Source organism: Podarcis raffonei, chromosome 10 (genome assembly GCF_027172205.1).
Source record: "Podarcis raffonei isolate rPodRaf1 chromosome 10, rPodRaf1.pri, whole genome shotgun sequence".
Classification (NCBI taxonomy): domain Eukaryota; kingdom Metazoa; phylum Chordata; class Lepidosauria; order Squamata; family Lacertidae; genus Podarcis; species Podarcis raffonei.
In genome coordinates, this window is record NC_070611.1 from 72,416,023 (window position 1) to 72,527,929 (window position 111,907).

Consider the following 111,907-nt stretch of genomic DNA (forward strand, 5'->3'; position numbering starts at 1 on the left):
CGTTCCATTTGCAGGCAAGGAAAGGGCTTGGGGTGGCATCTTTGCTGTGGACCAGACCAACCAGGTAAAGGTGGGAAATGGAAGGGAATCCTCTCCCATCTCTGCTGTGACGAGCAAGCAGCCGTCCCCATCACGGCCCCTCTCCCGGTGGCTTGTGCAAAATAAGCTTGTGCCTCATTTATTTTAAGAAAACTGCAAGGCAGTTCATAGCGCACCTGCTCTGGGGAAAGTTGTAGTTCTGGAGCACCAGCTTTGGTAAGGCTGCTCTAGGAATCTGAGGCAAGAGAGAGCTCTGCTACTGATCAAGTGTAGATTTAGCTGTGCGAATGTCCAGGAAGGCATGTTGCTATCTATAGCAAGCAGGTGGTTTGAGTCAAGAATGTGTGTGCCCTCCTTTGCACCCCTAACGCTCAAGGAAAGCCAGGAAGCTGTTGCTTCTTGCGTCTGAATTGAGAAGAGGCTGTTCTTGAGATACGCACATTATTTCCAACTTCCTGCAAGGTGTGACGAATATAATCCAAGGGTCTGGAAACTAAGCCTGATGAGGAACGGTTGAAGGAGCTGGGTATGTTTAGCCTGGAAAAGAGGAGATAGGATAGCCCTCTTCAAATATCTCCAGGGCTGTCACATGGAAGAGGCAGCAAACTTGTTTTCTCCTCCTCTGGAGGGCAGGACTCGAACCCGTGACTTCAAGTTACAAGAAAGGAGATTCCAGCTAAACTTCAGGAAGAACTTTTCCAGCAGCAAGAACTGTTTGACAGTGGAACTGACCCCCTCAGAAAGACTCCTTCCTTGGAGGTTGGATTTAAGGGATGGTTTAGTTGAGATTCCTGCATTGCAAGGGGTTGGACTAGATGACCCTCGGGCACCCTTTGCAATACAATGATTCTATCTCCTTGAAGGCCTTATCCCTGCTCTCCCCGTCAACACTCCCAGCTCTGGCTTTATTAACCCAAACCTTGTCCTGTCAAAAGATCACATTCTTGGTGTGTGTTTTACCACCAAGCTTCAGTGCAGACTGCCAGCCTCCATCACAAATGGTTCCAATTACCTTAAGGCTGTCCATGGAGGCGCAGGTCAATTCTGTGTCCAGGGCAGCTGTTTACCAGCTCCATCTGGTACGCAGGATGAGACCCCACCTGCCCACAGGCTGTTTCGCCAGAGTGGTGCATGCTCTGGTTATCTCCCGCTTGGACTACTGCAATGCGCTCTACGTGGGGCTACCTTTGAAGGTGACCTGGAAACTGCAATTAATCCAGAATGCGGCAGCTAGACTGGTGACTGGGAGTGGCCACCGAGACCATATAACACCAGTCCTGAAAAACCTACATTGGCTCCCAGTACGTTTCAGAGCACAATTCAAAGTGTTGGTGTTGACCTTGAAAGCCCTAAACGGCCTCGGCCCACTATACCTGAAGGAGCGTCTCCACCCCCATCGTCCAGCCCGGACACGAAGGTCCAGCGCCGAGGGCCTTCTGGCGGTTCCCTCCCTGTGAGAAGCCAAGTTACAGGGAACCAGGCAGAGGGCCTTCTCGGTAGTGGCACCCGCCCTGCAGAATGCCCTCCCATCAGGTGTCAAAGAAATAAACAACTATTTTACTTTTAACAGACACCTGAAGGCGGCCCTGTTTAGGGAAGTTTTTAATGTCTGACGCTGTATTGTTTTTGATATTTGGTTGGAAGCTGCCCAGAGTGGCTGGGGAAGCCCAGTCAGATGGGTGGGGTATAAATAATAAATTATTATTATTATTATTATTATTATTATTATTATTATTATTATTATTATGCATTTCCTTGGGCTTAAAAAAATGGGTCTACCATACTTTGGCCACCATGTCTTGCATGCGGGTGCATCTCAGCTTATGCAAAGGTGTAAACATCTTAAGGAAGGGTTGGTTTGCGAAGTTGAAAGAAGCTGTGGTTTGGCAAGGCCTATGGAGCTGGAGAAAATTGCCTTGGGGGGGGGACTGACTCTCCCCCCCCACCAAGCTATATCCAGGTACCATTCCTGCAGTGGTTATTCTCCCGACTCCCACCTCAGCCGCCCTCCCCTCTTGCTTGCGACAGACACAGAATTGCTGGAGGCGGCAGCAGGTGCCCTGGCGGAGCTCTCAAGTTTCCCACGGCATCTCAACCACTCATCAGCCATGACAGATAGCAGTAAACATGTTTATTTCACAGGCAGAGGTCGAGCTGACCCTAGCTGACGGGCAGAGGCCACGTAACACGGCAGTTTGGCAGTGGCGAACCGCAACACGCCCCTCCCTGCCGTGGGGCACGCTCTTGGCCGACTCGGAAGGAAAGGGAGCGGCAGGAAACTAAATACCTTAGTGGCTCCAATGCGGCAGGTCGGCAAATGCAAAGAATCGCCGGCTCCTTTTAGGCTTGCCCCATGGAAATGGGTTCTTCCCTTCCAACCCTCTCTCCACTGTTCCCACCTGCTTTGCCAAGGAAAGCAGAGTTCTGTGACCTGCATGGATTCTGATTTTGGCAGGCAGGTGGTGGAGTAAAAAAGTAGAGAAGACCCTGAAGTGTTGCCCACCCAAACCCAAACCCCATCACTTTCCCTCTGGATTCAAGCACTTTTGCATTCGTAGATTTTTGTAAAGGAAGGCTGGGAATGCTTTCTGGAAGCGCATTCTGTTCCTGCAAAGCTTTAACATTTACAACCCCTCCCCATGCAAATGCCAGGATTCAGAAGCACAAAAAGACACATTTCCTTCCCCAAAGGCTGGCTAATACCCTCTTGCCCGCAGAGGTTTCCTGCCCAGAGGAGCTTCTCTGTTGAGATTGTGCAAAACCTTCACCCACCTGCATTCTTGGTTCTGTTAGGCCGAGGGGAGTTGTAGTTCAAAACCCCCTGGAGGGCACCGGGTGGGGAAAGGCAGAGCTACATGCAGCGCCCTAGATGTGGCAATGCCTTCTTGCCCACAAAGAACCCATTTCAGGTCATTTCCTTGGCTCGCTGGAGCTCCAAAGGCACTGCACACCTGCTTACGAACATCTCTTCGCAGCCACGGGGACTGAAAACTCTTCGCTCTTGCAAACCGAAAGTCAAGAATTTCAGTGCCAGAGCTGGCGGAGTGTCTCAAACTTGGCAAAGGGTGCTTCTCGGAGGAGAGACTCCCTCTTCTGCTTGCTTGCAACAAGCAAGGCAGGTCTGGCCCCAATCCATGCAACCTAGCAGGCACAAAGCAGCCTCCATCTTTGGCCTTTTGGGGGCTGAGGCTCAACAGCAGCGCATGGTTCTCTGTGGTTACTGAATTTCAGAGGGTTGGGGCTACAGGACCTTTGGGGTCCCTCCCATTTGTGCCCTGCTCCAGACCTTTGCAGGGGCTCTTTTAAAAAAGTGGGAGTCCTGGTTTTCCCTTCCCTGCTACAGCGCTTACGCTTAAGTAAAGCTACCTGCTGCAGCCCAGCTCAACGGACTTCCCCCATCGCTGACGCAAGACCTGCCCTTGCCCTGCAAGTTCCTTGCGGCCCTTTCCCCGCACCCCTTCCATTCGACAGCTCACTTTTTTTGCAGCAATTGGAAGAAGGCCCCTATCCCGCAAAGAACCGCTGCGGCTTCTCTTGGGCTCAGCAAAAGGTTGCCGGTTAGGCTACATGATCCCACTTGGTGTCTGCTGAAGTCCGGCTCTTAACTGGGAACGCCGGGAGGCCCCAGAGCTGGCAAGTCCCTGTGGCTCTGCATCGGCCGCCCGCTAGCAAAGTGGCTAAGGCCTGGGGGTGGCAAGGCGCCCCCCCATCGCGGCTACATGCTGTTTGTGGTGCTGGTCTGCATGGGCCAGCTCTCGGGCCCGGCCAGTTGCAGGCTCTGGACTTGGACGCTCTGCTGCGTCTGCCAGAGCTGGTGCAGCTCTTTGAACTGTTCCACCATCTTGTCCTTGAGATCCGGGTGGGAGATCTGCAGGCGGACACTGTCGGCTGACCAGCACAGCTCCCCAGAGAACATTTCCAACAGGAGACGCGCAGCTACGGGCACCACCTGCGAAGGGAAAAGGGGGTTCTGTCATTTCGTGCACAGGTGGAAAAGCAGAGCAGCCTCGCTTTCATATATGTGGTGGAATGGTAAAATAATTACAGTGGTACCTCCATATAAGTCCGCCCCGTCCAGCATCCATTTTGGTGGACGTCTGCAGGAAACCCAGAAGTACCGGAAAGGGTTACTTCCGGGTTTGCCGCTCGCCCATGCACAGAAGTGCTAAATCACGCTTCGTGCATGCACAGAAGCGCAACCCGCTCAGCGCACATGGGCAGAGCGGCGCTTTGTCGAGCGTCCTTTTCGTTGAGCGTCCGGGGCGGTGGAATGGTAAAATAATTACAGTGGTACCTCTGTATAAGTCCGCCCCATCCAGCAGGGAAAAAAGGAAAAAAACATTTCCAAAACATAAGATAAAAAACCAATACAGTGGTACCTCTGGTTAAGAACTTAATTCGTTCCGGAGATCCGTTCTTAACCTGAAACTGTTCTTAACCTGAAGCACCACTTTAGCTAATGGGGCCTCCCACTGCCGCTGCACGATTTCTGTTCTCATCCTGAAGCAAAGTTCTTAACCTGAGGTACTATTTCTGGGTTAGCGGAGTCTGAAGCATCTGTAACCTGAAGCGTCTGTAACCCAAGGTACCGCTGTAAAATAAAACCTACATACAGCAACCGTGTTTTGTGTTGTGCAGGCTCCTCTGATGTAAGTCATGGGCCCTGCCTGCTAGCCTGCTCCCTAAAATATCCCTGGTTTGCTCACTTCTATATATAGGGTGCCAACATTCTGCATGGACTGGTTGTAACCATTACTTTGATAAAATACATATTTTGTTATGTGCAAATGGCTTCGGATACCTATTAGGTCCATAAATAATTACCACGTGGCACATATTCAACACACATAAAAAAGCGACCATTTGTTGTTGACAAAGGACAGCTGGACATATAAAGGGCACCATGACCTTCAGTAGCTGAGGGCCTCATCAAAACTTAAATCCGGCCCTGCCAGAACCCCCTTCTCCCAGAACCCGGAGAGCCTTGAAAGTAGGAGAGGAAAGAGCTCAGGATGAATAAGGAAGTGGGAGAAAAAGGGGATGGAGAGTCACTCGGGACAACGCCATTATTCCCGGAGGCTGTGTTCCAAGCCTCTCTCTGTAAATATTGAATAAAAAGCAGATGGCCAGGACTTTTCCTTGTCTTATCCGTTCCTGGCAAGCTGCCATGAGGCTTGGATCCTCTGCCGCCTGACACCAACTTCTGCTTGAAAACCTTCATGGACACACGTACCTCCTGATTTACCGTATTTTTCGCTCTATAAGATGCACTTTTTCCCTCCTAAAAAGTAAGGGGAAATGTGTGTGCATCTTGTGGAGCGAATGCAGGCTGCGCAGCTATCCTAGAAGCCAGCAGAGCAAGAGGGAGAGGCTTTGAGCAGCTTTCCCTCTTGCTATGCTGGCTTTAGGGATAGCTGCACAGCGCCTCTTCAGCGAAGCGGGAGAAGGAAAGTAAGGGACTCCGTAAGGGGTAAGTCTGATCATCCGTCCTCCTCCCTCTTCAACATCATTTGATTCAGAATATTTTCTCTCTCATTTTCCTCCTCTTAAAACTAGGTGCATCTTATAGTCGGGTGCATCTTATAGAGCAAAAAATACGGTATGTGGGCGGAAGGAGATGACGGACGGACGGACACACACACACACAAACACAGCCCCGCCATCCCACCTGGACTGTGATCAGCTTCTTCTCTTTAGGCTTCTGGTCCGGCCACTCTTCTCCGAAGCAGAAGAAAATCTCGTAGGGGGGTGGGGCGGTGCTCTGACCCTTCTGGAACATGATAAGTCCTACGGAGAGAGGACGGGAACAACAAATATTTTAAAAAATAAAGGAAATGGGAAGGGCCAGGAAGTACTGGCGGCCCATTGGGGCAGAGAAGAGCGCAAGGAGGGAACAGGGAACCAGAAAGGGGAAGGAGAGGAGAGAAAATCATAACAGGATGGTTGAAGGCTGCGAGCATCGCAAAGCGAGAACAGGTTGGCAGGGATGATGAAGCCTGGCAGTTTTCCCTCCCCAGCAGAAAAGACTGGCTGCTGGACCAAAGGCATCCTTAGCCCTCCATCTTGCTTCTGGCAGTAGTCAGCCAAATGCCACAAAACTAGAAAAAAGCAACCTGTGCTGCTGATAGACTCATGCGACACGTTGGTGATTAATATACACAGAACAATAATTATACATACTTTATCTTTTTTTTTTTTAAATATTTTTATTGAACAATTTTTTATAATCATACAAACAAAACATACATAAACAAACAAAAGACAACAGAACAAAAAAAAAAAAACAAGTACCATTTCATATCCTAATTTCTTAAACCTTTCTTCTTCGACTTCCTCATGCCTCCCATTTCTGTATTCCAAATTCTAGTCAATTGCTCAGCAAATCTTCCCTTATTTTACTATAAATTTAAGCTAATCATTCTTATTCTCCTTGTCTTAACCATTACTAATAGTAACCATTTACTTTAGTCCAACATCATTCTAACTGTCGTTGATAATTATACATACTTTATCAGCCTTCTGAGAAAAATATAAGCAAGCTACCTGCAAGCCCCAGTTAAAGGGCCTCATCGGGGGCAAACAGCGGCCTTTTGATTTCTTGGACTGCCAGGGCAAAACAGGTGCAAAACGCCGGCACCCTGTCTCGCAAGTCTTTGTGGCTTTGTTTAATGTTTTGTATTTTTCTCAGAAGGTTGATAAAGTATGTATAATTATTGTTCTGTGTATATTAATCGCCAACATGTTGCATGAGTCGCACTACAAATTCGACAAAACAGCATGAAAACAACAAACATTATTTTCCCCTATTGCCCCCTAGGCAAGATGGCTAGTGCATGCCTAGCTATGTCTACTCAGAAGTAAGTTGCACAGTAGCCAAAGAGACAAAGTAAACCAGCCTCCCATCAACCTGGTGCGCTCCAGACATGCAGGGCTAAAATTCCCATTAGCCTCAGCAAAGGTTGGCCAAGGCAGAACCAAATGTATAGGAATGTCATCATCACCATCATCTACGTTTGTACCTACGGGACCGCCTCTCCTAGTATGCCCCGCGGTGGACCTTAAGGTCCACAAATGACAACATTTTGGAGGGCCCAGGTTGCAAGGAGGTTAGATTGGTCTCAACTAGGGCCAGGGACTTTTCAGTACTGGCCCCGACTTGGTGGAACGCTCTCCCACAAGAGACTAGGGCCCTGCGGGACTTGACATCTTTCCTCAGGGCCTGCAAGACAGAGCTGTTCCGCCTGGCCTTTGGTTTGGACTCAGTCTGACCCTTATGTTTCACTCCCCTTATGGTCTTGATCTATGGGCTACTTTTAAATGAGGCTGCCTTGCATAGTGTCTCCCCGTTCCATCCTCACGACGACACTGTGAGGTTGTTCTGTGCTGGGGAGAAAAGTGGCCTCACTCCTCCCCCCCCAGACCTGAATTCCCAGAGACTTCTGTCCTCTTCCTCTGCGCATCTGCTTGGCCCTGTGGGGTGACGGTGCCTCTGAGCATAGCTATCAACTTACAGATTTGAAAATAAGGGACCAGCAGCCTCGGAAATAAGGGATCAGCAGCCAAAATAAGAGATTTTCCAAGCACAGGTATGTTCGACTTCTGAGCCCCTCCGAGCCAAAGGCAGAAAGCCCAGCCAGCAGCCAAACGAAGCCTCAAGCGGTGGTTCCCACAGCGCAGCAACCCGGCAAAGGGGATGCAGCAAGGAAAACCACCGTCACCTCTCCGCTGGGAAGCGCTGAGCAAAGGCGAGTCCCCAGGCAACGCGGCCGATTTGATCGGCACAAGGCATGCAAGCTCCACCCCCCAGTCGGTCTTAGACTCCTTATTGGGTGAGCAACGCAGCCAAGCAACACAGTTGGAGCCTCCCTCCTCCCTGGCTGGCAGGGAGGGAGGGAGAGGAGCCGCTTCCTTTGAAACCCGGGAAATTTAAGGGACATCATCAATAAGGGACAGCAGCGGGACACGGCGCTGGGATAAAGGACTTTCCCGCCAAATAAGGGACGGTTGACAGCTATGCCTCTGAGCATGTTCAGAGAACCATTCCCGTTCCACCAAGTGCCTGCCTTTGCCCTCGCCCCCTCCTTTGGGACCAAGTGGGCCCTGGCATCGGAGGGAGGGTGAGGCTGGGATCCCTGGCCCTTTCCCTCACCGTTAAGGAAGCTCTCCAGGCTGAAGAGCTTGATCTTCTTCTCGCGCTCGATGGGATTGGGGCCCGCCAGCTCCCCGGCGCAGGGCCCGGTCCAGAAGACCTTGCACTGGCAGAGGCGGATGGCATAGATGTCCTGTCCCTGCAGCTCCAGGATGAGGCCCCGGTCCAGGACATCCAGCAGCTGGTGGGTGTAGAAGCGCTGCTTCTCGTTGGGCACGCCCTCCGCGCTGGGGAAGCGCACCTGCTCCAGCGTCAGCGGCCCAAAGAGCTCCACCTGCTCCTGGGTGGGCTTCAGGTTGCTGTAGAAGAGGCGGCAGCCGTGGGGGTTGCTGATGGTCAGGGAGCCCACCGAGCGGCCGCGGTACTGGAACTTGATCTCCAAGTCGGTCACTGCGGGAAAGGCAAAAAGCAGCAGCAGGATCGTGTTTAGGCATTGCAAGGGCTCTTGTGGAAAGCATAGGCCCTACGTGCAGCCTTGGACTCCCGCTCCCATCATCATCCCTAACGGCCTTGGACTCCAGCTCCCATCATCATCCCTAACGGGCCTTGGACTCCGGCTCCCATCAGCTTGGGACTCCAGTTCCTATCATCTTTAATGGTGTTGGACTCCAACTCCCATCAGCCCCGGATTCCTGTTCCTATTAGGTTGGGACTATCATCTTTAACAATGTTGGACTCCAGCTCCCATCATCCCTAATGGCCTTGGACTCCAGCTCCCATCATTCCCATCAGCCTTGGACTCCAGCTCCCATCATTCCCATCAGCCTTGGACTCCAGCTCCCACTAGCCTTGGACTCCAGCTCCCATCATCCCTAATGGCCTTGGACTCCAGCTCCCATCATTCCCATCAGCCTTGGACTCCAGCTCCCATCATTCCCATCAGCCTTGGACTCCAGCTCCCACTAGCCTTGGACTCCAGCTCCTATCATTCTTAACAGCCTTGGACTCCAGCTCCCATCAGCCCCATCAGCCCTGGATTCCTCTTCCTATCAGCTTGGGACTCCAGCTCCCATCATTCCCTAATAGGCTTGGACTCCAGCTCCCACCAGCCTTGGACTCCAGCTCCTATCATTCTTAACAGCCTTGGACTCCAGCTCCCATCAGCCTTAGACTCCAACTCCCATCAGCCTTGGACTCCAGCTCCCATCAGCCCCATCAGCCCTGGATTCCTCTTCCTATCAGCTTGGGACTCCAGCTCCCATCATTCCCTAATAGGCTTGGACTCCAGCTCCCACCAGCCTTGGACTCCAGCTCCTATCATTCTTAACAGCCTTGGACTCCAGCTCCCACCAGCCTTGGACTCCAGCTCCTATCATTCTTAACAGCCTTGGACTCCAGCTCCCACCAGCCTTGGACTCCAGCTCCTATCATTCTTAACAGCCTTGGACTCCAGCTCCCATCAGCCTTAGACTCCAACTCCCATCAGCCTTGGACTCCAGCTCCCATCAGCCTTAGACTCCAACTCCCATCAGCCTTGGACTCCAGCTCCCATCAGCCCCAGCCAGCACAGCCAATGGTCAGAACTGGTGGAAGTTGGAGCCCAACAGCATATGAAGGACCACTTCATTTCTTCACTTCAAAGAACCACAGTTTCCGTAAAACTACAATTGGCACCCTCTCTTGAGAGCAGGCGTAGCGCAGAGTGGCTGGGTGCGAGGGCTGGGAAGCCCCCCAGGTTTGAATTTTGCCTCAGCCGTGGACCCATATAGCTGTCAACGTTTCCCTTTTTTTTAAGGGAAATTCCCTGATTCTGAATAGGATTCCTAGCAAGAAAAGGGAAAGGTTGACAGCTGTGCATCAGCAGCCGCTGTTTCCCCTTCCCCAAGGGTTTCGCGATTCCCGCCCGCCCTCTCGCTTCCTCCCCGCTGCGGGACGGATCCTTACATGGCAGCATGTGGGGGCTGATCAGCAAATCTGGAATGAACTGCTCCATGGGCGCCACCGAGCAGCCCCCCGGGCGCAGGGGCTCCAGGTCCGCCGACATGGGGACGTCCCCTGGAACGAGGGGCATCGCTCCGGCCGGTTCGGCAAAGTTGGGCGCGGCGGGCTCCCCGCCTACCGCAAAAGCGCCGACGGGCGGAGGCGGAGGGGGAGCATTCATGCGCGCCACGTGGGGGAAGGATCCGTTGGCGCAAGCGCCCGGGTACAAGGCCTCCTGCTTCAGCCACGGGTAGGGGGGCAGGGGCTCCACGCCGTGGGGCGGATCTGCGGAAACGAGAGACAACCATGGATGAAATGTCAGGAAGGGATCTCAGAGGCAGGTAATAATAATAATAATAATAATAATAATAATAATAATAATAATAATAATAATTGTCAGGGGCTCAGGAGCAGAAGCACAGGGGAGAGAGCAAATAGAGAGCGGAGGAGAGGAATCCGAGGGGAGCGTAGGGGAGTATGACAGTGACCCGAGAGATTCCATGAGCTTCTCCAGCGAATCAGAAGATTCCCAGGAGGGGGCGCCTATGATAAGGGCGAGGGGAGTCCCAGGGGGGACGATCCATAAACAAGGAACCAGAGGGGAGTCCCAAAGGAGCAGCGGAGGATCAGGACCAGCTCCCCCACCAGAGCGCAGTGGGGGGGAAGAGTCACACGAGTCAGGACCAGCCTCTCCTCCAGCGGGGAGAGAAGATGAGTCAGAGCTGACCACGCCTCCATCGGAGAGTGGGGGAACGAAGGGGAGGTCAGGTCCAGCTAGCCTCCCCGAAAGAGGGAGCAGTGACACAAGTGTAACGGTCAGAAGGAAAGTGGGAGGCTGCGCGCGCGCGCCAAGTTCAAATGTGGAGGAGCGCGGGACAGCAGAAAACCCGGATTGGGAGCCAGGTCCTAAAGCCCGAAGGAGGGAGGGGGAAGAGTCAGGGGACTCAGCGTCAGAAGAGTCTAGGAAGGGTGAGACCCCGACGAGCAAGCGGACCCAGAGGAGGAAGGAACAGAGGAAGAGGTGGAGTAAGGCTAGAATCTTAAACTGGTGTCAGGGGGGAGGAGATTCAGACGGAGCTTCGGCGGTCTAAGGTTAGAGACGTAGCGTTGCACGCTGCGCCTGTGGAAGTGAAACTGAACTTCAATAAAGACTTTTATACTAAACAACGAAGCAGTGTTGGTCTTCTGTGAGCTGGGACCTCGGGCAGCGCTGACAATAATAATAATAATAATAATAATAATAATAATAATAATAATAATAATAATAATAATAATAATTTATTATTTATACCCCGCCCATCTGGCTGAATTTCCCCAGCCACTCTGGGCGGCTCTCAATTGAGTGTTAAAAATAATACAGCATTAAATATTAAAAACTTCCCTAAACAGGGCTGCCTTCAGATGTCTTTTAAAGATAAGATAGCTGCTTATTTCCTTCACATATGAAGGGAGGGCGTCCACAGGGCGGGTGCCACCACCGAGAAGGCCCTCTGTCTGGTTCCTTGCAACCTCACTTCTCACAGGGAGGGAACCGCCAGAAGGCCCTCGGTGCTGGATCTCAGTGTCCGGGCTTAACAATGGGGGGTGCCCCAAGACACGGCAGACCCCCCCCCCCGGAAGAAAGCAGAAGATGTCTTTTGCTAGCTGCACAAGAGGGGGTGGGCATGGCTGCTGGAATGTAAGGTTCTTGACTGCTCAGAATCATCAGGGGTAGGCAAACTAAGGCCTGGGGGCAGGATCTGGCCCAATCACCTTCTCAATCCTGCCTGCGGACGGTCCGGGAATCAGTGTGTTTTTACATGAGTAGAATGTGTCCTTTTATTTAAAATACATCTCTGGGTTGTTTGTGGGGCATAGGAATTCGTTCATATATTTTTTTCAAAATATAGTCCGACCCACCACATGGTTTGAGGGACGGTGGACCGGCCCACGGCTAAAAAAGGTTGCTGACCCCTGGCTCAGATAGCCTGCTCCTGCTCCTGGGTGCTTTGCAGTGAGAAAACGGGGTTATATCCAAGTAAGGCACTTACTCTCAGCCTAGCCTACCTCGCAAGGTTGTAGTGAGGGTGATAAAGGGAGGAAGAAAACTATCACACTGGCTTGAGCTCCCAGTACGTTTCCGAGCACAATTCAAAGTGTTGGTGCTGACCCTGAAAGCCCTAAACGGCCTCAGTTCAGTAGACCTGAAGGAGCGTCTCCACCCCCTCCGTTCTGCCCGGACACTGAGGTCCAGCACCGAGGGCCTTCTGGCGGTTCCCTCCCTGCGAGAAGTGAGGTTGCAGGGAACCAGGCACAGGGCCTTCTCGGTGGTGGCGCCTGCCCTGTGGAACAGCCTTCCACCAGATGTCAACTATCTGACTTTTAGAAGACATCTGAAGGCAGCCCTGTTTAGGGAAGTTTTTAATGTTTGATGTTTTATTGTGTTTTTAATATCCTGTGGGAAGCCGCCCAGAGTGGCTGCGGAGGCCTCGCCAGATGGGTGGGTTATAAGTAATAAATTATTATTATTATTATTACTTCTTGAAGGTGGGATGTAAATGCAATGCAGTAAATAATAGGGCCTACTCACCGCTTGTACGGTCTCCTATGCAGTGCAAGAATTTCTGGACGTTTATTGAGGTGCTAATGTTGAAAATGACCAGTAGGAGTGTGCAAGAGCAAAGCGTCACTCCAACTGGGTTAATGATCCCTGTGTCCCCCCAGCCCCCCTCCCAGCACAGCCGCCTCCCCCTCCGGCACTCTGGGACCCACCTGCAATTTGTAGCGTTGGCATCATCTTCTGCAACTGCAAATCAAGCAATGGGTGTTAGTGGAGGCGGGGAAAGACCCTGAGCAGAGATCCTGCTGGGGCACCCATGTTTGAAGACACCCTGGGCACCCCCCAGGAAGCAGTACTAACCTCCCCTTGCACCCCAGTTGTACCCCCCTCTCTAGGGGGTTGGACTAGATGACCCTCGGGGTCCCCTTGCAAATCTGCCATTCTACAAGCTACTGAGCTCACTTTGCAGGGCCTCTTGGGTTTATCATCCTGCAATCCAAGACTGCGAGGAGGCTCTACAAATCCTTTAATGCAGCGGGGTTCTCAACCTGTGGGTCCCCGGATGTTGTTGGACTACAACTCCCATCATCCCTGAGCTCTGGCCTTGCTAGCTAGGGGTGATGGGAGTTGTAGTTCACAAACATCTGGGGATCGACAGGTTGAGAAAGGCTGCTCTAACGGGAGCTGCGTGACGACAGCCTTGCATTTCTATTTATATAGGAAGAAACAAATCTCTCTGTGTATACCGTATTTTTCGCTCTAAAAGACGCACCAGACCATAAGGCACACCTAGTTTTGGGAGGAGGAAAACAAGAAAAAATTATTCTGAATCCCAGAAGCCAGAACAGTAAGAGGAATCTGGCTTCTGGGATACCGTGTGGCTGTTCTGGCTTCTGGGATAACCGCACCAAGCCTCTTCAGGGCAGCAGGATGAAGGCTCCCCCTGCCCAAAGAGGCTGCGCACAGCTAAGGCAAAAGCCAGGACAACGTGTCGCTGAAGGGGCGCTGCGCAGTTCCCCCTCTCTGAGAGGGAGATTTGCTCAGCGCCCCTTCAGCGAAGCTGGAGAAGGAGACCCTTCTGTTCCTCCTCCGGCTTCGCACGACAGCCGCTGCGCAGCGCCACTTCAGCGAAGCAGGAGGAGGAACAGAAGGGGCTCCGTTCCTCCTCTCGCTTCACTGAAGGGGCGCTGCACAGCTCTCCCTCTCTGCCCAGCGCCATTCGCTCCATAAGACGCACTCACATTTCCCCTTACTTTTTAGGAGGAAAAAAGTGCGTCTAATGGAGCGAAAAATACGGTATATGTAATATCTAAGCAATGTACACATTGTGTACAATATAAAAACAATAACACAGCCCTAAAGATAATAAAAGCACAACATGGAAAACACGCAAAGGCAAATTAAACAGAGTGTCAGGATAAATCAGTGTCCAAACCAGCCTTTGGAGCCTGGGAGGGGATGGCTATGAAACTGCTAGGAATATCTCCTCCCACCTCTGCAGCTTTCAAAGTGGAGAAGGAGCCTGGACCAAAGGGCAGCGCCAAGAAAAATGATGGTAAGCAGTCGCGGAAACTTCATTCAGATCTCCTGCTTGTGGGTCTCTTAGAAAGTAGGATCTTGGACCAGGAGGGACCTTGAATCTGGAAACCCAACCCAGCAGGAGCAGCTAATCTGTCACCTCCCCTCCCGATGTTGTGGGACTCCAATTCCCATCACCTCCAGGGATGATAGGAGTTGTAGTCTAGCAAAAAAAAAACAACACCCAGAAGGGCTGTTAGCTCCCCAGCCTCCCACATGCAGGGTTAATTGCTCAGAGGTGAGAGAAACCCTTATCTGCAGAATGTGGGAGTGCGGAACTGAAGGAACGGGATGACTGTCCTTTGAAAAATAAAATCCATGCAAACTTTGAGACTCTGGGTAGCAAAGCATTTCCTTCCATCTGCTAGAACATGGGCAGAGGTCCAGCTACCACATGCCAATGTCTGCAGTTTCCTCAAAGGATGAAAAATGATCAGAAAGAGAAAGCGAGTAGGTCATTCTTCCTTACCTCCTCCTCTTCTTCAGGGCCGATGTTCTCATCTCCAGCGAAAGGCTCTGAGGGAGGGGGGGAAATAAACGTTGTATGTTCCCCAGAGCCTCTTTCTTGAGCTTTACATGTCCCCTCACCTGAATTATCCCCCCCCCCCAAAATGTAAAAACAGAAAGGTTTACAGCACAGGTGTTGTGAGGAGAGGACTGACTCTCAAAACTATGGCAGTATCTGGGCGACTTTTGCAAATCATGTTGTGTGCATGTGAGAGAGGAGGAGGGGAGACTGGGAGACTTGTTACCAAACTCGTCTTCAACAAATTCATAGCGACTGCAGAAAATGAATTTTGCTGAAGGGCTGGAGAGGCGAGGAAGCAGGCGCGAGGGGCCAGCTCAAGTCATTTGGGCGCCAAGGAAGATGCGCCATGCAAAATGCTCTCGCCCACTCGGGCAAAGGCTTTCAGGGGCATTGCAGCTACCTTGAGCTGCTTGACTGGGGGGGGGGAACCTCCCGTCCCCCAGCTGAGCGAGCCCCAATGCCTCTTGGCATCATGTCCCCCAGCTGAGCAGTTTAAGGAAGCCCCCATGTTCCTCCAGAGCAATATGGGGGCTTGCTTGCCATGTAGGGCTAGGCAATGCATCCCAGCTGCTTCCTCCGTCCCTATGGTGGGAAGATGGAGGAGGCAGCCGAGATACATTCCAGACATTGTGACATATCAGCACATTGCCCTGTGAGCCGTATCACGATGTTGAAAACCGGATATTCCCCGGCCCTAGAAGCAATCCCATCCCTGACCCAGCTCTCCAAGAATGGAAGGAAATATGTCTTTGGTTCCAGATGCAATCTATATTTGTTCCAAACTTTATATAATGCACCTCTTAATATATGACTTGTAAATTCTTTATTGACTTTTACTTTCTCATAATTAAGATACGCATGCCATCCGTAGCTATTATTAAAACTTTCAAGATCCAGTATATTAGTTTTTTCCAATTTAATCCTATCTCTTACCCAAATTAAACATTCTGCTTCATAATATAATTTTAAATTTGGCGATGCTAATCCTCCCCCTTCCTTTCTTCCCGTCAATCATTTATATTTTATCCACGGTTTTTTTCCTTGCCATACGAATCTCGTTAGATCTTTCCTCCCTTCTTCAAAGCAATTCTCTTTATTCATAATTGGTATCCTTTGGAACAAATATAGCATTTTTGGCAGGACATTCATTTTAATTATGGAGTCTTTTCCCCATATTTATTGAAAACCAATAAATAAATAAAAGAATAGAAGGAAATAAGACCACGGTGTTGTTATCTGTGGGGCACATGTTCAGGGCTGTCTTAAGCATATCTGGTGCCGTGGTGCAAAGATCCCTCTGGTGCACCCTATTTTCCAGAGTTGCCGACCTTTCTAAGGGAGGATGGCGCTGCTAGTGATGTGCCCAGCTTTGGGGGGCTGGAGGAGGTGGGCAGCGGCTGGAGGGCAGTTCCTCCGGCGGGGAAAAGGCATAGGCTGGACGCGGCGCCTCCCGGTTCAGCTGGCCGCCTCGTGCCACAGTGGCCATGGCAGGTGGAGGCTCCCGGCGCGGCACGGCGGAGGGGGGGCGAGCTGATGCCGGGAGGCGCCGCGCCTCCGCCTCTTCCCTGGCGCCCTCCAGAACTTGGCACCCTGGCACCCTGCGCCACTAGCCTCTATGGGTAAGACGTCCCCACTGCAGTGCCAGGTCAAGCAGGTTTCCACAGGGCTTCAAAAGTCAGCCGGATCTGTTTGACCAGCTATGGCAAGGGGGCAAAGAAGCCAAGCATCTCACAGGCAACACATTCGGCTGTCAGGGGGTGGCATAGCTGTCAACTTAGAGATTTGAAAATAAGGGACCAGCAGCCTCGAAAATAAGGGATCAGCAGCCAAATTAAGGGATTTTCCGGGCACAGGTATGTTCAACTTCTGAGCCCCTCCGAGCCAAAGGCAGAAAGCCCAGCCAGCAGCCAAACGAAGCCTCATCAATAAGGGACAGCAGCGGGACATGGCGCTGGGATAAGGGACTGTCCCGCCAAATAAGGGATGCTTGACAGCTATGGGGGTGGTGGCCGGGAGGGGCATGATGGGGTTTGGGTCTGTCTTCCAGAGCTGGCAGGCAGGCAGCTTCCTGCTTTTGCTTCGGGGAGGGGTGGGGAGAAAGAGCGCGGGAAACGGATCATTTTAGGGAGCAGCAGGAAAGTTGGGGTTTGCAAGCGCACAGGGGGCGGCTGGTACCTCCGTTGGGCTGTGGGGCATCGCAAACCTCGTAGATCTTGAAGGCCTGCATTGGGGTGTCCTTGGTGCCGTCGTAAATCAGGTTGAACTCGCGGCTCTTGTTGAGGGCACAGCGCAGGTTGGCTTTCCACTTGGCGGGGTCCGGCTCGTCGACGCCTTCGTTGTATTTGCCCGTCTCTTTGGCCCAGGCCTGGGAAAAGGACCGACAGGACACAGGGCAGGGGAGATTTAAAACATCACCACCTGAGAGCGCCCGTTTTAAGAAGCGATATCCAGTGCCACCCTCACACATCCCCACACGCAACAGTGGTAGAATCAGTAACAATAATTTGTAGTTGTTAATGGTGTTTCTGTGTCGTTTGGATGATGATGATGATGATGATGATGATGATTTTCATCTTTTTTTATTGGTTTTCACCTATTGCATTACAATACAGATGTACCAAAGCCAACACCATTTCCTCCCCATCCCCCCATACATTTACATTTCTATTTCCTCAGTCCATCATATTATTCTTTTCTCCCTCCTCCCACTCAATTTCCTCCACATTATACAATTTACAATAATCTTTGCATTCTACAATCTTCTCAAATCACCTATATATTCTTATTATCTTTCCTTACTCATTTTTCTTCCATCCAGTACTTCATATTTTAATCCAGGCATATTAGCATATCTCTTTTTTGTGAGCAATATTTTGCCATATATTCATCAAAACATTTCCACTCCTTTTTAAATTTTTGATTCAACTGATTTCTTATTATAGCAGTTAATTTTGCCAAAATTAAATATTCATTTAGTTTACAAATCCATTCCTCCTTTGTGGGTATAGTTTGTGACTTCCACCTGTACTTGCATATAGAAAAATTCTCTCCCGCCCCCGCCCCGTGGTATCTCATCATCTATCAATCCAAAGAGATATGTCTCTGGTTTCTTTGTTATTGATATTATCAACATCTTCTTTAGTTCTTCATGTAAATTATTATTATTATTATTATTATTATTATTATTATTATTATTATTATACATCTCGCCTTTGTCCCAGACAGGGACTCAAGGCCGCTTACGAATTAAAAACCACACAGATAAAATACAGAAAGCCAAAAAATAAATAAATAAAAATGCAGAGAAGATTGTTAAAAAATAATTAAACTCTAATCAAAGTAAAACAGTATAAAAAACCCAATCTACCACCATCATTCTGTATTTTTGTTATGGCACTTTACACTTTTTGTACTTCTAAATCAGGTTGCCTACCACCCTGAGATTTTATATGAGGAGCGAACTGTAAATATGCTTATCAGTAAACAATTTTCATTTATTTTGACACCGTCGTTATATTAATGCCCGCTAGAGGTACGCTAATGTGCTTTCTCCTTTATGTAATTGTCAACATATTTTGCTTATATGTTTTCAAAAAATGCAATTTTCCTTTTACAAGAAATGCAGTAAGAATTTATAGAAGCGTATGAAGTGCCAAACCACATAACTCAACCCCCCACCCCCAAAAAAACCCCTGGTGTTGTTTATATTTAAAAATGATCTCCATGCCACCTTTCCAACCTGCCTGGGCTGCAGATAAATAAAAATATAAGCATATGTATGAATATTTTAAAGAAAGCAATAAAAAGGGAAAGCAAGATCTAAATGGCAACATTGCAGAGAGCTGTTGGAGGAGAGTTTCCCCCAGCTAACTCTAAAAACTCTGCAGAATAAAAACACCTTTTTTTTTAACGCCCTGCAAGGACCTGACCAGGTGAGTCCCCTTCATGGGGAGAATTCTGCAAAATGGCGGCTGCTCCGGAGAAATCCCCCCTCCCGTTCCTCGTTACCGTGGCAACCCTTCGGCCTAACCCCAGAGCAGCCTTTCCCAACCTGGTGCCCTCCAGATGTTGTCGCCGGGCTGTATCTCCCATCAGGCACCACGGAGACCCCATCAACATCTGGGGGGCTGCCTGCCTGCGGGACCCCTCAGCCCCACATGAAAAAGAACACTTTTGAAGTGCCCATGCGCTCCTCGTTGCCACATGGCGCACTGCGCACTATACCCAAGCAGGTGCCATCATGGACGAAAAAAATCCCTCCTTTGTGAGGTGAAGAAGCGTCTCTTCCAATAGGGCACCTGGCGCCTTCAGTATTTTGCATAAATACCTGAACAAATGAAGTGACAAATTAATTGGCGTTTGGTTTTCTAGTCCGATAATCTAACCCAGTGTTTCCCTGTTCAGGGAAGTTTTTAATGTGCGACGTTTTAATGTTGTTGTTTTTTTAAAGCGTTTATTAATTTTACAATAAGAACATCTAATTAACATATCAAATCAAATCCAATAAATAACTAAAATAAAAAAGTCCAATTGTCTTTCAAATTATAATCTTACTTTTTTTGGCTTCCCACGGTCTTCCCCCGTTTTAATGTATTTTTAATCTTTGTTGGAAGCCACCCAGAGTGGCTGGGGAAACCCAGCCAGACGGGCGGGGTACAAATAAATTATTATTATTATTATTATTATTATTATTATTATTATTATTATTTCCCAAACTTTGGTCTCCAGCTGTTTTTGGACTACAACTCTCATCATCCGGTGGTCATGAATGATGGGAGTTGTAGTCCAAAAACAGCCAGGGCCCCAAGTTTGGGAAACACAGATCTAACCATGTTTTGTTGCATTTATACCCCAACTTTTGCTCCCCCTCCTTGTTTAATCGCCGCAACAACCCTGCGAGGTGCCAACAGCCAGCGTCAGGCTCCCGAGGGCAAGTGGGAATTTGAACCCTGGTCTCTCAGGTCCTGATCTGACACTTAGGGCCCTCGTATCTACGGGACGCCTCTCCTGGTCATAGCTGTCAACTTTTCCCCTTTTTAAAGGGAAATTCCCTTATTCCGAATAGGATTCCTGGCAAGAAAAGGAAAAAGTTGACAGCTATACTTCTGGTCTGCCCCGCAGAGGACCTTAAGGTCCATGAATAACCATAGTTTAGAGGTCCCTGAGGAAGTCAGACTATCCTCCACCAGGGCCAGGGCCTTCTCAGTGATGGCTCCGACCTGGTGGACTGCTCTGTCCCAGGAGACCAGGGCCCTGCTGGATTTAACCTCCTTCCGCCAGGCCTGTAAGACAGAGCTATTCCGCCTGGCTTTTAATCTGAATTCAGCCTGATCTTTTATTTCCCTTCTCTTCCCTCCCCCTTCCCTTTTGATCACCCGCTCTGAGACCCCGCAGCTAAGTCTCCCCTGGCCTCCTCGCTGGCCCACGTGGGACCAATTCAGCCAGCTAGCCCTGGGGATTATCTAATTGATTTTTGATTTTTATTGCTATTCCTGTTTTTACACTGTATTTTATGCTGCTTTTATAATTGAGTGTTTTAAATTTGTTGTTAGCCGCCCTGAGCCCGGTTTTTGAACCGGGAAGGGCGGGGTATAAATAAAAAATTATTATTATTATTATAAGCCAGCGTTTCCCAAACTTCGGTCTCCAGCTGTTTTTGGACTACAACTCCCATCGTCCAGTGGTCAGGAATGATGGGAGTTGTAGTCCAACAACAGCTAGAGACCCAGGATTGGGAAGCACTCTAAGCCAAGCTGGTTTAACAGTTGCAGCCCTAATTCCTACTTTTTAAAAAAGGCACTGTTATGTGGGATATATAGGGAATTTTAGCCGGCAAGCTAGATTTCTCCCCCTTCTCACGCACCTTGAATATGGTGTTCTCGTCGTCCTGGCTGGGGATGTGGCGGGTGGCGTGGCGCCAGGGAATGAAGAAGCGCTTTCTCTCGGCGTCCACCCAGCGGAGTCCCGGGTACTGACCGCTGTTGACTTGGGCCACCAGCCAGGGCTTCAGGCGGACGCGGCGGGGATGCGAGCTCATGGCAGCGTCACCGGAGGGACGACTGACCGACTGACCGACCTGCAAGGAGAAAGCAGAATCGGTCAGGAAGCGCATGGCCTCCGAGGGGAAACGCACTCGCGACTTCATGGTTAGATCGCTGCATTGCGCTCTTTGTGGGGTTTCCCTTGCATTCGATCCGAAAGCTGCAGGGAATGCAGAATAATAATAATAATAATAATAATAATAATAATAATAATTTTTATTTATATCCCGCCCTCCCCAGCTGATGCCGGGCTCAGAGCGGCTAACAACAGTAAAAATAACACAATTTACATAAAATCACAATCAAATTAATTGAAATACATTCTAAAATCAATTCATTCTAAAATCAATTAATTCCCCCCCCCAATTTTTTTAATTGATTTTCACATTTATCACATAAAAAAGAAACAAGAAAGAAAGAAAAAAGAAAGAAATGGTGATTTTCTTGAGTCAAAATGAGAGTACCCCTAAACATTTTTTAAGGAAGAAAAAAGCACTGGGTATACAGAAGCCAATTTTACCTCCCCAAAAAGTCTCCTGTTCCAGATGGATTAACGGCAAAGTATTATAAAAAACTAAGTGAACAATTGGTAAACCCATTGAAAGATGTTATGAATGACATTTTAAATAGAGGTGAAAATCCAGAAACACGGAGAGAGGTTTATATTACAGTAAAACAAGATTCAGATTTGCTGCAAATTAAAATTTATAGGCCTATCTCCTTGTTAAATAATGATTATAAATGATTGTTAAATAATCATCATAAATAATGATTATAAACTATTTTAGCTAATAGAATGAAAAAAATATCAAATGAGTATATAAATCAAGATCAGGCAGGATTCCTTCCAGGTAGACAAATGAAAGAGAATATAAGAAATATTCTGAATGTAATAGAATACCCGGAGGTCAAAAATGAAAATGATGCAGCAATAATGTTTACAGTTGCCGAAAAAGCCTTTGACAATGTCTCTTGGAATTTCATGACAAAAGTGCTTGAAGAAATTAATGGTGGATTCAATTTTTTAAAAGGAATACAAGCAATTTATTCAGAACCAAAAGCCAACTTATTTGTAAATCAGGTGATAACGGATGATTGTAAGATACAAAAAGGAACTAGACAAGGTTGTCCACTATCACCCCCACAATTGCCAGGTTGGGGGGGGGGCAGACGTTGCTGCTTCTTCTTTGGCAGTTGCCATTGGCTGTGGACCGTGATGTCAGTGGGTTTACGCAGTGTTTTTTCTGGGGGGACGCAGGAGCATGTTGTTGTTGTTTAGTTGTGTCCGCCTCTTCGTGACCCCCTGGACCAGAGCACGCCAGGCCCTCCTGTCTTCCACTGCCTCCCGCAGTTTGGTCAAACTCATGTTGGTCTCTTCGAGAACACTGTCCCACCATCTTGTCCTCTGTCGTCCCCTTCTCCTTGTGCCCTCCATCTTTCCCAACATCAGGGTCTTTTCCAGGGAGTCTTCTTTTCTCATGAGGTGGCCAAAGTCTTGGAGCCTCAGCTTCAGGATCTGTCCTTCCAGTGAGCACTCTGTTGGCTGTTTGCAGTATGGTAACGCTGCAGAGAGCTTGCTGGGGAGACCATGCATTAAAAAGAAAGGACTCAAAAATAACTTAAACAAGGTTTTAATAAGAAAAACAAAAACTCCTTTTACACTAAATACATTAACAACCAAACCAGACCCAACCACCAACCCATCCCCCAGGGTAATGGGAGAGCTAGGTGCTGCTCCTTATATACTACACCCAAATGCTGACACACCTTAATCAAATACAACTCAGCAGCACCTGCTGTGTTTCACAGCTGCAAAGCTGGGTCTCGTTATCTTGCTCTGGCCCTTGCTCTGGCCCCTTAAAGACATACACATCGAGTGGAACAATGATGAACCTTTACATTTAAAGAAACCATTCAACATTTCCCCTGCGGTTCATCATTGTGGAACAAAAACATAAAGCATACTTTGTACATGTTTTTCATGTGTAACCTTTGGAAGTGCTTTTGTAAAAATGTCTGCAATTTGCTTATCACCTGGAACATATTCAAATACAATCATTTTGTCAGCAATTAGTTTCTTTACAAACTGCAAACGTAACCTTAAGACTCTAGTGCGCTGCGTATTGGTCTCTGAACACAGGATAGCAAGTCCGCTCTGGGAATCAAGGTAAACTTTTACTGGTAGTGTTACTTGCATCTGTAGGTCTGCAAATACTTGCAGATACCATTCTACATCACGAGTGGCCTGAACGCATGCACATAATTCACTCTCTGTTGTGGAGAGACAAATAATGGTTTGTGTCTGGGACTTCCATTCAAATGGACAACCATTATAACAAAACACCATACCAGACACACCCCTGCAATTATTTTGTTCCACTGCATGAGATGCATCGCAGAAAATTTCAAAACCTTTGTCAATACAAGTTGTAAACTGCAACCTATAATGTTTGGTGTGTTTAAGGTAATTTCTGAACATCATTGTAGCTTTTTGGCTCAAAAACTGCCTTATTGGCATACACAGTATTAAAATGTTCATCTGCAAAACGTTGTGGCTTCTGTCTCTTTCTATCTGAACGTCTCAGTCCGGAAGGAGAGTCAGACTCCTCAGACTTAATGGGACTAAGTGAACCACTAGTTTCAGGTTGTAAATCATTGTCAGATTGAAGAGATGCCTGTAGGCTAAGCTCACGGTCAGAAAACTCAAGAGAATCTAACCTCCCCTCGGGTGCCTGTGACTTTAAATCATCAAACAAATTATCAGATTCAACAGGCTTTTTGTCTTTTCCCATTAATTCAGAAGCACCATTTCCTGCTGCTGCTGCTTCTTCCTCTTCTTCCTCAGTATTATCTATACCATCAGTATCTTGGAAGACAGCAACTCCATTCCAATTTACAGTTTGTATCATGCTTCTGGTAATATGAAATTTGCCAGTTGCTGGTATGTAAATTCTGTACGCCCCCTGCTGGTAGCCCATTAATTTTCCCTGGACACTACGTTCACCCAATTTCTGCTTAGCAGGATAATGCATAATTACATCTGAACCCCAAATGCGTAGGTATTTCAGATTAGGGCGTTTTTTAAACAGCTTCTCATAGGGGGTGACATCTAAACCAGAATGATAACTGCGATTTCTAACATAACAAAAGGCATTAAGCGCTTCAGCCCAAAAGTCTTTGGGCAGATTAGCATCGTGCAGATAAGTTTTAAGCCCTGCCTGCAGGTCACGCTGTACAACTTCAACAAGCCCATTTTGCCAGGGACTTCGGGGGCAAGATAACTCATGAGTAGTCCCCTGCGCTTCCAGGAAATTCTCAAAATCCTCAGAAACAAATTCTCCACCCCGGTCAGAAAACAGGTTCTTAATTGGTTTGTTAAAGTGGGTTTTTACCCAGTTGCAAAAAACTTTGTACTTCTCAAATGCTTGGGACTTCTCAGCTATTGCATAAGTCCAACAATATCTACTATACTGGTCTATCAGAGTAAGCCAGTACTTAGAACCTCCTAATGATGGTGGGAGTGGCCCAACTAAATCACAATGTACACGCTCAAATGGCTCAGTTACTTTCCTATCTGAGCACCTACCCTTGCGTGCAACCTTAATCTTATTCTTGCAACAGGATAGACATTGCATAAAGAATTTACATGGTTTTAAGTTGAGGCCATTAACAATATTCTTTGTCTTAATTACATCAGCAAAGTTCAGGTGTCCCAGAATTCTGTGTGCCTCATGGACACACCCGGAATGTGGCCTTACATTCCTCAACCCCTGGCTTGACTGTGCTGCTCTGCAATTTATAGGCGATTGGGAGTAGGTGCGAAAATACAGTCTATATAAACCATCAGATTCCCGGGCATATAATAGACGTTTGTTCCCATCGAAAAACTCACACATTGACTTTAAGAAACGCACAGTTATGCCTTGACGAGCAAAGCACCTTACTGACAATAGATTGTCCACTGACGGGCAGTAAATGCAGTTCGCTATTGTAATGTTTAAAGAGTCAAGTTTAACAGTACCCCTGCCAAGCGACTGCAAGACTTGTGAATTGGCTAAATGTACATTACCAATTTCCTCTTCGAAAGAAATAAACAAGCTTCGATCGTTGCAAATATGCTGAGATGCTCCTGAGTCCACAACAAAAGACTTCCACTTGGCACGTTTAAGTCTTTTACGATCTGTTGTCCTAGCATGGAAAACTCGCGGCTCGTTTCTGTCTCTACTATACGATGTCGGCTGCTGGGCTGACGACCGTGACTGACGAACAGAAACAGGCTTGGGAGTACTTTGCTTTCTTTTGGATCTGCAGTCCTTTGCAAAATGTCCTTGTTTATTGCAGAACCAACAACGCTTTGCAGCTTTAAATGCAGTTGTATCACCACAGGTTTGCATATGGCGTTCCTCATTACTTCTGGAAATAGGAGTGCTTATGGCACAAGCCTCCCTTCTGTCCAACTCGCCCATTAATCTTGCCGTCACCCCTTCCACAGTTAATTGTGCTGGTGGAACAGCAGATATCTGGCTAGCTATACCATCAAAGTCCTCATTAAGGGAACAAAGAATGATAAAAACATACTGAATATCAGGTATCTCCATGTCCCTTCGAATTAATTCGCCGCGTATTGCCTCCAGACGTCCCAAGTGTGCTGCCAAATCACCACCAGGCTGCAACTTCGTCTGGTACAACTGCTTGAAAAACGTCAATGCAGATGCTGACTCTTTTCTAACATGCACTGCTGCAAGACTGTCCCACATTTCTTTGGCAGTTTTCTTATTTCTTATATTGACTACTTGCTGGTCGCTGACTGCCAAATTAATTATCGCCCTGGCTTTTGCATCTCCTTTCGACCAAGCATTAGTCACAGGGTCAGGAGGGTCATCAGTTACATAGGTCCATACTTCTCTAGAGGTCAAAAGCGCCTCCACCCGAAAAGACCATAAACTATAGTTCTCATCTGTTAGCTGTGGGAAGACCAGAGCCTTCTCAGCTTCAGGAACCCGGTCAACCATTCTGGAACTCTTCCAGACCCACAGAACTACGCTAACAGGAGAAGGAGTTTTCAAACCTTTCTCAGAGTCCAAAAATATGCAGTCATCCACTCAGCAGCTGGGCCCATAACCAAAGATGTTGGCTGTTTGCAGTATGGTAACGCTGCAGAGAGCTTGCTGGGGAGACCATGCATTAAAAAGAAAGGACTCAAAAATAACTTAAACAAGGTTTTAATAAGAAAAACAAAAACTCCTTTTACACTAAATACATTAACAACCAAACCAGACCCAACCACCAACCCATCCCCCAGGGTAATGGGAGAGCTAGGTGCTGCTCCTTATATACTACACCCAAATGCTGACACACCTTAATCAAATACAACTCAGCAGCACCTGCTGTGTTTCACAGCTGCAAAGCTGGGTCTCGTTATCTTGCTCTGGCCCTTGCTCTGGCCCCTTAAAGACATACACATCGAGTGGAACAATGATGAACCTTTACATTTAAAGAAACCATTCAACACACTCAGGGCTGATTTCCTTCAGAATGGAGAGGTTTGATCTTCTTGCAGTCCATGGGACTCTCAAGAGTCTCCTCCAGCACCAGAATTCAAAAGCATCCATTCTTCAGCGATCAGCCTTCTTTATGGTCCAGCTCTCGCTTCCATACATCACTACTGGGAAAACCATAGCTTTAACTATACAGTGGTACCTCAGATTAAGTATTTAATTCGTTCCGGAGGTCCGTTCTTAACCTGAAACTGTTCTTAACCTGAAGCACCATTTTAGCTAATGGGGCCTCCTGCTGCCGCCGCACCGCCGGAGCCCGATTTCTGTACTTATCCTGAAACAAATTCTTAACCTGAAGCACTATTTCTGGGTTAGCGGAGTCTGTAACCTGAAGCGTATGTAACCTGAAGCATATGTAACCCGAGATGCCACTGTATGGACCTTTGTTGGCAAGGTGATGTCTCTGCTTTTTAAGATGCTGTCTAGGTTTGTCATTGCTTTTCTCCCAAGGAGCAGGCGTCTTTTAATTTAGTGACTGCTGTCATGAAAGGAGCACGCATACCTCTAAATATTTTGAGGCTGCCCTAAAACCCTTTTAAATCCTCCAGCCAGGAAGCACAAAAATTCCATCCTGAAAAAGCTTTTCCCGATCTCCTCCAGCCTGTTCCTTGCAGCCAGTCCATTAAGTGTTGGTTTGGGGAACTTTCCTGTGTCCTTCTCAGGAGGAAGGGCAGAAAACAACCTTACCCAGACAGACAGTGATGGTGACAATCCTCTTTCTCTTAATAGCAGCCACCGCAAAAGGCTCCTTTCCTCTCCGCCAGGGGCATCGCAAGCTTCTAAGGCATGCCACACATTTTAAGCCGAGGGATGACTCTAATCTCCACAGATGACTCAGAACCTCCCAGTTCTGGTTCCACAGGTGTGACAGCTACAATGCCGAGCAGAAAACAGGGAAATCCCCGACAGTCACCAGCTGCAACGGTGACACAAACTCTCCGCTTGGGTCAGGAATAAGAGGAGCCACCACTCTCCCCTCACCTCCATCACAACACTATTATAGGAATTCTAAGGTCTCATATATACATAAATCATATGTTCATCAATGTACAAGGCAAACACATACATAAGTATGTGAACCACGTGTCTGAAACAGTACAGGAGAGCAATCCTGAAGCCATTTTGACTCTCCCAGTGACCTCAGATATTCTTCTGCAGGAAGGGAGGCAAATGGGGAAAGCCTCCCCATTGTCTTTTTGCTTGCAAATCCTGTCTTAAGGGCGCATTTGCGTATGAATAGGGTGAGCCTGTGACCTGGAGTCAGGTACTAAAGTCTTTACCATCACAAAAGAATGGCCAGGCTGCCCAGGTAATGCAATCAGTGACCATTATCAGGTATCCTGGCAGACAGGATTTCTGCTGTAGACCACCTCCTTCTGTGATGTATGTTTGATGCTTTTGGGGGGTGGTCTTGGGCTACAGGGTGGGCAATTTCAAGAGTACATATAAGGGCTTGCGCACCATTGTTCTGGGTTCTCCTCCCTCCTGCATGGGGTGAGTTGGGACCCTGTTGCAACAGTTTGATAAAGATCGGGCTTACTAGCCGCTTTGCTTCTCAATATTCTCTGGCTGGCCTCTGTTATTTTCTCCTACCAATAAGGAACCCACGTAAGGACTCTATATGGGCTTTTGGGTACCCCATAAGGGAAAAGGAGCAGTTTTTTCTTATAACAACACTTTCCGGCATTGGTAACTGGATTTCCTTTTCCACCTCAGAAAATATTCAGGCAACCAGGCAACTACCAGACTTTTAGAAGACATCTGAAGGCAGCCCTGTTTAGGGAAGCTTTTAATGTTTGATGTATTACAGTATTTTAATATTTTGTGGCTGGGGAAGCCCAGCCAAATGGGTATAAATTATTATTATTATTATTATTATTATTATTATTATTATTATTATTATTATATCATAAGAGGAAGCAGTGACACAGCCTCAGAAACCCACAGAGCTCCTGAGCCGAACCCTGAAAAGACCATTGTGACGTGTGAACGAGAAAGAGGCCGCAATCTTGTTGCACAGTCGGAAATCAATCATGCTTTTTTAAAAAGTGAAAGAGGCTGTGTGTGTAATGCACATTTAGAGCACATCCAACCCAACAAGCATCCTGAGATCTGTAGTTCGCCCTGGATAAGGCTGCAATTCCCAGCACCCTTAAACAAACCGCCGAGTCTCCTTGCCTTGGTTTCAGGACGCAGCCGCGGTTTCTTCCAATGATTTTTTGCAGCTGTCAACTTGCAAACAGCTTTAAGCCGCGAGGATCAGACAGATCCACAAAGGTGTCCGAGGGGATGGGTTGGGGGGGGGGAGAAGTTGCTCTCCATGGAAAAATCCCAGCTCCCTGCGATTAGCAGCAGTATCAGGAGCTGAGGAGACTTAAATGCCAAGGCTACTCATTCTTCTGTGTGGATTCCCTGGGGCATTCCTGCGCCTCAGGACGACTCCCAAACACCTAGACTGCGGTTGCCAAACCAGTCTTTTCGCTCCAGCAAAACTTTGCTTTCTCCTTGCGGTGTTGCATGGTTCCTTTGCAGCCCGATCAGAAGAGCGTGCTTGAATCTTGCTGGTTTTACTCCAAAAGGATGGTCACATTTATTTACGTGCTCATTCCTTTCCTGCATTTGTATCTTGTCCCATCTATCTATCTATCTATCTATCTATCTATCTATCTATCATCTATCTATCTTTCTATCTATCATATGGTTACCAGATTTTTTCCAATGAATCCTGGGACACTTTTTTTTTTTTAAGCTGAGTAGAATGGATGCTTTTGAATTCTGGTGCTGGAGGAGACTCTTGAGAGTCCCATGGACTGCAAGAAAATCAAACCAATCCATTCTGAAGGAAATCAGCCCTGAGTGCCCACTGGAAGGACAGATCCTGAAGCTGAGGCTCCAAGACTCTGGCCACCTCCTGAGAAGAGAAGACTCCCTGGAAAAGACCCTGATGTTGGGAAAGATGGAGGGCACAAGGAGAAGGGGACGACGGAGGATGAGATGGTTGGGCAGTGTTCTCGAAGAGACCAGCATGAGTTTGACCAAACTGCGGGAGGCAGTGGAAGACAGGAGTGCCTGGTGTGCTCTGGTCTAGGGGATCATGAAGAGTCAGACACAACTAAACGACTAAACAACAACAACAAAGCAACAGGGAGTCAGTAGTGGGATGGTGAGGCAAAAGACCCTAGGCCCAAGCACACAGGCATATTTTATAAAGGTGCAAAGCCCTTCTTTCAAACACTGTGAAACATAAATGCACAAAAAACTGAGCAACAGCCGCCTGTTCACAACTCCCGAGCCTCCCCCAATCAGTGAAAACAAAGGGGGAAGGGGGCAGGAGATCTGTACCGCCGGACGTCCCTGGTTCCCCTTTGGCAGTGGCGACAGCAGCAGCCCAGAGTCAGTCTGGTAGCGCAATTGGCTCTGGCTGGCTTCAGGAGCTGCTCGCTGAGTGGCGCCCGCCATTTTTCCTTGCCAGAAGTTCCAGCAAGTAAAAATGGCGGGTGCCACGCAGACGCGCTGCTGTGGATTGCAAATGCTGGGGGTTGCGAACGTGCATCCCGCACGGATCACGTTCACAGCCCAAGCGTCCCCAGTATAGGGCTCCCTTCAGATGTCCTCTAAAGGTTCTGTAGTTACTTTTCTACTTGGCTCAGAGGTCGCATAACTCCTTACCCTCCAACATTTATGCAATGGAAATAGGGACAGCCTAAGGAAAAGCATCCATCTAGTTCAAGCTCTGGTTTTCCCAGTAGTGATGTATGGAAGTGAGAGCTGGACCATAAAGAAGGCTGATCGCAGAAGAATGGATGCTTCTGAATTATGGTGCTGGAGGAGACTCTTGAGAGTCCCCTGGACTGCAAGAAGATCAAACCTATCCATTCCTAAGGAAATCAGCCCTGAGTGCTCACTGGAAGGACAGATCCTGAAGCTGAGGCTCCAAGACTTGGGCCACCTCATGAGCAGAGAAGACTCCCTGGAAAAGACCCTGATGTTGGGAAAGATGGAGGGCACAAGGAGAAGGGGACGACAGAGGACGAGATGGTGGGACAGTGTTCTTGAAGCTACTAACAGGATTTTGACCAAACTGTGGGAGGCAGTGGAAGACAGGAGGGCCTGGCGTGCTCTGGTCCAGGGGGTCACGAAGAGTCAGACACGACTAAACGACTAAACAACAAGGAAATGCGAGACATTCCGGGATCAAATCACAAACCGGGACGGCTTCTGCAAATCCCTGGAAAACAGGGGCACGTGTTTGCGTGTGCCCATTCTGTACTGGCACCTTAGTTTTGTTTTATACCAGAAAACATTGGCCGTTGTTGAAACCAGAAATGATCCAGAAGTCCTTGACCTTCCCCTTTTCAGTTCTCTGAGCTCCCTAGGAAGAACAAATTATTTTGAAACCGCGTTGGTGGTTTTGTGTTTCCTCCATATGGCGACTGCCGGCCAAAAGCCACGTGGCTCTGATCCTGTGTAGCTTCATTTAACATAGGGCCTGGCTGCCGGATCCGACCAAAGGCAGCCCAGGTAGACCAGATCCCTGTTTGCAAAGGGACCGACTGACTAAATGCCCATGATGGGAAGATCAACAGCAGAAACTGAGCATAAGAGCAGATCTCCACACTTGGGATTCCCAGCGACTGTGACAGAGGAAGACGAGATCTGCCTACAGGATCAGAACAACCAGAAGCCTGTCTGGAAGCTGCAAGCAGGATTTCTGCAAAAGACCCCTCCCCTAGCAACTGGGATTTTGATGTCTTTGTGGCCTTCGCATACCTTCCAACACGGTGAAGCCAAAAGCTGGGACACCATCTTCTCATTATTATTTTTTAGTGCAACACAATTTCCCCTCCAAAAAACACCACGCGCTTTGGGGCGCCATGTGAGATCGCAGCCCTGGGGGAAAGCACTTTTTTTCAAGGGGAGAATTGTGCCATGAAATCACGTCAAACAAAATGGCCTCCGTGCTCTTGCGACAAAAACCGGGGTGTCCCGGCTTTTTGGGGACACTTGTTGGGTATGCCTTTGACCATCCGCAGAGCATAACCGCCGAGAATAGTGGCCATCGACTGCCCTCTCCTCTCCGAACCTGCCGAATCCTATTTGAAAGACATCTAGGTTGGTCCCGTCACTGCTTCCAGTCATAGCTGTCAACTTACAGATTTGAAAATAAGGGACCAGAGGCCTCGAAAATAAGGGATCAGCAGCCAAAATAAGGGATTTCCCCAGCACAGCTAGGTTCGACTTCTGAGCCCCTCCGAGCCAAAGGCAGAAAGTCCAGCCAGCAGCCAAACGAAGCCTCAAGCGGTAGTTCCCACAGCGCAGCAACCCGGCAAAGGGGATGCAGCAAGGAAAATCACCGTCACCTCTCCGCTGGGAAGCGCTGAGCAAAGGTGAGTCCCCAGGCAACGCGGCCGACTTGATCAGCACAAGGCATGCAAGCTCCACCCCCCAGTCGTTCTTAGACTCCTTATTGGGTGAGCAACGCAGCCAAGCAACACAGCTGGAGCCTCCCTCCTCCCTGGCCGGCAGGGAGGGAGGGAGAGGAGCTGCTTCCCGGGAAATTTACGGGACATCGTCAATAAGGGACAGCAGCAGGACACAGCTTTGGGATAAGGGAGTTTCCCGCCAAATAAGGGACGGTTGACAGCTATGCTTCCAGTGGGAGGGAGTTCCATAGTTCAACTATGTGCCATGTGAAGAAGGACTTTTCTTTCACCTGCCTTGAATCTTAAGAAAAAGCTAAGGGCTTAGAGGCTTACTGCTTCCAGCAATGGGGGCAGAGAGTCACCATCATGCCTAGTACCAATTGACAGCTGTATCTCCTCTGTAAATTTGTCTAATCTTCTTTTGAAGCTATCCCAATTGGCAGCCATCTTGTCGATAGCTCAGCTAGTAGAGCACAAGACTCTTGAGCTAAGGGTTGCGAGTTCGAGTCCTACATTGGGCAAAAGACTCTTGCACTGCAGGGGGTTGGACTAGATCAGGGGTTGGGCAAGGTTTACCTCACCTGGGCAGGTTTACTCCCGCGGAGATCGCTCCGTGGACCAGATTGCGTCTGCGCAGATGCGATTTCCAGTGTCTGCGCATGTGCGATTTCCGGCGCCGTGGAAGCAAGTCCCTGCTCCGCACTGTGCCAGTTTAGCACGGCGTGTGGGGGCTCGCTAAGTGGGCAGCTCGGTTCGGGGGCCGGTTAAATGACCCCCGTGAGCTGCTTTTGGCCTATGGGCTGTAAGTTGCTGACCCCTGGACTAGATGATTCTCAGGGTCCGACGGCAGCCCCACATGAAACACATTATCTGTGTGGAAGCGGCTGTTGCTGTGTGTGCCTGTCAGTGCTGGATTTATGTATAAGCTAAACAAGCTCTAGCTTAGGGCTCCACTCTCTTGAGCGCCCCCAAGAAAATCAAAGGGGGGAAAAACTGGATGCACATTTCCAAAATATAAGATAAAAAACAAATAAAATAAAACCTACATACAGCAACAGTGTTTTGTGCTGTGTAGGCTCCTATTTGTTATATGCAAATAGCTTTAGATACCTATTAGGTCCATCAATTACCATATAGCATGTATTCAGCACAAAAAACAGCGACCATTTTTTGTTGACAAAGGACAGCTGGACATAGAAAGGGCCCCATGACCTTCAGTAGCTGAGGGCCTCATCAAAACTTAAATCCGGCCCTGGCGTGCTTGTCCACCTGTCCCCTTTTTTCAGGTGAATTGGTTTCATTTCTTTACAAGTTTGCCTCTTTCCGCATTTCAAGCGCTAGACCTCATGAAATGAGTCATGTCTCCAGGGAGAAGAATAAGCAAAAAAGCCACCAAAAAAGAAAACCCCATACATAGAACAGACTGTGCTTTCAGTTCCTTCTGCCTCCTGGGGAGGAAATCACATGGGTCACACTCGGACCCCTTTTCAGTCGTTTGTTTCAGTGGCTCTCCTTACTCCACCCCCCCAAGTTTGGAAAGGCAAAGGAATGGATGGGGGGGTGACTGTAATTATTTATATCCCGCCTTTCCCCCGAACCAAGATTCAGGGCGGCTTACAAAAATTAAAACAGAGATAAAAGACAAAAGGCTACTATTCAAATAAGTATTGCAGTGTACCTTGGAGCCAAACATTTTGGATCCCGGATGCCGCAAGTGAGTGTTCTGGTTTGCGGATGTACTTTGGAACCCGAACGTCCAACGAGTCTTCTGTGGCTTCCGATTGGAAGCCGCGCCTTGGTTTCCGAACATTTTGGAAGTCGGACGGACTTCTGGAACGGATTCCATTCGACTTCCGAGGTACCGCTGTATAGTCAAATGAAATTGCGGGCAGGATTCGAGATGGGAGCAGCGGCAAACAATTGATAAAATGATTGTACTAAAGGTAAAAAGGTAAAGGACGGTTAAGTCCAGCTGAATTTGACTATGGGGTGTGGTACTCCTCTCGCTTTCAGGGCGAGGGAGCCGGCGTTTGTCCACAGACAGCTTTCTGGGTCATGCGTCTAGCATGACTAAACCGCTTCTGGCACAACGGAACACCGTGATGGAAGCCAGAGCGCACGGAAATGCTGTTTACCTTCCTTCCATAGTGGTACCTATTTGTCTACTTGCACTGGTGTGCTTTCGAACTGCTAGGTTGGCAGGAGCTGGGACAGAGCAACGGGAGCTCACTCCATTGCGGGGACTCGAACTGCCAACCTTCTGATCAGCAAGCCCAAGAGGCTCAGTGGTTTAGACCACAGCACCACCTGCACCCCTGATTGTACAGGGTTTCTTTTGTAATTGATGTCTGGTGCATAATGTGGCAGAAAAGGGTTTGATGATAAACACTCTGGATGTGAAGGTGGGAAGTCAACATAGGAAGCCATGTGCTTGTCTGATGTGAAACCAATTTGTGAAACTTTGGGGGGAAAGCATAGGAAATAATTGTTTGGAAGTAACTCGATAATATATTTATAAAACAATATAAAAGGAAAAACAAATCTGTTGAAATACGGTTAACAAAAACAGCACACAAACTAAAGAAACGTGAAAGGGGGGGGATCAAATCTATTGAAATACGGCTAATAAAATACAACATTTAAAAGCCCTTTCCTTAAAGACAAAGTCAGTTCCCCCAAATCTGCCGGAATAAGACAGTCGTTGCCTTCCGGCGAAAGGGCAGCCGGTCTGGCTTCCTTAGGAAGGGAGTTCCAAAGTTGCCTGGGGGCAGCCACCAGTGAGAAGGCCACCCAAAGGTGCCTCGGTGCAAGCGGAACGGATATCTGACCACGGACCTCTCCTTCGTCTTCTCTCCTTGCATGTCCCCCAAATTTTGCTCTGGAAGTTTGGGAGAGCCTTCAGCGTAGATTTGGGAGAAGAGGAAGGTGAAGTCTTGTTGTTTATTGCCTTGCTCGGGCCACGGGTCACACCCAGCCAGCTTCTGAGCTGGGATTTGGAGCTCTGCCTGCGCAGCGAGAGAATCTGCCGCCTCCCAGAAGGCAGCCGTGGGTGTCAGCGGGTGCATAAGCCTCTTCCGTGGGGTATTGCACAACGGCAGGCGCGGCACTTCCACCTTTTCCAGACGGGAGCAGGTGGAGGGAAAAGGCCTCTCAGGTACCAGCAACGATGACAAAGCCAGGAGCACGCAGAGTCGTCGGACTGGCCTCTGCCGTTGCCTGAGGGGGTGCAGGGAAGCCCAAATGTGTGCAAACAGCGGAGGGTGCTTTGTGCAAAACGTTGTTGGGAATTGTGATTAGCGAGTGGCGTCCCGGCTCAACCGTTAGGCGGACTTGGGCAGATGCCTCAGGCGGCAGATCCTGAGGGGTGGAGATGTTGCAGAACAGAGGGGTTCACAGCCATCTCCGATACTCACCTCTTGGGTAGGGTGTGGGGCAGCTTCCCATTGCCTGTCTGGTCAGGGTTTGTACATCGAATGGGGAGACTGCCCCATCTTGACCATTGCAGACGTCAAGAGATTTTACTTTCTTGGGCTCCACGATCACTGCAGATGGTGACAGCAGTCACGAAATTAAAAGACGCCTGATTCTTGGGAGAAAAGCAATGACAAACCTAGACAGCATCTTAAAAAGCAGAGACATCACCTTGCCAACAAAGGTCCGTATAGTTCAAGCTCTGCTTTTCCCAGTAGTGATGTATGGAAGTGAGAGCTGGACCATCAAGAAGGCTGATTGCCAAAAAATGGATGCTTTTGAATTCTGATGCTGGAGGAGACTCTTGAGAGTCCCATAGACTGCAAGAAGATCAAACCGATCCATTCTGAAGGAAATCAGCCCTGAGTGCTCACTGGAAGGACAGATCCTGAAGCTGAGGCTCCAAGACTTTGGCCACCTCCTGAGAAGAGAAGACTCCCTGGAAAAGACCCTGATGTTGGGAAAGATGGAGGGCACAAGGAGAAGGGGATGACAGAGGACGAGATGCTGGGACAGTGTGTTTGACCAAACTGCGGAGGCAGTAGAAGACAGGAGTGCCTGGCATGCTCTGGTCCATGGGCTCACGAAGAGTTGAACATGACTAAACGACTAAGCAACAGCAACCCTAACAATAAGGGACCTAAAAACATACCCGCCATGCATCAATGACCAAGGTGAATAGATGTGTCTTCAGCATTTGCTAGAAGCTGTGCAATGAAGAGGCCAGAGGCACCTCTTTGGGGAGGGAATTCCACGACTTAGGGGCCACCACCGAGAAGACCCTGTGAGCGTGGAGCAGCTACCAAGAGGGCCTCCTCTGTAGACCTCAAGCCTTTCACGTGTTTGCGGCCTGGGTTCCTCAAGGCTTTTAGCACCCATGTGAGCACCTTGAATACAAGAGCGTTATCCTACCAAGACTAAGCTGAACCGAATTCTTTGCAGCGCCATCAAAATGAGACCACGTGCTCCGGTGACCTTCTCGAAATTGTCTCCTTGCATTCTTGGTGCTAAGCTCTCAATTTATGGTCCTGTGGACTGCCCTGAAGAGATTCTGAGGATTAACCTCACAACAAGCCTCAGGCCCCGATCCCCCTAACCAGTTCAGCCGGCGTTACTCAGATTTCTGCACCTCCGAAACGCCCTGACCTTGCTGCATGGGGCGCTGGAGATGTCTGTTTGCTTTAGGTCATTTGCCCTCACTGAATATCAACACTTTCAATTCGGCAGCAGCCCTGGACCCCAGATGGAAATAGTTTATTTCAAGCCCGATGCAGAAAGTGCAATGAAGCCTAGCAGAAGGTATAATATTATTAAGAATAATAAGAATAAGAATAATTTATTATTTATACCCTGCCCATCTGGCTGGGTTGCCCCACCACTCTGGGTGGCTTGCAACCGAATATTAAAAAAACAATACAGCATCAAACATTTAAAAACTTCCCTAAACAGGGCAGCCTTCAGATGTCTTTTAAAAGTAAGATAGTTGCTTATTGCCTTGACATCTGATGGGAGGGCGTTCCACAGGGTGGGTGCCACCACTGAGAAGGCCCTCTGCCTGGTTCCCTGTAACCTCACTTCTCGTAGGGGGGGAACTGCCAGAAGGCCCTCAGAGCTGGACCTCAGTGTCCAGGCTGAACGATGGGGGTGGAGATGCTCCTTCAGGTCTACTGGGCCTTTGTGGCCATTTAGGGCTTTAAAGGTCAGCACCAACACTTTGAATTGTGCCCGGAAACGTACTGGGAGCCAATGTAGATCTCTCAGGACCAGTGTTATATGGTCTCAGTGGCCACTCCCAGTCACCAGTCTAGCTACCACATTCTGGATTAATTGCAGTTTCTGAGTCACCTTCAAAGGTAGCCCCACATAGAGCGCATTGCAGTAGTCCAAGTGGGAGATAACCAGAGCATGCACCACTCTGGCGAGACAGTCTGCGGGCAGGAAGGGTCTCATCCTGTGTACCAGATGGAGCTGGTAGACAGGCGCCCTGGACACAGAATTGACCAGTTCCTCCATGGACAGCTGTGAGTCCAAAATGACTCCCAGGCTGCGCACCTGTTGCTTCAGGGGCACAATTGCCCCATTCAGGACCAGGGAGTCCTGCACACCTGCCCGCCTCCTGTCCCCCCAAAACATTACTTCTGTCTTGTCAGGATTCAACCTCAATCTGTTAGCTGCCATCCATCCTCCAACAGCCTCCAGGCACTCACACAGGACTTTCACTGCCCTCACTGGTTCTGATCTGAAAGAGAGGTTGAGCTGGGTCTCATCTGCACATTGATGGACACCCAACCTAAACCCACTGATGATGTCTCCTAGCTGCTTCATGTAGATGTTAAACAGCGTAGGTAGTCACTGCCTTTGCTCTTTCAAGCTGACTTTGATTTTTAGAAGACGGGAGGAATGGAGATAATGGAGAGTTGAGTTTCCCAGCGCCAATATTAATTACAGCTCCTATTTGCCCTGTTTCCTCTTCAAAACCTTCAGCAAAGAGATGACCCAGCAGACTGTTCTTTCGCCCAAGTTTCCTGGGAGTCACAGAACGCTGCCTACTTTTGTTGTTGTTTCTTAGTCGTTTAGTCGTGTCCGACTCTTCGTGACCCCCTGGACCAGAGCACGCCAGACACTCCTGTCTTCCCCTGCCTCCACGGGCAGGTAGGGTCTCATCCTGCGTACCAGATGGAGCTGCCAAAGGTTTGCACAGATATGCAACGATAATTCTGTGCCGATATACACACTGATCAACACAACAGCAGACAGGCAAAGCAACAGCAGAAGACACAACGAGAGTTGCGTTCCTCCGTTTTCTACCACCCAAATTACCCAGCCCTTTGAGGGGGACTTTGGGAGCGTCTCAGAAAGTTAACATGGGAAATGGGACAGGGGTGGGCAAGGAACAGAGTCTGTTTGGCAGCTCAGAGCAGGCTGTGAAAAAGTCGCTGTCCCCTCAGCAGAACTCCACCTCGCAGGGATGTTGGGAGGAGGGAAGAAGCATGGAACCACTTTCAGCTCTTTGGAGGGAAAAGATGGCATATAGATGGAATGAATAAATAAGTGAGGGGGACTCAGAGACGTCAATTGTTGTTGTTTAGTCGTTTAGTCGTGTCCGACTCTTTGTGACCCCCTGGACCAGAGCACGCCAGGCACTCCTGTCTTCCACTGCCTCCCGCAGTTTGCTCAAACTCATGCTGGTAGCTTCCAGAACACTGTCCAACCATCTCGTCCTCTGTCGTCCCCTTCTCCTTGTCGACCCCTTGTCGACCCCTTCCCAACATCAGGGTCTTTTCCAGGGAGTCTTCTCTTCTCATGAGGTGGCCAAAGTCTTGGAGCCTCAGCTTCAGGATCTCTCCTTCCAGTGAGCACTCAGGGCTGATTTCCTTCAGAATGGACAGGTTTGGTCTTCTTGCAGTCCATGGGACTCTCAAGAGTCTCCTCCAGCACCAATTCTTCAGCGATCAGCCTTCTTTATGGTCCAGCTCTCACTTCCGTACATCACTATTGGGAAAACCATAGCTTTATCTATACGGACCTTTGTTGGCAAGGTGATGTCTCTGCTTTTTAAGATGCTGTCTAGGTTTGTCATTGCTTTTCTCCCGAGGAGCAGGCGTCTTTTAATTTTGTGGCTGCTGTCACCATCTGCAGTGATCATGGAGCCCAATAAAGTAAAATCTCTCACTGCCTCCATTTCTTCCCCTTCTATTTGCCAGGAGGTGATGGGACCAGTGGCCATGATCTTCGTTTTTTTGATGCTGAGCTTCAGACCATATTTTGCACTCTTTCACCCTCATTAAAAGGTTTTTTAATTTCTCCTCACTTTCTGCTATCTGTCTGAAATTTAGAGTTAGAGCCAACCAGATTTCCAAATTCGCCAGGTGCATTTTGCACCTGGCTATCGGCCACTTGTGGCCAAGCGAAGGTGCCCACTGGTATAGGGATTCCAAAAGAGGATAAAAGACTTTTTATGTATTCAGTGACGGCAGCGAGAAAGCTTCTAGCCCAGAGATGGAAGGAAGGAGAAGCACCAACAAGAGAAGGATGGCAGACAAAACTGATGGAGTATGCGGACATGGCGAAACTGACGGGCAAGATCTGAAATCAGGAAGATCAAGTATTTTTAAAAAGACTGGAGTAAATTCTTTATTTAAAAGACCACTGCAAACAGTTCAAATTATTGGCAGGGATGTAATGACACTTGTAATGTGGAATTAATTGTGGTAATTAATTAATTAACGTGACAGGGAATGTCCAGAGGTCCTTTGCCTTTTTTAATTTTTTTACCTTAATTATGGTTACCATGGACATATAACAGACGGATAATGGTAAAAGATGCAGAAAACTTTATCTTAAATATGGAAGCCATGGAGGGAGGGAAGGAGGCTCAAAGGTTAAAAAGAACCTTTTGTTTTCATGTTTGAAATGGTTAAAGTTAAAATGTACAAAATTATGTGAAACCAATAAAAGATGCTATATAAAAAAGAAGAAGATGCACATCTGGAGGCGCATGCCTGGGAATCCCTGAATCTGGACTGTTTTCACACACTGGCAACACATCCTGTTGTCAATTTTTATCCTGCACAATCAGAATGAATTTCAGGAAGCAAAGAGTTGCATGGGAAAATATGACTTTTGAGCCTCAGAATGGCAACCCATTTTGGGCATTCCGTTTTGGTGACTGCAAGCCTGGGTAAGGAGCCATTCGAACTGATATATCTGAGTTTCTAACACTGTGTCAATGTTGAGTGAACTGAGTTTGGCTCAGCTCTTCTCCTGTTGATGCGAACCCCACCCCACCTCAAATCTTAACTTCCCTCCAATCCTATCCACATCTGGCCTTGTGTAGCCAGGGCCGTCTTTATCCAGGGGAGCAAAGGGTGTGAGGCACCCGGGTGCCAAATTCTGGGGGGCACCAGGCGCCCGCTGCTGGAGCCGCCTAAGCTCTTAATTATCTGCCTGTTATGAAATAATAAATAATTTTGATCAAGCTAGAAAAACAAAATACAGTGGTACCTCGGGTTAAGGACGTAATTCGTTCCGGAGGTCTGTTCTTAACCTGAAACTGTTCTTAACCTGAAGCACCACTTTAGCTAATGGGGCCTCCCACTGCTGCTGCGCCGCCGGAGCATGATTTCTGTTCTCATCCTGAAGCAAAGTTCTTAACCCGACGTACTATTTCTGGGTTAGCGGAGTCTGTAACCTGAAGCGTATGTAACCCGAGGTACCACTGTACATATATACCCAGGTATTAAACAGAGGCATCACCTTGCCAACAAAGGTCTGTATAGTTCAAGCTATGGTTTTCTCAGTAGTGATGTATGGAAGTGAGAGCTGGACCATAAAGAAGGCGGATCGCTGAAAAATTGATGCTTTTGAATTCTAGTGCTGGAGGAGACTCTTGAGAGTCCCCTGGACTGCAAGAAGATCAAACCTCTCCATTCCTAAGGAAATCAGCCCTGAGTGCTCACTGGAAGGACAGATCCTGAAGCTGAGGCTCCAATACTTTGGCCACCTCATGAGAAGAGAAGGCTCCCTGGAAAAGACCCTGATGTTGGGAAAGATGGAGGGCACAAGGAGAAGGGGGCGACAGAGGACGAGATGGTTGGACAGTGTTCTCAAAGCTACCAGCATGAGTTTGACCAAACTGCGGGAGGCAGTGGAAGACAGGAGGGCCTGGCCTGCTCTGGTCCAGGGGGTCACGAAGAGTCGGACACGACTAAACGACTCAACAGCAACAACTGAAATGTATACCTACTATTTCACTAAAGGACTTTGTGCACTCATTTATCAAAGACGCACTGTGCTAGCAGCGGCGCTTGTCATTCACAACGGCGGCGCTTGTCAGGCTCAACGATGGCGCTTGTCATTCTCAACAGTGCCGTGCACATGAAATTAACTAAATTTGGGGGCGCTGGGCGGATCTTTGCACCCCCGCGGCAGATAATGTAAGGATGGCCCTGTGTGTAGAACACCATAAAATCATGCTCTTTAAGATAGGCTTGCCATATTTCAAAAAGTCAAAAGAAAAAAGTGGGCCGTTTTGGAGCTATTTTTAAAGAAATTCACCAAAATCTACACTTCTGACGTGGCTTGCCATACGTCCAGATTTCCCAGGACATTCAAGCGATTTCCGCCTGGGCACTGTTACAGACGGCCAAATCCTGGCTATGTCCGGTAAATTTTGGACGTTTGGCAACCCTACTTTAAGACTGTCCATGTGTCCTGATTTTTTTATGCTGAAGGACCACTCCCAAATTGATCAAACAGCCCTAGCAACGTTACTGGAGGACATTACCGCCAAGCCAAAAACTTAGTATCAGATTTATCCCATGGGTCTGAGAAAGTGCCTTTTAAGTACAGAAACTGGTAACAGGGACAGAAATCAGATTCTTCAGCATTTCAGCTTTGGCCGGAAAGCAAACTTCTAAGTCCTTGTGGTTGCGAAAACTGGCAATGTCTGGGCAAAGTATTGGAAGTCAGAGAGGGTTGGGGAAAGGGAATGGTGAATTGACTTCATCGCCCCTTCCCAGGATTAGCTGAAGCTGAAGAAATTTTTGCAAAATACGTAGATACGTGAAGGTCATTGGCAGAATTATCGGCAGCCACAGGATTGGTTTTTCATTGCAGGGGAAGGGAAGTTTAATTGTGCAAGCAGAAGTCTGTTGCACAATGGGATTTCAGGACTGAGCACAGCCCTGTCTGCTGTTGCTTTTTCTAAATAAAGCAATTTAGAACATTCATAAACTACCAGCTCACAAAAAGGTATCAGGGGGATTCGAACGCAGATCTCTCAGGTTCTAGTCTGACTCTCTAACCACGACACCACCCTGGCTTCCTAGACGTCTTCTGCTATGGGGCAGCTCATAAATCAAGTAGATAAATAAATATGGGGAAAGCAAAAAGGTCCCATAGGGGAGGATCTGAAATATTCTCCTCGAAGCTTCAAATCGCTTTATTTTGGATTGTTTCGTTTGATGTCTTCGTATGTTGTAAACCGAGATTTTTTTGGTTTAAAATATAAAGCAGAGTTGGAATGAATAATCCTAATACAGTCATACCTTGGGTTACAGACGTTTTGGGTGGCGCGTTTTTGGGTTGCACACCACGCCGAACCCAGAAGTACCGGAACAGGTTACTTCCGGGTTTCGGTGCTCGTGCAGAAACACTAAAATGTACTTTGCACGTGCACAGAAGTGCTGAATCGCAACCCGCGCGTGCGCAGACACGGTGCTGGGGGTTGCGAATGCTGCAGGTTGTGCGCGTGCCTCCCGCATGGATCACGTTCACAACCCAAGTGTCCACTGTATATATTTTTGAATGTTTGATATTTTACTATGTTTTATATATGCTGTAAGCCACCCGGAGTGGCTGGGGAAACCCAGTCAGATGGACAGGGTGTAAATAATAAAATAATTTATTTATTTATTACAAAAGTCGCTGTGCTTCATTGTGGCAAGTATAACCTAGGTTTAAGTTGCCATTTGGCGAATAGCTTAGATATCTGAGAGTAAGAAGGGACCTCCAGAGTCATCTAGTCCAGCCCTCTGCAATGCAGGAATCTCAGCTAAAGTGTCCATGACAGGTTGCCATTCAACCTCTGCTTAAAAACCTCAAAGGAAGGATTTTCCACCACCTCCCAAGGGAGACCGTTCCACTGTCAAACACCGTCAGAAAGTTCTTCCTGATGTTGAGTCAGAATCTTCCTTCTTGTACCTAGAAGCCAAAAACCCTGCAATTTCAGTCCAAAACATATGGAGAGTTGGGGAAACCAGGGTTATCTGAAGGAGAGTCTCCCCCCATCATTCAGCCCGGACACTGAGGTCCAGCTCCGAGGGCCTTCTGGCGGTTCCCTCCCTGCAAGAAGCGAGGTTACAGGGTACCAGGCAGAGGGCCTTCTCGGTGGTGGCACCCGCCCTGTGGAACGCCCTCCCGTCAGATGTCAAGGAAATACACAACTATCTGACTTTTAGAAGACATCTGAAGGCAGCCCTGCTTAGGGAAATATTTATTAAAAATATTAAACATTCCTTCCAGTAGCACCTTAGAGACCAAATAAGTTTGTTATTGGTATGAGCTTTCCTGGTATCTGAAGAAGTGTGCATGCACACGAAAGCTCATACCAATAACAAACTTATTTGGTCTCTAAGGTGCTACTAGAAGGAATCTTATCATTTTGTTTCGACTACGGCAGACCAACACAACTACCTACCTGTAACCATACCTACTGAGTCAATCACCCATCTCCTACTACCCTCCTGAGAAAAACCTCACCCCAAAGGGACTGACCGAACCCAAAGGGTGCTCATCAATGGTTCCTCTTCATCCTGGAGAAGAGTGACTAGTGGGGTGCCACAGGGTTCTGTCTTGGGCCTGGTCTTATTCAACATCTTTATCAACGACCTGGATGATGGACTCAAGGGCATCCTGATCAAATTTGCAGATGACACCAAACTGGGAGGGGTGGCTAACACCCCAGAGGACAGGATCACACTTCAAAACGACCTTGACAGATTAGAGAACTGGGCCAAAACAAACAAGATGAATTTTAACAGGGAGAAATGTAAAGTATTGCACTTGGGCAAAAAAAATGAGAGGCACAAATACAAGATGGGTGACACCTGGCTTGAGAGCACTACATGTGAAAAGGATCTAGGAGTCTTGGTTGACCACAAACTTGACATGAGCCAACAGTGTGACGCGGCAGCTAAAAAAGCTAATGCAATTCTGGGCTGCATCAATAGGAGTATAGCATCTAGATCAAGGGAAGTAATAGTGCCACTGTATTCTGCTCTGGTCAGACCTCACCTGGAGTACTGTGTCCAGTTCTGGGCGCCACAGTTCAAGAAGGACACTGACAAACTGGAACGTGTCCAGAGGAGGGCAACCAAAATGGTCAAAGGCCTGGAAACGATGCCTTATGAGGAACGGCTAAGGGAGCTGGGCATGTTTAGCCTGGAGAAGAGGAGGTTAAGGGGTGATATGATAGCCATGTTCAAATATATAAAAGGATGTCACATAGAGGAGGGAGAAGCGGACACGGAGCAATGGATCCAAACTACAAGAAAGAAGATTCCACCTAAACATTAGGAAGAACTTCCTGACAGTAAGAGCTGTTCGACAGTGGAATTTGCTGCCAAGGAGTGTGGTGGAGTCTCCTTCTTTGGAGGTCTTTAAGCAGAGGCTTGACAACCATATGTCAGGAGTGCTCTGATGGTGTTTCCTGCTTGGCAGGGGGTTGGACTCGATGGCCCTTGTGGTCTCTTCCAACTCTATGATTCTATGATACCCTCCCATTATATATACGGGTCTGGTGACTTCTGTTTCAGTGTATCTGAAGAAGTGTGCATGCGCACGAAAGCTTATACAGTGGTACCTCGGGTTAAGAACTTAATTCGCTCCGGAGGTCCGTACTTAACCTGAAACTGTTCTTAACCTGAAGCACCACTTTAGCTAATGGGGCCTCCAGCTGCTGCCGCGCCGCTGGAGCACAATTTCTGTTCTCATCCTGAAGCAAAGTTCTTAACCTGAGGTACTATTTCTGGGTTAGCGGAGTCTGTAACCTGAAGTGTATGTAACCTGAAGCGTATGTAACCCGAGGTACCACTGTACCAAGAACAAACTTAGTTGGTCTCTAAGGTGCTACTGGGCATTTTTTTTTAATTTTTAATTTTTTTATATATCTCGACTGCGTCAGACCAACAAGGCTACCTCCCTGAATCTGTTTAGGGAAGTTTTTGATGTTTTTATGTTTTATTGCTTTATTATTATTATTAATATTCTTTGGGGAGCTGCCCAGAGTGGCTGGGGAAACCCAGCCAGATGGGCAGGGTATGTATGTATGTATGTATGTATGTATGTATGTATGTATGTGAAGACAGCATCTTAAAAAGCAGAGACATCACCTTGCCAACAAAGGTCCGTATAGTTAAAGCTGTTTGCCGAAGAATGGATGCTTTTGAATTCTGGTGCTGGAGGAGACTCTTGAGAGTTCCATGGACTGCAAGAAGATCAAACCTCTCCATTCTTCAGGAAATCAGCCCTGAGTGCTCACTGGAAGGACAGATCCTGAAGCTGAGGCTCCAAGACTTTGGCCACCTCATGAGAAGAGAAGACTCCCTGGAAAAGACCCTGATGTTGGGAAAGATGGAGGGCGCAAGGAGAAGGGGATGACAGAGAACGAGATGGTTGGACAGTGTTCTCGAAGCTACCAGCATGAGTTTGACCAAACTGCGGGAGGCAGTGGAAGACAGGAGGGCCTGGCGTGCTCTGGTCCAGGGGGTCACGAAGAGTCGGACACAACCAAACAACAACAACAACATGTATGTATGTATGTATGTATGTATGTATGTATACATTTATATCTCTTTAGTTTCAAAAGAAAGAAGATGCAAGCGAAAGGGAGGTGCACAGCTGCATCGGGCTGAGCCGCCCCCATAAAAATTGACCTCCCCACACTTATTTAGAACTCCTCTATACAATCCCAAACAAAACACGCAAAGCCCACGGGCATCGCTCCTCAATTCTGTCTTGAACAAACAGCCCTGAAATCAGTGCAATTCTCTTCCCTCCAAACTCAGTATGCCTCCCGCCCCTTCCCACCTTCAGTTTCGTCCTAAGCATCATAAAAAGGAGAGAAAAAAAGAGAGGGTTAGGGAGATGAGCATCTCAGGGATGGTTTAGAAATCCTTTGCCCGTAATCTCTACTGCCTGGGGACAGGAGACTGCAAGGAAAGGTGACCTTCTCTGCGTCACCTTCCAGCCCCCCAAGTGTGGTGTGCCGGTTCCACAGCAAAGCGGCCAAACCGGCTGCAGGCCTCGCCCCGCCGGCCGTGACTCAGGCGGCAGCGCTGCCTTCCAGCTGTGTCAGGGGTCCTTTGTCAGGGGGTGGCACCGCCAGGAGTCTTTAGGGCAGGGGGTTGGGGGTCTCTGGCCTGGGCGGGCCCCAAAGGCGACCCTCAGGACTCGTTCATCTGGCCCTCTGCCATCCCCGATCCACAGCACGTGGTTTTCCCTATGGGGAATGTGTATTCATCTGCATGACAGATCTCCCCTCCAGCAGAGATTTTGCTTAGTTAACCTGTGGAACTCCCTCCCACAACAGGAGGCAGCGATGGCCACCAACTCTGATAGTCTTAAAAGGGGATTAGGATATGGAGAGAGCTGGGATAGCTCAGTCGGCAGAGCATGGGACTCTCGATCAAAGGGCGGTGGGTTCGAGTCCCGTGTTGGGCAAAAGGGGTTGGGATAGATGACCCTTGGGGTCCCAACTGACAATTCTATGATTCTGCAACACATTCAGGGAGGAAAAGGCTATTGATGGCTGCCAGCCATGACGGTTATACTCTGCCTCCACTATCAGAGGCAGCAATACTCCCGAATGCTCCTGGAAACCCCAAGAGGGGAGAGGGGCTTGTGTTCGAATCCTGCTTGTGGGTTTATCATGGGGGCATCTGGTTGTGGGAACAGGATGCTGGACTAGTTAAGCTCCCGGCCTGATCCTGCAGGCTCTTCTAGACAGAGGAGAGGGGCTATTGCCTTGCCTTGATCTTATTATGCATTTTTATTATGCGTTTTGTGGTTTCTATCTTGTATTTTTATGCTGTGAACTGTCCTGAGATCTACGGATGGGAGTCAATTTAATAATAATGATAATAAACCCTGAATATTGACAAAACTTTCAAATCACACCCAGTTCTAACAATGCACCCCCAAAGACGGGAGGGGGGGGGAAAACGAGGAACCAGAAAATAGGGCATGTCTAGGTAAAGGGAGAGAGAATTGAGATACGTGTGCCTGCTAGAATCATTTTATTTTATTTCGCTTAAAGAGGTCAGACTCTCAAACGGGCGAAGGAGGAAACCTGTAGTGAGTTCATGGAAAGGAGGGTTAGCTCTGAACCTGCTCTTTGTGTTCGGGGGCCTGGTTAATTAATTCTAGGACTGATCCTAGTTTAAATTAAATCATCCTGGATTACAATAGATAGCCTAGACATGCAGCCGGTTCACTGAGCTTTTCCAAACTAAAAAGTGTGTCGATTGGGGTGATCTCCTCTTAATACCAAATCCTGCGGCAGTGTCAGATAGTTTGGGATCTTTGTAAAGGAGAAGAAGCCATGCCGGAAAGGTCAAAGATATGTCAACCTCTTTAGATTATGAATATGGTAGTACCTCGGGTAACAGATGCTTCAGGTTACAGACTCCGCTAACCCAGAAATAGTACCTCGGGTTAAGAACTTTGCTTCAGGATGAGAACAGAAATTGTGCTCCGACGACGTGGTGGCAGCAGGAGGCCCCATTAGCGAAAGTGGTAAAAAGGTAAAGGGACCCCTGACCATTAGGTCCAGCCGTGGCCGACTCTGGGGTTGCAGCGCTCATCTCGCTTTATTGGCCGAGGGAGCTGGCGTACAGCTTCCGGGTCATGTGGCCAGCATGACTAAGCCGCTTCTGGCGAACCAGAGCAGCGCATGGAAACGCCGTTTACCTTCCCGCCGGAGCGGTACCTATTTATCTACTTGCACTTTGACGTGCTTTCGAACTGCTAGGTGGGCAGGAGCTGGGACCGAGCAACGGAAGCTCACCCCGTCGCGGGGATTCGAACCGCCAACCTTCTGATTGGCAAGTCCTAGGCTCAGTGGTTTAACCCACAGCGCCACCCGCGTCCCTTTTTCAGCATACATCAGGACAAAAGGAAAACATGTCTTCTCCCCTTCGTGTCCAAAGCAAAACAGCATAAGCAAAAGCTATACACAAACGGAAGTTCCCAGCAAGCTGTGCTGGAGTATAAACAGGCATGTGACACACATCAATCATGCCTGTTCCTTAAGGTGGAACGGAATATCCCAACTGAAGGGATCCGGAGGATCATCTAGTCCAACCCCCTGAAATGCAGGAATCATTTGCCCAACGTGGGGCTCGAACCCAGGACCGTGAGACCAACTCCTCGCACCGACTGAGCTATTCTGACACAGATGCAGCCATCTTCTTCCAAATTAGGAGGCAGGGCCAGCACAGGGACTCATGCAAACACGCGACGGAAGCGAGACTCCGCTAAGGGCACAGAATTTCCTGCTCTGAAACAAGAACGTTTTTCTGGGGCAACGTGAAAGTTGGTTTTGATTTTGGAAAAGGCACATTCTTCTGCAATGCGAGGCTTGAGAAACACTTCCTTTCCTGTCCTGCTACCAAGCAACGATTGGCTGATCTCCATCCTTATCCCAAGATCTAAATCAGGGGTCAGCAAACTTTTTCAGAAGCGGGCCGGTCCACGGTCCCTCAGACCTTGTGGGGGGCCGGACTATATTTTGAAGAAGAAAAAAATGAAGAAATTCCTATGCCCCACAAATAACCCAGAGATGCATTTTAAATAAAAGGACACATTCTGCTCATGTAAAAACACGCTGATTCCCGGACTTAGAAGGCAACTGGGCCAGATCCGGCCCGCAGGCCTTTGGTTGCCTACCCATTATCTAAATTGCAGCAAACAAGGCGTTCCTTCAGGCCTCTAGACCTTTTCTGATCATTTCGCTGTCTGCTGCCTCTGAGAAAGTTTCTCTTCTGCTATTCCAAACTGCCCCTCCAGTTTGCATCTCATTACCGGTCCTGCCTAAATTCAAAAGGGAACCGTCTCACTTCCGCTGCTGCAAATCTGAGCCAGTTGAGCAAAAACATCCCAGTGGAGTTCGCTGCTGAAATCCGATTCAGTCTGCACTTAAAGGCAAACCGATCTAATCTGTCCTCTACGCAAACCAAAAAGCAGCCCTCCTTCGAAATCTGCCCTTGTCTGGGTTTTTGCAATGTGGTTCCCCAGTAATGTGGACGAAAGCATAAAGGTTAAACGTACGTTAGTGAAAAAGACATGCCGCAAAATGATAAATAAATAAAAATGCAGCGAGAGGCAGTGTGGCGTAGTGGTTAGAGGGTTTGACTAAGAAGGCCTGGGAGGGACTGGGGGCTCAAATCCACACTCATCAATGCAACTCATGGAGTGACCCCCTGGGCAAGTCGCGGCCTCCCAGTGTAGTCTACCTCACAGGGTTTTTGTGAGGATAAATGGGAAGGAAGTAGAAAGCTGGGATATAAACGTAACAAATAAGCAATATTACAGGGAACAGCGTTGCGAACTTAATTCGTTCCGGAGGTCTGTACTTAACCTGAAACGGTTCTTAACCTGAAGCACCATTTTAGCTAATGGGGCCTCCCGCTGCCGCCGTGCTGCCGCTGCACGATTTCTGTTCTCATCCTGAAGCAAAGTTCTTAACCTGAAGCACTATTTCAGGGTTAGCGGAGTCTATAACTTGAAGCGTTTGTAACCTGAAGCATATGTAACCCGAAGTACCACTGTATTTGTTGTTGTTCAGTCGTTTAGTCGTGTCCAACTCTTTGTGACCCCATGGACCAGAGCGAGGAAGTATATTCTAGGCAAAAAAGGGCCTATTAGGAGAAATTCACACTTAAAATGCCGCTGAATGTGGAGAACAGAACTTAATACAGTGGTACCTCTGGATGGGAACGAGATCTGTTCCAGAGCCCCATTCGCATCCTGAGGAGAACGTAACACGCGACTGCGTGCCTGCGCATGTGTGGGTCACGTTTCGTCATTTTGAGCGTCTGCGCATGCGGCGAAACCCGGAAGTAATGCATTCCGTTACTTCCGGGTCACCGCGGAGCGTAAACTGAAAACACTCAACCTGAAGTATATTTAACCCAAGGTATGACGGCGTTTCCGTGCGCTGCTCTGGTTCGCCAGAAGCGGCTTAGTCATTCTGGCCACATGACCCAGAAGCTGTACGCCAGCTCCCTCAGCCAGTAAAGCGAGATGAGCGCCACAACCCGAGTCGTCCACGACTGGACCTGATGGTCAGGGGTCCCTTTACCTTTTATGACTGTATTGGGAAACCGAGAGAAACCAGAATTTGACAAATTCCTTGTTTGCAGCCCAAGTATTTATATGCAAAGACTGCTGCATCAGACCATCAGTCAAGTTCAGCATCCCATCATGCATGTATTTTGTGTTTTTATCTTGTACTTTTATGCTGTGAACCGCCTTGCGATTACAGATGAAGGGAAGTATACAAATGTCATAAAACAACAGCAACAACAGCAACAGTACACAGTCGGATGCCTTGAGGACCCTTGCAAACGGCGAAGGAAGGCAAAAGCCCCCCCCCCAATTCATCCCCCTGCAATTGATACTTGGAGGTAGACTTCTCTTGAACATGGAGGCTCTGTGGCTAATAGCCACCGGTTTATCCCCTAATCCAGGGGTACCCAAACTTTTTTCAAAGAGGGCCAGATTTGATGGAGTGAACATATGTGAGGGCCGACCAACGTTGTTGAGCTTAAGTTGTTGAGCTTTTTTCATGATGTTACCCCAAAGTTTTTGAGCTTTTTTTTTAGGATTAAAGTTGCTGGGCTTTTTTTAAAGGATTTTACCCCAGGACATACACTGCCACAGGGGCCGCCTTAGGCCCCCGAAACAGACTTTGGGCATGCCTGCCCTAATCCTAACCCAACCCATGCACTCCATAAATTCATTTTGTGCGTGAAGATCCGCACTCAATGCGCAGTTGCACAAACACCTACTCTGAAGGGGCAGCAGCGGGGAGAAAATTTTGCTTCCTTGCCCTGCCTGCCCCCCTCTTCCCCAGTTAGCCATTGGCCATGGTCAAAACTGGCAAAAGAATGGACTGAAACCAAAAGCGATCCCATCCTTCGGCAAAAGTTTGCCTTTCCAGCGTTTGAGAGGTAGATTGCCTTAGCCTCCAGATTAAGCAGGAGAAGGGATTGCATCACAAAATCTACAATTATTAACACATGAAGGCATCAAAATGCGAGGATTCAGTGGGTGAGATTAGATATAACCCAATTATGTGGACCAGTAGATAAGCGTTGAATTTGGGACAGGAGCTCCGGGTTCAAATCCAGTTCCTCTAACCATGCCTCGGACCATTTCCTTCCCCTCGGTTTCCCAAATGTAAAGCAGACATTTTATTCTATTTTTATTTGTTAAATGTGTTAAATTTGTTAAATATATCTCAGGGCACCTCACAACATAATCTCAGTAACCGGAGTGGCAGTTCGAGAGCAAATGTTGGAAATGTTTTCCAAAGTGCTTTGCAATCTTAAAAAGGATCTCACACACATATATTTTTTTAAAAACATGATTTTACAAACCAGCCATGCTCCTGGCGCAAACCTTGCATTTGCGCCTGCTGTTTATTAATTTTTTGAAAAAATTATTCGTCTACCGAACAGATCCCAGGAAAGTTTGCAGTGATTCAAATACGAACCGAGCGAAACCATCACCCAAGCCCACAGGGCCAGATCAAAACCCACAATGCAATACTCGAAAGGCCTGGGAAAAGGTTCTGACTGGCGTCTAACACAACGCTGGCGCCCTTTTTAATTCTGCTCATAGATCACAAGGATTTCCATTGCAAAGCAAAACAAAAACAAACCCCTTTTCTGCATAGCTGAGAGGAGAGGAACAAGCAAGGTGTCAGAGAGCTTAGACTCACAGTGCAAACCTCCGATTTCATCAGGGACCATTAAAAAAGACAATATGGGCAGATAGAACAGACCGACCCGTCTCCTTCTCCCAGACGCCACCAGAATCCCTTTCTTTCAACCCAGAGGGCACAAGGTTGGCAAAGGTACAGGTATGCACAGCTACAACCATACTGTACTTTCCTGGGTATTCTTGTTGCTGTTATTTATTGATTTATGACTCGCCTTCTATGTTTCATAGAATAGTAGAGTTGGAAGGGACCCCAAGGTTCATCTAGTCCAGCCCCCCGTAAAGAGGGAATTTTTTTTGTCCAAAATGGGGCTCCAACCCACGACATGGCCGTTTACCAACATGCCAGGAAATAGCAAAAAAGATTTTTAATTTTCTTAAAAACAAAACGGGATTCAAATACAAGCTTGATAAGTCATCCTTCCATCACACCAATTCTGGGGTCCGTTTGTTTTGCTTAACAAAATACTCTGCCTCAAATCTGCCTCAGTTTCCAAGCCCTGTTGAACACAGCTGCACAACTCCGTTTTGTTTAAGAAGAAGAACTAAAGAACCAAGAACTACTTCAAACCTCGAACATATCTTTCCTGCATTAGGATGGTCAGGGCTCAAAGGCGACGTCTGGAGCCCAGCAAAACAGGGACAAGCTCACCAAAGAGGAGGGGACTCTGGAAGGGACCCGTGGGGTCATCTAGTCCAACCCGCTGCCTGCAGGGCTCTTTGGCCCAACGTGGCTCTCGAACCCACAACCCTGACCCGAAGAGTCTCATGCTCTAAATCGGAGAGGAGTTGGAAGGGCTCTCCCGGGGTCATCTAGTCCAGCCCCCTGAAATGCAGGAGAGTTTTCCGTTTTTAAAAAAGGAAGATTTTACAGAGCACCCATAATTTTTGGCACGGGGAACACCCACAAACCCACAGAGACAGAAAGAAGGCTCTGGGTGTTGTTGGAAGGAGAGGGAGAGGGAGAGAAAGGGATGGGTGGGATAGGTCAGTTAGCAGTAAGGAATATGACTTATCAAGGTTGCGAGTTCGAGACTCACATCGGGCAAAAGATTCCTGCCTTGCAGGGCGGGTTGGACTAAATGACCCTGGTGGGTCTCTTCCAACCTTACCCTTCTGTGATTCTGTCCATTCTCCCACCAAGAAGCCAAGAAGCCCCCAAACACACCGTGGGCGTAGCCAGGATTTATGTTAAAGAGGGGGCAGGTAGCCAGGAATTACAATTTATTGGGGGGTGGGCACCCACCTGCCCATATCCTCTCTCTGGCGCTGCCTAGCAGATTCGGAAGGAAATAGCTCAACAGAAGTTTGTTGAAACAGCAGTTGCTACAAATTACTTTCTCTTGACCCCAAAACAAACTTCAACTTTTAGTTAAATATTTTATTGACTTGATTTGGGCGGAGGAGGCAGCTGCCCCCTGGCTACGCCCATGCCCCCCCCCCCGACCAACCGATTGGCAAGAGACGAGGTGCCCACCTGGGAGAAAGGAGGCGCCGTCGAGGGAGGACGCGGCGCTCTTTTCGGGGTGCCAGGCGCCGTCGGTTCCCCCCCGGAACCCCCTGCTCTTCCTCTCCGTCCTCCTCCCGGGCTTGGCAAGGGCTGCGATCCGCCAGCCTCCAAGCCAGGCGAGCCGAGTCTCCGCAGAAGCAGCTGCCCCTGGCGCGCTCCTCGGGCGCGCAGCTTCCGCGGGGAGGAGCCGCGCCGCCCCCGCGGCCAGCGGCGGGGCCGGCGCAGGTGCCTCCCTTCCGGGACCAATGGCACCAGCAGCAGGAGGAGTTGCGCACACCTGGAGGAAGCCAGGCCCCCTCACCTGGCCAGGGCGCACTCACCTGGGCGCATCCCCTCGGAGCCTGCCACTCATGTCCCGCACTAAGGAGACTTCTTCGCAGGACCAGACACGGTGGCGTCGAGTTACCTACCTCTCACCTGGCCGGGGAGGTCTCCCTGTGCGCCTTCACCTGAGCCAGGGCCCTTACCTGTCCCGGACCACGCCCCTCCGGGGTCTCCTGGCTCTCCCCGGGCCTGCGCGCCCTTGGCTGCAGGAGGCTCAGATCCCAAATTTTTGCAAGGATGAAATGAACATGTGTGAGGGTTGACCGAAGTTGACTTTTTTTCAGGATTGAAGTTGTTGAGCTTTGTTGGTGATTTTACCCCAGGAAATAAACTGCCAGGGACCAGATTAACTATTAGTAGTAGTAAAGGTAAAGGGACCTCTGACCATTAGGTCCAGTCGTGGCCGACTCTGGGGTTGCGACGCTCATCTCGCTTTATTGGCCGAGGGAGCAGGCGTACAGCTTCCGGGTCATGTGGCCAGCATGACTAAGCCACTTCTGGTGAACCAGAGCAGCGCACGGTTCCCGCCGGAGCGGTACCTATTTATCTACGTGCACTTTGACATGTTTTTGAACTGCTAGGTGGGCAGGAGCAGGGACCGAGCAACGGGAGCTCACCCCGTCACAGGGATTCGAACCGTCGACCTTCTGATTGGCAAGTCCTAGGCTCTGTGGTTTAACCCACAGCGCCACCCATGTCCCTGAGTAGTAGTAGCATTATAAATTGTTGTTGTTTAGTCGTGTCTGACTCTTCATGACCCCCTGGACCAGAGCATGACAGGCACTCCTGTCTTCCACTGCCTCTCGTAGCTTCGAGAACACTGTCCAACCATTTTGTCCTCTGTCATCCCCTTCTCCTTGTGCCCTCCATCTTTCCCAAGATCAGGGTCTTTTCCAGGGAGTCTTCTCTTCTCATGAGGTGGCCAAAGTCTTGGAATCTCAGCTTCAGGATCTGTCCTTCCAGTGAGCACTCAGGGCTGATTTCCTTAAGAATGGAGAGGTTGGATCTTCTTGCAGTCCATTGGACTCTCCAGAGTCTCCTCCAGCACCAGAATTCAAAAGCATCAATTATTTGGCGATCAGCCTTCTTTATGGTCCAGCTCTCCCTTCCATACATCACTACTGGGAAAACCATAGCTTTAACTATACGGACCTTTGTTGGCAAGGTGATATCTCTGCTTTTTAGGATGCTGTCTAGGTTTGTCATTGCTTTTCTCCCAAGATGCAGGCGTCTTTTAATTTCGTGGCTGCTGTCACCATCTGCCGTGATCATGGAGCCCAAGAAAGTAAAATCTCTCACTGCCTCCATTTCTTCCCCTTCTATTAGCCAGGAGGTGATGGGACCAGTGGCCATGATCTTCGGTTTTTTGATGCTGAGCTTCAAACCATATTTTGTGCTCGCCTCTTTGACCCTCATTAAAAGGTTCTTTAATTCCTCCTCACTTTCTGCCATCAAGGTTGTGTCATCTGCATATCAGAGGTTGTTGATATTTCTTCCGGCAATCTTAATTACCCCTAGGGATTCATCCAGCCCAGCCTTTCGCATGATGAATTCTGCATATAAGTTATTTCAGCAGGGAGACAATATACAGCCTTGTCGTACTCCTTTCCCAATTTTGAACCAATCAGTTGTTCCATATCTAGTTCTAACTGTAGCTTCTTGTACCACATAGAGATTTCTCAGGAGGCAGATGAGGTGATCAGGCACTCCCATTTCTTTAAGAACTTGCCATAGTTTGCTGTGGTTGACACATGCAAAGGCTTTTGCATGGTCAATGAAGCAGAAGTAGATGTCTTTCTGGAACTCTCTAGCTTTCTCCATAATCCAGCGCATGTTTGCAATTTGGTCTCTGGTTCTTCTGCACCTTCGAAATCCAGCTTGCACTTCTGGGAGTTCTCGGTCCACATACTGCTTAAGCCTGCCTTGTAGAATTTTAAGCATAACCTTGCTAGCGTGTGAAATGAGTGCAATTGTGCGGTAGTTGGAGCATTCTTTGGCACTGCCCTTCTTTGGGATTGGGATGTAGAACTCTCTAGCTTTCTCTATAATCCAGCGCATGTTTGCAATTTGGTCTCTGGTTCCTCTGCCTCTTCTAAATCCAGCTTGCACTTCTGGGAGTTCTTGGTGGGAAGTTAAAAGAGGCTTTAACAAGAACAAGGAGAGGGGTCCACTTTCTCTCTGTGGCAATGCAGTGTCTGGAATAAGTCAGGGGGTTGCTGCCTTTTCTGTTCTGCACAACAGGCAGAAATCCAACTGGTGAAAAGGAAGGGACATTTTATCATACGTGGTGGGGTTGTAATGTAATTTTAAAAATTTGGGAAATGATATACAACGAATTGAAGAAAATGTTCCATTTAACATTTGTTTAAAAACCTGAAGCATTTTTATTAGGGATTGTAGGGAAAGATCTACCAAAAAAGCTGAAAAACATCTTCATGTATGCAAGAACGGCCGCGAGAGTCCTAATAGCACAAGGATGGAAGACTGAAGAAACCCCAAACTAAAGAATCATGGCAAGAAAAATTGATGGACTATGCAGAACTGGCAAAACTGACATACAAGCTACGGGACAAGGATAACTGTGACTTTAAAGATGAATGGGAACCCTTTACAAAGTATTTGAAGACGCAACAAAGCGAACTGGACTCCTTGACTGGCTTTGAATAAAGATTGGTGATGCTTCTCCCAACATAGAAAAATATGACACCGTACATATGAACTGTATATGTTGCACATACTGGACTAGACCTTTACGATAGGAAATAAGCAGTAAAATTTTCACATTTATTATCATTCAGCCTGTTGCACTTTGTGTATTGTGACAACTGTATTTGCATAGCAAGGAACTGAACTTGCTTTGACTCCCAGCATGGAAGCAAAATGATGTTGATGAGAAATGAGGACAACACCTAGCCTTATTAATTCATCAACGCGCGAAATTTGTATCCCGACTTTCCCAGCAGGGTCTGAATGCCAACTTCACCACGATTTTGCTGCGTCACCTACGAAATGTTCGATTGCTTTGTATTTACCGTATTTTTCGCTCTATAAGACGCACCAGACCACAAGACGCACCTAGTTTTTGGAGGAGGAAAACAAGAAAAAAAATATTCTGAGTCTCAGAAGCCAGTGGGCAGTGAAAGCAGCAATCTCTCTTGCTGTTCTGGCTTCTGGGATAGCTGCGCAGCCTGCATTCGCTCCATAAGACGCAAACACATTTCCCCTTACTTTTTAGGAGGGAAAAAGTGAGTCTTATAGAGCAAAAAATACGGTATTTTGCTTATATGCTGATTTCGAGCAGCTTACGGAAAGCATTCAAGACAGAGAACTGTGGGAATGCCAAATATACAATATACAGAGCATGTCAGTAAATTCAAGCAGGCATAGGCAAACGCTGGCCCTCCAGATGTTTGGGACTACAATTCCCATCATCCCTAGCTAACAGGACCAGTGGTCAGGGATGATGGGAATTGTAGTCCCAAACATCTGGAGGGCCGGAGTTTGCCGATGCCTGATTCAAAGGAACAAAAATCAACAATTTGGCGAACATAGAATAAATTCAATATTACAACAACAACAACAACAACTTAGGCTTAAGTACATAAAAGAGAGAGAGAGAGAGAGAGAGAGAGAATATCAATGGTTACTAGCCACAATGGCCATGCTCTGCTTCCACATCCCAAGGAGGGGACAAAATGCTCTTGGGTTCGAATCCTGCTTGTTGGCCAATGTGAGAACAGGAACAGGATGCTGGGCTCGATGGGCATTGGGCTTGATCCAAGAGGCTCTTATTACGTTTTCATCGGGTCCCTTATGGGCTCAGCCTTTCCACTGCCTCACCTGAAGACGCAGAACTGGGTGTCAACACCATCCTGATGACTCCTGACTCCAATCCCGGGATGACTTGGCTCGGTAGTTTCATGCATACTGAAGATGTGTCATCAGTCAGTTTTAATTCTTGTAACATTTTAAATCCTTTTATTTATGATGCTGGACAGCCAGCCTGGGCTCCTTCGGGAAGGCGGGAGGGAGAAACGTTGAAGAAATAATAATAAAAGATTTATTTTAGGGGATGGTCACAGGGTAGGTCACAATGAGCCTAATATACAAAACAATCACACCCACCTAAACACAAGAAACTAATACACATGTCCCCCACTGTAGGGAAAGTGCTGGACATCTGCTTTGCATTTAGAAGGTCTTGGGTTCAAACCCCAGCATCTCCAGGTACTGTTGAGAGAGATTCCCTGTCTGAAATCCCAGTCAATGCCAACATTATGGGCCTAGATGGGTCAGAATCTGACTCAAGGTAAGTCAACTTCTATTTTCCTATTTCTTTATACGCTAAAATACCTTAACCAGCAGGCCAAATTTCTGCAACATTTAAAAATTACATGTTTCGACTTGGAGCCAAGGGATGCGGGTGGCGCTGTGGGTTAAACCACAGAGCCTAGGACTTGCTGATCAGAAGGTTGGCGGTTCGAATCCCCGCGATGGGGTGAGCTCCCGTTGCTCGGTCCCTGCTCCTGCCAACCTAGCAGTTCGAAAGCACCTCAAAGTGCAAGTAGATAAATAGGTGCTGCTCTGGCGGGAAGGTAAACAGTGTTTCCGTGTGCTGCTCTGGTTCACCAGAAGCGGCTTAGTCATGCTGGCCACATGATCTGGAAACTGTACGCCGGCTCCCTCGGCCAATAAAGCGAGATGAGCGCCGCAACCCCACAGTCGGCCACGATTGGACCTAATGGTCAGGGGTCCCTTTACCTTTACTCGGTGCCAAGAGCTCCCCAGTGCCAGGTGCCAGCCTAATCCCCAGGGGGAAAGTGTTTCCATGACCCAGGTGCTACCACCGAGAAGGCCCCGCTTCGAGGTATGGATTTCAGTGAGCAATGGTTTGGCCAGAAAGTCTTCCCCGAATCTTTTCTTGGTGGCTTCTCTGATGTATGCTTTGCATTTGGGGTTTTCAGTCTTGTACATATGTTTTTCTGTTAAAAATCACCTTGTTGAGTTTTCAGGACCATAACATCTCACGCTGCTGTACCAGTTAGCACTCGCACGGGTGCCTTCTGCGCTCTGTGATCGCCACAACACCTTCAAGGGCTGCCCCATGTAGACTGCATTGCAGTAATGAAGCATGGGGGTTGGAAACTATCTCCAGGCCAGATCTTCTCCCCCCAGGCCAGAACTGGCCTTGTCCCACACCCTCCTTGTGGGTTTTGCCTGGACAGATAAGGCCCTTTCTGTGGCTGGACAGAGAGGGAAGGGAGTTGGACTAAATGATTTGGTTGATGATGGACTATATGGAATTTGCAGAACTGACTGGGAGACTCCGAGACCAGAGAGAAGAGACGGTGGAAGAAGATTGGAAAAAGTTTAAAGAATATCTGAAAAAATATGTTAATATTTAAATCTTAGAATAGCTTTGGAAGTGGATATAGGCTGTAGGCTTAGAAGTAGAAGATAGTGTGTTTTAAAACAGTATTATTTGTAAGTGATAAAATGTGAAGATTTTTATGGTAAAAGTAAGCGTGATAAAAAAATGGTTAAAAATTATGATATATGCAAACTGCTAAAGATGAGGTAAAATGAAAATCAGATAGGGGGGACTTGGGGAAGCCCACCTAACAATGTTGAGAAAAAATAAGGATAAGATAAGAATTTGTTTGTATTGTTTGTTTTTTCTGTTTGTGTTGTTTAGTTGTGTTATAAAATAAATTAAAAATTTTGGAAAAAAATAGATGATTTGCTTGCCTTACGAGTCTGCAATTCTACGAAGGGTGAATGCAAGTTAATAATAATAATAATAATAATAATAATAATAATAATAATAATAGAAACAGTCTCCCTCGGAAGGTGGTGGACTCTCCTTCCTTGGGGGTTTTTAAGCAGAGGTTGGACGGCCCACCTGTCAAGGATTATTTAGTTGTGACTCCTGCATTTCAGGGGGTTGGACTAGACAACCTTTGGAGGTCCCTTCCAACTCTACGATTCTGTTCTATGATTAGGCTGAACCTCCAAACCCAGGACCTAAAAATCACAGGCTGTCCCTGTTAAGCGGATTTGTGCTGTTCGGATATACATGGCAGGTGTTTCCGTTTTCTACCTCAGCCTTCAATCATTTCGGGAGATGCCGCAGCGAAGGAAATTGTTCCGTGGGTTGGGGTGGGGGAATTTTCTTGCTACATACAAGTCAGGGGACCTTGTTGGAGGCCCAACTCTGCGGAAGAGATCTTCATCCGATTGCAGGTGGCATCGGGAGTGTTGCTAATCCCTCGGCTGAGCTATTTCACCTGGTGCTATATAGAAACTCTTAGTCACCCTCAACGCAGAGAATCCCTGGCGATGTTTTTATGACGCAGTTAAAAAATGGCGCCTCGCCAAGACAGGCTTGCCGGAGAAAGAAGGACGGGGGAGGAGAATCAGGATTGTTGGAAAGAGAAGGAGTGTTGGAATTGAAAGTTTGACCTGACAGAGCCCCCTGATCTATTTGATTTATTTGGCTAGCCTGGAAAAATAAAGGACAGACCGAAGATTAACTTTGTTTATGGAAGCGTTGAACAGAGGCTGTCCCGGAGTGATATAGCTTTTGAAGAGTACAAAACCCACACGGAGACGCCAGCTTTCAGTCTGCTTGTGAGAATCATCAGAGATGGCAAAGAAAGGAATATATGACTACAACAAGATGAGAAAGAAAGTAATAAAGGACTATCCGGATCGAACTGGATAGAACTGGTTAATTAATGCAGTAAAATGAGTGATGTCTGGACTTATCCGGAATTTTGGACTCATGTGGAGCTTGATGTATGGGTACCCTCAAAAAAATTTAAAATTTGGCAGTATAATTCGGAACCAATGTGATTTGAATAATGTGATGTGATTGGCCTGTTAATAAAAATTAATAATAATAAAAAAGAGAATCCCTGATGATGTAACTGCTGTATCTGGCAAAGAGGAGTGGAAGACTCAGGGGAATGTATAGGTGTAAGGTTACCAGACACTTCTGTTTCCCGGGGACAGTCCCTGGATTTACACATCAGTCCCCATACAAAATCCATTGAAGTTGAAAAGTGGATTCATTGAAAAAAATCTGGTAACCTCCGTCTAGGGGAGTAGCTTTCTCACACTAGCCAAGCCATTGCCTTTGCCTCGGGTGCAAAGTGCAGGGGCCGCGAGGGGTTCAGGAAATTCACTCAGCCTGGCTCTTCCTAACTTCTCAGGGCAAGGCTTCTGGAGAATTCACACCCATGACTTCCCCCCCTGCAATCACAAAATATCAAACTAAGGACAGTTCACAGGACAGGAGAGGAGACAACATAGGCAGGATATTTCCCTGGAAAAGAAAGCTGTAATTGACAGATCTGTTCCCTTTTAATGGTACTGCATAGTTCAAGCTCTGGTTTCCCCAGTAGTGATGTATGGAAGTGAGAGCTGGACCACAAAGAAGGCTGATCGCCGAAGAATGGATGCTTTTGAATTCTGGTGCTGGAGGAGACTCTTGAGAGTCCCATGGACTGCAAGAAGACCAAACCTCTCCATTCTGAAGGAAATCAGCCCTGAGTGCTCACTGGGAGGACAGATCCTGAAGCTGAGGCTCCAAGACTTTGGCCACCTCATGAGAAGAGAAGACTCCCTGGAAAAGACCCTGATGTTGGGAAAGATGGAGGGCACAAGAAGAAGGGGATGACAGGGTGGCATGCATATTTGTGGTACGACAAGGTGAAAGCACACAAAGCTTTTAAAAATCATATTGTCAGGAGAGCATTGTTTAATGTTTGGACTAGATATAAAGATCTATTGGAAAATAAAACTCCAAGGTGGTTGTCACCAATGGAGGCTAAGGCTCAGAGAAAACTTAATATGGAGGCCAAATGGCCAAAATACTGGGAAATTTTGGAACTAGAAGGGGATAGACTGAAATTGCAGAGTTTTGAGAAACTGAAAGATAAAGTGCGAGATTGGCTTCATTATTACCAAATAATGGAGGTTTATAATTTGGACAAGAAAGTTGGTTTCCAGGTGGAAAAATCTAAATTGGAAACAGAATTGCTAGAATCCAAAACTAAGACTTTGTCAAAAATGTATAACTTGCTGCTGAAATGGAATACTCAGGATGAGACGGTTAAATCTGTAATGATTAAATGGGCACAAGACGTTGGACATAATATTATGTTTGCTGACTGGGAACAGTTGTGGACCACCGGGATTAAATTTACGGCATGTAATGCCTTAAGAGAGAATATTATGAAAATGATATACAGGTGGTACATGACCCCAGTCAAGCTTGCAAAAATCTACCATTTGCCCGATAATAAATGTTGGAAATGTAAAGAAACTGAAGGTACATTCTTTCACCTTTGGTGGACGTGCCCAAGGATTAAGGCTTTCTGGGAAATGATATATAATGAACTGAAAAAGGTATTTAAATATGCCTTCTTGAAGAAACCAGAGGCCTTTCTTCTGGGCATCGTCGGCCAAGTGGTGCCAAAGAAGGACAGAACTTTTTTTATGTATGCAACAACAGCAGCAAGAATACTCATCGCAAAGTATTGGAAGACGCAAGATCTACCCACTCTGGAAGAATGGCAGATGAAATTGATTGACTGTATGGGACTGGCAGAATTGACGAGCAGAATCCGTGACCAGGGAGAAGAGTCGGCTGAAGAAGATTGGAAAAATTTCAAGGACTATTTACAGAAATACTGTAAAATTAAAGAAAGTTAGATGGTGCTGGATTGAAATTGAGAGGTTTCTAGCTGTAATGATATAAAAGAACATAGATGGGGGGGGGAAAGGGTTTGAAAAATAAGGTAATGTTACAAGCTGTAATGCTTTAAATGAAGGATTTGCTGAACAAATAACTTTAATTGGGATACAAGAAGGAGAAGTACGAGGAGGTCTGAGAAATTTGTTATGTAAAAGTATGGTTTATGAATTTTATGCTTTTTTTAGTGTTTTTGTTTGTTCTGTTTTTATTTGTCTGTTTAAAAATTGGAAAATTTAATAAATATTCTTTTTAAAAAAAGAAGAAGGGGATGACAGAGGACGAGATGGTGGGACAGTGTTGTCGAAGCTACCAGCATGAGAGAGGCAGTGGAAGACAGGAGTGCCTGGCGTGCTCTGATCCAGGGGGTCATGAAGAGTCGGACACGACTAAACAACAACAACAAAGTCCAGTATGTGCAACATATACAGTTCATATGTACGGTGTCATATTTTTCTATGCTGGGAGCAGCATCACCAGTTGGATTTCTGCCTGTTGTGCAGAACAGAAAAGGCAGCAACCCCCTGACTTGTTCCAGACACCGCATCGTCATAGAGAGAAAATGGACCCCTCTCTTTGTTTTTTTGTTAAAGCCTCTTTTAACTTCCCACCCCAAACCTTTATTCCTCCGTCTAAAACCTGAAAGCGAGAATAGACGCCGGCCCCTTTAAGGGCATAGCCACGCCCTTTGCCTCCCTCCCTCCCTCGGCTCTGCCTCCCCCTTGTTCTCCCGCCCGCTTCCTCCTCCGCGATTGGTGGCCGCGGAGCCGCGCGTGCGGACTGAGCCTCCAATGGCGGGTGGATTTCAAGAGCGGCGTGGGCGGGCGCAAGGCCTGCCAATCAACGAGACAAAGATGGAGAGGTCCCGGTTTCCGGCCTTTCTGCGTGCGCAGCTCGGCGGCGCCCACAGAGAGACGAAAGTGTAGAGGTGCCGCTTGCAGAGCGGGGCTGCAGTCGGGGGTCCTGGAGGGACCGAAGCGCACCTGGGCTGCACACCGGAGAAGAGGTTATTGCTGCTGCAATTGCTGCCTTTTCCGTTTCATGCTCCCCATCCCACAAAAAAGGACCTCGGGGCAAGAGTGTGCATGGTTCCCTCCTTTGCACTCACGACAACCCTGCGAGGTAGGTTAGACCGAGAGGCACTGGTCCAAGTGAGCTTTATGGCGAGGGGGGGCCTGTTGGAAATTGGCTGGAGGTGGAAACCCAGCCAGATGGGCGTGGCATAAATAAATTAGTATTGTTGTTGTTGTTTAGTCGTTTAGTCGTGTCCGACTCTTCGTGACCCCCTGGACCAGAGCACGCCAGGCACCTCTGTCCTCCACTACCTCCCGCAGTTTGGTCAAACTCATGCTGGTAACCTCGAAAACACTATCCAACCATCTCGTCCTCTGTTGCCCCCTTCTCCTTGTGCCCTCCATCTTTCCCAACATCAGGGTCTTCTCCAGGGAGTCTTCTCTTCTCATGAGGTGGCCAAAGTCTTGGAGCCTCAGCTTCAGGATCTGTCCTTCCAGTGAGCACTCAGGGCTGATTTCCTTCAGAATGGAGAGGTTTGATCTTCTTGCAGTCCATGGGACTCTCAAGAGTCTCCTCCAGCACCACCCCTTCATGGAGCACTGCCTTGCCGTGGCGAAGGGGCTTGAAGAACTCAGAGAAGCTATGAACTATGCCGAGCAGGGCACCCAAGATGAACAGGTCATAGTGGAGAGTTTTGACCAAACGTGATCCACCTGGAGGAGGAACCGGCAAGCCACTCCAGTATCCCTGCCAAGAAAACTCCATGGACAAAATTAGTATTATTATTATTAATTAGACGGGATCTGCAGGCCAACGTGCCCTATATATATATATATATATATATATGTGTGTGTGTGTGTGTGTGTGTGTGTGTATAGATGTATATCTATCTTTATGGAGTATATGGGAAATAATTGTATACAGCTGAAAACTCTGGCAGCATTAAGATAAATTCAACAGGGTAAACGAGTTTTGATGGATGCAGTCAAGGAATACTGAATGGTATTGTTTTGGTAAAATATGCAGGGGTTTATGACATGTACACACACACACACACACACACAGTGGTACCTCGGGTTAAGTACTTAATTCGTTCTGGAGGTCTGTTCTTAACCTGAAACTGTTCTTAACCTGAAGCACCACTTTAGCCAATGGGGCCTCCTGCTGCCGCTGCACCGCCAAAGCACGATTTCTGTTCTTATCCTGAAGCAAACTTCTTAACGAGAGGTACTATTTCTGGGTTAGCGGAGTCTGTAACCTGAAGCGTATGTAACCCGAGGTACCACTGTGTGTGTGTGTGTGCGCGCGTATACATTATATATATATATGGGGTGCAATCGGATTAACTTTTGCTGCACCTTAACAAAGCTATGTTAAACAAAACCTCAGTGGCAGATAATCTGCTTTGCATGCTACCCCTGACATCTCTTGGTAAGGCTGGGAGAGATCCCTGCCTGTGATAATACTTCAGAGATGCTTCCAGCCCGGGGCTGAGCTAATGAGCCAACGATCTCACTCAGCATAAGGCAGCTTCCTGTTCTTCTGTTTGGGAGGGTCTGCAGTTTGGTGGCAGCAGGACACCTGCTTCGATGCAGAAGGCCCCCAGTTCGGTTTGTGGCGCCTCCGGTCCGGTTCAAAGTTCCTGTGGTGCAGTGGGTCAGTGAGTCTGGCTGTTAATCAGAAAGTCGGTGGTTCGAACCCACCCAGGGATGGCTGTGGCAGGATTCCTGCATTGCTGGAGGTTGAACTAGATGATGATGATGATAATAATGATAATTAATAATAATTTATTTATACCCCGCCCATCTGGCTGGGTTTCCCCAGCCACTCTGGGCGGCTCCCAACAGAATATTAAAAACACATAGAATCATAGAATCATAGAGTTGGAAGAGACCACAAGGGCCATCGAGTCCAACCCCCTGCCAATCAGGAAACACCATCAGAGCACTCCTGACATATGGTTGTCAAGCCTCTGCTTAAAGACCTCCAAAGAAGGAGACTCCACCACACTCCTTGGCAGCAAATTCCACTGTCGAACAGCTCTTACTGTCAGGAAGTTCTTCCTAATGTTTAGGTGGAATCTTCTTTCTTGTAGTTTGGATCCATTGCTCCGTGTCCGCTTCTCTGGAGCAGCAGAAAACAACCTTTCTCCCTCCTCTATGTGACATCCTTTTATATATTTGAACATGGCTATCATATCACCCCTTAGCCTCCTCTTCTCCAGGCTAAAAACATAACTCCTTATCTCTATCGTTTGTGTCTTGCTCATGCATAAGCACCAACAGAGGCTGTTGCTGAGCTCAACAGGGGATAGCAGATCTGCCGGGTTTTCTAGCAATGAAGCCACCTGTTTTGGAAAGCCACTTGCAGGACACATGGACCACCTTCTCCCCTGTTCTGAATTCTGGGGACTTGTGTCTTTCCTTCTGGTTTCCAGCCGAAAGGCCTGAGCGTGATTGGCTGACCCCTCAGTCAGCCGGGAATCTTCCTCCTCCTTCCCTCTCCCCTTTTCTCCAGACCGTTTTTTTCCGATGATGAAAAGGAGGCCTTAAAATAAAGGAGCTGATAGACAAGGCAGCTGCGGAAGGGGAGAGCAATGGGGGGAGAGGTGAGCAGGAAGAGGCTTTCGGAATTCAGTGCGGAGGCTGCGCATGCGTCGGATGAGGAGCAGAGGAGGTGGGGGAGTGGAGTTGACCCCATAGCGGAAAACCCATCACCTGCTCTTGATCGGAGGTAGGTCTCTATGTGCACTCATGTGTCTGATAGTTATGGATCTAGACAAAAAATTTTTTTCCCCTTCCAGTAGCACCTTAAAGACCAACTAAGTTAGTTCTTGGTATGAGCTTTCGTGTGCATGCACACTTCTTCAGATACACTGAAACAGAAGTTGCCAGATCCTTCTATATAGTGAGAAGGTGAGGAGGGGTATTACTCAGAAGGGTGGTGGGAATGGGTGATTGGCAGATAGCTGTGATGGATCTAGATCGGCCTTGGCCAACCTGCTGCCCTCAAGATGCATGGATGTATTTGTGCTTTTTGCAGCAAAGTGATTTTACAAAATAAATCATAATGGCTCATCCAGGGCTGTCTTTAGCATATGCGCTGCCGGGGTGCAAACATCCCCCCAGCGCCGCCAAATTTAGTTTAGCCCCCAAATTATTTTTTATTATGCTTATGTCAGACACCACGCTTACGCCTTATCTCGTTTATGAAAGGAGGAAAAAGAAACAAACTTTTTTATTTGCGTTTTCATTTACAATACACTTATACTTAAGTCTACAATACCACCACACTTAAACTTATAAGTATTGTTTAGGCACCTGCTTAGGAGGAACATCAGTTGTGTCAAAGGTGCCACTGACCCCGCTGCCGCGTAGCAGCTCAATACAATACGTAACATAATATTTTGATGTAAGAGTTAATTTCGCGTGCACGGCGTTGTTGAGAATGACAAGCACCGTCGTTGAGTCTGACAAGTGTCGCCGCTGGCGCAGCGCGTCTTTGGTAAATGAGCGCACAAAGTCAAAAGTCCTTTAGTGAAACAGTAGGTATACATTCCGGTAATACCTAGGTATATATGTATTTTGTTTTTCTAACTTGATCAAAATTATTTATTATTTCATAACGGGTAGATAGTTAAGAGCTTAGGTGGCTTCAGCGGCTGGCGCCCCCCTGAATTTGGCGTCCGGGTGCCCCACACTCCTTGCACCCTCGGGGAAAGACGGCCCTGGGTTCATCCATGCTGCATATTTAAGCTAACCATTCCATAAGAAAATGCCAGCGGGTTTTTCCTCCTTGTTCTTTACCTAAAGAATTACGTTGCCAAACTTCTGTTAGCAGCCAGGAAGATGAACAGCAGCCACGGTGGAGAGGAACCAGCCTGGGGAATGGAGAAGGCCTCCTGCAGCAGAATGGGTAGGCTCAAGTGCAACGAAGCGCTGTGTTTTGTTCATTTTGGTAAAGGCAAACGCTCCTATGGAATTCCCTCCGACAAGAGGCAGGGATGGTCAATTCATTATGGATCATTTCCCAGTACTCTTTTACCCTTTTAAATGAAAAAAATGTTTTAAAGTACTCCCCACCCCCCAAAAAACGGAGTCCGTTCTGTTGGGGATAATCCAGACGGAAATTCCCAGGTGTCAATACAGGTTATTTATGTATGCTACTACTGCGGCCGGTGTTTTGTTAGCCCCAAAATGGAAAATGAGCGAGGTCCCAACCAAACAATGGCAACTTAAGTTGATAGAATATGCACAACTCGCAGACTTAACACATAGAATAAGAGAACAAGAAGAATATAACCTTTAAAGATTGGAAAATGTTTATGGAAATAATTGTAAACAGCTGAAAACGCTGGCAGCATTAAGATAACTTCAACAGTGTAAACAAATTTTTGAATGAGTATTTTAAATTGTAAAACAGAAAATTAAATTTTTTATATATAATACTGGAGGAAGTGATGGCCACCAACTTGGATGGCTTAAAACGAGGCAAATTTATAGAGGAGAGGGCTACCCGTGTATCCAGTTGGAAGCAATCCAGTCTGAATACCCATTGCTTGAGGTCACAGGAGAGGGCTCTTGTTCTCGAATCCTGCTTGCAGGAAGTTTCCTATGGACATCTGTTTGACCACTGTGAGAACAGGATGCCATTTTGCTCTGGTCCAGGAGGGCAGTGTTTATGTTCTTTTGTTAGGACTGGTCATTTATTAGTTTTATGCACCTGATTTCTTCTTCTTATGAAAACTAATTTACAGTCCGCATGCAGATTGTCGGAACAAGATATACGGGGTATAAATAATACATTATGATTATATAGTGACTTTGTGAAAGCTTGGGCACTACAGTGGTGCCCCGCAAGACGAACGCCTCGTAAGACGAAAAACCCGCTAGACGAAAGGGTTTTCCGTTTTTCGATGCGCTTCGCAAGACGAAAACGTCTTGCGAGTCTTGCGATTTTTTCCGCTTTCCCCCCCTTTTTCTAAGCCGCTAAGCCGCTAATAGCCTTTTAGCCACTAAGCCGCTAAGCCTTTAATGGCCGCTAAGCCGCTAATAGCGCTAATCCGCTAATCCGCTAATAGGGTTGCTTTGCAAGACGAAAAAACCGCTAGACGAAGAGACTCGCGGAACGGATTATTTTCGTCTTGCGAGGCACCACTGTATGTGATTGTTTCTTGGAGAGGACATAAGGGGATTGTGAAACTAAATGGGTTAAAAAGATGTAGGACTACGGTGGAAATGATGCAAAGGAGTGTGGAGATTTAGCTCTTTGGTGCTCTTGGAGTGAGTGGTTCTCTTGTGACTATTGGAACCCCTTCAGGTTTGAATTTTAGTGATGGGGAAGTTTAACTTAGGTAAAAAAGGTAAAGGACCCCTGGACGGTTAAGTCCACTCAAAGGCGACTATGGGATTGCAGCATTCATCTCACTTTCAGGCTGAGGGAGCTGTTAACCTTCCCGCCACAGCGATACCTATTTATCTACTTGCACTGGCATTCTTTCGAACTTCTAGGTTGGCAGGAGCTGGGACAAAGCAACGGGAACTCACCCCATCACAGGGATTTGAACTGCCAACCTTCTGATCAGCAAGCCCCCTGAAGTTTAACTTACTGAATGTGGCATGATGCTTTCTGGTTTTCTGTTTCTAATCTTATCAGCACATGGACAAATCCTGGTCGAGGCGACTCCACCATGATGAACAACCCTGCTAACGTCAGTGTGGACGAACCTGTACAAAAATTAGCTGGGAGAAAGGAGGGACAAAGGGATCTTCTGTTTGATGGCTTCAGTGAAGTTTTGATAGGTAAATCCTTAAAAAAATGGGGATGGGCAACAGTCCCAGAGCAGAAGCTTTGAAAGGATGTGGTTGAGGCAGGTGAGCAGGAGGGATTAAGGTCAGAGAAATTTGATGGCATTCAAAGTTATCTCCACAGGCATGCAGTCTCCGCTACTGTGGTTTCCAGTAACTGGTATTCACAGGGATACCCTGAATTCAGACCCCTTGCTCCCCTTACAGAACTAACAGTTTCCAGGTAGTAAACTCGTTTAAGGTGGTAATCACACATGCCCTGACTAAGCTGTAAGTTCTACTAAGATCATTGGGACTTCTCTTTGAGTAGACCAGCTTAGTGTTGCACAGTAAGACCACTGGTACTATTTTGCAGGTGGAATTCAGTGGTATATATTGGGGAATTCAGATTGGGGAATTAAAATGACTTCGTTGGTCTTGCACAGCAAACTTGGCATCCAAAAGCATTTTTTTTAAAAAAAGAAATCAGACTTTTCTGTGGTAAGGACTTTGGAGATGGGGAAATGCAGTGGGAAGTGTGGGATAACTGATGCTTTTCATGACATCAGTTGGAATGAATGCTCAGTAAACAGTGAATATAGCCTCCACAAACTTTGTGTAGGCAAATTAAGATGAAACACTCAATAAACATGCCAACTGGAAGCAACCACAGTCCGTAATGTGCCTTGGGAACTAATGCCGAGCCTGGGGATGTGGGTGGTATCTGAGTCATGCTATTTTGCACATGCAAAAGCTGGCAAAATCACATGCAAAGGCACCACATGGCAGAATACACCTGCAGAGTCTTGTAGTCACTTCTCTTCCCCCCCAAGCGCCTCTCTTCCTGGCCCTGTTGCCTCTCTGGAGAACGGAAGTTCAGGTTGTAAGAGAGCAGGAGCTGCAATCCTTGCATCTCTGTGGCTTGGGGATTTGTCTGGTTGCATTGGGAGAGTGGGTGCAGCACTGAATGAATGAATGAATGAATGGAATGAATGAATGAATCAATGGGGAGATGATGCTATCAAGCATTTGCTGTCAGAGCCCTCAGCTTCTGAACTCACTTTGAGGATACCGTTTGTCACACAAAGATACAGAGATCTGTGGGGCTCGATTCATGGATAAGCAGTACAATCCTGAATAAATGGATGAGATTAAGAGCCCATCCATACCTCGGTTTATAGTGGATTGTGAACCCCCCGTGTCTCCCTTAATTCCCCCTCGTCTATGCGGTGTTCTCCTTCAACCACAGCTGCTTGAATCCTGCTTGCAGGTTTCCCAGAAGAGACGTTTGGATTAGATGGGCCATTGTCCTGATGCATCAGGCTGGTCTTACGCTTAACATCATCTGCCCGCTGTGACCTCTAATCTTTGTGAGGAGATAATTGAGACCACCACCTCCATGCCTGTGTTCTTGACTTCTGAAAGGCACCCAGCTTATTACTGTTAATTCACTTTGGCCCAATCCAAGAAGGCAGTTCCAGTTTCCTTATTGGGCTGCCAGGTGAGGCATTCCTTTCCTTGTGCTGTTTCTTATGCCCTCCACGTAAGAAATAGCCTGTGTCTGCAGCCTCAAGGTTTCGGTAGCTGAATCGCCTCTTGCGTCGTAGCCTGAATCTGTCCTTGTCCCACAGGAGACCCCCCACTTGTGGTGGCCAAGTCGGTGGCACCCCAGACGGAAGAGAGATTTGAGTGGAGCAGCCTGGATGGTTGGCTTAGACCCAGAACTCAAGATGGGATGCAGTCCCTCAGCAAAGGCACCCAGACAGAAGGTAACTCAAGGCGTTGCAACTGATATTGGCCGGGAATAGCCACACAAGCCAGAGTTAATTCAGGGTGCAAGGGCTTCCCCTGGGCGGCTGACACTTCCTTCCTAGGGAAGCATGAGAATCATGTTTATTAAGGGTGTAACCCTCTGATCGATGCTGTGCAAGAGATGAAACGGGTCCCCGCCAGAATGGCGTTACAGGTTCAGGGCAGGACAAAGCACAGACTTCAGTAAATGAAATATTCACTTGACATTAAACAAAGCAACTTGTGCATTTTTTGCAGTAGGCCAAAGCCTGGACCCTTCTTCTGGCACATGCCAAAGGACTCTTGTGATTGAATCCTGCTTGTGGATTTCCCAAAGGCATCTGGTTGGCCAATGAGAGAACAGGAGGTTGGAGCAGATGGGCCGTTGGTCTGATCCAGCAAGCTCTTCTGATCTTCTTATGCACTGGAAAGTGCGGGAAGACCGTTGCTTGACGCAATGTTGTCTACCCTCCCTGCAAACACAGCAGAATGAGCGCTGGTTAAATGTCGTAGTCTATTATTTCCTGCAAACAAATCATATGCTGAATAAACAAGTTGTCTGGAAGCAACCTTGATCTTCAGAGATGGATCCTTGGAGATCAAGAGTAATTAATTTTCCTTCATTGCAGTGCTGCAGTGGTGGGAAGGGAGAGAGTTGACTCTTTTCTTTGATCCCCAAGGATTGTGCCCAGAAGGTGGAATGGGATTTCCTGTTAAATCTCTGACTGTTTTGTAGGTGATTGAAGGTGGTTTCTGACTCCCGGTAGTTTAACAATAGCAAGGAAAATACAGGCAAAATAAATTATCCGCCATGTGCTTATTTCTTATCTTTCAGCTTCAGTGCTCTCCACCCATCAAATAACGATTATTAATTGGTTGCCTGTGACTGTGCCCTTGAGCAGATCTGGCTGCTTGTAGGGTTTTATGTCAGGGTCCCTTCGTGAGCCTGGCACTCTTCAGAAACTTTGGACTACAACTCCCACCAAAACATCTGGAGGGTATCAGATTGGGGAAGGCTGCTGTAGTAACTCAGACCTTGCTTTTGACTTGCATATCCCAGTGAATGGCTCACGGGTGTGTGTGTGTGGGGGGGAGTGGACTAGGCCATTGGCCCCACCCCCTGAGAGCCTCCATTTTGCACCTGGCGCCGGGGGATAAACCTCGAGGGTTCTAATAAGTGATAAAAATAGGTCTCGCAACTTGGGAGGCTGCCAGGCTGTGTGAATCAGAATGTGACCTCTTCCTCCCCGAGTGGCAAAGGGAACTGCTTCGGCCCTGGGAAGTGGAACTTCTGGCAGTGCATGAGAACGGAAGGAAGTGGGCCCCAGGCCTCTGAACTGGAACGTGAAGAGGAAGTGAAAGAGCTGGCAACCTTTTTGTGCCCCTCTTCTTCTTCTTTTAGCATGTACACAACGCCTTGGGTTTCTGAGGGTCTTTTTGCTTGAGAGCCCGCTTCTCTGCCAGAGACTTGTGGAACCTTGCCACATCTGGAGCCGGGGAAGGGCTAGGCTCTGGGTCTCTTACTTTAGGGCCTTGAAGATCCAAGGTCTGCAGTCCCTTGTGCAGGTGCTGGCTGCATTTTGCATGGTTTTCTGCCTGTGAAACTCCCCCCTCCTCTTCATTGGTTGAGAGGAGGAAGATGCAAGCAAGGCCTGGAGGATATGAGTAACAAAAGACTTTATTTTTATTATTCCATTTCATCTATATCCTATCTTTCCTCTAAGGAGGTTAAGGTGGCATACATAGTTCTACCTCTTTCATCTTCACAACAACCCTGTGAGGTAGGCTAGGCTGAGGCGCAGTGACTGGCCCAACGTCACCCAGGGAGCTTTGTGGCCAAGTGAGGATTTGAACCCTGGTCTCCCAGGTCCTAGTCTGACACTATAACCACTAAATCACACTGGCTCTCAAGCAGACTTGGGACGCTTCCATGATTCCTGCAACTATTCGGTGTTATACTAGGCTATCTTATTGCCAGGAGCTCTGCCTGGTTTCCTCTGCTTTCTTGCACCCACAACTGGCCCAGGAGATATTTTGCTGCCAGAGGTGAAGGGCCACCATTCCATCTTCAAAAGCCGACTGGATTGGCACTTGATTCTTCCTTTAGCACTAGCTCATAGCTGTCAACTTGTCCCTTTTCTTGCGAGGAATCCTATTCGGAATAAGGGAATTTCCCTTGAAAAAAGGGAAATGTTGACAGCTATGCACTAGCTATGAGGCATCTTCATTGCATCTGAACTGAAAGCAGGAGGCTAGCTCAGGGTTTCTCCAAGAATTGTGGTCCCCCCCAGGTGTATTCTGCAACACATCACTGATGTAAAAATAGTGCATTTAGAGCAGATTTATACTGGACCATCCAGACGTCATTCTGTTTTGTTAGTTGCTCAGCGATGCTTCTCCAATGTTATGCTATCTGGAGCGTCACCCTTGCACCATAGCAAGACAAAAGGACAAACATGGCAGAACATTTGCTGTACAAAAAGTTGCAGGATTTCAGCTGCAGGCCATGTGCTGCTTGGAAATGAAGCACCGTGCTTGCCCCAAACCTTTGCAGGTGCAAACAGTATTGATGGTGGGGTTGCAAATAACCACCGCCCATACCATCATGAGCAGAAATACTCTTGAATGCACAGTACAAGGGATGTCAGGAGGGTCCTTAAGAAGCCTAGAGCAACCCATGTAGCACACTTGGCTCAGACCGCCTTGTTTCCCTCGTTGTCTGAAGCGGCTGCTTCACTCTCTCTGATGGTAGGGCCAGCCCTATTCACACCACACCCTTTCCTGTTGTGTTTTCAACTGTGTCAGGCTGAAACGCACAGCTTCACAGGAAGCCAAATGCTGTGCTGGTTTCTGCCCTGGCTTGCAGAGGGACATCCCTGACAGCAAGAGTGGGTTTTTAGGAAGAGCAAGGTGTTGTTTGAAATTGCATCACAATTGTGTGGGTTCCCTCGGGGCTTCTTCTGATGTAATGGGAACACTTTGAAATGATTCCTGCTGATAACTGCATGCAGAAAATGTGACATGTGTATTGGAAATGCTGGAAGCCAGAGAGCAAAATGTAAGCTTGTCATGGGCGAACAGAAAATGCTCCGATCTGAACCTGTGTGTGAAGGGTTTGCAGCTCCTCTTCAACTATTTTTCCACCCAAAGAGCCCAAAGCCCAAGTGCCTTTTTCTGATGATTTATTTATTTCTTACTTATACCCTGCCCATCTGAGTGGGTTGCCCCAGCCACTCTGGGCGGCTTCCAACAAAAACACAGGGGAATAAAAGAATCTAAAAGGATATTAAGCAGGTTAAGCCTGGGACTAAACACTCCTTAAGTTCAAGGCAGCTAACAAAAATAATATAGGTGCCACATAAGACCTGTTCCACATTTGTAAGAACTTGATCTTGGGAACTCGCTGCGTATTGACACCAGGCAGGCGACTTCACTGTGCTCTTTTCAGTGCCTGCTAAAAACATTTTTGTTTAGACAGGCCTACCCAGATGCCTAGAACGCTGGTGTGTTTGTAGCTTATTGCTGGTTCTATTGTTTTTAGTTTATTGTTGACTTATTGTTTTAAATAGTTGCTTTAATTGTTCTATAAAATTGTATATTTTTATTCTTTTTGCAAACTGCTTTGAGATTTTTTTTAATAATCAAGTGGTATATAAATTGTATGAAATAAATCAATAATAAAAATACAGCAAAACCAGTCAAACTGTGTGTGAGGGAGGGAGGGAGGGAGGGAGGGAGGGAAGGAAGGGACAAGCAGCAGATGAAAAGCCAGTGGATCAGAAAAATTAAACAAGCAGCACTTGCAATAAAAACCAGACAATCCTAAGGCAGAAAAGGTACAACTAGTCTCTAAAGCAGGATGACTAACTCTTTTCCAGGCAAGGGGGCTGCACTGACTTATGGTCAACTTTCCTTGTGCCACTTGTTAAAGGGGGTATGGTTGAACTGCAAGAACATGGGAGTGGTCAGTAAAATATGGATGTTGAGAATATAAATATTGATATATAAAAATTGACAAATTTTGGGGGCTCTTGGGGTCTACAGTGGGATATGTATGGGGGGAAAATTAAGGGACAAATTTGGGCAGACCTTGCCCCCCCAACCTTTTGGCATCATTGTGTTGCAGTGAAGGGACCCAGAGGCAAAGTACCAAAAAATAAAAAAAGTTTCAATTTGGGGAGGCCTTAAGGGCCCACAAAAAACCTTGGAGGTGGGAACTCACATACATATCAATTAGTTACCCTTGCTCTACAGACCAAAAGCTTTCTTTAAAAGTCTTTTTTATTGTGTGCTGAAATGTCAACCTTCCTACTGCAAGGGAGTTGTTTGCGCTGCAAGTTTAGCTTAGCTGTTACTTATAGCCTGTCGTAATAATAGAACACGCCTGTTAGTAACCTTATGCAAACAGATGCATTCTGTGGATCAGGATAACAAGTAGAGAACGGCAGCTGTCTTCTCCACATCTGCTTTTCAGTGAAGTTGCTGTGATGTACTTCTTGTTATCTGTCTCTCTTTTGCCACAAGAGGGCAACCTCTGCTATGTTAATAGCAATTGCTGGCCTGAGCATGGACCTGAATGCATGGCACGGTGTGCATTATCCTGTTTGATGTGGGGACCCCGTGTCCTCCTTCCAGATGGAATGTTTTTAATGCTCAAGGGCATCCTTTTAATTTTTTGACGTTTCAGCCACATGTACAGACAATGAAGATCGACATTATTTCCAGCCTAGAAGAGATTGTGAGACAGTCTACATGTTGAAGGTGGCTGAAAGGTAACTAGCATATGTAAAACTGAGGAAGGAAGATGCCCCCAGTGTGAGAACAGGATGCTGGAACTAGATGGGCCTTCGGTCTATTTCATTAGAGATCATAGAATCATAGAGTTGGAAGAGACCACAAGGGCCATCGAGTCCAACCCCCTGCCAAGCAGGAAACACCATCAGAGCACTCCTGACATATGGTTGTCAAGCCTCTGCTTAAAGACCTCCAAAGAAGGAGACTCCACCACACTCCTTGGCAGCAAATTCCACTGTCGAACAGCTCTTACTGTCAGGAAGTTCTTCCTAATGTTTAGGTGTAATCTTCTTTCTTGTAGTTTGGATCCATTGCTCCGTGTCTGCTTCTCTGGAGCAGCAGAAAACAACCTTTCTCCCTCCTCTATGTGACATCCTTTTATATATTTGAACATGGCTATCATATCACCCCTTAACCTCCTCTTCTCCAGGCTAAACATGCCCAGCTCCCTTAGCCGTTCCTCATAAGGCATCGTTTCCAGGCCTTTGACCATTTTGGTTGCCCTCCTCTGGACACGTTCCAGTTTGTCAGTGTCCTTCTTGAACTGTGGTGCCCAGAACTGGACACAGTACTCCAGGTGAGGTCTGACCAGAGCAGAATACAGTGGCACTATTACTTCCCTTGATCTAGATGCTATACTCCTATTGATGCAGCCCAGAATTGCATTGGCTTTTTTAGCTGCCGCGTCACACTGTTGGCTCATGTCTAGTTTGTGGTCAACCAAGACTCCTAGATCCTTTTCACATGTACTGCTCTCAAGCCAGGTGTCACCCATCTTGTATTTGTACCTCTCATTTTTTTTGCCCAAGTGCAATACTTTACATAATGTCATAATTTTGTTTTAATTTTTACATAATACATAATGTCCTTATGTCCACTGGTCCAGCTAGCTCAGTATTGCCTACACTGATGCAGCGACTTTCCAGGGTTTCAATAAGTGCTTTTTTTCCTGGGGGGACGCAGGGGTACACATACTCCTAAACATTTTGTGAATCTTTGTACTTTTGTCCATTTACTGTTTTTATTTCCCCCAATTTGAACTATAAAATGGTGATTTTCTTGAGTCGAGAGTACCCCTAAATATTTTTTTAAGGAGAAAAAGCACTGGCAAGAGTACTTCCCAGCCCTACCTGTAGACTGAACCTGAGATTTTTGGCATGCAAAACAGGTTGCTGTGCCACTGAGTTAAGCCCCTTAAATAACAACCCTGAGCACAGCCATAGCCTATTGCCTCTGGGATGGTGTATAATGGCTCAGAAAGGAAGGAAATCCCAGCAAAGCCTACTGTTCTTTCTTGCCAGGCTTTGAAGCTCTCTCTCTCTCTCTTTTTCCCCCCTCTCCCTTCGCTCCACAATTTTGGACAGTGCTGAGAAGACGATTCAGCAAGGCTTGAGAGAATTATTTGGTGTCCTGAAGATCCTCGTTAATGTACCCATCATTTTCACAGTAGAGTTGATCCATTTTCTCAACAAATCCATATTCCAGGTGAGAGGACTCTACCTAAACTCTGTAAGGTAAAAGGTAAAGGGACCCCTGACCATTAGGTCCAGTCGTGACCGACTCTGGGGTTGCAGCGCTCATCTTGCTTTATTGTCCGAGGGAGTCATGTGGCCAGCATGACTAAGCTGCTTCTGGAGAACCTGTACAGTGCACGGAAACACCATTTACCTTCCCACCAGAGTACCTATTTATCTACTTGCACTTTGATGTGCTTTTGAACTGCTAAGTTGGCAGGAGCAGGGACAGAGGAACGGGAGCTCACCCCGTCGCGGGGATTTGAACCACCAACCTTCTGATTGGCAAGTCCTAGGCTCTGTGGTTTAACCCACAGCGCCACCTCAACTCTGTACTGGCTCTTAATTCAGAAATGGGCATTTCCTTGCCAAAAAGGGGGGGGGGGTTAGGTGTATGTTTTTGACTGCTTGGAAATGTGGACCTTTCTTCTGCTTTCAAAGGCTGCATTTCCTCAGGGGTGATTTCTTGGCAGCTGCACAGTAGGTGAGGTCAGAGCCATAGGTGGGTGGGTCACCCTTCCTGCCCCCCCTACTTTCCTCTCCAGTTCTCTCCCCTTCTTGCTGCCACATGAGATTAGGTTGCCCACCTCTGGTTTAAAAAACACCTCTGTTTTAAGCATAGATTGTTATGTAACAGAATACTAAATTTGGATGATTCCAGGAGCCAAGGACATTCTCCTTCCACCACTGCAGCTTCTCATTCTGCTGCACACAAATAGGACAGTGGTCTCTCCCCCATCATCCCTACTGTCTTCTGGTATTTTCATTTTCTTCCCCATCCCAACATAAGACTAAGGTCAGAGTAACCTTTTTGTTGATCAAATCATCCTGATTTGTTTGAATTATGTTTGCCAGGAGGTTAGATGTCAGCTGCTCATATTTGTTTCAATTACAATGTACATCAGGCATTGATCATCCCATGCTTTCCAGAACATTTCCCCATCACTTTCCATACTGCAAAACTCAGGGTGGGGGAGTTTGGACGCATGTTTGTCGCCCAAGAATGCCAAATCCATGTTAATGGTGCAGTGCGCCCTTGACTGAATCCCATCCACAAAATAGCAAGAGGTGCTTCTAGCCTTAAAGTATTTTTATTGCTTCTTTATTTCCTCTGACTGCATTGCAATGCTCAGTGACTTTGTAATTAAACATAATGAAGTTGCCATTATGTAGTCCGAAAGTATTTTTTATTTCTTTTACAACTCATTTTCTACTATCCAGATAGTGTTCTTTATTGCCTTGAAATTCATAGTCTACTGTGAGAATGAGTTTCAAATGAGTATACAACCAGAGTAAGATTTAAAAACTCCTAAAGAACAAGGCTCCGAAGTGCCTGAAAGACTAGCTTCACCCCATATTCCACAAGACCTCAAATGTCTTGAGGTTTGCCATCTCTCTGCCAAGTTTGGACTGCAAGGAGGGCCATACGAAAAGGTCTTCTCAGAGGTGGCTTTTTCTATAAAATAGCTTTCTCCTGGAGACCCAAGTCTCTCCCATGAACAAGGCAGCTTAAAATTTTTTATTTAGTTTATGGTGGCCAGAAAGGAAAGTTTTGTCCTTTTCATCTGTTACAAATTCTAGGCTTTTAATGATTTTACTCGTTATGCCTATGCTGTTTTTGAGGTGTTTGATACTTGACCCATCTGTTGACACTCCTTGTTTTGGGACATCTTTGATGTGATGCACAACGTCCATTAGCTGATGTAGGACATGTGTGTGTCAAGGATCCAGTCTTGAGGTAGTCAGTTGCACAGTTAATGTCTTTTGCAAGAACCAGCTGCTTCTGACGGTGCCCTTCTCTTCATTCAGGTGTTGGTGGTTGACCTCTTAACTACAATGGGAGACCAAATGCTGGAACCCTTCCTAGTTGCTTTGTTCAACAGCATCCTGCAGCCCCTGCTGAAATTCCTCCTGAATGTCCTCTGCAGTATCCGTGACCTCAGCTACCCTTTATTGGACATCCTGAAGGGCATCTGTTTGCAAGCTGCTTTGGTGCTGCGAGCTTTCCGGTTGGTAGAAATCAACCACCATCAAAATAAGTTGCTTGCTGAAAAGGTCTAGTGGAGAGGAACAACTATCCAAAGTGGTGATTGACACGACTGAGGGCATCTGCAATCAGTTTCCTTAACTAGCCTCTAGTTCGGCTGAGAACTGGGGATGCTTTGTGGCTGGTTCCTCTGTTCAGGTCATGGTGCTCAACGTGTTACACTCACCTTCTAGGCTGAAAGCAAAGAGTAAGGTTACCCTAACTTCTGTCATAGAGCTTCAATATACTGATGACAATGTCGTATGTGCACACTCAGAGGATGACCTCCAAACCATCCTAAATATCTTTGCAGAAGCTTATGAAAAGCTTTGCATATTGTTCAACATCCAAAAAAGCAAAGTGCTGCCCCAACAAGTACAAAACAACCCCTCTGCAGGGCCACAAATCCAACTCAACGGTGTAACATTGGAAAGCGTCGATCACCTCTCCTACCTGGGCAGTTATCTTTCCACAAGGGCCGACACTGATGCCGAAATCAAGCATCGTCTGAGCTCTGCGAGTGCAGCTTTCTCCTGATTGAAGCGCAGGGTTTGAGGACCAGAACATTTATCTTCAAGGAGAAAGTGTGCAATTTGTGGGTGCTCTTAAATTCAGCTTTCTCATGGCAGGCACAAGTCTCCTTTGTGGTGTGGAATGCCTTTAAGCCAGCTTAGGTTGGTGTGCCAAAAAGGCCAGATTTGATGAAGTAAACATGTGTGAGGGCCAACCTTTTTTGTTGTTGAGCTTTTTTTAGGATTGAAGTTGTTGAACTTTTTTTTAAAGATTGAAGTTGTTTTTAGGATAGACTGCCACAGGGGCCGAATTAAGCCCCCAAAACGGACTTTGGACATGCCTGTTCTACACAGTCCAAGACAGTTTCAGTTATCCACGCCGTGGGTTCCTTTCAGACTGGACTTCTTTAATACATGGGGCAGACAGGGAACAGCATATAATGCAAAATATGTGTTCTAAATGGGATTATGTATCAGGAACAAGCTCCCAGTCTGTCTGGGGTGTGTGTGTTTTTGTGGTCCATATGCCTTTGTGTGGCCACTGACAAGTACTGCCTTCCCTTTTTCTTTTCACAAGTTTGGAAAGAATGGTTAAAAGCTTCAGCTGTAGCAGGCTCTGTGGAAATAGGGGGACACAAGTGTACCTGTAACTTCAGAAGGCTAGTCAAGACTTTCTTTGGGTTTTAATCATTTATAATGATATATATTTTGTGGACCCTTCCATCAAATGGGTAGTCAGCAACCTCTTGAAGAAAGACAGTGTTGGATTCTTCTGAGATATTGATCATGAAGTGCATCTAGAACTTTATCCCGTGGTGAAGCCGTATTTGCAAAATAAATTGCTTTAAAGCAGCTCGACCAAGATGCATATTTTCCTACTCCCTTGGAAGAGAGTATAAATTTAAAGTTCTCACCCATGTTCACAATTTTCCCACACAACCATGTGACCTGCAAATGTAAGCAAGAAATAAGGAAATCAGCTCAGAATTGTATTTAAAATGCAGATATATTTTAAAGGTTGTTGTCCAATAATATCTTAAGGGCTTTTACAAGGACAGGAAGGAACACCACGGACAGAAAAAAATGTCACACACAGGGGGAATAAGGATATAGTTTGAATGTTTCACCTATAGATTTATAATGTGTAAATTTTGAATGGACGTTGTTAATATTGCAGTTGTTGTATAAGGGATTATTTTGAAAGGAATGTAATTGAGATGATTAAGATTTTGGAGCACAGAAACAAAGTAAATCATCAAACCAATTCTAGCACGCATGAGGCCACCTGAATTATATAATTTGGCATCTGAATGATTGGGATTAGCAATTGTATTATAATTTGGCATTGTTATAATGAGGCTACTATTGGATTGTTGTAATAGAAAACTACGTAATAATATATTTCCTCCCCAACAATAATTTTTAAGAGCCACAGCAGGTTCCCCATCGCTTGTTTAAAAACGTAAGATAGCAAGGGCAATCCTATGCATGTCTACTCAGGAGTAAGTCCCCTTCAGTTTAGTGATACTGGAAGAGGAGCCTAAATTATTGCGATTGCTAAATTACTGCTAAATTGTGCAGGACCAGAGATTTACAGAAGATTGGAAGAAGTATATGAATTATTTGAAGAGCAACTGTAATCAACAAATTACGCTAGTAGGACTACAAGAAGTTTTGTAAGGAGAAATATACAAAGTGTTACAAAGTAGAAAAAGAGATATTGGTTATGAGTTTGAAATGTCATAGGGAAGATAAGAAATGCATACTGAGAGATTAGATTGGAAAATTTTCGGACAGGATTGATGGAAGTCAAAAAATTGAATAAGATGTAAAAGTATGTTTCATTGTAGCCTTTTCAGGCTTTGCTCATCATTACTGTTGAAAATGATATGTTTTAAAAAAACTGATAATATATATAAAATATATATAATATATATTATAATATATATAATAAATATATAATATATTATAATATATATAAAATATAATATATATAATATATATATATATAAAATATATATAAAAAAAGAGTTATGACGTTGTTGTTCACTCAGGAGTGCCCCAGATGGGCGGGTATAAATAATAAATTATTATTAAATTATTATTATTATACCTCACCACCCTCAGCTTTCCATTTTTACTTGAAATCTGTATTTACCACGATGGCAACTGCACTGCAAAAAGAGCTGGAGACCCACGTTGGGGAAACTACTCTTGAGGAGCCCCTTCCCCTTTCCTGACTGGAAAAACCAACTCGCCTCAGCGCCTCCCTCTTTTCCCGCCTTTTCCAACGGCCGCCGCTCGCTCGCCTCCCTCACGCGCCCATTTCCCGCTCGGCGCATGCGCGCGCGGAGGGCCGGCTTCGGAAGAGGGCGGCTCGCGTGCCTCCCTGCGGAGCCGGAGCGCGCGCGGCGTGAGGACGTGGCGCTTTCCAGCCAATCCGCCCCCAGCCGCTTCCCCTTCGGCTCCTCCCACCCACTCCGCCTCGCCCAGCTTCGGTCCGCTAAGGGAAGGGAGGAGGGATGGGGAAGGCAGGGCGTAAGGAGCCGCGAAGGCCAATGGTAAAGCCGCGAGGGAAGGACGGCGGCTTCTGATTGGTGTGCGGGGCCAGGAGGAGGCGGGGCGCGGGGCGGGGAGGGTTGGCCTTTGGCGCGGCCGTTTCCGGTCGTCGTGAGGGGGAGAAGCCGAGGGAGCCGAGGCGGCGGCGGCCACGGCAGCAGGAGAGGGAAGGTAACGGGGCCAGCTCGGGAGCGGCTAAAGCGGGGAGGCGCGCTCACACGAGCACGTGCTCCTCCAGAGGAGGGGGGCTGTCGCTGTTCTGTCCCGGAGCCGCTTCTGACCCGGGTTCAGATTCACGTGTGAATGCGACCGGGGATGGTCTAGGAAAGCGAGAGGGTTTCTTCCGGGGAAACAAAAGGCTCACAAGTGCCGAGGAGTGCAGACGTGCCTCCTTCGGTCCCTTATGATCGCCTTCCGACGGCCTGGGGACTTGCGTGTTTAAGCGCAGGGGCACGGAAATAGGGTCAGACCCGGGGGCCACCCAGGCCCACGTCTTGTTTTGCTATCCAGTGGTCGTCTCTTTCTCTCTCTGTCTGGTGGTCAGCTGCTGTGGCCCGTTTTGTTCTGTATTATTATTATTATTATTATTATTATTATTTATTCTGCAAACCACGCTGTGATCTTCGGATGAAGGACGGCATATAAATTTAATAAACAGCAATAACTGGGCAGTCCGCCAGCGGGGCCTCCCTTGACGTTTTCGCCACCCGATGGAAGTCGTAGCCCAGAAGGACTGGAGGGCGCCAGGCTGGGGAAGCTGCTCTACGGCGCCCTTAGGTGTCAATTCTTTTGTCCGCCTGTCAATTTGCCCATCAGTCAGGATTCACTCCACCCTCTAATTTGGTGCTCAGGTTCATCCTGCCTCTGGGCTTCGCAATTGTGATAGACCTGACTCCAGTAGTCTTTACTAACCATTTCTAAAAGGGCTTTTCTTTTTAAGGTAAAACGCAGCAAATTTATTAAGTTGCTTACAGTTTATGAAGCAACCTTTTCTTGGTTCTGAACCTCCTGTTGATCAGTTTGATCGTGACTTCACTGAGTGTTTTCTTCCCCTGTGCATTAAAAAAATATACAACATACATATGTATACAGACACAAAGAAAGAGAGGAACATATAATAAATAAACAAATTAATCTAAAGAGAACCTTATCTTCCGTGAGGTTCTATCAACTCTTACTAGCCGCAGCGGCTATGTTCTGCTTCCACTGTTGCAGGCAGTATGCCTCTGAATACCAGTTGCTGCGATTAAAAAGTGAGGAGCGTTCAGGTTGCCCACACTTAATTTTCCTTGGCTCTTACCAGGCAGGTCCACGCTTTAAAGCTCTGTATCTGAGCCCACCCACTCCCTTTTTGCCACAGTTTTCCCCCCTGAGGAAATGCACTCTTTAAAGCACAATTGGAGCAAACAGCAATGCACAGAAAACCCAAATTGACATTAGCCCTCATGGAGAACTAAAAAAAGGGAGGGGGGTGTTTTTGTGGGGAAATGTTCTGTACCTGGAAAGAACGGGGCAAAAGCTAAGTGTGGATAAGTCCTAACTGTTGTACAGCCCTAACTGTTGCTCTGCATCTAGTCCATCTCTGTGAGAACGGGCCTCATCCATTAAACTGGATTTTCTTATGTTTAACCTTCATTGTATAATTACAGACCATTGGCTCATGTAGTCCTGTGTACAGTATTGTTCACTATGAATGGCAGAGGTTTTCCTGGCTCTCCTTCCCTGAGACACCCCCCTAATTGGGCATTGAATCTTGGACCCTGAGCACTAAGTGTACTCTGTCACTGAGGTACAAGCTCTTCCCTGATGCTTTGGGGTGTTTCGAAAGATACAGAACAGTTGACGAATTAGACAAGGAACAACCCAGTGATAACTTGGAATTCAAGGACAGTTTGTTTTGAAGCAAGTATACAGTAAGCATATAGAAACTTCTCTTACCGGGTTTTTCTAATTCTCCATCTAGTTCACATTTTTGTTTGGGCACGATGTGAAAGTTACAGCTACCGAATGTTGGTTGGCTTTTTTATTGGATTGAGGTCCAGCTCTGAGGCCCTTCTGGCGGTTCCCTCACTGCGAGAAGCAAAGCTACAGGGAACCAGGCAGAGGGCCTTCTTGGTAGTGGCACCTGCCCTGTGGAACGCCCTCCCACCAGATGTCAAGGAGATAAACAACTACCTGACTTTTAGAAGACAGCTGAAGGCAACCCTGTTTAGGGAAGTTTTTAAGGTTTAATGCTGTATTGTGTTTTTAATATTCAGTTGGGAGGTGTCCAGAGTGGCTGGGGAAACCCAGCCAGACGTACGGAGTTTAAATAGATAATTATATTTATTAGTTTGTTATAGGTAACATGGCTGCTCTTCTAGAACATATACTGTACATTGGAAGATGCTGATCCTGCGGTACTGCTGTTTTACTGTTTTTATTCTATGACTTCCACTCTGGAAACACCAGGTGGTGGGGTGTGTCTCTGTGATCTTTTGGAACTGGAGTGAGCAGCCTGTGATTGACCATCATTGACCATTCTGGCTTTGAATGCTAGGGACTGGTGTGCAACAAGATAATTGAGAGAGCTTGGGGATCTCCACTCCTGAGTTAAAATAACTTAAATTCAATTCACACATTTTGAACACTTTCATGCCTGCTGTGTCGCTGGCATGGGAAGCAGGGAATGAGAGAGGAAGTGCCACTGAACGCAGCAACATTTCCAAAGCACTTGTGTTGTGGAATAACACTGGTGCTCTGCTCATCGTAATACACTGTGTGCAGTTTTCACCTGGACTGGCTGGCTGGCATGGATTGATCACCTGCACAAACCTTTGTTATTATTTCTCTGACAGTAGCCAGCTGTTTATCTGGGTGTGAAGGTAATGGTCTTCTCTAGCATTCATTCACAGTAGATTTAAGATTAAAAATAGCAACACATTCGTACTTGCTACGCAATCAAGGACACTGTAACATCACCTTCCCCAACCTGGTGTCCTCCAGATGTTCTGGACTACAACTTCCATTGACTGAGGCTGATGGAAGTTGTATTCCAAAACATCTGGATGGGGAAGGCTTCTCTCTTAACACCATGTATGTGAGATCCCTTACTCTGTATTAGTCTGATGTAACAAATTCTCTGGTTTTGTACTCTGAGTCACTTAAGAGGTTATAGGCTATTTTCATTCATAAATGTGCAATCAGTGGGTGTAAAAATCCACTCTTTGATAAAGGTAGCTTGCTTATGTTAAGTGACTCTTTGTGCTCTAAGTGATTGCCCTGAATTATTCCCATGTTTAGCAGTTGTCTGTATTTGCGGGGTATGATAGCATTGCTTGCTATTTTAAGGTCACTCTCAGGCCACTGTACATTGTACACATTGTTGGCAGTTGTGAATGACCACCACATCTGGATATATGTTGGGCAACCAGGCTGTTGCTTAGATGTATTTCATTCAAGATGGGAGAAGCAGGTTGCTTGATGGTAGTATTTTGAGTGCTGTTGGGGGCTTCCTGTGCTCTGGTAACTTGTGCATAATCATTTACTTCAATGAAGTAAATGAATTTACTTAAGCATTTACTTGAATGAAGCTACTGAAAGTTTGTTTAAGAATACTTTCCTTGAAATGTCGCCCAGTCATTACTGGAATATTAATTGATCAGAAACGGTTTTATGATTTTCAGAGTCTGTGTTGTTGGTATTTTGTCTCATTTTATTTTATTGTACAACACTTCAATTGCCCCTGGCTGTGGAGCAGCTAAAAAATCTGAATGGCAATAGTATACAGGATTTTTGTGTGAAGCTAAAGTATTTGATACTGGTTCTTTAAAATTATCTATGCATCCTCCTGGTGCCTAGATATCCGAGATGGTTTTCCAGCCCCAGGCAGGAGGCCAGCTTCTCTCGGACAGAGTCCTTTTTAAGTGTCTGGAGTGTCATGCTACATATAGATAGCTCAGCTGATGAAGTTGGCCCTCCCCAGTTACCTCCAGTGTTAGAAACTCAGATATATAAGCTAGGCACCAAATAGCTCCTTAAACCAGGGTTACAGTCACCAGAACTGAATGCCTAGTTGCCATATTTTGGCCCAGATGGCTCAAAAGTTATATTTTTCAATACGACTTTTTGGTTCCTGAAATTCATTCTGATTTTGCAGAAAAAATATAACAGAATTCTACAGATACTAGTGTATGAAAACAGTCCCAATCCAAAGATCCCCAGGCATGCACCTCCAGATGATGGAGACATCAGGCACCATCGGAGCATCTTCACTTGGTCGCAAGTGGCCAACAGCTGAGTGCAAAATGTGCCTGGCGCCTGGCAAATTTTGATTGCTGCCTGGTGGACTCTTTCAGTACACCAGAAGAGCCCTTCCGGATCAGACAGACCAAAGACCCGTTCAGTTCTCACAGTTCTAATTAGATGCTTCAGGGAAGGCTACAAGAGATCAATATCTATATGGCTGCTGGATAAGGCACCATTAGCTGAACTCTGAAAGCTTGACCTCCGGCAAGGCACACCAATTTTAGTTGAGTGGGCCAATTTCCCATTCTTAAATTGCACCAGTTTTTGTATGCTGTTGTGTGTGCTCACTGAGAGGATTACCACGCTGCAACTCTCCCGCAAGCCAGGTTTATGTGTCCTGCTTGTCAAAACTGTTTCTTGAAATACAATCCTCTAATCTACTATGTCACAACGAGTTTGGAGCTATGGACAGAGCATGTAACATGACATTTGCCACAGCATGTCTGCCCATCTCTGAGACAAGAGATGCAAACAGCTTCTGCATCTTGCTTTATATAGTGATTCCCCTCCAATCACTCTGCTCCCCTCCCAAAAAAACCCCCTACTATCAACCACCTGCTGTCCATGTCCCTTAGAATCCCCTCCTTTTTGTGCCATAGCTCAAAATGATGGGTTTTGGGGACAGAAAATTCAAGGTGCAGGCACATTGCAAATTGGATGTGCGATTGAGATTGCTGGCTCCTGTTCTTGACTGTGCTTCATAGCTCATGGATATAAACAGCTCATTGTGTGAGATACTTGGAGAAACAGGCAATTTGCTTAAGGCGTGTGTTTGTGTGCTGGTCTAATATGTCGCGGTTTTAACAGCCAGAATAGTCCTAATACCTTGGAAAAAAAGAATTGGAAGTAGGAGTAAGCCAGTTGGAGTCCTCAGCCGGTTTTAGGCAGCGTAGATTTTTTTTTTTAACAGAACAACTGACTTTTCAGAATAAAGAAATGTAAAATTGGATTTACAGATGCATGCCAGTTTTTAATAATGTTGTTGTTTAGTTGTTTAGTCGTGACCGACTCTTCGTGACCCCCTGGACCAGAGCACGCCAGGCACTCCTGTCTTCTACTGCCTCCCGCAGTTTGGTCAAACTCATGCTGGTAGCTTCGAGAACACTGTCCAACCATCTCGTCCTCTGTCGTCCCCTTCTCCTTGTGCCCTCTGTCTTTCCCAACATCAGGGTCTTGTCCAGGGAGTCTTCTCTTCTCATGAGGTGGCCAAAGTCTTGGAGCCTCAGCTTCAGGATCTGTCCTTCCAGTGAGCACTCAGGGCTGATTTCCTTCAGAATGGAGAGGTTTGATCTTCTTGCAGTCCATGGGACTCTCAAGAGTCTCCTCCAGCACCAGAATTCAAAAGCATCAATTCTTCGGCGATCAGCCTTCTTTATGGTCCAGCTCTCACTTCCATACATCACTACTGGGAAAACCAGAGCTTTAACTATACGGACCTTTGTTGGCAAGGTGATGTCTCTGCTTTTTAAGATGCTGTCTAGGTTTGTCATTGTTTTTAATAATAGCATGTTTTAAAAATGAAATCTGGCCTTAATGTGAGCATAATGGGTTGTATCCAATGCCCTGTGCGCATAGTTCTGCCGGAACTTCCATTCCCTCTCCTCCCTCTGCGCACCCCCAAAATCTGCTCCCTCAACCCTTTGTAGCTGATTTTGAGGTTGGGTGGGAAAGGGGAGAGAAAGCTTTGTTGTGTGCCACAACAAAGAGACGTCAGTTGTGCCAGCGCAGCTCGTAAACCTTTTGAACTCGACTTCTGACCCTCTTGTGAAGTCATTTGTTTCATACAAATAGATTGGGGGGGGGGCTGTATGCATGATGCAAATGGGTGTAACTCTGATGCAGCTTGACAAGCTCGTGAGCATTATCTAATGCTCTAACAAAGTCAATAAAAAGGATATCATATTGTATAGAAGTTGTGAATCTTTCTCCTCCCGAATTGTTATTTCTTTGGTGAAATGGTCAATTTGTCCATAAGCACAGTGTCCCAGACTTTCAAAATACAGGCTTCTAAAAGATTTGCATTTAAAGTTCCTAAAAGAATTTTGCATTCACTAATCTAGCTGCAGTTAATAAATGGAAGATTCGGTATTTATTGGTTATGTTCTTCATATGAGGAGTAGAATAAGATAGCAGGGTTACTTTTGGGTCTGGTTGTAGCAATTGTCCCATCATTTGATTGTTTGAAAAACTTTTTCCCCAAAGGGAATAATCTTCAGGCAAAACTACCCCGTGTGTACTAGGGAGCCATGTAAATTGTATATTTGCCAGCCAATATTAGATGTGTTACGATTAATTCTATATATATTTAATTGGACTGGACACTTTTACCAGCAATCTTTAAAGCATTTTCTCGAGTTCTAATTGAGATGGATCCAAGTGGTAGTTCATCCCAAATTTGTTCCCAGAGTTGTTCCTCTAATTCTTCACCAAAACTCTTTCCCCCATTTTAGTCTTAACAAAGTGAGAGGAATTGTGTGAGGGTTTAATGTAGAGATGATTCCCTTTCCCAGTTGAGTGGTGGGTCGAGTTGAGTAGTTGCTCAAAACTATTTAAGCTGTGTAATGCCTGGGTGATTTGGCTGATTTAGAAAATATATAATCTGGTGTATCTCTAGCCAGCCACATGGTACATCTCTCAATATAAAATTTATTTATGGAGCACAAGGGGCATTTGATTAGTGTATAAGTCTATATCAATATGTATTTACAGTCATCACAACCAATTGCTAGGCATTTCTTATTTAGGAAGTATCTAAAAAATAAATGGACTTTTAAAATTTAAATAAAAAACCTCTCCTTTAAAGGTGTACCTTGTTCTGCACTTTGGAACTCAGTTTTCCCCGTGTTTTCCCGCTTTTATTGCTGGATTGTGCGGCAATGATTTATGTACCTGTGTATAATTCTTGTGCTCTTTGCAATAAAGTGGGCTAATTATAAATGGACTTCTGTGTAACACCTTGACTTTAAGTTGTCATTAATGGGAAAGCAAAGCTCGCTTGGATACGAGTAGCTAATTCACGAGGAAATTATGTTTGGAGAGGTGTTTTGGGCACGTTCGATTGCAGGCTGGCGCCAGTGGCATATGCCTGGAAGGCAAGTTTAACAAGAGACTTTCATTGTTGGCAAAATATCACTGACGTTTGCCACTTCAGTATGCGTAGGATTAGGCCTGCCTGTTTTGCCAGAAAAGTTCCTGGCTGATTCTGCTTTCTGTCCCCAGGCAATGCCATAACACACTTGGCCCCTCTCTCAAAAAAAGAGCATTGGTAAAAGGAAGTGTTTGTGTGTGTCATGGGAGCTTGCCTGGGCTTGTAGAAGGCTGAAAAGTCTTGACCAGTGTAACTTTCATGAGATTTTATGAACTAAGGGAGAAAGTGTGTTTGTGAGTGTGGGTTTGCATCAGAAAGGGTATGTCACAGGATCAGGGTCACAAAAAGATAACCAGAAACGCCTGGAGGACATGAGAACACTAAAATGTATTGGATATTCTACTCTGAGTAAACCTGTTGAAAGATTTACTTAGGTCCATTAAATTTAATGCAGTGATGGCCAAACTTGGCCCTCCAGCTGTTTTGGGACTACAACTCTCATCATCTCTAGCTAGCAGGGCCAGTGGTCAGGGATGATGGGATTTGTAGTCCCAAGACAGCTGGAGGGCCGAGTTTGGCCATCACTGATTTAATGGGTCCACTGCTCTTAAGTAGAACGCGGTTGGACGCAAGCCATGTTTGTGTCAGGTAAGGAGAAATTTCATTGTTTCCATTAAATCTGTTCTATGTTTTTAGCAGTTCTTGTTTTTATCTGTGAGCCACCTTGAGTCCTGTTAGGGAAAAAGGTGGGTGATGATGATAGAATGCTTGTAAGGTGAGGACTGTGGTCCAAAGAAAGGCAGGGCAGCAGAGTTTTGAGCTCTGCAGAGCTCCAGGTCAGCGAAAGTTGTGAATGGTGTGCTCCATGCATTTTGGTTGCTCTTGGTTTCTGGGCGTAATTTGTGCTGTCCCTCAGGAGAGCGGAGCCATCTTTCTGTAAATCACATGGAGCTGAGGAGGTGCTTCCTCTGAAGTCCAATGCGCGTGCAGGGAGAAACCGCTCTCCCACTACCCCAGCAACCATATTCAGAAATGGAGGATGCATACCTGGTCCTAGGTTCAATCCCTGGCCTTTCCAATTGCAGAAGTGTATGTCGCAGGGAAAAGGGACGTGGGTGGCGCTGTGGGTTAAAGCGCAGAGCCTAGGACTTGCCGATCAGAAGGTCAGCGGTTCAAATCTCAGCAACGGGTTGCTCGGTCCCTGCTCCTGCCAACCTAGCAGTTCAAAAGCACATCAAAGTGCAAGTAGATAAATAGGTACCGCTCCAGTGGGAAGTTAAACGGCATGTCCGTGCACTGCTCTGGTTCACCAGAAGCGGCTTAGTCCTGCTGGCCACATGACCCGGAAGCTGTATGCCGGCTCCCTCGGCCAGTAAAGCGAGATGAGCACCGCAACCTCAGAGTCGGTCACGACTGGACCTAACGGTCAGGGGTCCCTTTACCTTTAAGTCGCAGGGAAAGGCACCTTTGCCAGAGATTCTGGAGAGCCACTGCTAAGCCAATGTTGGCAGTACTGAACAGGAGCAGCAAACTGACTCTGTACATAAGGCAGAAGAGACATCTTACATAATGTGTCGCTGGAATGCTTAGCTCACAGGGCCAGATAAAACTGAAATTGGACTTTCAGACTTCTCTGAAAAATATTTTACATTACTAGGGAGCCAGCCCCCTGAGACCTTCCGGCCCTGTTTCTTTCAGATTAAAAGACTGCTTGGGTTGCAGTGAGGCATGCGCAGAGGTTTCTCACGTTAATTTTCCTTCCATCAATTCCATACAGGCCTTCATGAGGTATTGTGGTGTCTCCTTTTGGAACAGGGGAGCTATAGGGAGCCCTGTGGCCTATGCAGAGCTAGCTCCGCAGCTATCCGAAGGGTGGTGATGGTGGTGGAAGATGATGTGCTATAAATAGTTAAAAGTCTTGCTGCTGGAATGCAAGTTGCACAGAACCCCTTCGAGCGCATCGCGTACATATAATATATACGATGGCTTTGGCGGCAGGGAGGGGCTTGAATCTCTCCCCCAGAATCTTAAGCATTTGCCAAAACAGCTTGGTGACTCTGATCCCCTCCTCTCTTTTCCCTGTGATGTGATTTTTCTCCCTGGGCTGGGTGAGACTATAAATTGTGTATCTCTTTACGCATGGAGCTGTTGAAATTCCATAACAGTGAGCAAATTCTGTACTGCCACAGTGTTTTGTAGTTAGCAGGAAAACACCCCTTCAGTTCTCAGAGAGGTCTTGCCTGATGACGTTTTTATTATCATTTTAGGTTAGGTGAGCATTTCCTAGCTGCTGTAGGTATGCCACAAAAAGAGGAGATTGTTATTATTAATGTTCTTCATTGTGGAATCCTCCTTCAAGATGGAATTTCACAACACTGCAGAGAGAGTTCTGCTTAAGCCTAAAAAAGAACGTAACACAGCACCAGCACTGAATGCCAAATTCAGTTGTGCTGAATACTTTCCTGAAGCTTATGAATCTGCAAGCAAACCCTCCGTAGGCTGTACACCTATGATGCTATGGTAGATTAAAGAAATGAGCATTAAACAGCAGCATGCCATGTGCGGCAAAGTCACAGGCTAGTCTAGATGCTGAAAACATTCTTACTAGGTGTGGGCCAAGGATACAGGGAGTCCACTCAAACACATGCTGAAAGTGTAAAGCAGGGGTCAGCAAACTTTTTCAGCAGGGGGCCGGTCCACTGTTCCTCAGACCTTGTGGGGGGCCAGATGATATTTTTTGGGGGGAAATGAACAAATTCCTATGCCCCACAAATAACCTAGAGGTGCATTTTAAATAAAAGGACAGATTCTACTCATGTAAAAACACGCGGATTCCCGGACCGTCTGAGGGCCGGATTGAGAAGGCGATTGGGCTGGATCTGGCCCCCGGGCCTTAGGTTGCCTACCCACGGTGTAAAGAAAAGAAAGGCACTTTCTATCATATGTGGTGGTCCGGTAAAAGTCTTCTGGGAAATGATTTATAATGAATTGAAGAAAATGTTTAAGATAACCTTTAGTAAAAAAACCGGAAGCTTTTCTTTTAGGGATTATGAATATAGAGATTTTGAAGGACCTTAAAAATTTGCTCTTGTATGCCACAACTGCAGCCAGAATGGTGTTTGCCTGGAAGTGGAAATAAGATGCTATACCAACTAAGGAAGAGTGGCTGATTAAATTGATGGACTATGCCAAATGGCAAAACTGATGGGTGTAATATGAAACCGGGGGGGGGGGATGATTAAAGAATGGGAAAATTTGTAGAATATCTGAAAGGCTCGGGGATTCAAATAAGTTCATTAGTAGGATTAACTTAAATCAAACAGTTAAAAATATAACTAAGATAACAGGAAGAAAAAATGGAGTAAAATGTTAAAAATCTAAAGTAGAAAAGGAACACAAAAGGGGGGGAGGGAAGGAAGTCAGATATGTATTCGAAATATGTGTTTGTAAGGTGTAGTTGTAATCATGTGAAAACACACACACACACACACAGATAGATACAGAGATAGAGATATATAGATATAGCTAGGAAGCAGGGAGTCCAGATGCAGGTTTAGCAGAAGGAAGGCAGAACTGGCCGCTGACTGGAAAGGAAACTGAAACAATGAATGGATTATGGAGGAGGAGGAGTTGAGGGAAGGAGGGGCCAATGAAAAAGCACCAGTGTCTTTATTCTGTGTCCCTGCTTCTTTCTGTCCTCTGCCTCCCTTAGTTTCTACCTGTCAGCCAATGCTGTATCCTTAAAATCATAGCACCATAGAGTTGGAAGGGTCCACAGGGTCATCTAGTCCAGCCCCCTGCAATACATGGCTCTTTTGCCCAACATTGGGCTCAAACCCACAACACTGAGATTAAGGAGCCACATGCTCTGCCAACGGAGCTACCTTCCTTCCTCCCCTCCGCTCAGCCTTTGCCAATCTAGTGACCTCCAGGTGTTTTGGACCACAACATCGATCAACTCCAGCCTGCTGATGGCAAAGGCTGCTTTTGCAAGCCTGTATCTTCCTCCTTCCTGTTCCCTTGTCTTAATGGAGGGTCAGTTGGGACCCTGGGACAGAGGAGCTGTGTGCAGTTCGCAGCAGAGGGGTGGATGAATAAGGGAACTTCTGAAGGCAGCAAGCTTTGGGGACAGCGCTGTCAAAAGAGGTGTGGCATGTGGGGAGTGAAATTCACATTGGTCAGAATGAACTAGCCAAGTCTTTGGCTGCAGTTCTCTAGTTCTAAACAGCCAATAAGTCACGACTTCCGTTCTTTGTAGTTTCAAAATAGCCTGCTTGCAGGAGGGCAGTGTGGTCAGTTACATTTAGCTTAACCCAACGTATTAGTGTGTGCCTGGCTAGTTGTTGATGCCTCTATCCCATGAGAAAATAATGGCCTTGGGGTTCATCTGGGCACATTCAACATGGTGATCACAAATGCCATCACTTCTTGCTAATTAAGACAAGTGGTATCAGCCAGCTAGCTAATTATAACGTCCTTTTTCTGCAGTTGGAAGCGTCTAGCAGAAGGGCAATTGTGTGGCGTGACTGATGGTCCCCACGGGGAAGCCTGAAGACCTTCAGCTTAAAACAAGCTAACGCTTGCTCCTGTCTTTCATTTCCCAAGGATATCACCATGGTTGTGGCTGTTCGGCAGGTCGTTTTGTACCTGTCCCTGTGGACCGCCTGTGTTCTGAGCAAACCCACCGAGAAGAAGGATCGCATCCACCACGAACCTCAGCTCAGCGACAAGGTCCATGATGATGCACAGAACTTCGACTATGACCACGATGCCTTCCTGGGTGCAGATGAGGCCAAGACCTTTGACCAGCTGACGCCAGAAGAGAGCAAGGAGAGGCTGGGGTAAGGAAACCTTGATGGTTTTCACATAGGAAGGCTGCTTGGGGGGGACTCAAATCCACTGCAGCCTCTTGTGTGCCTTCCCCACAAGCCAGCTCCCATGGGGCTCTGATGCACAGTCCAGCTAAGCAACTGTCCTCGCCTTTAGGCCACAGGTAGGGAGCCTGTAGCTTCCAGGTATTGTGGGATTCTCACCATTTACCATGCTCCCTGCAGCTGGTAGATGTTGGAGCCCAACCGCACCTGAAAATCCTCAAGTTACCCATTCCTCCTTTAGACAGACTTGCAGCCCAAAGCTAGCACCATTTTCTCAGAAGTAAGCTGGCATGAATTAAACAGAAATTATTCCCAGGTAGAGTTACGGCAGGTGTGAGGAGCCTTGGACCTAGATGTTGCCGAACAACAACTCCCATCATCCTTGGCCATCAGCCACGCTTTCTGGTACTGATGGGAGTTGTAGTTCAGCAACACCTGGAAGGCCAAAGGTTCCCCAAAGATTTCATTGAAATCTGTGCAGGTGCATCTTATTATTAAGTGCCCCTTAAGTTGCTGATTGGGACGCAGGTGGCGCTGTGGGTTAAACCACAGAGCCTAGGACTTGCCGATCAGAAGGTCGGCGGTTCGAATCCCCGCGATGAGGTGAGCTCCCGTTGCTTGGTCCCTGCTCCTGCCAACCTAGCAGTTTGAAAGCACAAAGTGCAAGTAGATAAATAGGTACCGCTCCAGCGGGAAGGTAAATGGCGTTTCTGTGCGCTGCTCTGGTTCGCCAGAAGCGGCTTAGTCACGCTGGCCACATGACCCGGAAGCTGTATGCCGGTTCCCTCGGCCAGTAAAGCAAGATGAGCACCGCAACCCCAAAGTCGTCCGTGACTGGACCTAATGGTCAGGGGTCCCTTTACCTTTTACCGAGTTGCTGATTAACAGTACAGTTGTACCTTGGTTCGCGAACGCCTTGCGAGTCGAAAGTTTTGGCTCCCAAACGCCGCAAACCCGGAAGTGAGTGTTCCAGTGTGCGAACGTTCTTTGGAACCCGAATGTCTGACGCGGCTTCTGATTGGCTGCAGGAGTTTCCTGCAGCCAATCGGAAGCCATGCCTCGGTTTCCAAACGTTTTGGAAGTCAAACAGACTTTCAGAACGGATTCCGTTCGACTTCCAAGGTACCACTGTTAATAAATTGGTGCCCATGGCGAGAGTCTTGACTAGGGCCCTGGAGTTCATGCCGAGGAGAATAGCAGTGCTAATACCGTAACCTGCTTCACTGCATTTGTTCAAATTAGCTCCTCAAGAAGGCTGTGACCTTGATGGGGCTAATGGCTCCCCCTCGGCAGTGCAGTGGGAAATGCCTTGCCCCACCCCCCACCTTACAACCCCCCCCCCCCCGTGGCCCAAGTGTCAGGTAACAGGAGTGACAGCTGCGGTTATATTTGGCTGAGCATTCTTATGCTTCTGCTGCTCCAGACTTGGGAAAAACTCTTCTTGGGAAATAAATCATGCAAGTTTGCCCCGCTAGCCCCTCACTGTTGAGACTTTCTGAACATGCCACACTGCTGTGGGGGCCTTGGCCAAAGAGCCTGGTTGTTTGTCCAGCCCAGCAAAGTAGTACAGGCTTGCATCATGATGTTCACATTTGCGCCAGAGAATTGATTCAAGATTTCCCCCCCTTTCTCTGGCAGCTGTGAGTAGGGTGGTGCTGTGTTGTCCCAGCAGGCAGATGCCCATTAGGGTCAGGGCAAGAAGAAGGGTATCCAGACTGTCACCCACTAGTGCATGAGGCACCCTATACACACACACAAGCAGGGTTCGAGCAAAGCCAGTAGGTCTAGCAGAAATTTGGGCCGAGCACTCCAGTTCACGTTGCATCACAGGCACACTCTCCAGAGCAGCTGTCTGCGCTGGCAAGGGCTGATGGGAACTGTAGTCAGGCTGGGGAAGGCTGCTCTAGAGTAGCAGGATGTGTGTCCTGCCGTTCAGGCGAGTTGTCGTCTGGTTGCAGGTTGCAGGTTGCAGGCGACTTTTCTAGGACTTGCGCCTCTTGCCCAGAATTTCCACCTCGTCCGACCTTTCCTTGTAGGTCGGGTTTCAGCTAAACCCCTCAGCAGCATGTTTTGATGTAAGTGGAGGATAGCGAAGGGGTGGAGAACAGCCCAACTGTAACGCCTGGCCCTCGAGAGCTTGCCTGTTAGTGGGTCAGGTGTCAAGGAAAAGAATCTGGCACTCTGCAGATAAAATGTGTTTTAACACAGTACAAAGGTAGCATGCGTTTACCTTGGAAGCTCAAAACCAGCCGCCGCCACCACCACCCTTGCCTCCGTCTTGGCTGCTTTTTCAGCTTCTCAGCGGAGGTGGCAGCTGCAGCCCTTTCCCTCCTTTTCCCTAGCTCTGTCCTCCCGGACTCAACTTGCTTTATTGATTCCCAGCAGCTGCTGCTGTGACTGGAGATCCCTGGGGCAGCTGCCTGGAGCAAGGAGGAAGCCTTTGTGTGTGTGTCTTGAGTGGCTTTCCTTGCCTCTGGGCTCCCGAGACCAGGGCTGTTAAATGCAAGTTAATGTTTAAAGTCGATTTAATTGTGCCAAATAATGGGTTGCATCTGGTAGGATCTGGTTCCGTGCTTGCATGGCGTTACAAGCAGGTCCTTGGTTACTACTGAATACACGGGGAGGTGGGCTGTCTGAGAGATCCATATAAACTGCTGAGGGTTTCAGAGGCCACTGGGCCTCAAAGATGACCAGCTGCCACCCTGCTGTTGAACAAGGCTGTCGAACACTAGAGCTTCAGTCTGTTCCTTCCTAATACAGTGGTACCTTGGTTCTCAAACTTAATCCGTTCCGGAAGTCCGTTCCAAAACCAAAGTGTTCCAAAACCAAGGCGCGCTTTTCCATAGAAAGCAAAATGGATTAACCCGTTCCAGACTTTAAAAAAACCCCCTAAAACAGCAATTTAACATGAATTTTACTATCTAACGAGACCATTGAGCCATAAAATGAAAGTAGTAATCAATGTTCTGTACTATAAAATAAATAAGATAATAAAAAAATTAAAATTAATTTTTTTTCTTACCTGCACTGATAATAGTCATTGTTTGGATGGGGGGGGGTTATCCATTTCTGCAGTCAATCAATCAATCAATCATAAAACAAAAAACAATCCACAGACACAAAAATGAAAAAGACACACGCACAAAAACACAAAAGCAAAAACAAAAGCACCAAATATTACCTCAGAACACTGCAATCAGAAACACAAGGCTTTAATTACGATTGGGGGGGACTTAAATTTGCTGCTTAAGGGTAAAACTGAAGGAAGGAAGCCTTAATTACTATGCAGGGGACTCAAATAAGCTGCGCAACAGTGAAAACAGAAGCTCGGGAGCACGTTCGGCTTCCGAGGCATAGTTCGAAAACCGGAACACCTACTTCCGGATTTGCAGCGTTTGGGTTCTGAGTTGTTCTGGAACTAAGCTGCTCTAAAACCGAGGTACCACTGTACAGAAGAGGGCAGGGAAAGGGTGTTGGTTGCTTTCCACCTGCTCTCGGGCTGCAGCCCCCCATCCTCCCTGACAGTTGACCATACTGGCTGTGGTTGAAGGGAGTCCCAGCAACAACAGATGGCTACAGGTGTCCTCTCCCTGGTGGCATAAGGGCTCTTGCTCCTCCCACTGTTGGGTTGCCCCATAAAGGTAAAGGGTAAAGGGACCCCTGACCATTAGGTCCAGTTGTGACCGACTGGGGTTGCAGCGCTCATCTCGCTTTATTGGCTGAGGGAGCCGGTGTACAGCTTCCGGGTCCTGTGGCCAGCATGACTAAGCCGCTTCTGGAGAACCAGAGCAGCACACGGAAACACCGTTTACCTTCCTGCCAGAGCGGTTCCTATTTATCTACTTGCTTTCAAACTGCTAGGTTGGCAGGAGCAGGGACCGAGCAACGGGAGCTCACCCCGTCGCGGGGATTTGAACCGCCGACCTTCTGATCGGCAAGTCCTAGGCTCTGTGGTTTAACCCACAGCGCCACGAGGGAGCTGGCGTTTGTCCACAGGCAGCTTCCGGGTCATGTGGCCAGCATGACTAAGCCGCTTCTGGCGAACCAGAGCAGCACACGGAAACACCGTTTACCTTCCCACTGGAACGGTACCTATTTATCTGCTTGCACTTTGACGTGCTTTCGAACGCTAGGTGGGCAGGAGCTGGGACCGAGCAACGGGAGCTCACCCCATCGCGGGGATTCGAACCACCAGCCTTCTGATCGGCAAGCCCTAGGCTCTGTGGTTTAACCCACAGCGCCATGAGGGAGCTGGCGTTTGTCCACAGGCAGCTTCCGGGTCATGTGGCCAGCATGACTAAGCCGCTTCTGGCGAACCAGAGCAGCACACGGAAACGCCGTTTACCTTCCCGCTGGAGCGGTACCTATTTATCTGCTTGCACTTTGACGTGCTTTCGAACGCTAGGTGGGCAGGAGCTGGGACCGAGCAACGGGAGCTCACCCCATCGCGGGGATTCGAACCACCAGCCTTCTGATCGGCAAGCCCTAGGCTCTGTGGTTTAACCCACAGCGCCATGAGGGAGCTGGCGTTTGTCCACAGGCAGCTTCCGGGTCATGTGGCCAGCATGACTAAGCCGCTTCTGGCGAACCAGAGCAGCACACGGAAACGCCGTTTACCTTCCCGCTGGAGCGGTACCTATTTATCTGCTTGCACTTTGACGTGCTTTTGAACTGCTAGGTTGGCAGGAGCTGGGACCAAGCAACGGGAGCTCACCCCATCGCGGGGATTCGAACCACCAGCCTTCTGATCGGCAAGCCCTAGGCTCTGTGGTTTAGACCACAGCATCACCCGCGTTCCTACTGGGTTGTCCCATAGACGTTGCCAAACAGGGCACATGACCCCCCCCCCCGGGTAGGCCCAGGTATTTAATTTACTTTTGTCTCTCTTAACTCTTGCCGGCTTTTTCTGCATTTCCTACAGAAAGATTGTAAGTAAAATAGATGAAGACAAGGACGGGTTTGTAACTCCCGAAGAGCTAAAAGACTGGATTAAATTTGCCCAAAAGCGCTGGATTTACGAGGATGTAGAGCGCCAGTGGAAGGGGCACGACCTCAATGAGGACGGGCTCATTTCCTGGGAAGAGTATAAAAATGCCACCTACGGCTACATCTTAGGTAGGTCCCCCGCTTTCTGGAGCCCGGCGTCTTGAAACTTGCTTGTTTTGTCTTGTAGAATGATTGTAAGTAAAATAGACACGGATAAGGATGGGTTTGTGACCGAGGGGGAGCTGAAGGCCTGGATTAAGAAGGCGCAGAAGAAGTACGTGTATGACAATGTAGAGCACCAGTGGCAGGAGTATGACATGAACCAAGATGGCTTAATCTCCTGGGATGAGTACAGAAACGTGACCTATGGCACTTACCTGGGTAAGGGGCAAGTTGCCAGAGCCGCAGTCATCCTGATCTCCTGCCGATAAAGCAGGAAGGGGGTGGGTGGGCGGGGGTGGTCTTGCAGGCCATGGGAGGTCTAAAATGCCTAATGATTTAGAGCTGGGGCCTGATGCGCCTCTGCTGATAGAATCAGCCTTCAAAACTTGCCAGGCACATTTTGCACCTGGCTATCAGTAAAAATGCCCAGATAGCGCAGAATTCTGTCCGTTATACTTTATCTGCACAATCAGAATGAATCTCGGGAACCAAAAAGTCACATTGAGAAATACGACTTTTGAGCCATCTGGCCAAAAAATGGCAACCAGGCATTCAGTTTGGGCGACCGTAACCCTAATTTAAGGAGCCATTTGGCGCCTAGCTTTATATATCTGAGTTTCTAACACAGGATAGAATCCCATGTTATGGGAGAGGTAGCAGTTCTCTCCTTTGAAAATGGTCCCTTGCCAACTTACATTGAGGAAGCACAAAAAGCCCTGGAAGTCTTGGACCTTGACTGGAGATGCGTCTTCTCACCTCTGCTTCATTGATAAATACAGCATAGTGACGTGGTCTTAATGGTTACTCTCCTGAGTGCAACCACAGGCTGTATGTTAACGTTACTCTCCTGTTGCGTTTGAGCTCTGCAAGACCTTTGCCTAAGAAAGGAGGAGAGAATCCTGGGAATAGAATAGAATAGATTAAAATAGATTAGAATTTATTATTAATACCCCGCCCATCTGGCTGGGTTTCCCCAGCCACTCAGGGCGGCTTCCAACAAAGTATTAAAATACAGTAGTTTGTTAAACATTAAAAGCTTCCCTAAACCGGGCTGCCTTCAGATGTCTTCTAAAAGTCTGGTGGTAGTTCTTCTCTTTAACATCTGGTGGGAGGGCGTTCCACAGGGCGGGTGCCACCACTGAGAAGGCCCTCTGCCTGGTTCCCCGTAACTTGGCTTCTCGCAGGGAGGGAACCGCCAGAAGGCCCTCGGTGCTGGACCTCAGTGTCCGGGCAGAACGATGGGGTTGGAGAGAAGCCCCCCAGACACTGCGTTGGCCTCTCAGCTCCCCTAAGCCCCAGTTGCCACGGCCATGGTCACAGCCCAGGAGCATCTTGAGGGCCACGGGTTCCTCTGGCCCAGGAGCCCGCCTTCCCATCTGCAGAGGAGGAAATGTCACTCAGTGCAAGGAAGGCTAACTTCTGGGTTCAGCTGCAGTGCCCAGGAGCTCACCACTCTATGTTGTGGGAAGGGGCTATTTCCAAAAATCTCTTCCCTAGCATTGACCCAAACCAGTCTTCTCCAGGCTGGTACCCTCCAGAACTTTGGGACTACAACTCCCATCAGCCCTCGCTAGCACGTCCATGCTGCCTACGGCTAATAGAAGTTGTAGTCCATACTGTCTGGATGGCACCAGGTTGGGGGGAGGGGAAGCTAGTGTGTAAAGCTTTGAGCCTATTGCAAACACACCTTCCTGCTTATCGTGCGCTCCCTGACTTGACTTGGAAAAAGAGCCATCCCTGTTGCAATATAGCATGTTGCTCTTGGCTTTTACTTTAATTTTGATACCCAGATTTCCTTTCATGTATCTCTAGCAGTTGGTTCGAAATGAAATAATTGCTGTGGTTAAAATATACCGTATTTTTCAGTCCATAAGACGCACTTTTTTCATCCTAAAAAGTAAGGGGAAATGTCTGTGTGTCTTATGCAGCGAATGTGTGGTCCCTGGAGCCGAATTGCCCAGGGGAGAAAAGCAGATCATGCTTTTTGTTTTCTGAAAGAGGGAAGGGGGTGTTGAAACAAAACGCTGATTGGCAAGCGATCAGAGAGATAAGGCTGCTGATAAAGGAGGTTGCCAGGGGAGGGGGGAGGTAAAGACAGTGAACTTGCAAGGAGAGGAGACAGGAATACTAAAACAAGCAATGAGGAGAGAAATTAGAAGAAAAGGAGGAGCAAAAAACTGCTCCAGCTAAGGGAAAGACACTAAGACAAACAAGAGGGAAGGGGGTGTTGAAAGGAAGCAGCTGGTCGGTAAGCAATCAGGAGGGAGATAAGGGACACTAGAGATAAAGGAGGCTGCCTGGGAGGGGGGAAGTAAAAGCCAAGGATCCTCAGGATTTTTGCATAGGGTCACCCCAAATTCACCATCAGAAGCCATAGCATGGCCATGGCTACAGCCTGCACCAAAAAAATCACGCATCCACTGTTTCTTGGGGCCGCAATGACACAAAAACGTGGTTACAAAGCACAGATCCACATGGATCCTCAGGATTTTTGCATTGGGTCACCCCAAATTCACCATCAGATCACATGTCTGTGGCCACAGCATGAACCACAAAAATCATACATCCTCTGTTTCGTTCAGAATATCCCCCCCCCCCCGTTTTCCTCCTTTAAAAACTAGGTGCGTCTTACAGAACGAAAAATACGGTACCTTAAAGCAGGCGGGTGACCAAAGAGTCAACCATTTTTGCTAGTGAGAAATTATGGTCACCTGGAGCCTGGTTTGGCCATTCTGTGGCTGAAGCACTCCAGGGGCCCCAAGCAACGTTTTGCTCTTGGAAAAGGTGCTGCAGAACTTGCTGGGCTGCAGTTTTCTACCGTCGTTTTTCCTGAACAGCGTGCCCTGTGACATGTTCAGTAAACATGTGCAAACTGCACTTCTGGCAGTAGTAATGATAACACCGGTGAGGTTTGTTACCCCTCAAGTGATCTCCCGGTGCTGAAGCAGACGCAACCTTTCTCTTGCCACCCAGACGACCCCGACCCCGACGATGGCTTTAACTACAAGCAGATGATGGTGAGAGATGAGCGGAGGTTCAAGATGGCCGACAAGGACGGCGACCTGATTGCTACCAAGGAAGAGTTCACTGCTTTTCTGCATCCTGAGGAATATGAATACATGAAGGATATAGTTGTGCAGGTGGGTACCACGCAGGGATCACATGGGTTAACTTAAGCCAGGGAGCAAGTATAACTGTATTTAAGTGACACACTGCCACCCATATCCTACCCGCAAAAGGCTTATGAAACCATTTTAATGCTACTTCTGAAATGTGTTCGGGTCAGGGTGGATAATATTAATGATTTTTTAAAAAATAATTTTAAAAATCTGATTTTTAAATTTATTTAAATCAGATTTTTAAAAATTTAACTTGGATTTTTTTTAGATTTAAATTGGTTTTTTAAAATAAAATGTTTTTGGAGGAAAAATCTTTCTAAAGATTTTCTATTTAAGTTGCATTCGAGTCCAAAGGCTATTCGTCAGGAAATAAGGATTTGTTTTAAGTTTCTCATGTGTGCTAAAACTCTGTTGTTGTTTTTAAAATTGTTTAACCACATCAGTTAACAAACATAGATACATATGCTATAATGTTACTGTTAAATAAATTGTTACTAAGGAAATGATTATTTTTCTCCTTCCAATAAAGTACAGCAGAAAAGCTGTCCAGATATAAACAGTGAACTTATTAAACCTCACCATAATTTCATAATTATCTTTCTATGTATTTCTAATAGTACAACCAAATCAGTCATTTTTGATTAACTGCTCTGAAAATTTATTATTCCAAAAACGAGACCTTCATCTGGTTGCAAATATTGAGATTATACCAGCAAGAATGAGTCCTCCTGTAAAAAAATGATTTAAATCAAGTCTTACCAACTAGTGATTTAAATCGTGATTTAAATTGATTTGATTTAAATCATATCCACCCTGTTTCCAGTCAGCTTATCATTGTCACCTCTGGGTCATATGTGGAAGGCGAGGTTTCTGAACTTGTTCTGTGGTTGGTTGGTTTGGGATGTTGACTCCTGTTCTCCCTTCTAGGGGTCTCTATGTTCTGTATCGATCCTAAGGTTTTCTTCTTGCCCGCTGGAAAGCAATTCTTTTGCTCGCTTCTCTTTGCTCTCTGGCAAAGAAGGGGCACCCTAGGTCCCACCTGAGCTTAAGCTGCGATGCTGACGTAGGTTTTTCTCAACAGGAAACTATGGAGGACATTGACAAAAATGGGGATGGCTTCATTGACTTGGAAGAATACATAGGTGAGCCAGACATCACTTCCTTCTCCCCTCCTCCTCCTTTAGTTCAGATTCTCGTTGTCATTCCTCAAAGTTACTATTAAAATGCTGTATTTAAAATGGCTGCAGCCCACTTTTGGAAAGAAGGGTGGATAGAAAATTAAATTAAGAAATCCTCCCCATTATTATGGTAGCTGTGGGAGAGGCAGTCACACCCCAGAGGAACAGGGCTGGCTGCGGATTGGCTGCCCAGTCCCTCCCAGTTTCATTAATACTGATGTCTCTTTCAAGTTTGTGTTCCTCAGCATCTGGGCAAAGGGGAAAAGATTCCTGGCTAGACCATTTCAAATAAAAAGGTGCTCCCTTCTTGATACTTGCCTCCCCTTACCTTACATAATCTCATTCCCAGGCCGGCTGCTGATGCAGGTGATTTAAGAGTCATTATTGCTATCAGCCTCACAGAGCCCTATTCCGCGATAGATTTTTATTCTTTTTTTAGTGATTGTTGCAATATTATTTATTTTTATTATCTATTGAATTTACCGTATTTTTCGCACCATAGGATGCACTTTTCCCCCTTCAAAAATGAAGGGGAAATGTGTGTGCGTCCTATGGAGCGAAGACAGCATAGCCCCGCGACCCTCTGCCGGCTGGAGAGGTGACGCGCGGCTATGGCAGGAGCCTCTTTAGCCGCGCGCCTTTGCGCTGCTCCCCAACCTGCTCTTTGGGGCTGGTGGTGGGCTTCCCCCCGCCAGCTCCAAAGAGCAGGTCGAAAGGAACCTGAAGCCTGGAGAGCACACCAACCCCTCTTGCTCTCCAGGCAACCAAGGTAGCCGCCTGAAGGCGACTAAACGCACCTTAAACGGCACCTTGTTTTAGAGGGGGGAAATTCTCCCCTTCTCTGCGCAGCGCCTCCTGCCGCTTCACTGAAGGGGCGCTGAGCAGAGAGGGGGAGAATTTTTTTTCCTTGTTCTCCCCCCTCTAAAACAAGGTGCGTCCTATTGTCCGGTGCGTCCTTTGGTGCGAAAAATACGGTATATATGCTTTGGAGCCTCTATGTTGCATTCCGCAATAGATTTTTATTCTTTTTGTGTGATCGCTGCAATATTATTTATTTTTATTATCTATTGAATTTATCTATTGAATTTGGGGCCTTAGGTTAAAATTTGCAACCGAGTCCAATGGACACGTGGTTCTCAAGCCTGACCCAGTGTCTGTCTGCCTGTCTCTCTACCTCTCTCTCCCTTCGCCACAGGCGACATGTACAGCCACGACGGCGACGCCGAAGAGCCTGAGTGGGTGAAGACGGAGCGAGAGCAATTTGTAGAGTTCCGGGACAAGAACCGCGACGGGAAGATGGACAAGGAGGAGACCAAGGACTGGATCCTCCCCTCGGACTATGATCATGCCGAGGCAGAAGCACGACACCTCGTTTATGAGTCGGATCAGAACAAGGTGAGGCTCTGTCAGGATTCAGGGAATTGGCTTCCTCCCCCATGGCCATAAATGAGCAGATCAAACAAAAGGAATTCTTACCAGTTACCGTATTTTTCGCTCTATAATATGCACCTAGTTTTTTGGAGGAGGAAAACAAGGGAAAAAATATTCTGAATCCCAGAAGCCAGAAGAGCAAGAGGGATCTGGCTTCTGGGATAGCCGCGCGAAGCCTCTTCAGGGCAGCGGGATGAAGGCTCCCCCTGCCCTCAAGAGGCTTCGCGTGGCTATCCCATAAGCCAGGACAGCAAGCGGGATCAGCTGTGCAGCGATCCCTCTTCCTGTCCTGGCTTATGGGATAGCTGCGCGCAGCCTCTCCTGGGCAGCGGGAGGAAGGCTCCCCCAAGAGCTGCGCTCCCTTTAAAGAGCGCGTGGAGCGTGTGTGTGGGGGGCTCACGCTTGGGGGCTTTTCGCCAAAGAGGGAGAAGGGCTGCCCTTCTCCCTCTTCGGTGAAAAGCCCCCAAGAGCCATACACACGCTCCATGCGGCTCTTTAAAGGGAGCGCTGAGCAGAGCCTCCCGCCTGCATTCGCTCCATAAAACGCACACACACATTTCCCCTTACTTTTTTTTGGGGGGGTGTCTTATAGAGCGAAAAATACAGTAATTCAGGGGTTGGCAAGGTTTACATCGCCAGGGCTGGTTCACTCCTGCAGAGATTGCTCTGTGGGCTGGATTGCGTCTGCGCATACATGATTTCCGGCGTCTGCGCAGACGCAGTTTCTGGCGCTGCGGAAGCAAGTCCCTGCTCTGTGCTGCACTGGTTTAGCGCAGCTCACGGGGACTTGCCAGTGGACAGCTCGGTTTGGGGGTAGCTCGTGGACCATTTAAATGACCCCTATGGGTCGCTTGTGGCCCATGGGCCGCAAGTTGCCAACCCCTGAGTTGGTTTCTTTAATAAACACAGCTAAGGACAAAAGAAAGCGTCCACCCAATTAAGCTTACAACCCCTCCGTCCCTATTAATCTACGTCACTCCTACGTCTTGTAATCTGAGTTTCTAGCACCTTCTGTGTTTTTTGTTCTGAAACTTTCTGAGCTCTTCTCGACCTTGGGGAGGGCGGTGGAGGAATGCTGTCCAGAGACTGTGAATCTGTTAACCCTCTCCCTTCCGGTGTTTCTTCTCCTAGCTGTTCCCCATCCAGTATTTCCCAGCTTCTGCCTTCTGAACTATGCCCCTCTGCAATCCACTGTTCCAAATCTATACTGTCCTCCTGCTCCTGGGAAGATTCAGGAGCAGGGGGAAGGGGGTGGCTCCTACCATTCTTCCTCAGTGCAGCCCTCCTCAGCACAGTCCCTGACAGGCTCCCTTTTGCAGAGCGACTGGCTTTGGAAGTCCACATCGCTGGGTGTCGTTGAGGCCCAGGTGCCGAGAGGCCTGTCTCAGCGGAGGCCAGGGGACCAGGTCGCAGTTCCTAGGAAGCTGCCTTGTTATGACTCATTCCATTGGTCCATCCAGCTCAGTACTGTCTGCACGGACTGACACACATTCTGCAGGATTTTAGACAGGGTTCCTCCCAGCCCTGCCTGGAGCTGCCAGGGATGGAAGCTCATATCTCCTCCTCGGAGAAAATCCTGCCTCTCTGTTGTACACTTCGTACTGTATACCTGTTGGGGCAGGGACCTGTTCCTTCCCTGCTCTTTATGTCAACTATCAGGCTGCTGCAGCTAAATAGAAACCCAATTCTCTGAGACGTTTTCCTGATCAGCTCCGGTTGAAATGAATGGAAGCCACACAAGAGCTTCCATTTATTTCGACAGGTTTTGCTTGTGGGAATGTCTTGGGCGATTGTCCCTCTTAAACATTCATTAGGAATTGTTGCCCAAGCGCCTGAGTTCTCCTTTTGTTCTTTAGGATGGCAAACTCAGCAAAGAAGAAATTGTGGACAAGTACGACTTGTTTGTGGGCAGCCAGGCTACGGACTTTGGGGAAGCCTTAGTACGACACGACGAGTTCTAAGCCAGAGAGGAGGAAAAGAGGAAGAAAGTAATTTATTTTTTACGGTTTCCGGAATAACGCGAAGAACTCTCTCTCACTACTGAGACTGGCGGTTTTAGGCAACAACGTGGAAAAACGAGAATTAACCTCTCCCGTCCTTCCTTTGCTACTTGTTCCCGTGGGGACGGGAGCCCAGTGTTTTGACAAGCAACTTTTAACTTGCAACAAATGGGTTGTTTTGTTTTATAGATTTGCATTTTTGGATTTAATTTTTTTTTGTCTAACAAGTTCTGTTTTATTTTTGTATTTTATTTTTGGTCCCGTGTGAGATGAAGAATGCATATCCTGAAACATTAGCCCTAGAGCAACACTAGCTCCCCCTAACTGACCTCCCCCTGTGAGTGTGTGTGTGTGCCTAGCTGCAAAATCCAATCTCAAAATGCCAGAGAACAAGGAGGGCCATGGAAAAACACACGAGAAAGCTTCCGTGTTCTAGTTTCTTCCCCCATTACTGTTTTGAACTGGGGTGATTGCCTCCAGTCCATCTTGAAGGGCCTAGCGGAGAATTTCAACGGCAGATGCTTCCAGTTCAACCTACTACTGTTATCCTCTTCAGTGAAAGAGGATTTTCCCACAATGCACCTCCCACACCTGAGTTAGGAAGGTTTGCCGAAGGCTGTACGTTATGGCACCTTTCAACAAGAGGAGTTGTGGCATCCCTGCTTCACCCCAAGTATTAATTCCTGGTGCTTCTCCTGCCCCCAGGAGCTGGGATCATCCAGCCCCCTTGCAGATGGGGTAGAGGACTTTGGCCAGTGCTGCTACAACCCTCCATTCAGGGCATTCACCACCCCCCCAGGACTTGGTTATGAAAGCCAAATCATCTTCACCTTTTATCCTCCTGGTTCAGTTTGCTGCTCGCCTGGGCCTGCCTCTGCGTAGAGCAGTGAGCAGCTGGTGCCTCAAGACAGGTCACAGTGGGCGGATGCCGTACGGGCGTCAAGCAGGCCAGGAGAATAATGTGGCAGTTGGACGCACACGGAAGTCCTTCATTTTTGAAGTGCCTTTACCTTTTCTTTTTTTAAAATCAGGCTTCCCTGCCAAAAAGGAACCCCGGCGCGAAAACGTGCGTCTAAAAGTAGAGAGGGAATCTGTGTCCTTTATGCAAAATGCATGGCAAATTCAGCAGCAGTGTGCAGTATTAAAGACCTTTCCCCGGCAGTGTTCTGATCTCCCCGGTGGGCTTCCAAGCCCCCAGCTGCCTAGTCTGCCTGGGCGAGGGCCTTCTCCTTACCTCAAAAAAGGCAAACCACACGCCCTCTCTTCTTCCTCTCGGGTCCCAGGGTGCAACGTGGGATCTCGGCCTTTTGAAGCTGATGCTCTTAAGTTCCCATTCTAGGACCAGTTTGCTGGGCTTGCTCATGCAGGTTTCCTGGGTCCAGCCCACCAGGAATGGCTCCCCCCGCAAGCCCATTGAAAGAGAATGTGATCCGTGCTCAGCACGACTGCTGGTTCCTGGTCCCAGGGTTTCAGGCCTGTCTTCCCCAGCCTTCTCCAAAGGTTTTGCGTGGCGATCCCAGAGCTTTTCATCCAAAATGTCTGGAGGGCAGCAGGCTAAAATAGGCTGCTTTCATGCTCTTAAGACACCTCTCCCTGTGAGCCTCTTGAACACTAAAGGCCAACCTCTCCCTCTGGCCTGCACTAAATAACTGTCGTAATCATGAGTGGTTTGGTAAAGTTCCCCCGCCCCCAAATTTCCTTTGAGCCAGGACAGGGCAGAAATCTTCAAAACACTACCTACACCTGACAATTCCAACTAACCTCTTCCTTTTAGTTAACAAACTTGGTGCTGGGAACAGGAAAGCAGTGCTCATGAAACCAGGCGTTGAAAGAACCCAGGATTTTGTAAGATCAGTGTGTCGTGAGCCTGGGCTTCCGCTCATAACGAAACAGCAGGGCATTCCTCATTTCCCAGTTTCAGGAAAGGAGGTGCATCCTGGTTGAGCAAGGTGCCAGATGGTGGGAGAACAAAACACCCGTGTAGAGAACCTCGGTCCCATTTGCTTAGCCACAGAGAATGGAGAGGGGCGGTGAGTTAATGAAACATTGCTTCTCCTTGCCCAGATGTGAAGACTTGAGTGGGGAAAGGGAGCTGTTGCCATTGTTGGCTTCCCAGCTTCTTTGTTGAACACTAACGAAGGTGCATCTGCACCACAATTGCATTTTCCTTCCCACGCTTGCATTTTTTCACTCTGAAGCAAAAGCCCCCTCCTCTCCCCTGTAGCCTATGTCCCACCCCCAACCCCAGGAAATTCTGGCTTGCAGATTTGGCAGCGAGAAGGGGGGGGGGGTGTTTGCTTGTGTGTGCATGCAACCTAGCTGGCTCTGTTGGCGTGACCGATATCAGGAGCAGGTACCTTCGGGGATGTACGCCTGTGATGCTTCTTTTTAGCACTGATGAGCCAAAGTTTCAGGGGTGCTGCTATGCAGATGTGTGCTGTAAAAACACACACACACACAAACAAAAACTTCATCCCCACTGCAGGAAAAAAATGGCCGAAGCAGAATTCTTTCTAAGTCGGGGCTTTCTGCCACGTGTATCTTGATTTTTCTACTCCGCCGTGTTACCTCCTTGCACAATCTTTATTATCAAAGCAGATATGAACCTGGTGGCCACAGAAACTCGTTACTCGCATGCCCCAAAGTTCTTCATGGTCCACCTTTTTAGGAGACGACTTTTTTTTTGGTAGAGTGTAAATGGAGTTTTATATAATGTACAACATAAAGATGGTGTCTTAATAAAAACTGTTTACATCCCTCGCGGCTCTGTATCTTTGCTTGTGCTGTCGTGTGGGCTTCGAGAGTCTTCCCTCCTTTGCTTACGAACTCTGGCCTGCGCTTCAGCCCCAAGGCCGCCTCTCGCTCGAAATCCCTCTCCCAGCGTGGCATTGAGTGGCACCTCCAGGAAAGGTGACAAAACGGGCCTTGAAGACGCACATCTACGTTGTTCATCCCCCAGCTACAAGAGGTTCTCTTTAGCTAGCATGGTTCCTGGTGGTTGACAGACCCCCTCTTCTTTAAACACAACTAAAAAGGTAAAGGGACCCCTGACCATTAGGTCCAGCTGTGACCGACTCTGGGGTTGCAGCGCTCATCTCACTTTACTGGCCGAGGGAGCCGGTGTACAGCTTCCAGGTCATGTGGCCAGCATGCCTAAGCTGCTTCTGGCGAACCAGAGCAGCGCACGGAAACGCTGTTTACCTTCCTGCCGGAGTGGTACCTATTTATCTACTTGAACTTTGTGCTTTTGAACTGCTAGATTGCCAGGAGCAGGGACTGAACAACGGGAGCTCACCCCATTGCAGGGATTCGAACTGCTGACCATCTGATTGGCAAGCCCTAGGCTCTGTGGTTTAAGCCACAATGCCACCCGCGTCCCTTTAAACACAACTAGTCCTCTCTTTATTTTTAAGCCGTAGAATCATACGAGTTGGGAGGCACCCTGGGGATCATCTAGTCCATGCATGTCCAACTCCCAAGAAACTGCAATCTACTCCCACTATAAAAGAACTGGCAGTGATCTACCCAGGGCAGGGAACTTCGGATTGACCAAAGTTGTTGAGCTTTCTTTGGGGAGGAAGTGTTAGGATATTCTGTTCCACCTTAAGGGACAGGCATGAGACTGTTGTGTGTCACATGTCTGTTTACACTCCAGCACAGCTTGCTGCGAACTTATGTTTATGTATAGCTTTTGCTTTTAGCTGCTTGCTTTGGACACGAAGGGGGAGAAGACATGTTTTTCCTTTTGTCCTGATGTATGATGAATAAACTGCTTGTAAATATGCTCAACACAGCCTCTCCCTGCCACTTCCGTTGCGCAGCGTTATTTACTCTGCTGAGTGTGTGTGCCCAGCTTCTGAAGGCTTCTGAAGCCAGGGCTGCAGTTTCATGCTGATCCAATGACTGGAGATTGCCCAGCACACTGGCTTGTGGGCTGGAGCCTGCTGGGGGCCTGCCAATTGCCCCTGATTTCTTGGCTGCATCCCAACAGGAAGACCCCAGGTTTTTAACCTAAATATGCAACTGCCCCATACAGGGATCGAACCCGCAATCTTGGCGTTGTCAACACCACACTCTAACCAATTGAGCTATCCATTAACTCTGCTGCTTTGTAACCCCACTAAATTTCAATACAGTGGTACCTCGCAAGATGAATGCCTCGTAAGACGAAAAACTCGCAAGACGAAAGAGTTTTTCGTTTTTTGAGTTGCTTCGCAAGACGAAAACGTCTTGCAAGTTTGTTTCCTTTTTCTTAAAACCGTTAATACCCAGGGTGCATTGCCTGAAGAGGTGCAGTTGCGGCTTGACTTCGAGGAGCAACTCATAGCACGCGGTGTGGTAGCCTTTTTTGAGGTTTTTGAAGACTTTGGTGATTTTTGAAGCTTTTCCAAAACCTTTTGCAGCCATTTGGTAAGTTAAACTTTTAAAACTTTTTTGGGGG

The 111,907-nt window shown here is 47.3% G+C and overlaps 3 protein-coding genes across 10 annotated transcripts; 2 read left to right on the forward strand and 1 right to left on the reverse strand.

Moving 5' to 3' along the window:
• Positions 1–3,188: 3,188 nt before the first annotated feature.
• Positions 3,189–53,477, reverse strand: IRF5 (interferon regulatory factor 5). Its single transcript, XM_053404701.1, has 9 exons — positions 53,231–53,477; positions 20,618–20,830; positions 16,930–17,119; positions 14,695–14,741; positions 12,860–12,893; positions 10,073–10,393; positions 8,189–8,578; positions 5,708–5,826; positions 3,189–3,988 (listed from the first exon to the last, which is right to left on the reverse strand). Exons 2-9 carry the CDS (start codon positions 20,789–20,791, stop codon positions 3,755–3,757), a joined length of 1,509 nt encoding a protein of 502 aa, XP_053260676.1. The 5' UTR covers positions 20,792–20,830; positions 53,231–53,477; the 3' UTR covers positions 3,189–3,754.
• Positions 19,640–80,067, forward strand: LOC128421670 (uncharacterized). Of its 6 annotated transcripts, none has more exons than XM_053404711.1 (8): positions 19,640–19,654; positions 65,636–66,092; positions 67,197–67,274; positions 69,015–69,160; positions 70,777–70,914; positions 75,624–75,708; positions 77,095–77,215; positions 79,054–80,067. In XM_053404711.1, exons 2-8 carry the CDS (start codon positions 65,956–65,958, stop codon positions 79,303–79,305), a joined length of 957 nt encoding a protein of 318 aa, XP_053260686.1. In that variant the 5' UTR covers positions 19,640–19,654; positions 65,636–65,955; the 3' UTR covers positions 79,306–80,067. The 6 variants fall into 6 exon arrangements, with proteins under 6 accessions (XP_053260686.1, XP_053260689.1, XP_053260688.1 ...); XM_053404714.1 differs by lacking the exons at positions 19,640–19,654; positions 79,054–80,067 and adding exons at positions 63,208–63,467; positions 77,568–77,660 and having other exon boundaries at positions 77,095–77,230; XM_053404709.1 differs by lacking the exon at positions 19,640–19,654 and adding an exon at positions 63,213–63,467.
• Positions 80,068–82,289: 2,222 nt separating this feature from the next.
• CALU (calumenin) lies at positions 82,290–110,223 on the forward strand. Of its 3 annotated transcripts, none has more exons than XM_053404705.1 (7): positions 82,290–82,343; positions 94,322–94,557; positions 99,512–99,705; positions 102,712–102,878; positions 103,939–103,999; positions 105,231–105,430; positions 107,323–110,223. In XM_053404705.1, exons 1-7 carry the CDS (start codon positions 82,305–82,307, stop codon positions 107,425–107,427), a joined length of 1,002 nt encoding a protein of 333 aa, XP_053260680.1. In that variant the 5' UTR covers positions 82,290–82,304; the 3' UTR covers positions 107,428–110,223. The 3 variants fall into 3 exon arrangements, with proteins under 3 accessions (XP_053260680.1, XP_053260681.1, XP_053260683.1); XM_053404706.1 differs by lacking the exon at positions 99,512–99,705 and adding an exon at positions 99,764–99,957; XM_053404708.1 differs by lacking the exon at positions 82,290–82,343 and adding an exon at positions 82,428–82,512.
• The last annotated feature ends 1,684 nt before the right edge of the window (positions 110,224–111,907 follow it).

Coding starts and splice junctions, on each gene's coding strand:
- CALU (XM_053404705.1), top strand. CDS start 82,305: ATGGGGAAGGCAGGGCGTAAGGAGCCGCGAAGGCCAATG. Junction 82,344..94,321: donor AGGAGCCGCGAAGGCCAATG/GTAAAGCCGCGA, acceptor TCATTTCCCAAG/GATATCACCATGGTTGTGGC. Junction 104,000..105,230: donor TGACTTGGAAGAATACATAG/GTGAGCCAGACA, acceptor CCTTCGCCACAG/GCGACATGTACAGCCACGAC.
- IRF5 (XM_053404701.1), bottom strand. CDS start 20,791: ATGAGCTCGCATCCCCGCCGCGTCCGCCTGAAGCCCTGGCTGGTGGCC. Junction 14,742..16,929: donor TGCCCCACAGCCCAACGGAG/GTACCAGCCGCC, acceptor CCCCTCCCTCAG/AGCCTTTCGCTGGAGATGAG. Junction 3,989..5,707: donor AGAAGCTGATCACAGTCCAG/GTGGGATGGCGG, acceptor TTCCCTTCGCAG/GTGGTGCCCGTAGCTGCGCG.
- LOC128421670 (XM_053404711.1), top strand. CDS start 65,956: ATGGGGGGAGAGGTGAGCAGGAAGAGGCTTTCGGAATTCAGTGCGGAG. Junction 66,093..67,196: donor TCACCTGCTCTTGATCGGAG/GTAGGTCTCTAT, acceptor AACTTCTGTTAG/CAGCCAGGAAGATGAACAGC. Junction 77,216..79,053: donor TCAACAAATCCATATTCCAG/GTGAGAGGACTC, acceptor CTCTTCATTCAG/GTGTTGGTGGTTGACCTCTT.